This window comes from Ischnura elegans, chromosome 3 (assembly GCF_921293095.1).
Source record: "Ischnura elegans chromosome 3, ioIscEleg1.1, whole genome shotgun sequence".
Classification (NCBI taxonomy): domain Eukaryota; kingdom Metazoa; phylum Arthropoda; class Insecta; order Odonata; family Coenagrionidae; genus Ischnura; species Ischnura elegans.
This window is the reverse complement of record NC_060248.1, coordinates 55,377,843-55,499,300: the sequence shown is the minus strand read 5'-3', so window position 1 is coordinate 55,499,300 and position 121,458 is coordinate 55,377,843. Positions and strand designations below refer to the sequence as shown.

The 121,458-nt window shown below is 37.8% G+C and overlaps 3 protein-coding genes across 3 annotated transcripts; 1 reads left to right on the top strand and 2 right to left on the bottom strand.

Annotated features, from left to right (window-relative positions):
- Positions 1-3,535: 3,535 nt before the first annotated feature.
- Positions 3,536-25,265, bottom strand: LOC124155819 (cytochrome P450 6k1-like). The gene is made up of 5 exons (XM_046529945.1): positions 25,094-25,265; positions 14,589-15,500; positions 11,473-11,712; positions 8,827-9,111; positions 3,536-4,452 (listed from the first exon to the last, which is right to left on the bottom strand). The coding sequence occupies exons 2-5, from the start codon at positions 15,487-15,489 to the stop codon at positions 4,277-4,279; spliced, it is 1,602 nt and encodes a 533-aa protein (XP_046385901.1). The 5' UTR covers positions 15,490-15,500; positions 25,094-25,265; the 3' UTR covers positions 3,536-4,276.
- A 3,258-nt stretch (positions 25,266-28,523) lies between these two features.
- Positions 28,524-46,967, top strand: LOC124155818 (squamous cell carcinoma antigen recognized by T-cells 3). Its single transcript, XM_046529944.1, has 15 exons — positions 28,524-28,783; positions 28,872-28,998; positions 29,084-29,188; positions 29,529-29,692; positions 32,300-32,548; positions 34,474-34,804; positions 35,582-35,788; positions 35,892-36,060; positions 36,612-36,918; positions 42,969-43,140; positions 43,485-43,696; positions 43,800-43,947; positions 44,233-44,366; positions 45,420-45,577; positions 46,192-46,967. The coding sequence occupies exons 1-15, from the start codon at positions 28,616-28,618 to the stop codon at positions 46,382-46,384; spliced, it is 2,844 nt and encodes a 947-aa protein (XP_046385900.1). The 5' UTR covers positions 28,524-28,615; the 3' UTR covers positions 46,385-46,967.
- A 3,707-nt stretch (positions 46,968-50,674) lies between these two features.
- LOC124155817 lies at positions 50,675-120,887 on the bottom strand. Its single transcript, XM_046529943.1, has 4 exons — positions 120,467-120,887; positions 102,274-102,390; positions 92,157-92,280; positions 50,675-52,504 (listed from the first exon to the last, which is right to left on the bottom strand). The coding sequence occupies exons 2-4, from the start codon at positions 102,378-102,380 to the stop codon at positions 51,662-51,664; spliced, it is 1,074 nt and encodes a 357-aa protein (XP_046385899.1). The 5' UTR covers positions 102,381-102,390; positions 120,467-120,887; the 3' UTR covers positions 50,675-51,661.
- Between the last annotated feature and the right edge of the window lie 571 nt (positions 120,888-121,458).

The following is a 121,458-nucleotide window of genomic DNA, read 5'->3' as shown; positions in this document are numbered from 1 at the left end:
CACGAACTCATGCCGAGCGTGTTTCCGATCCTGTGTCACTCCTCGGCCGCCTGCACGAGCCGCGTGTGCTTCGTTTTTTACGCTTGTGAGCGATTTCTTCTGTGATTGGAAGGTTCTCCCCCAATGAGGAAATGAGCCAGATCGTTGTTGACGTCATCAACTCATAAAAATAAGGCAGTAACTTTCGCGTTTTCTTATTTAGAGGTACGAATGAATGGCTGATTATTAACGATTAATGTTCCATCGTAACTTATTTTTACTTTCCATCTGCTGAGTTTTTATTTAACTCCACCGCCCCGAAATCAGCAAATTTAAGGCCTTAATAGCGGGGACTTTAGCGAGCTATAACTTAAGACGATCACAAACACCCATGCTCAAGATAGGGGCATCTTTAGCAGACGGGACTCGAACCCGTGACCTCCGGTTTGTCAGGCAAGGACTACACCCCGCCGACACCGAGGCCAATATCTTTCCATGTGTATATTAATTGTGATTTTATGTCTATGTGTACTGCTCCATTGATATACTCATTGTATTTTATATACCAATGCTGGTTGGCTGATGAGCCCAAGACTTTCTTAGGTCGACTAATCTGATCTTTTACGGCCGACCTGTCTCATCTCTTACCACCGGGATAGGGCACAAATAAAGTCTTCATGTATTTCTCTCCATTGCTTTTCGAGTTAGCTGCGTCGAAGTTGAGTTCTGATGACGTTTTTTGGCCTATGCTGGTCACATCTTCGGATCAGGTCTGAGTGCCGATGCCTGTGGTCACTCACTGGCCGCGCTGAAGGAGGGTACGGTAAATACTGTACCGGTGAGTCAATCTCACCTCAACCAGTCAGACAAAATTACAAAAAAAATGACATGTGTATATGTACTGTTGTCATTTGTAGTGTTGTTTATGTGAAGGAGAAACTTAAAGACTAAATAGTAGTACAATAACAAAAATATTAAAGCACATTATTATTTTTTTCTTTTGAACAATTGTTAGGTGATTAACAATAGATTTTTAAAGCCTTATTATGATTTTAATATTTTTTTTGTGATTACAGTTTTTCCCCTTGACACTTTTTTATATGGCAAAATGACAATATAGATAAACAAATTATATGAGAGTAAAGAAGAAGGGAAAGACAGGAAAGACTCATAGATGAGTGATTTGGTGAGGCAGTGTGTATGTAGTTAGGACACTCGGGTCGTAGTCCCATAAGTCTGTAAGTAGAGTACTGCCTGTGCTCTTCAGCCTGGACTGAAAATTACTAATTAAATGGGAGACGAATTAATTTATGGAGGGAAGCATGGTCCGCTATATATGCCATCCTCATGGTAGCCTACCAGTGGCGATTTTTTCGCTTTTTGTTTTGAGGTCCTCGATGCTGATTGGTCGAGCCACCGGTAGACTACCCTGAGGATGGTATATATAGCAGGCCATTTCCATCCAGGGGCGCAGCTAGGAATTAAGGCTGGGGTGGTTTAGGTACAACTAATACCGGGGTGTGTGGGGGTATGGACTACCCACCAGGATAAGCGGTCAGCACGAGATTAATAAATTGCGGAATTTTAAGATAAAAGGTTCAAAATGGTGAGTTTTACGGCTTTCTGTGGGATATTTTATTAATCCTTACACTATTCTATTAGTAATATCAATCCAATTAAGTAAAATGGATTAAACTTAAAAATTTCTCTGAGCTCTGGGGGGGGGGGGGGGTTTAACCCCAAACCCCCCCCCCCTCGCTGCGCCACTGTTTCCATCTATTGGCACTCAAACCTGATCTGAAGATGTGACTAGCATAGGCCAAGTAACGTCATCAGAACTCAACTTCGACACAGCTAACCCAAAAAGCAATGGAGAGAAAGGCAATCCAGCACTGTGAAAGCCTAAAGCAGAAAAAGATGTCTTCATGTGTCCAATATCAGATTTCAGATCAAGTAACTTTCTTTCAAAGAACAATCTTTAGGCAATCTATCCTCTCCTAGAGTGCCAGTTGCACCATATCCACGGAAATTCTAATCGATATACATGGCTTGAATGTTGGTTTTTACCTTGATAAATGCCAAAATCTACTATGAACCCACTGGGAGTGTTCAAACACCAGACCTTATTACCAAAATGGAATGACTTTTACTGAATGAATTGCATGTAGGGATGGATGCTAAAATACACAATCATGCCCTCCTTAAAATAGAGTTTTTTCAGTGGGAAAAATTCCCCTGAAACTTTCTTTCAATTTAGTGTACAATGGGCGTAGCTCCCACAATTTGTCTTTCATGTCGGGCATCGCATTGTCAACTCTGCAAAGGAATTTACTTACCTCAAGGAACCTATTCCTTCGCATGGTTACGGTAACCATTGAGTTGTGAACATCCCCAGAATCTTCCCAGGAGAATCTCTCGGATAGAACCCTGTGATAACCTCATAACAGAAAATATGAATTCCTATGAAAATTTTCGTCTCCTCTTTTCTGATACTAGAAGATGAAAAACCAATAAAATTCCCTCAATTCAAGGAGATCTGTTTTGGGGAATAACATATTTCTTAAAAAAGACCTTCCCGTCACCAATTGGCTGCTTCTCTTTTCAATTTTTTCTGTTGGTGAAGTAATGTAAGCTTCATTTACTTCAAATCCTTTTCCTTACATATAACTGGTACCAAATTTTCAGTCTTTTCTTGAAATTCTTTAGTATTATCATCATCAAGCCGTAAAACAAGCTCCACTCTTTTCCCATTCAATTTTCCACTAGTCCACCAGCCTCGTCATCTAAAATTTCCTCATCAGTGGCAACTGCTGCTTTTGGTGGCTAAAAGTGTATTATGCAACAATTATGCAACAGAAGTATATTTATTCCACTTTGTCGAGGTCTTTGTTTTCTGGAAGCTTATTGGCTATACCCAGAGTAATATCTCGGAGCTATCAATATCACAAAGAATAAAATTTTTAAATCGAAAGTAATTACCAGAATAGAAGTTTATAAAAGCAAATTAATCAATTTATTGAATTATAATAAATCGTTGGGTGGGAATACGAAGGTAGAAACGTTGAAATTACTTTAAATTTTGGGAAGAGCTTCATTTATGCGACTGGGAAGATTTGCGTAGGGATCCACCCATTGTGACATTTATGTCATAGCAGCATTTAACACAGAATATCTCAGCATTCCAAAGCAATACCAAACATATTGATGTGTAACATATTATTAATTTTGTATCATTATGCATATATAAACCAAAAGTTGTCACAGTAACGCATATAGATAGTAAAAAAATTAAATACTTTTGCAATGCAAACTTCCATTTTCAGTGTTCAGGGAAGGCACCGCGGTACCAGGAGAGCTAAAAGGATATGTTTTCACTCTCACTAACAAGTCATACACAGAAATTAATCCCATAACGTTCACTTTCTAAATAAGTATAAAACACAACGATTACCTACCTTGCTCAAGTGATGCAAGAGCCATTAAAGTGGAGCGATGCCGCGTGTGACATTTTTGTTTCATTGGGTGGATCCAGGTTAATTTTTAAGGAAGTACATAATTCCATGCAATGCTATTTTACTTCCAAATTCTTAAAAATACATTTAAAAGATAAATACATTTATTTAGGTTAATAAATATTTAATAAAATCTCATTTGCCAATTACCGTAGTGAAAATTCATCGCAAATGTTGATGTGGAAAATAAAAATTTTCTTTGATAGCTATATATGCACCACATTTGAAAATGTAAGACTTGAACACTTTGCATTGATTGACATTATTACAGTTGTAATACATATTTAGTAACCCTCTTCAATATGAGTACGCAAGAGATATCTTTTTCAGTCTTCTTTTGGCAAGTTTTCTAGATGATGATATAAATGTAAGACAATCTTTTCACATTGTCGATCATTCCTCCAGAATACCATGATATTTCTTTTTATCATCAATTTTGACTCACAATTTTTTTAAATCCTCTCATCATTTTTAGATTTAAGATTATTTTCATAATACTGGATTACTTGAGAAGTCCTGATATCATCAAAAAGAGTACAATTTTGTTTATAATATTTCTTAGTTACATTTAGCTACACAGAATTATCATCATTGGTAATTCTGCAGAAAGCATTATACCAATTGGAAATATATGTAATGGCTTACCAAGATGAAATTTCATTACATAAGTACATATATCAATTCTAAGTCATTCCAGAAAAAAGCTTCATATCTTCAAATCAATTGGTAACACCTCACTCCTCTTCACTGACAAATACCATGCTTGAAATTTTCATTTTCATTGTTCAGTATTTCTTCTTTAGTGAAGACACCTTCACCCACAGTCCACCTTGAGCCATTGTTATGAGGTAAGAGGGATCCATTGTAATAGGTAAAGATGTTTTTTCACATGGCGAAAAATCATATTTGGCCAGCAGTGAAGCGATGGCAACTTTTGCAAGGAGAAGACTGAGCTGCATAGCTGTGGAAATGAATATTTCAGTGTGAGAGAGGGATAAAATACCTAACCTTTACATTTTTACTTGTTAAAAAGTTATTTTTTTGACTATTTTTTTATTTGACTAAGGGCCGGTTTTATAATGTCTAGTTAAGTTTTTCGGAGCATAAAAATCAGAGTTAATGGTGTCTTCCACTTGAAGTCACCTGTTAAACTAACCATTATCCTGAACTACTTTTCACTACTTTAACTTTAAAATACCTTCAAGTTAAGATTACGACAGTATAATGTTCCGGTTAATGCTAACTAGACATTATAAAACCAGCCCTAAATTTAACATAACTTTTCCTTCATTTTTTCCAAAACAATTTTTCAGGGAAGAGGTAGTTTGTAGAGTTCCATTCCATTCAAACAGAATTTTTAATTCCACCTGTGCAGCTCTAGGGAGCCACAAGAATGCGCAAGCATTTCAACCACAACGAGGTTGTAGCCCAAGGGAAAGGTCCTTCCTGTTCTAAATTCAGGTGCTAATGAAATACTCTTCCTGATGTCCTTATTGTTGTATTTGTTCTCCCCCTAAGTGCTGCCCAAATAGCATTGCAACTATTCCCAGCACATTAGAAGAAAATGGATAAAGCAGTAATGACATCAAGAAGAATACTGCATTACCAAAGGAGGCATTCATGTTCAGGAAGGCGAATGATTTTTCACACAATTTTTGCATAGCGGGAGACTCCATAAAGTTTTCACCATGGCTAGTCCCAGTATACTTAAATTACATTACTGGAAGGAGCTTATGGGAGGATGATTATAGAAGAGTTTAAAGGATACGCTATCTGGATTACAGCACTTTATGTTGGGGAAATATGGACACTTATGAAGGCAAAGACTGGGGGCATTCAAGATGTTGGTCTGGAGAAGAATGGAGAAAATGAAGTGGATAGAGAGGAGGAGGAACAAGAAAGTGGGGCAAAACCGACCGGTTAACCTTTTTTCATTTAAAACTTGATCATTCTGTTGCTAATATTCTTATAAATGTGGTTTATAGTAACATATATTCATATAGGGTGTAGAATATTAATATAAATGCATTTTATGATTGTGATTACGTATATTTATGATTTTTTTCAAACATTGACAAAATGACGATTTTGCCCCATAGGTGGGGCAAAACAGACACCCATTGAATTTGCATTTAAATTTGCATTTACAAAACCTTTATTGTACAATTTTGAAAGGTTTATTTTACAAACACTCTTTTAACACGTGTGTGTTATTCTTAACAGGAAATAGTAAATTAACAATATGTGAGGTTGGATATGATCTGAAGTACATTAATCACAAATGACAATGTCATCTTCTTCTTCACAATTTGAGCACGCCTCGTGAGCCCACCCTTTGCAGTTCAAAGATTGTATTCAACCCACTTTAGTCTTGGAACTAGAATACAACTCATTGTAAAATTTGCAAGCCTCCTCGTCTCCTTCGTCACAATTATCCCTATCTTTAAGAGTATCCAACCTCTGTTGGTCCTGCCCCACTCTCCGATGACGGTTTTGCCCCTCGACACACAACATCAGAAATATGACAATACAAGCGTATCCATAATCAACTACTCGGCTACACGGGCTTAAAACACAACTAAAAACACTAAATTATCATATTAAGTTACCGTTGGTAAATCAGATCGGCATTATAGCTGCCAGATCCAAAACAAACGTAATAAAAATTCTTAAGAAAACTGTATAAAATTTGAAAACTTCACAGAAACTAAACGGCGGCCACTACGCAAACTAAAACAAGCTCAATCTGCTGGTAATGGCGGCCACTTCAGCTAATTTATAATTTTGCTGCTTGAAAGCAACAACTACTGGGTGATTTTAAAGGGGTCGGTTTGACCCGCCCAGTCGGTTTTGCCCCACTCTCCCCTACTGGAGATGGTGGGTGAGGAGAGATAACTTTTGAAGGAGATACAGAGGAGAAAGAAGGTTTGGATGGAGTAAGTACCGAGTGGGGAGGGGATATCAGAAACAGTGTTAGAGGGAAGAATGTTGGCTAAATGAGGAAGGGGATGGAAGTGAATAGGATTTTTAGATAGAATGGAAGGGAGAAGGCCTTATTGTAAATTGGAGTAGGCAGTCCATGAATGGAGGAGAGAGACCTTCAGAATTCTTAGTAAATACCCCATTCAAACCTCCCTTAATCTGCAGAATACGTTAATAATAGTCATAATTATACCTACATAATAATAGATTTGACTATTGTAATGTATACCTTTATCATGGTTTCAAACTCATAAATGTAATTATAACCTAGTCAAATTTGAGGTTAACCTATAAACCCCTATTGTGGCTGTACAGTCATGGGAAAATGGCTCCACTCGTTGCCTGATGTGCCCATGTGGGCATAGTAATTTAAATGTGTTCCAATTAAATCCTGCAGTAAAGAACAACCATTGGGCATTTGGAAATGGATAGAGAGGAGGAGGAACAAGAAAGTACTGGAGATGTTGGGTGAGGAGAGATAACTTTTGAAGGAGATACAGAGGAGAAAGAAGGTTTGGATGGAGTAAGTACCGAGTGGGGAGGGGATATCAGAAACAGTGGTTAACAACTTAAGGTTAAAATAAATAAAGGACCAATAATGTGTGGCAAAGTCATTGGTAAGTCCTTGGTTATTTCCTTAAATATGTAATTTCTTTGGCGAACATGGTAGCATTCAAATTTTTGAATGAAGTCCTAAGACTATGGTGCCATGTGCACAAACATGCCACCTTTGGACATTCTGTGTGCCTGGGAGCATCAAATACCTTGTACTCTAAAGCCAACAAAAAAAATGTGGCAGGAGAAGATTCCTCAGTAGCTTAAGTGGTGTATGAACATGCATGAAGTAGGTAAATCTAGGTTGGAATCTCAGTCAAGGGAATGATTTTTCTGTCTGGGTGTTGTGACTCTAGTCGACATGACTAGGGTCTTTCTTACTTAGCAGGGAATACTATCCTTGTTTGTGTAATAAAACAGCAGTTTTTAATTGCGCCATGTTCTTTTACTACTACTGGGAGAGAAACAAGTGACAAATACATGTGCTTCCAAGGCAAGCCACTCAAGGCGCTGGCGTACGTGGCGGTAAACATAAAAATACATGCAAACATACAACACTGGGGACTTTTCACACAGTTTTATCTCAAGGTCATCAGGTATCTTTGATTTTAATTGAATTCTATCATAAAGTCACAAGGAAAATGGGAAAGGCTAGAAGTGCACATATGATTGAAGCAAGTTTTCACTCTGGGGAAATATTCTTCATAACGCCTTTGGTCTGAAGTTTTTTAAACTTATCACCCAGAGCCAAAAGTGGGGGAAGGAAAGAGGGGTAGATATATGTAGTTAGCTTTTGAATGGTAGGTATGATATATGTGGATTGAAGAGAGCTGTTATTTCCCCAGCACATCCAAATTCACTGTTCCTATTAAACTGGACCCACTTGTAAGAAGAGTGAAGCCATCAAGAACTTGATCACCTTTTTGGGCTTAAGAATGAATTTTATTGGTAACAATCTTTGTTGGGGCAGCTGGCCCACCCCCCTGCTTGGTTCTACCAATTAAGTGAGTGCATTAAAGTTCAGCCAAAATATTCATGCATGTGCAGTTTTGGCAATTGCACATAGCTTTTTTCTGAGGGAATATAGCAGATTAGATTTCCGGACACCTTTCACTTTAATAAGTTTTATAATCAGAGGATGCTTATTACTTGAGTAATACTTGTGTTTATAGAAATCATAGGTACAATGGAATCCGACCATCTTTCCAGAAAAAGTGCCCCGTGGACATATATGCACGTGTTTGTCACAATTTATGGGTGTATTACTATAGTAAGTCTGAAATTTTCTTTGCATATAGGCTTAAAATAAATATGTATATAGCAATTAGAAATGATGGCTCTGTTTGTACATAAGTTTGAATTGTTGTTAAGAAAATACATGCATGGGGGTCAAAGGAAATAAGATAAATCAAAGGTCACCTCATGGTCCTTCGAGTTATATGAAGTCAAAATGAATAACCTGTTGTGGAATTTAAATATGTTGCTAAACATGTGACCTTCTTTTGTCCACTTCCCATTATCCCCTTCACTACTTGGTTTTAATGTGTTTTTTGTTTTTACCACACTACTACTTCCGGTTACCATTTTTTATATGTGTCTATGTATTTTGTCGTGCTGCAATAAACTCTAGCAGTCCTATGGCATCCTGCATCCTATTACACTCCCAACATAACCTACTGCAAATTAGCATTACATATAAACATTGGCTCAAAGATTGTGATTTATTGATACAACTTTGCAGTATAATATGCATGCGTCAATAAAATTTTATATGAATTTCAAATGATTTTATACTTACAATTACAAGCCCGTGATCCTTTTCCAAATCCTAGGAAGGTATAACTATTTCTTTGGCTGGCTGTTTTCTCTGAGAAATTGTCTGGATTATAGGTTTCAGGATTTGGATAATATTTTGGATCTTGATGAATACCAAGGACAGGCACAACTACTGAACTTCCTTCTTCAAGCCAGATCCCTTCTTTGCTTTTTTCCTCCTCATTTTCATATTCGGCACTGGGCAGGTAATACTTCTTCGATGCCTTGCGTGCTAAGAAAGGTGATGGAGGGTATTTCCTGATGGTCTCTGTGAAATTAAATTCGTAACATAATTTATTTGTTTTGAATTGACACTTTCTACTTTCATTTTCTAAAATTAATTTTTTGACTAATTTTGATTGGATTCTAAAATTTTAAGCATGGGAATGCATGCCAACACATTTAATCCACATCATTTCCAAATATAAGCCCCCTGAAAAATTGCCATTCCATTAAACTTGTAATAAAAGTTACATTAAGGAATCATGTTTTCCAAGTAAAAAATAAAATTTTTTGACATGATCCAATAGGGTAGTTTCCTATTATTTTTTTATTGCCTAAATCGAAAGATTATTACTCCTGGAGTACGTATTTCACGCTTTTAGATTTTTAAATGACGATATCTATTTTTCCCGATTAAATGAAAAGTGAAAATTTTCAAGCGCGCGAAAACGCGACGCGTAAGTATGAATGCCGGGAAATCTCTCCGTGTGACGTATTTCTGGTTCCCGCTGCCGCCCTGTGAGGTGACCTTGAGGCGAGTTGAGCGCTGATACGACGCAGGCTGCTAGCAGGTAGCTGAGTACCCTGCTGGCTGGTAGCGCTTGGCTTAAATAAGGATTATTAATACCTTATCAAATGAAGAAAACTTTCCGACCTTAGCCAGTTTTAATAAATGATTATTAAGACATGTTTCCCTGAGCTCTGCGCCTTATGCATGCATTGGTAACCTCAGATGATGTATAACTCCTATCTTCTCGTATAGAAACTAGGTCCCTATGACGTCACGTGGAGTGGCATCGCATGGGTGCCAATCTGGCCCTTTTCAAATGAGGATAAAAATAGACCATTGCCATTCGTCTAAACCGGTATTTCTAAAACGAAATTATTTGTATATTATGGATACAGTAATGGTGGGTAACGAATCGCAATCAATGCCTTTCGTTTTCTTTGATGAAGGAAACTACCCTATTATACCTGAGAGGTGCCAGAATGCCGCTCCGGCCAAAATTATGCACTGCCACACAGTGCATCTTACTTAACCTGGCCACACTGCCATACTAACAAGAATATTTTCAGCAAAGTTTTAGCTTTTAAAATATTATTTTAGTTTCAGAAAACATAAAAATTATTTAAGATGGAGTCTTCCAGCAAAATGTATGTTGATATACTGTTAAGATATGCTGAGAATAATGGCCTTACATTCTATCCTGAAAACAGCCAAGTGGAGTTGAATGGCAATATAATAGGCTGCAGAAGCCATGAGCCCCATGCCCAAGCAGAGCTCAGGATTCATGCACTGAGGGGAATTGTCGCTCAAACAGTGCCACTTCTGGCATCATACAGAAAGTGTTAATTAGGATACTATTATCCTTCTATATCAGCAATCTGAATCACGAACAATCTTGGAAGATTGAGGGAAATTAAGAATAAATTTAGCACAGTAGTCAGTCTGAATTAGCTTAATGCATTATCCACAGTGGCGGATACAGATGGGGGGCGCAGGGGGCGCGCGCCCCCCCCTTGCGGGTCCACCCGTATTGCCGAACATTGCAAAACCACAATTGTAACTTTTTTATATCATAAGATGGCATTGTCTTTTACATGTTTATAATCACTTTAAATAAAATTTTCTTATACTTTGGCTGACTTGACTGTGATCTTTTATTATGATAAAAGTAAAGACAACTCAAGATATGTTGCGCCCCCCCCCTTGAGTTTTTTCTGTATCCGCCACTGATTATCCATGAGGGCATGAACACAGAATGCTTGGTACCGATTGCATCATATTTAGCATTATTATAAGTACATTTTCAAATAGAAAATATTATGGGGTGTACATATTTAAAATTATTTAACCAAAAATAACATTATTCTCATCCCCATCTACTATTATAAAGCCATCATCAAAAGTTATTGCTGAAAATAAGCAGAATACCTATGTGAGTTCAAGTGGCAATCATAAAGGGCCAAAAATGCCAAACAAAATTTGACAATTATACCTGAAGTGTTCTGACTGCGGCGAAGAGTAGCATTCAAGCTTAGTCATCTCATGCATGGCGTGTGGCCTATTTCTAAGGGCCCTATTTTTCATTTAATCCCACCTGCATACATAATAAACTCTTTAAAAATTGTGAGTTCAATGTTAGGGGTCCTGTGGGGCCTGAGAGTCGAAGACCAAGGATGGCCTTGGGAAGCCGTTGGCTTTTCCAGCAACCATCCATTTTCTTATAAAATTCTTGAAAAATAAGAGAAACCATTTCTTTTTTCTTTCAGCTGCCTTTATTTCCTACTTTATAATACTACCAGGCTGAGGTTATCATGATTCAGTGATGGTTTGTAGGGATAACTTCGAAATAAATGACAAATTTTTGAGTGCCATTGCTGTGCGCAAGCTAGGATTACGTACCTTTTAATATTAAGTCAAGATAATGCAACTGTGATAATGCATCCTGGGACATGCTGCCATGGTGTTCCAATGCTTTTGTAACTTCAGCTCGTGCTCTGCTTTGTATGTCACCATTGTACGCCAATTCAAACAGTGAGAAGCTTATTAAATTGGATGTGGCATAATATCCATTGATGAAGAAGGTAAGAGCTTGAGTTGCGATGGTGTTCAAAGCTTCATTGTCAAGCTCAGTTGTGTTTCCTGTAATTTTAATTCCTAATTAGTTCAAGACAAAACAAAATGGTTCATCAGCAATTTAGAGCAAGGAATGGAGATACACTCATCTAAATTTGAGAAATTTTTGTTTTATATTCTCCTGGTAGCAATAATATGGGTTCCATAGTACATCCATACCATTCGAGTTGATATTTAGGAGAAGAGTTTGGGAATTAGAAATGAATGATTATTTAATCATATTTTTTACCAAGAAAATTCATAATGATTGGCTCAGCATGGCTTATTGTCGGATGACTTAAAGTTTATTGATGAAATGAAATCAAAGTTATGCAAAAACACAGTGAAAAGCAATTTTGGTTGGACTAAAATGATTCCTAAAAGCCTCTTCTTTGAATTCACTCTATCTTATGTTATTTGATTACTTTAGCAACGTAAATTTCATTACTGTGACATATAATTTCGCCTCAATGAAACACTTTCTTAATTTTTTTTCTCACTTAAATATTACATAATTGGATGTACTCTCTTCATTTTTTCTCTTAAGTAGATTATATGCCTTATTCCCACCAATGTTTACCCATATTTTTTGCATCAACTTCTCCAATTCTACCATATGTACCTTATCTCTTGTCTAGGAGGTCAAAATAGAATGTCATCGAGGACAAAATAAATGATGGCCTGTGTGTATCATGGTGGTTAGCCATAGGCCGGAACACAAGGTGAGGTTGGTCAAGGTTTCACTTCTGACTCATTGTCAGTGAATCACAAGCTGGAGATCACAGAACAACTTTCCTTAATAATTATTATATTGGAACATTGTAAGACAATAAGGTGAAACTGTAGCCTTGATTATCAATTTTAGTGGAGAAGAAAGAACTAACAGACTATCAAAAGAGTAGGATAATCTATTCAAACTTCATAATTTTCCTGACAAATTTTTAATGTGTATCTATGTCATGCTTCCTCTGCATATTTTGCTTCCATTCCATTAAAAAACTGGTGGCTTTAAAATGAATTATGGAAGAAAAGGGAGAGTTAGGGAATGCTTGGTTAGTGGCTCGTTAATAACCCATTGAACTGTTGATCAAATTACAGATAATGAAGGCTCTACCGTAGCATTACATACACTAGTGTAGGAATTGCATTGGAGCAATATGGTGCCTAGCTACTGTAACAAGTTCATGACTGAGCGTTATTTAGAGAATAGGGTTGATTAGAGAGTAGAATTGTCTAAGAAAGGCTGAAGAACCCTGAAAAGGGAAGAAGGTAGAGGGTTTGTTTGTTTGCTCCATCGAGTTTGGAAGCCAGCCTAATATTAATTTTAAAATACAAATATTAAGTGATAGAAATATTAAGTACCTATGCAAGTATTGGTCATCCAGGAGACTTAAAAATATGCATTGTGAATTTCTTATGGCCAAATCATGTATAGAATAATACATATGTTCCCACAGAACCCATTCTCCCGCAAATTTACATCCTGATGAGAGGCGGATTCAGGTTATGGGTCATGACCCCTCCCCAAATTTTATCAAATATTTTTAATTTTTATTAGTTTAATATTTTTTGTATCCTAGTGAAGGAGTAAAGGGAATACATATGAAAATGTATGGCGACAAATCCCAAACATGAAATAAATTTGAATTGTATTTTTCGTAGAGCGTAACCGCAGAATGAGGACCTACTGATTCAGAATGGTCACTTTGCCGATTTCATGCGGCAATTTTCCTCTACGTATGCACCAAGTCTGCCATGTTGCTGGAGAGTAAGTGTGGATCTTGTAGAAGAAGAGTGCATGCAACTCAATTTTTGACATGATTTCTCAGCTGATTTGTTTCTCAGTGCTAGTGATAGGAGTTAGAGAAGGATTGTTTGACATTTTAGTGTATAATTCTGTGGGTCCCTATTGTGTGGCATAGCACTCCCAGCAAAACATTTTACTTGGGAGATAGTCCCACTCTTCCGAGGAGTATTCCATACTCCCTGGACTTGGTTCATTACCACCCTCCCAATTTGATGCTGAATCCACCCCTGATCCAGGTCCACCTCCAAACCTCCTCAATCCCTTAAATATAACAAAAAAGACAATCTCCAATGTATTGGAATTATTCATTTTCACCACACGAACTTGGTATGATGGCAATGAGTTTAAGAATCAAAATTAAGCTGTGAAATTTACCAGATTGATTGATTTTAAAAAAAAGTCCACAAAAGAAGTGCTTAGTAATTTTGTTTTTTTCTTAAATCATATTTTTCTCCTCTTTCATGTTCCTTAGTTTACCACATTACAAGTTTACTGAAGAAGATAAGTCTGTTCTAAAATAAGGAATGACACCTATGTTATTGATACATAGTGTAAATATTTTGCCAGCATTTAGCTTTCCGCTTGCACGACGTACTTTTACCCTGGACTTAGTACTTGGGATTCGGTTGCAATTCTTAGGGAGTAGAGCAGGCAATTTTGCCCCAGAGGTAAAACAGAATACCCAATTAAGAGTATCCAATTTAATTGGTATGATTTCCCAATTAGGGCCGCTCAGAGCCCATAGCTAAAGTTTTGCCGTAGAAATAAATTTGGGAGAATTCTGGTGAAAGCTATATACAGATGTGCGGGGGGGGGGGGGTTTCTTTTGAGGGAGAATGCATCATGAGCATTTGGGGATGGGCCCCTCTGATCCCAATTCCCCTATGCATTCGCCTTTCTCTAGGTCATAGCTCAACTTGAGTTATGGTTATTTTTGAGTGGTCGAACAAGCTGCGAGAAATGGTAGAATAATTCGGGATGTAATAACTTAGAAGCGTCTCTAACTTTCCTCAAAAAAATGTCCTCAGTGCTTCTATTTGAGGATATTGCGTCCGGGAAGAAGAGAAATTTAAAGTTATCTTTGTCATTTACTCACCCTCACTGTCAGTTTTGCTCGGGTCGCTCGTCTGTTCTTCTGAAACTTTCAACTTCCCTTGCTTTTGAAGTTCCAGCAGTACGTGCAAAAAGTCTGGTCTTTGAACCTTTTCCTCCTCGCGTATGTGGACGGCCTCCTTCACCACACTTCGGAAATAGTCGACTGCTTTCCGGGATGAACACAAACACGGGATTATTTTCAGCAGAAGAGGTATTTTCATGGCCAGTGAACGCGACGCTGACATTCCGGCTATCTTGCAACCCATCCTCCTGAACTTGCCGCAAGGATTCAGCAAGGAGTCCCCTCTGGTGCCGAAAACTATCGATGAAATCACGTCTGTCGTGTAGCACTCTCCCATCTCCTTAAGCTCCATCGCCATTTCGATTTTCGTCGAAACGCAGTCCTCCAATGTTTCGCAAACTTCTAGTATGAAAGGCATGGCATTCTTAATGTTTCCCGCGCTGTAGATTTCCGTCAAATTGGGCTTAAGAGCGTTCCAGGACCCATCCGTCAAGAAAGACAAATTCTGCCCATATTCTTCGCCTGTTGTGGCCGGAAGCTCGAAGTCGTTGTCGTGAAAGTTATTGGAGTTGGTCTCCAGGATGTCTTTTATTATATCGAGATCACGAATAAGTATAGATGGTTTTGATAGATTATGGAACCCTCCATATTTTTTCCCTTCCAGTTTAGCGTACATTGAGGCGAACACATCGCCAATATATTTCCTCCAAAAGAGCAGTGGCATACTCCCTGTCAGGGGTGCGGCTGGTATTGACGGGACACCGCGTTTCTTCCAGTAGCTTAGAGGCTTCACCACCAACCACCAGAATACACCAACTAGGATGAACAGCAGGGGTACAATCACCTCCGGACGGCGAAGGTTTTCGCCTTGGGACCCCATATCTCCTTCACCTGCGGATGAATAATTGCGGATTACATATCACATTGATAGTAATAACTCTTATTAATAAATCATTATTATTCATTTCTCTGTCAATATTCTTTGGCCGGAAATTTTTATTCCCTAATACTGAGTCATAGAAAATAATCTTGAATAGGTACTCAGCACGCGATTTATATTCGGGGAGATATAGCCGTGGGAAATGAAAAGGACACTCTTTCTACGGTGGAAGGAGTTTATCTGACTGATATTCGATGAGCCTAGAGTCGATTTTCGGAAAGCACAATAGTTAAATTTTATTTATAATAAGTTCGGTGTGTCCCTGAGGATTTATACGGGTTCATCTTCAATGACATATTCTCATGTGCTTACGTAGACATAGTTATGATGATGAAATGATTTTCTTAGCTTTACTTTCACGTTCAGATATCCATATACCCTAAAAGTATCGTGGTAAGCAACCATATCCACCATATAACACGAATCTAATCCCTCGCCTGCAAAAATCTTAAACGGGACAGTTTTTCTACGAGAGGTTCAACGCAGAAAATGCAATCCTATAATCATTAATTTTTGCTTGGTAAGTTTTTTATAGGATTCATCTATCTTATGATCACGTTGTATCCTTACACATCATAATAATTTAAATCGTATTAGTTTAAAAATTTGGTTGAGGAGTTAATCCAAGGATGAAATGAGAACTCTTTTACTTTTTTTAATTTTTTCAGGCAGTCCAATTCCATCCTAAAAGAGTATTGTGCGGCTAAAAAATAAGGAGTGTTCACCTGCACCAGGATGTATAGTCTCCGATTCGCTGTATCCTTGTCATGCGCATGTACTGTTACTTTTCAATTTTTGTTTATTTAAATTTTTCATTGATTTTAAATTTCTCAATTCTGGGAAGACAGTCACGGTGCAAGCATGGTAGTACCGTTTCCTCCTCTCTCTATATAAAAGATTTGATCAAAGAAAATGCACCATCGTCAATCATGCGAACACGACGCGTCGTTGTAGGGACGTCTACGTCCCTTCGGCGATTCTACATCGCCGTGTATACGTTTTGTGCATCTCATCCCTTGCTAGTATTCAGTACTAAGGAATGCGTGTGTAGGTAAGTATCATTTCTTGCATTTTTTCAGGACATGTCCCATAGGATTAAAAAAAATCAACTTGTTGCATGCGGATGTTGAATTTTTAATTGAATTGCTCCAGATAATTTATTTTCGACAGAAATGCGTGAATTTCATTTACTCAGAGATCAACGATAAAGGAACGCTACGTTGTACCCTAGACAATTTTTCTTTGTATCAAGATTTTGTTACATATTTTAGAAATACATTTGATACTTAGGTGCTTAATCGAGGATGAAAAATTGCTGCGAGGAAGGAGCAATTTTACTCATCTCGTATTGTGCACCTGTTACAAAAAATGAGCCTTGAACTATGTAGGGATGAATGTCAGCGATCAACACATAAACTTTTTAGCTTGAATATCGTAAAAACGTGAGTGCGTTAGTTATTCAAAATGGCTAACTGAGCAGTATGTAACCTTATTGGATACCTACGGCGCTCTTGGCGATAGTTCTCTGCCAGAGATTAATAGCCACGCCTAAAATTTTAATCGCAAATCTTTTCCGGCCAGTTTTGGCCATAGTTTACCATTTCAAGTGACCGAATCCAAACCCTGATGGTGGTAGAAACTGGATATTCCCGAGAGGAAATGCAACTATTATTGCAAATAACTGAAGTTATGGATTGTAGAAATAAAACTGGTAACTAATTTAATTGCTATTGCAAAGAATTATCGTAAAAAAGTGAGAGTGAACCTTGAAAACCTTCCTTTCCTGATATTTTTTCTCAATTTTTCTCCGGGGGTCAATGAACGCACCATTAAATCAGCTGCACCCCCAAGCCTCGTAGGTTTGTGATGATAGCTTTTCCTGAAGCCATGCTCTATCTGCGTCGTAATTTCAACAGAACCCCCACCGAATCAAAAAATCATTAATATTGCAAAAGAGGATCCTCAAGTCGGCCTCTGTGTTGCCACCCACCGCGCATTTAAATGGGTTTACAAAAGTCGCCACACGCGTCGCTGACGAACTAAGTGATCCGAGTTTTAGGGGAAAATAAGGAATAATTAAGGTTATCAACCAAAAATTACATTCATGGTGATGTGATATATTAAAGTCATCAGTGGCGTAGCTATGGGGGGATTTATTTATTTATTTATATCACATACCACCGAAAACAGCACTGTTCGGCCTTTACATCGGGGTTGATAACATTTAACAATCACAAACATCCATGCCCTGGATAAGGGTAACTTATCCAGGCGAGACTCGAACCCGCGACCTTCGGTTTGGCAGCCGAGGACTTTACCCCGTCGCCACCGAGGCCAAGGGATGAGGGGGATCCCCCCCAAGCCTCAGAGAAATAAAAAAAATGTTTAAAACTATTGTCTGTTTTACATTTAATAACTGCGTCTGCTTAAAGTAAATTTTTTATTGCGAAAATTATGTGAAATGTATTTCCAGGCATGTCATTTTTCAGAAATTTTCCCAAACAGGGGTGGGGGATCGCCACTCCAGGCTATCCCATCCCTCCCCCCCCAAAGCATAGTCCTAGTTACGCCACTGAAAGTCATAACTCTTCAACACAATTCCTTGCATTTTCATAGATCATACCTACTGCCAAATATTGGAAAAATTGGATCGCATTGCAGTCATCACAGCGCCGCGGACGTTTTTGAAAACCGATTAAAATGCAATCGAAGTGACAACAGAAATCAGCCTTTTATGGGATGAAAATGGGCCTCCTCTATGCAGTCCCCTTGCGAAAAATATCCAGGACATGAGCTCACTCGCGAATGAAATCTGTCGTCCCGTCTCGATGCAAACGCGTCCGATCCCCCCCTCAACACCCAAGGGGTTCGCGCGGCGTACATTTTTATATACCGACTCCGAATCGGAGTGGGAAGGGAAGTGTATATGGGGGGCACGGAAGGGGTGGTGAAACAGGAATATCTTCAAGAGGGTGAGGGGAAAGTGGAGGAATAGCTCTGTGTGTTTACGAGAAGGGTTTGCGTGGGGCGGGGCACGCAACGACCGACGCACAGTGAGCCGAAATCGAAAAAAAACTGGCCCGAAGTCAGAGTGATTTTTTTCTATCCAGGAAACGATTTAATGTTTAATTGAAGTTCTCCAGATGACTTATTTTATTCACAAATTCGAATATTTCATTAACTACGAGATTAAAGATGAAGAAAAGCCGCTTTACTCCCTATACAATATTTTTTTCGGCCAATATTTCGTGATATTTTTAAAACAATATTTATGACACTCGGGTAGTAAATCAAGGGTGAAAAATTGTTGGAAGAAATATACCTCAGCGTTCACTAGAGATCGCTGCTTACGCTGACGGAAGCTATTTTTCTCAATTCACAATCATTAAAAATGCGCGTCAAGTCAAATTTGCAAAATTTTCGTAAACAAATACCCTACACTCAATTTCCTCACGAATGCTCCAAAATCGAACCCTCGATGAACATTTCAAAGTGAAGAAGTTTAATAAAATATGATATTATTTAAAAAGTAAAAGTGATTTTTTTGAGTAAGGAAGCTGAAGCATTTTATCGGCATTCTCGATGGATAAGGTAATTCGTTGATTTTTCTCAATTCTCACATATTTACAATATGCTTTAAAACGAATTTACACAATATTCGCAAAACAAATGCCTTTACTCAATTTCCCCTCGTAATCTCCACATTCAAACCCTTGAAAAGCCATTTAAAGTGAAGAATTGAAAATAAAAAGTATTTCAAATAAAATTATTTCAAGAAATGGATCATTATCTCCGATTTGGCACATTTTTACTTGCTTTTTTTTAGTAAGTATATACCGTGCATATTTTTAAAAGTCTCAGGAATACCGTTCATTACCTTTTATTGCGGTATAATATGCTCTAATAGCTTGCAATACAAGCTGTAATAGTTTGTTAAATAGCTGCGAATTTGCCTCTGTGCAAGTCAAATTAGAACGTGGCGATCATTCGAGACACCGAGTTCTCATTTCTTTTTTCGTTCCGCGGTCGAGTCTGGACCAACCTTATCCTCACGTAAAGTCTTGAGGATCTCTATAGGTAGTCCGAAGTTTGTGGGGCTGGGAGAGGCGGAAGTGGAAGGGGCGTGGGGAGGCTGCAGAGGAGCATGTAGGAGGGGAGAAGGGGAGGAAGGAAGTGAGTTTTTGGACGGAAGGTTAAGGGTGAGGTGAGGCGAGAGTGGAGTTGAAGCAGATAATCTTTTCAAGATGCCACTACGGCTCTTTTTAAACTTCCCGACTGGATTTAAAGGGTAAAGGTCCATTCGTGCAGCTTCACCCCGACGTTGAAGAGGATGGTTTTTACTTCGCTTGCCCCTTTGTACTGTACTGAGGGTCGCAAAACCTGTTTTTACATCCCTGCTCTTCTTGACTTTGTTGTGATCCGTAGAGAGTTGAACGTATTCAACTGGTGTCTGGGGAAATAAAGCAGGTTTATTTGGTGATGACGAAATCCAGTATTTTTATTTTTTGTTTTGGAGCATTGTACAATATTGCCTCCTTGTGTAAGTTGCATACATAATTCTATCCACTGTGATATAATAAATTTTCAAAAATTATCAATCTTCAAAAAGCATTTTTCACTAGACGTGGGGTGGCTATTAATCCGTAGACTGCACCCTCTACTGCTTGGTTCAGGTGGTGTCAAATTTCCAAGTAAATATAAGGTGACCAGATGTTGTTTCGCGACTATTGATATCCGCTCCGCAAGATGTATATATGTGCGTAGGTACCAACAAAAATTCAGGAATCTGACGGGAAAGTTTATCTTTTAGGGACAGCCCCCGATGTTGTGGATTGTGTTTTTTGTTCATTCTTAGGCTGATTTACTTAAGATAATACGAAGAAACGATATTTAAGGAAAAATGGGTCTCGAGTTTAAGGTGTGTGCGAAGTAATTAATGCATCGTCTATTATAACTCGCTGGTAATTTAGATAAGCCGTATCGTTAACACCTTTTATCACTAACAGGCAAGGGCGTACCCAGGTTAATAACTGGGAGGGGGCAAGCCATGGTCTAGGGGGGAGGGGGGCAAACCAAGTTGTGACATAAGTTTATGAGATAATTTCTTTGAAAAAATAGTTTTATTTTAGTTACATATCTTACACTAATACATATTATGTTTCGTGGGTTTAAAGAAAATCTGTTGAATGCTTTCGTTTCTATTCAGTACTGATTTTGTTTAAAGACTTTTCCTATCTTTTCCTCTATGGGGGTGCACCTGCCCCCCCTTCCCCTCGCTGGGTACGCCCATGCTAGCTTTTCAATTCATATGCATCCTCTCTACTGGAGCTGTTCCGTGTTATGAGAGGAGTTGAGATCGTTCACCTAACCTTTTCTTCTAGAAAATTTGGACGTTTTCCTGAAAATAAATTGTCTTAGATCCGTCCACTCCGCTGGTAACGGTTTTCATTCAGTTTATTCTCGCTTGTGTGATCTAAGAGCGTGAGTAGGCGTGAGTCACGAATCGTCGCCCTTGATTTCCTCCGCTTTCTGAATATATGTGAACATCTGCGTCCCTCTTGACGATTCCATACATTTCCATTTTCGGGGGAGATGAGAAACTTTGGAATTGGAATTATCTGATGTCACTTATCTTTTGAGTTGCGAGACTATAAATTGAATTAATTCTTATTTATCCGAAAATGTGAAGTAAGAGTGGCTGATATATTCAATTTAAAAAATCGTCTTCGTGCCATATTCAGAATGGAGCTTGGGTGGAATTCCAAAGCTAGAGTGTTTTCATGTCTCCAATTGTTAATTTATTAAATAATTAACAATTATTAAGAAAAATAACTAACGTCGAGCAGCAGGTGTTCCTTTTGGATACCTTACAATGGAACCCTTAACGATATATTTTATGAGTTATCTGATGGAGATTTAATGAATTTCCTCTTATTATTCCTATATTTCCCATTATTTTATCTAACACGTTTTATGGGAAATGTTCGGCTACAGTTTTTTATTTTTATGCACATTTTATTTCATATATTTTTATATGTACATTATAATAATTTAAATTGTTTATTTAGTATATTTTCAGCAACGTTAGACCTTTCAATTTCCTGAATTCGAACTCGGTATGTTTTCCGTGCTTAAATGAAACAGTTCAGTACAGATAGTTACTGCAAATAACCAAGTTTAAATGGGAATGTTAGTTCACTTCAACTGCGATAAGTAGGTAAAGCATTACCCGCCGTGGCTGGAAACGACCATCCAATCCCCCTATTATGTCACCAAGGCTAAAATGAATGGTTTTTTCTTCGCTCCTCCCCTCCACCACTCTCTCTCCCGTTGCATTGAATGAATCCAATGATCCTAAAAATTTTCCCACAGGGCTTAAACCTATTGTTTGGTCGAGTCATAAATCTTGATTGAATTATTGATCGAATTTCCCATGGCTTACAAGCATTTTGGATCTTCTATTTTGACCACGGCGATGTTCATTGTGTTTATACTTAATGATCGTATCCTGCTTTTGTGATGATAGAAAGCAATCAACTCCGTTTTTGGATAAGACCTTGATCGACGGTTTTGGCTGGAGATGCTCCCATTAGATGTTGTACCAAAGCTTTTGTGGGTGTAATTCGTGCATACGAATTCTTCCTCAAGTAAAGAATGCATTAGGTCGCATGAAATTATCATAATGTAGTCGTTATAGATTGATCACAATGCCAGGGCTATCCTGAAATGAAGTCGCTTTATTTCATGAGCTTCTTTTGATTTACAGTATTATAATTTATGATTGATCAATCGTAAGCTAGCTCCGTGCGTGCTCCGTGAATCCATTATCTCCTATTTTGAGAAATTTTGAATTGGGGTTTCCAAAATAGCGTGAATAAAACAAATAAAAGAATATTCGATACCCACTTCGTATTCTCTTTATCATTCAACTGTCGGTTTGTTTCAACGAAAAGTTCATTCGTTCGTGGGTGGACTCGACGGCAGATTCCAATTGTCTTGGATACTATTTAGAATAAATATATTTATGTCCTCTATCCGCTCAATTTTATTTTCGATTTAATGACTGAAAATTCTCTGCCGGTTTTATTTCGATCAATTATTAGGACCACCTTTAAAGAATGCTCAAATTCATTTACGAGACATATATTCCTTAACATTGGCTCTTACTTGGGATATTAATTTTTTGTCATGCGTACAGTATCTTTAAAACGTTATTGCTAGCTATCATACGATGATCATTGATTCAATGCAAATATTGTCATAATAAGCTACGTGAAATACAAATTACTTATTAATTACTATATTCTATTCCATTAACATTAAATTACTGAGGAATTCTTTTCCCATGCTCTTAATAACCTGTGTATCTTGGATATGTGCTTTTTTGCAATGTTGTAATTACATGCGCTAGAGGTCGAGTCTATGTAGAAATGAAATCGGATGGCAAAAATATGAATAAATTAATGAGAAGTAATGCTCACCAATAATAAATTGTCATACCTTCCTGATGCTTTGTTCTGATATTAATCAACAAGGATGTACCTTAGACGGGTTAAAAAATAAATCCATGCAAAATTAGCTTCATAAAACTGAGTTACATCTTGTTTATTGAAGTACATATCCTAAATTTCATTTTCAATATTTTTTCTTCCTCTAATCTTGAAAAGTTTCAGTCACGTATATTTTTTTCATGATGAAGTGTGGTACTTATTTGATAATGTTAAAACATATTTTTTTAGAAAATCTTCCTCTTTCTTTCGAGTGTCCTGACGTTCCGCACTGTCCAATGCGAAATTTAACAGTAGGAAGTTTCAGGTGGAGAATTCACTCACCTCTGCAAATGTAACAATCAGTGAACTTAATGGGAGCACGTATGTATCGACTTAATTTGCTTAAAGCCTCATTGTATTACTATTTATTCGTGATTGTATTCCATAGGGCTAGTCTTCACGCCTCTCTGGCGATGACTAATCGCCTTCTCTTGTTCGTATGCCCATAGGGGAAACGCCTACCAGGGCATTAAAGCATTACAGCAACGCTCCAAATAGTTCTGCTTGCGTCACATATTCGATATCGGCTTCTCATGCCCAAAGAAGTGGGCTTTAAACCTTGGACGAAAATATTTCGGAATGCCATCTAGATATCATTTCAATTCTCGGCATCCCAGGCGCTGTCGTCCAACCCTTAGACAGATGTTACGTTCCCACGCCTGTTGCATGTGACATCGTCGGATTGACCCTGAAGGAAAGATGTGCCCCATGGATATTTTCTATGAACTTGAGATTTATGCCTCTTGAAAATCTGTCCACTATGCTTGCGTTTACACTATGAAGGTGTGACGTGATTTCAAAATCCAAAACTGCCAGTGACCTGAGCATGACCATCAGTCAGTGGTCCACTGATTGTTGTGAATTTGGAGCTTATTTTGCATTGCATTTAAAATATTGTATGATAAATATTCTGTTTAAATTTAGTTTTAAATGTGAAAATATAATAATCAGAAAAAAACGAAGAGACCTAGTTGCTCAGATTTAATTAGGGCCGTTCTTCACCGTGTTGATTCATTGGGAGACTCACTCATGAACTTACATTTTTCCCATTCAAACGGCATTTCAGAGGTAAATTAGGTTCGGTGTTATCTGAAAAATAATATTGCTCAGCTTTTTTTTTACTAGCAATGTTTTTATATCCATGAGGCAGCTTCCTCCGAACCATCCGAGTGTGTGTTGTCTTCCGCCGTGAAATTGAAATTCCATTCATAAATTGAGCGTCAACGCCCTCTCAAATGCTTTCCTTCCACAAACTGTCTTAGCAGAATGGTTTGCCTTCTCAATGGTACCTATCTCCGCAAGTCACAAGATATTATTATGCATATATGTAATCATTAAGCTAAGTCAAGTCTCCTTTACGCTAAACCCTGATTTTCTGTGAATGTATCACCTAAATGTTTTTCCACTGCCGCGGTTGGTTTGAAGTGTTTGGTGTGAAATTATCGTAAAACCCTAAAATGCTATAATAGGTGATAACTTGATACCTATAGACTATGCATGCTCTCCGCTTAGCCATTTAAATTAAATTTAAATGGTTAATCTTAATTAAATCTGCATAGTATGAGGTATTTTTATGACTGCTTTTACGTTGGTGCTGAGGCTCAGCGAGAGATTTATAATCATTACGTCGCGTTTCCAAATTCCAAAAAAAGTCATCGCATAGCAATAATTCCAAGCGGAGAAAAGTCTCTGCTTCCGTTTTCCTTCAGACGCGTTGAACTGCGCGGATAGTTAATGCATCATAGAGAGTAAAAGAAGTTCTTCGTGTAAAACGGCCTTAACACCAGTTATTTTTTAAATATTTTTTGGCCTTATGGATACCAATTTTCGGTACTGAGTATTTTATTTGGGAAATTGTAACTAAGTATGCGTGTGGCTATAATTAATTTTTTTGTTGTTGGCATATTCAAGTCACATTACCTTTAGGCAATTGTCCTTATCACTGTAATTTAAGCCTCGAGATTGCATATAAACCACACTTAAGGTAAACTTACCTTAGTTTTCTTTGTAGATAGCCTCAGCACTTCGCGACGAGGTGAATCCCTCTTCCGTTTCCAACGCACTGGAGTCCCTCGCTGGAAAGACGATTTCCAGGCTCTGTTACCAAGGGGGGGAAAAAGGCTCTGATGCTGGAATGGAGATCCTAGGAACTGCGACGGGGAAATGTGCCGCGCTGAACCAGGGGTGTGGGTTGAAAAGAGGGGAAATACGGAGAGGGGAGTGGCCATGGAGGCGCGGTGGAGCTGGAAGGGGGGCGCTGGAACAGCTGCTTTGCTGTGGGCAAACGGCTGGATAGGGGAAAGCGAGAGAAGTCCGTCACAGAAAGCGTCTTGTTTAGACTGCGCGTAAAATCGGAGCAGAGAGGTCCTAGGGATGGGGTATTCCTCACACTCGTGGAAGTATCATCATCGGCGCCTTTTGAGGGTGACATCATGAAAAAGCATCCTATGTGCAGCATATGAGAATGCAGGCGAGGGAAGTCGACGACCTGGACACTGTCCAGTGCCCCTATGCTCAATTCCCTCGGCCCATGAAGGATTCGTAATGGCTTTAACATACAAAGTAAGAGTCCACTATCTGGCGTCCAGTGGTGTAACTATGGGGGGGATGAGGGGGATATATCCCCCCCCAAAGCCTCAGATAAATAAAAAAATATTTTAAACTATTGTCTAGTTTTGAAAAATAATTACTGCACATAATCAAAGTGAAAGTTTAAGTGCCAAAATTATGTAAAATGTATTTCCAGGCATGTAATTTTTCAAAAATTTTCCCGGACCCCCTGTTGCTCGGAGGGGGGCCCTCACCCCCAGACCCTCCCTTCCCCCCCCCCCCCCCCCCAAAGCATATTCCTAGTTACGCCACTGCTGGCGTCCATTATGTGTAGCTTCAGCGTGCATAGTGAAAAGGCGGATTCAGAGGGGGGGAATCACAGGTGTCATGATCCCTATCAAAAATTTATAATTCATTTAAAAAAATTTATTCTTATTAGTTCAATAGTTTTTGTATCCTTGTGAAGGAATGCTGGGAGTGTATATGCAAATGTACTTATGGCTACAATTCACAAACGTGAGAGAATTATGAGTTTTATTTATCGTAGGCCATGGCTCTCCCTGCAAAAACATTTACACGGGAGATCGTCCCTCTCTCCGGGAGTATTCCATATTCCCTGTACCCAGGTCGTGACCCCCTCCCCCGCAAATTTGATGCGAATCCGCCCCCGATGAAAAGAGAGAATTTTTACCTTTAAATATAATAAACAGCTGAAGTTTCATTTCTTTCCCTCAAAGAGGTTTGATCAAGCAGTTTTTGTCCACTAAATATTTTTTCATCCAAATTTTTGCCATTCATTGAAAGTATATGTGGTTTTCAGTAAATGGTACATGATGGTGGTAACGGTGCAGCATCTACGCCGCTAAAGAACACATTTAATTTACCAGATGTACCAAATTCGCCGAATCCCTGAGAATGGTTCGAGTGAAAAATGATGTATTTTCCTGAACCGTAGTATTTTATTGAGTAATTATGAAAACTTACCTCACCAAACTTCTGAGAAGGATATAAAAGGGATAATAGGTAACTGGGAATGAATTGTCTTCGAAGTGCTTAAAAAATTCCGTCGAGTTTACATCAGAATTAGCGATACGTCTAAAGTTGGAAAAAAAAACAAAAATATCAATGACTCGTCACTTGATATCGCAATTCTTGAATACTGCTTTTCGTCCTATGTAAGAGTGACTGATTAGAGATTTACCTCATCAGGAAGACTATAATATGTGACATGAAGGTCCTCTAAAAAGATGTTTCTATTAATGCAGTTATTAACTGAAGTTTATTAAGAATTTTTTCCATGGTCAGATATATAGAACTCTTTATAATGGGTTTCAAGCTAAATACGAGCTTATGAAATTATTTTAGCTTCTTTGCTTTCAGAAATCCTATCTAATAGAGGTGAATCTTACATTAACCCTTGGGCTGCGGGAGTTCACAATTTTAGCTGCAGCCAGTGCATAATAACACCTGTGCAGGAGGCACCCCTTGCCACGAGGGCTGGTCTGGTAGAGTTACGCTCCTTAGCGATCCAAATGGTGAGGCCCAAGTGCAAGATATCAAGGTAGAAATGAAAAAATTGGGCAAATGCCGCAGTCAGTGCAAGACGTATAAAAGCGTCTCCTAAGGGTTAAGGATAAGGGGTAATCCCTTCGTTAGACGTCACCATCATCATCATTAGTCAGCAATCCTAAGATTGATTTGACGCAGCTCTCCATTCCTCTCTCTTATCCGTTAACCTTTTCATAGCTATGTATTTAATCTCTTTTACATTCTTTATAACCTGTCCTATGTAACGCATTCGGGACCGTTCCTTACCCTTCTTCCCTTCCACTTGTCCTTCAACTGTTGTCTTCATCAAGCTATCATGCCTCAAAATGTGGCCAACTAAGTTGTCCCGTCTTCTTAAGGTTTTTAGGAGGCTTCTAATCTCTCCCACTTATAGTAGCACTCCCGCATTTCTTACATGGTCAATACATTTTATTTCCAACATGCTTCGGCAGCACCACATTTCGAATGCTTCCACTCTTGACTTCTCTGCTGCTTCATCGTAACGGTTATTGCACCCGGAATCAACGAACGAGTTCGTGGCCTATAATAAGTGGGAAACTTTGAGATTAGAATAGATATATAAATATATTTAAAAATAAAACTAGGCGATAAATAGGTAGTTGCGATGAACTATTTTCAAATTCCGAATTACGTTGCTGGCGATGCGCGAACCATTCATTCACTATACTTCGCCTTCCCCTCCGACCCTTAAAAATCTGTATCGTTGTATTACTACCTTGGCAATGTGGCCCTACATACATTCATTCCGAATTCCAAGCATTTCTTATCTTTCCGGCGTGGATCCCATGGTGTCCAGAGTAGCTTTTCTTCCTCGTAAAAGAAATAAAAACAGCTCTTTATAACTGGGTATAACATTCAGCATTTCGATCAAAGGCAATGATAAGCGAAGAGGATGTTTTAATACAATATTGCCGGTAAATTAATGGCATCATAACATGCTTGAAAATCTTGGATACTAACTTTCGCCTTTAACTTCACAGCATTTAACTTATAAGTTCAAAAATTTGTGAGTATTATTCTACAATCTTTGTTTCTTTTATATTATCCATTTTCAAAGGATTAAAAATGTAAAGCATGGGCATGGACTTGCAATGACTACAGAATGGGGATTTGGAAGTGAGTTTATTTATTCAGTTCGAAAATAATCCCTTTTTAAATGTTAAGAACTGAATCAATTTTGCTAAATTCTTCGAAATATGACATATTCATTCAATATTTAAGCCACCTAATTTCCCCAATTATGAACGAGAAATCAAGTAATTGCTACAAGCCTTATTCCATTTCCATCCATGCACAGCACTAAATCTATTTCAAATTGCCCGCTGTTCTCACTACGCATCGCACGCATACCAACCGGAAATGCATTCGCTTCTCATTTCGGATTAGTATTTACGAAAATGGCGATGGCCGCGGATGACAACAACAGCGACGAAGAGCTGATGGAAGAAGATACTGTGAATGATGGTGCTAGTGATGAAGAAGGTGATCACATGGAAGCATCTTCGGAAGAAGATTCTGATAATGATGCCGATCTCGAGCAGCGTTATGCAGAACTGGAAGAAAGGGTTGGTTTATTTCCATACTGTTTACGTTTTAGTTCTCCGGTTTTCATGGTGCATCTACGAAAATACGACTGTTTAACTTGCTTTTCAGGTGAAAGAAAATGTTTATAATTATAATTTACATCTGGAATTAATTAAAGTATGTGAGAAGTTAACAGATTTTGACAAACTGAAGAAAGTTCGACAGCGAATGAGCGAAATATTTCCTCTTACGCCGGGTGAGTGCTATGAGGTTATTAAAATGTTGTAATTAATTTCGTATGACTATAAAACGAATTATGCTCATTATTACCCCGTTTACAGCCCTGTGGATGTCTTGGTTGCAAAATGAGAAAAGCGTTGCTGTTACCGATGAAGAGAAGAAAGCTGTCGTCGAGCTCTTTGAAAGAGCTGTAAAAGATTATCAATGTGAGTAAATGAGTTCTTTGCGATGTAACAAGGGTCAATGTGTATTTCCCATGTATTTATTCTATATACTTATGTTAAATCCCCTGATTACTTACCCTTAAACGTAATATATGCCGTAGTTGAAATCGGCACTTGATTAATAGCCTCCAGTCATTTTTAATCCATGAAGGAATATTTCATCAATCCTCGTGTTGAGGTGAATTATGAGAAGTACTTAAGATTTTGATTTATAGAGCTCCTTATTGATTCCAAAATCTTAACTGTGTATATTCTCATACAATAATATTGAGAACTTGTGCCAACAATCCGAGCATCTTCAAATTATAATGTTGTATTTCAGCTGTTGAACTTTGGATTGAGTATGCAGATTTTCTGAAGCAATTGTCATCTGAAGAACAACCTACGGAAGATATTCGTGCTGTTTATGAAAAGGCCCTTACTTCAGTGGGTCTCCATGTAGCCCGGGGGTCTGCAATATGGGATGCCTACATGAACTTTGAAAAGGTATCTTTAACATTAGCCACTTTCACTTATGCCAGTGTGGTAGCCGTTAAATGTTTTTGCCAAAAACAATGCTGCCATTTATATGCAATACTGGGTAGTTGAGTTGGTATTTCGTTCGTGATTTAGTATGTGTTACAAAGTGATTTTTTAATCTTTTCTATTTCGCTCGCTAATGTATCGTCCCCTATGAAAAAATTGTATAAACCTGTATACAATTTTTATACATTCTTATACATTGTCACGACAATTGTATAAGAATGTATACAAATTTAGTACAGGTTTATACTATTTTTTCATAGGGGATTATTCACCGTTTGTAATAAATTTATAAGTATTAACATCGTTCTCTGACACTTCATGATGGAAAAATTCCTCCAAGTTACTAATTATACTTTTGACTTTACATATTTTGAAATCCGTTTTTTCACTGCCATCCAGTTAATTCATATTAATTTATAACTTTAATTTCTGAAACACAAACAAGTTATAGTGGCATTCTCCTTCGCAGTGTCCATTGAGGCAATATTTATCAATAATTTTGTATCCTATGTATTTATTGTATATACTATTGTGATTCAAACTTATGAGTGAAGTGCAGAGTATTAGTTGGGGGGAGTGGCAATCCCTCTGCTGATTTAGGGATTGTGGAGCTTTATCCCTAATGTGGGGGTATTTCATAACACCTAAGTGTTCCTGGAAATTTTGTTTAAATATCCTCTGAAAATAGCATAGTAAGTAATATCTAAGACTAAAATTTATTTAAAATTTTGATGATTTTGTTTTCATATGACTTGAATGTATAGGTTTCATACTTTTTTGGGACAAATTGCCATTTCAGTTGAAGGGGCAGGGTCCTTCTGGTCCCCCCTTAACTCCACCCATGTTCAAACTTATGGAACCCTTGACTGACAAGGGGAGACCGCGTACCTTGCTCCACCTTTTTCAATACCGTAATTTTCATGGCATTCGGAATGGTGAACACATCTCTGAACTGAGAGTGGCTCCATTGAATGGGCCTTAGTTTGGCTGTAATTAATTAATTTCCCAGCGGTATTTTTAACAAGTGCTATGCAATCCCAAAATAGCGCCTTCTCTCCAACAACAACTGTTGGTCTAGTGGATAGCGCGTCTGGCTCCTGCCTGGGGGGCTTAGGTTCGATACTTCGTCATGGATATATATTTTGTAGTTTTCATTTTGATCATACGTTGACAAGCTTTTCACTAATGTTAATTGCAGCATGCATGGGCATGAGAAAAAATTTTCATCATCACAACGGCGTTCAGGTATTTAAAGCAGTGTCATTTCGAACGGGGAAATATAAAGATTACACTTCCTGCCATCCTCAATAACATGCGGAAAAATGAACTGTGGACATTAACAGTGGCTTTTTTCTCGAAGAAATTACATTTGTAGGTGATCCTCTCATTATTATGCTGGAGGGCTGTGGAAGATTATGGGAAGCAGCAAGCACAATACACATTTGGCGTAATTGTTGATTTTAAATAATCAACTTTTATTCCATCCTATTTGTGGTTTTTATATTTAATCAGGAAGTTGATCAATATAAGCAATACAAGAAATTAACATTTTAACGCACACCAAACCTTGCTAACATAGTCCTCATATCTCCGTGCTCGAAATGACACTGCTTAAATACCTAAACGCCATTATGATGATAAAATTTTTACCTCGTGCCAATGCTTGCTGCAGTTAACATTAGTGAAAAACTTGTCAACGTATGATCAAAATGAAAACTACAAAAATGTTCCCATGGAGAAGTATCAAACCTGAGCCCCCCAAGGTGAGAGCCGGACGCACTATCCACTAGACCAATTGCTGTTGTTGGAGAATTGGCGCTATTTTGGGATTATGTAGCGCTTGTTAAAAATACCGCCGGGAAATTAATTAATTACAGCCATACTAAGGCCCATTCAATGAAACCACTATCAGTTCAGAGAAGTCTTCACCATTCCGAATGCCATTAAAAATACAGCATTGAAAAAGGCAGAGCAAGGTATGTGGTCTCCCCTTATGAGTGTATCTCATACCCCATCAAGTCTCTCAGTGAGCAAAGCCATTGAGCCATACAGGCTTAGCAGCATTGCATTTGAACCTTTTTTCAAACTCAATAAGTTTTGCTTGTCTTTGAACAATTTATCCACTACTCTTTTTAGTGTTTTGTATTCTATTCCGTACGGATGATGTTTATTATTGCGGTTGGTTTGGGAAGCTTCGTATGGTGAGGAGTAATGGGGTAGCATTGTATCACCCCCCTTGGAACTATTCCTGCTGATGTATGGAAATTTTTTTACACTTTTAAAGAACAAAACTTTTTTATTATATCAAATTCATAACGGAAAATTGTTTGGGTCCTAGGCCTCTGAGGAAATCTGTGTCCTTTTATAATCTTGTTGGGAACTCTGTCTGGTTTCATTTTCTTGAACAATTTTTTGTACATGTTTGCCGATGAAAAATTCTTAATTTTTATGTCATTATTGCTTGATAAGGTGTTTTGCAGCAAACCAATGTATGAAAGTATTTTTGTCCATAAATGTTCTACTATCCTCTTGATTTTTATTTTGTACTTATTGATTTTAACTTTTTAGGATATCCTAGCTAGCTTCAAGGAAAAAGGTGATCAAAGTAGCCCTGAGTATTCTGCTCAGCTTAAACGTGTGCTCCAGATCTACAAAAGGCGCTTGTCGTGCCCATTGAATGGAATGGATAATATCCACCAGGAGATGCATGATGTCTTTGCCAAGGAGTACGAAGTAGAGCTTGACCCTGTAATAGAGCTTGGATTCAGAAAAGCCTTAGCGAAGCTGGAGAAAGTCATTCCATATGAAGAGCTTTTGGTCAGTAAATTGGAGTTTGATATAATTTCTGGGAATTATTATGAATATACCTGTATAGTTGACTTCAGTATTCCATCATAGCATTTCATGTTGCGAAGAGTGAAGTCTTCGTAGGAATTCCATCAGATTATTCGATCAGGCATTAGCGATGTTCAAAGACTAACACAGTATTATGATCGTACTTCTGAATGTGATCCCTTCAACAGGCAATAGCCTCTGGGGTCACCTAATGCTCCAGAATTTTTTCTATCTATGATGTTAAATTCTTTAAGGAGCATTAATTATATGTATTATATTGTTACATATAACTCCACCGTTACCCTCAGGACATTGACCCATTGAAACTGGCAGTATTGTCTGATTGAACTTGTGTGGTGGTATTCCCAAGAATGGAAATTCCACCGTTCTTGAAGACTTCACCCTAACTGTATGCCAGGAAAACATTAAGTTCTTACATTTTGTGTTCTAGTTTAGTAATTTCTATTTGTTTAAGTGTGTCATGTATGTCTCATTGTCATCTTCGGCCAATACCTAGGGAGGTGACGCTGAGGTCTTTGCCATTCCTGAAATATTTCTGCGTTATCCAGTAAACTTGGTGGTTTATCAAAGGCTTTACTATGTACAGATTAAATCCCAGCCCCAGAGAATATGTTTTTCTTTTATTAGTCAGATCTAACTTCAATATGTTATTTTGCATGTGAGTAAAATGCAATTTGACCTTTTTATGGTGAGTTATTCTGTGAATTCTATGGACTGTTAACTATTAAAAATATTTTTTGCTGCTTGCACTGTTTAAGAATTAAGAATCTTGAGCAAATGTTTGCATTAATGTGGAGACTGATGATAATGATGATAATAAACTTGATGATAATGGTTGACTTTGTGGTCCACTTCTTATAGGAATCCTCAATGAAATAAATTTTTAACATAATAATTGTGCAAAACTCAATTTAATCAGAAATAATTTATTAAATACTTATGGAATCCAGTTTAATAATTTTTATTTCTGACTGTTAAATGACCTATCAAAACATTGAATGCAAATATTTTGTCTGCTATCTATCGATCATCCTGTAATACAGCCAATGCAAAAAAAGTTTTAAATTTCTTGCAATAATGCATCCAACTCATTTAGTCTGGATGGGGCCAAAACTGGGTTTAAAAACCACTGCACACATGTATTACACTAAGGGAGGTGACTGGAGGTCACAGCCATGGATGCAACACAGCAAAAGCAGGGTTCCCGGGGTCATTATAATCAGTAAAGTGAGAGAAAACTCTGGAAATTTAAAAATGGTCCATCTAATCTGGGATAAGACAAGAACTTATGGAAATTTGATTTGGGTGTCAGTAAGTTTGAAAATACTTGTCCAAAACACCTTCTATTCTCAAATGTTGCAAAAAAATAAACTGGCTGTCAGCCATTTTGTGGAAGTGGCTATTTAGTTCAAGTTTCTGCCTTGCTATGCCCATGTCAAGAGCCAGTGGTACTTTCCAATGTCTTCCAATGAGTCTATTTATAGTGCAGTAATGCTTATGAATGGAGAGGTTATGATCTATTGCCTTTGCACCTTTATTTTGCTGAAAGCTATGTCATCCCATCCTAATCCAGTTTGGCAGCAAGCTAAATATGTACCTAACTTACAAAACAGAGGCAGCTATTGAAACGTGTATAGATGTGGTGGTAGCTCCTTAATGTGCCAGTGTATGTTGAAACTGTACTGGCTCTTTTTGAGTTTCCAGAAGTCAGTAAAAATGTAAATTCTGCATCGCAACCCTGAAGAGATTTTTTTATAATTATGTTGGGAAAATGCTCAAATTCCCTTCATCTTATTTTTATTATATCAACTATTAGTTTCATTGTTTAAATCATAATTGATTTCAGCTGAAGTTCTCCATTTTCATGTGAACTTTTATTCCCTCAGGTTGGCGCTGATGGATCTGAAGTTGACCTGGAACCAGCTGCTCAGCGGCTGTCTCGGTGGAGAGACTACCTGTCGTATGAAGCGTCTGAAGAGGCAGATCCTGGTAGGATCCAGTGCTTGTACGAAAGGGCACTGTCAGAAGGAGGCCTGTGCCTTGAGCCCACCCTATGGTTGGAGTATACCGAATGGGCCGACTGCACTCTTGGCATTGGAGCCGTGGCTCTGCCTGTGTGTGAACGTGCTGTGAGAAACTGTCCATGGAACTCCCTCCTGTGGATTCGCTACCTCAGAGCAAGTGAACGGTACTCTTGCACACACGAAGAAATTAAAGGTACCACGTACATATGTCATATTCTAAATGGATTGAATTTACTTCTTCATCTATTTCTTTTGTTGAGCTATTAGCATTTTATCAAGTTGACCATCACATGGGTGTAGTGATAGGTCACGGAGCCACCAAATCCCAGCAGATTGGTGATCCTACGTGTGACTGGTACCAATTTTTTAAGCATGGACGGTGACGGAATTGGTCATTATGATCGCAGTACTGTAATCAGAATAAATTTCATTTTAGATGCATTTGCAATGATATTTCAGCGTGCTTTGAACCAATAATGAGCAACTGATAAAAAACACTCTTGGCATCACAGGAAATATGTACTGAAGCACCATTTTTGGCAATAAGTTAAAGCCTTATACCTATGTATTAGTTTTATGAAAGTTGCTGAAACGTTTGATGTACATTTCAATGAAGTATGAGAGCTGAAGTGTATGCAACTTGGAGTGAGGAATACTTCCTCTAGAAAACTACTGTTTCTTTATTATGAAATAATTATTTTTGCTGCTGTGCGTGGTAGCCCAGTGGTTAGAGCATTTGGCATCTGACTGAAGGGTCCCAGGGTAAAATCCTAAGTAAGGCTTTAATGCAATCCTTTAAGTGTGGGGATTGTATATTGGAGCACTTATGGTGTGGCTCTGGGCTTTACCATCAGGTGTCCTAACCAATCTTATAGTTTTGTTACCAAATGAGTGTTTATTGCTACTGTAAAATGTTTTAAAGCTATGCTCTCCTGAAAGTTGACTCATTTTTGTGTTAACCAAATTTCAGGAATCCTTGAGCGAGCTCTAGCTTCAGGATTTTCTGTTGCTCAAGAGTATAGAGACTTATGGATGACTTACATTGACTACCTCAAAAGACGTCTACGCAAATGGGATGATGAACCAAGTCAAGGCGATACAATCTGCGCAGAACATAAAATTGCTAATGAAGAACTTCGCAACACATTTGATCGTGCTTGTTCGCATCTTGCTGAATGTAAGAAACTGCTTTATTTTATTTTGCTATTCATTTTTGTCGTAATTAAGTGATGGAAAATTTTTATTTTCTGGTAATCAATTAAATTCATTCAATTGTTTAGTCTTTGGATTGGAAGGAGATCCAGCATGTCAATTACTGCAGTATTGGGCAAGGATAGAGGCTAACCAGTTTGGGGATATGGAGAAGACTCGACTGCTTTGGAACGATATTCTTAGCATTGGTCATGACAAATCTGCTCAGATGTGGCTAGAATACATTCGTCTTGAAAGGTATGTGATTTCCTGTAACATTGAGTTATTTGTGCAAGAATGAATGGCGATATCAATATATTAAATAGACATTTTGAAAATGAGTAATCTTTTTTGCCTGTACAGTTTAAGAAAATGATACCGGCGCTGGGGAAACTGCAAACAAATGCAGCTTTTAGAATACCTAGAGTAATTTTCGCTTCATATGGTGACATAACTTAAATTTCCTTAGTGCTCTTTGTAAAACTGAATTCAAAGCATGAGTTTTTGCTCAAGAATTAGCTGAGATTTCGTCAAAAATTTTAATTCTTAAATGATCGTAAAGAGGGCGATAAAAATTGTTTCTCCATCTGGGTGTTCTTATTGTATTTTTAAAGGATCCCATTTCGATTGTCATTTTTGTCTATTTCTTTGGTTGTAAAATTTTGTTCCCCTTTCTTTTTCTCTTGTGCATTTAAAAAGTAGTAAGTTGTAAGTATCGGCCTTCTATTACTTAATTTTTCCTGATGATAACTTTGGAATCGTGTTGATTCTTTGGCCTTTCATAATCTCTATCTTTGCTCTCTAATTAGGACATATGGGGATAGTAAACATCTGCGCAGGCTATATTCTCGTGCCCTGGCTTCATCAACTGATTGGCCCGAAACAATTGGTGAATCTTGGTTGGCATTTGAGAGGGATGAAGGCACTCTTGAAACACTTGAATTGTGTGAAAATGCTGTGAGAATGCGAATTGAGAAAGTTGTGAAGGAGAGAGCAGCTGCAGCTGCGAAGGCAGCTGAAGCCGCAAGGGAAGCGGAAGGAGCTAAGAAAGCGAAGAGGAAAGGGTTTGGTGGTGAAAAGAACAAATCCCAGGAAAAATTTAATGCATTCAAAATGGTGAGTTAAAATCACTGGGAATAGAGGTGATTGAATTAGGTTTATATTCACATTAAGAATGGGTCGGTTCTTAAATTCTTCTGATTTCTGATACTGGTCCGGTTCTCCCCCAGCGGTTCCCGGTGCTCGATACTTGGTTTCAACAATGGACTCTTATTTTGTGAACAAATGGCAAATTTTACACCTTGCGTACGGATGACAAGAATTCTCATCATTTTTTTCCCGAACGTTCCGGATGGATGACGAAGATTCTTGTCATTTAGGTGCGTCAGCCTAAACAATTTTAAAGCGTACAATACGTATTCGTAAGAGCATTTTCAGTTGTTATTTGTTATTCATAATGAATTTATGCATCATAACGTTTGATTGGGTAAAGTTATATTCTAAACATTAGCTTACCCCAGTACGCAACGTGTTAAATGAACAACAATTATCCATTCTGGCCATGACCTTGAAGACGACAAAGTGAATTTGGTTTTTGGGCAAAAATTCAAATCCTCCCCACCGCTCTGTGCCAGTTCCTAAGTACCAACTGCATGTGATCAGTTCCTGATATCGGTTGTTAGGGCCGAGAACTGGGTACCTGAACTGACCCATCTCTATTTCATATTCAGTAAACCAAATATGATGAATGTATATTATTAATGCCTTCAAAATGGTGAGTTAAAACTGTGTCACTGAGAATAGAGGTAGTTAAATTAGGTTTATATGTATTGGCATTCGCTAAACCAAATGGGATGAATCTACATATATTGAATCACCACATTAAATACATATTTCAATCAACTAGAATTAGGGGTGGACGGGTCAAAATTTTAAGGTTCGGGTCGGGTATTTTTTTTTGACTCTCGGGTCGGGTCGTATCCATAAATTTGATCATAATTTTTTTCTTGAAGCAGAAATGTCAAAAAATATGTTTATGAAGGCCAATAAAAGGAAATAAAAATAAACAATCTATACCTAAATGGTAGATTAGTTTAAGTGTATTCACTCAAAACAGAAATGCAAATGCATATCTGAAACAGACTACTACAAAAATAACACAAATAAATACAATACTAAGTTGGATAATGAGGTCAAGGTAAAACAAACATCTTCCTGTATTTCCTGTAAATATATCCCTAAGTCAATTCTTCCAGTGCACTCAATTTCAGATAGGCTATTATTAAACTCAATGGCCCATATTACAAATGTTTAAAATCAATGACAAATATACACAAGAAATATTTTGTTTCCATAAATGTGTTACTCTTTAATTACAAAAGGTTAAAGAAACCAAAAACTCAGTCTTAAAAAAATAGAATGATAACTGATGAAAGCTAATAACAATTATCACTATCCATTAATATTTGCCTTATAATAATGACTTATGTCTAGTTATTTACTATTAATTACACAATCTATAAATTATTAGTTTTTTGCCAAAAGTGAAAAATATTAAACCTATTTTTTTTACACTAATAATACAAAGGATGAAAGTAACATGAACAAATGAAGTAGTCCTTCGTGTAAATATAATCTGGAAATAAAAATTTGAGTTTTAACACTTCAAAAACAACAGCATTCCTGTCTTCTAAAAGTTTATTATACATCCAAACTTTTTAAATTTTGGTGTAAGAACACTAATGTTTCTGCATTTTCTGGCAAAAGCCTGGTTCTTCTGTTGGTGATGACATTCCTTGCTGAAGAAAACACTCTTTCAGATGCAACTTCTGTGGCTGGGATGCCCAAGTATTTTTGAGCCAGTGGTGAAATAAGTTCATACTTGAACCTATTATCTTGCCACCACTGAAATGGGTCATCATTTATTGTTATGCGTGGCTCATTTGTGCAAGCCTCTAGCTGAAGTTTACCTGTAAAACATCATCCATGTATTTAGTCTATACATATTAATTTTTCTAGGGCAACTTTTAAGCTTTTGGAACATAAAATAGTGAAGTCAAATTGAATCTTAAAAATTACAGGTTCCTAAAAAATATTTAAATTTAATGTAAGGAAGCATGTATGCATACTTAAGAAAGTGTATTTAATCAGCATAAACATTTTGCTGTATTAAGCTATACCAAACACCCTGTAGGAGCCTTCTTAGGTTTTAAATAATGCTTTGGGTAGTATTTCACCATTTTATGCTTCAGTACTACTTACTTAGAACCTGATTACAATTTATTTAGACAGTGAACTTAATTTCAAAAAGGGGGGCATCCATAACTCAGGTGAGGTGATGAAGAGGTTGGTGAAAAATCACAAAACCTTAATTTAACAAATACTGAATGACGGAAAAATATTTATGCTCCCACCATTCCTTTTTCGAAAGCACAAGTGTTTTACTACACCCTGCATAGTAATTAGTAACCTGAAAAAATTTACAAAAGAATCCATCCTGGAGGGTAGGGGGAGATGCTGGAAATTCAAGCATTAATCAATATCACAAGACTAGGGAGGGGTCACAAAGTGCCTTAAAATGCATCACATGATTTTTGGATTCCCTCAAATAAATAAATGCAAAATTATTTCCATTTACAAAGTTAATTTTTCCATAGTAACATTATTTGACTTTAGTTCTTTTAATGAAGGGTTTGGTAGCTTACATTTTATTATAAAAATACATATATTGGTACCTACCTTGGAGCTCAAGCGTTCTTTTATTTTAACTAGTTCTTTTATTTGTTTGGATTCTTTGACATGATGAATTCTCAAAAATAGAGAACAGTTGTGATGTTGCGCTTCTAGTGATGTTTTTGATTGCACTTTCTTCCAACCTACCTACAGGCACTTCTTTTATGCTGGCAAATATTTCTGTTTCCAATTTTTGTAGAATGATTTTCTTCTGTGGCTCTTCTAAAATATGGAATTTAAATCGAGGATCTAAAAACATACAGATTAAATTTAGCTGGTCTTCCATGTACATCGGAAATCTACTCCTCAATGACTTCAACAAAGTCTTTGCCAATGTGGACCCCTGTTGCTTATTCTCGATGACTGTCTTGATCCTAATTTCTATGCCAAAAAGAATTGGAATGATCATGCTTCTTGTTGGCTTTTTGTCTGATGAAACCTGTAAAGTTGCCTCAGATATTGGTTTTAAAACCTTGACATAGGAGTCAACTAAACCCCATTCCATGGAAGTCAGGTTGTCTATACGGCAACCAGGCTGACTCAGTTCTATCACAAGCGCATCTTTCAATTCACAGAGTCTTTCCATCATGAGGTACTCAGAGTTCCAACGGGTTTCTACATTTTGTACCAATTCCAATTGTCTCATCCCAAGCTGCTTCAACCGCTTATGCAAATTTGCTCTAGCAATTGCACTGTGGCGAAAATGCTTTACAATGCTCTTGCATTTGTGGCGCATTTTATCAAATCCGCTATACTCCTTCTTTGTATCCTCAATCATCAGATTAAGAGTGTGTGCAAAGCAAAAGAGCTGAGTGATATCTGGCATTAAAGTTACAGCTGAACGCATATTTGCAGCATTATCCGAGACACAGTAAAGTACTTTAGTGCCCAACAAACCCCATTCTGTCAATATATTCCGCAATTCCCATCGGATTACTTCACCTGTATGGGACTCCATCACAGCTTTGCATCCCAAGCAATAAGACGTGAGTGCGAAATCTTTCGTTACATAATGCGCAGTAACTGCCAGGTAGGATGTAGTATTGGCCGATGTCCACATGTCAGTAGTGATCGATAGTGCCGGTAGTGTAGGTTTTTCACTTTCTAGTATGCATTTCATTTTAGCCACTGTCTTTTCGAATAATTCCGGAACTAGTGTTCTTGAGAAGGTTTTTGCGGAAGGCAGACTGATTCTACTGTCAGCAATTTCTAAGACCTTTAATAACCCTGGCTCTTCTACCAAAGTAAATGGATGGAGACTCTCTATCATCCATTTAGTGACTGCATTTTTCATTGCCACTACTTTAGGGTGGTTTTTACCATATTTTTCTGTCATACTCACAAATTGAGAAATTGCCAATTGCTTGGAACTGCTGGTTCCAGCAATTTGTGTTGGCCTAGTTCTACTTTTTTCAGCTTGTTATTTAAGTAATTTTAGCAGTGATCATGATTGGCTGATTGAAGTAATGGGTTAAATAATCTTCCAGTTAGTCGACGTGTCGACAGTAATTTGGTTTCGTTTTTTATGCTTTCCGTATGGAAAATTAAATACACCGAACCCTTCTGGAGTTTTGTAAACAAGGGCAGTGGAACGCGTTTGGGCAGGGGTAACATCAAGAGTTGTTATATGAACGGGTAGATGGAAGGAAAATACTCGTTCCGTATTCTAGACTTCGCAGATAGCTGCTTAAAATAGGCAAAAATGGAAAGCATGGCTATTTTTATAAACTTATCCTCACATATATAATTTTAATGAACTTAAAAATAAAGCTGTTAATATTGATTCCACTCCAGCCAAAAACAATCCTTTTAAATCAATGTTAAACATTTCTAAGATATCAGCTGCTGAGATAAAGTCGTAGTCGCATTGACAACAGCATTGGCATCTGCAACGGCCTTTTAAGAACAGGTCGGGAGTCTCCTTCATCTATGTCTCCGTAAACTAAAAGAATGATATAAATATCATCATTTACCTTCACAAACCTTAATGAGGTTAGGCTTTAAAAACTTTTCAGCCTAACCTGGTGCCTAGCCGAGAAGTTTTATTCATTACCGCAGGTGCTAAAATGGATAAGAAATGGAATATATGCCGTATCCCATTTGTCAAGTTATTATCGATCGGAAAGAAATAATATTTCAGCCCAATAACGCATATATAATGTTCAGCTGAAAATATGGAAGTCAATACCAATCACCCGTGAATATTTCTTTGTAGTCCCTACTATTTCATAGTTCAGTGACGGAGTCAGACTGAAACGTAATTGGGCTGGCAGTCGTCACGACTGCCTGTCGCCACTCCTCGCTACTGCGTATATATTAGAAACTACTTTCTGCCTTTAGCGCCCTTAATTGATGCTAGCCTTCTAATGTCAGCTAGTTCTGATTATTGCATTCTAATATAAAATAATGTCTAACTTTTACGTTACTTAGGTTTTCTTCAGATCGCCATTTACATAGGAAATATTCGCTGGCTTGTATTTTACGATTTTTTATGCCATAAAATGTATGAAATATGTTATATTTTGAGAGCACTGTCACAAATGATGGCCATAATCAATTTAAAATGTTGCTGGGGACAATAGAAGTTATAAAAAAGAAAAGTAAAATATTTTTCGCAATGGATAAAATTCTCGCGATTTTCGACCCGACCCGATTTTGACCCGAGATTTGAAACGGCCCGACCCGAAGGTCGGGTCAGGACGATGACCCGACCCGAAGGTCGGGTCAGGACGATGACCCGACCCGAAAATTTCGGGGCCCCGTCGACCCCTAACTAGAATGAATCTCTAGAAATATCGTCAGTGAATTTTATGGCTAATTAAAGTTGCCTGTTTGAAATCAACTTTAATTAAAGTTGTTAAAGAATCAAATCAGAACATAGACCAAAAATGTATCCTCCTCCCAGTTCTCCAAGAATGTACTTTGCATAACTCCAGTGTATTTGTGTTTACTTTAATCTCCAGAGGCAATAGGTAGCTGTCTGCCTTAGGTTGTCATGAATACATATATCCTTGGTGGCATTAATAGCTGATTCATATTTTTTTATGATTATGAAAAAAATCAAAGCATATTTTAAAGATAAATATTCTCACTCTTATGAGACCAGCCATTTAGCATTACTGGCTTGAGTAGATTTTTGGTGTGGAATGGGCTGTGTTTGCTCATTACCTTTCTTCAATCTACCTGCCTATTTTCCATTGAAGAAAGTAGTATGAAACCAGTTGACACATCCTGTATGAACAAGTTACTTGTTTGGATGCCTGATGTAGGTATTAAAAGATGCATTCTACAGATCTGATCTTTTGAAGTTGCAAGAACCCAATTCATTGGCAATTATTATTCTAGAACACATTTTTGAGCCAATTTCAAAGTCATATTCCTGTTGTGTCAAGTTTTTAGCATGTTTTTATGTTTACTTTATTTTTTGTTCCCAGCCTACCGGTGTCCCTCCAATGTCAGGTGTGAAAAGGCGAAGAGAAGAAGGTGAGATAGTAATGCCTAGTGGGACACTGTTGGTGGGGCCCAAGGGCACTTCTCAAGGATCTGAACCAATGTCACCAGATGGTAATCATGAGGATGATTCATCAGCTCCAAAGAAAGCCAAAGGTTAGAAGAATTTTTAGACACTAGTGAGAATTACATATGTCTTTAGAATAAATGAACCATGTAGTATCCAAATGATTGATATTTCTGACATTGAATACAGTAGAAATTCTCTGTAGGATAGTGAAAAAAATTCATTTTTTGTTTTGTATAAGTATATGTTGTATCGGCTGTGAGAAATTATATTTTAGGATTCGGTGTAATTTTATCATTACAAATGGTATTATCTGTTGCCTTAATTATCCATAATTTTGATATGCTTCAATGCTATTTTAGTATCCAGCTTTTGTAGCATATAGTTTGAATTTGTAAGTATTTCTTGACTCATACATGCATTTTGGATGCAGGGGATGGTGTGGAATCTAGTTCCATTGGACCTGTTATTCACAATTCTTCCAAGGATGACCGTACTGTTTTTGTGAGCAATTTGGACTATTCCATTCCTGAAGAATTGATAAAGGAAACTCTCTCAAAATGTGGAACTGTTACAGACATCAGGCTCGTTAAGGATTTCAAAGGTCGCTCTAAAGGTTACTGTTATGTTGAGTTTTCAAGCCTGGTGAGTATTTTTAGCCTTAATCGTCAAATAGTTTTATTTGATTATTGTTGCATTCTTGTAGATTACATGGCCTAATGTGGTTTATTATTCCATCCTTTTTTAGGAAGAAGCTGGTAAGGCTTTAGAAATGGACCGTGAAATTTTGAATGGTAGGCCTATGTTCATCTCAAAGTGTGATCCTGACAGACAGACACGGCAAGTGGCATTCCGTTACAGCACTGAATTAGAGAAAAATAAGCTCTTCGTGAAAGGTAAATATTTCAAATATGTATTTGGATAGAAGAGATTTGGAACTTCCTGGCACATTGCTTGTGAACTAGAGAGATACATAGTCTTCTGTATGTCCTTACAATCGAACTTATTTTAGTACTATAACATTATGTCTCTCCATTAAGAAATTTGTCTCGAATTTCATCTTTTGGAATTTTCCGAACATTTTTTTTACCTAACTGGATAAATAAGGGATTTATTCTTATTAGGGCCTGGTACAATTTTGTATTTGAGTTGGTAGTAAACTCTATGTTTTGTTCTTTTAGGGCTACCACTCTCCTCAACAAAGGAAGACTTGAAAAACTTATTTAGTCCCTATGGGACTCTAAAAGACGTGAGATTGGTTACGTATAGGAATGGGCATTCCAAAGGACTGGCATACGTAGACTTTGAAGATGAGGTGAGAAAATTGAGTCTGTTACCACATTCAATTGAAATGAAATAATGCAATCTTTCCACTGAATTTATTTGTGCATAGTGTATTTTGTTGTTACAACATCCTCAGGTACCTTCTTAAAGCTGTAGATATTTTGTTTTCACCTGATATTTATTTGTTGGCATTTTGGTATTATCTACATCTAAATCTACATAATACCCCGCAAGCCGCCTAAAAGGCGTGTGGCAGGGGGTGTTAGGACACCAGCCGTTTACAGCTATTTAAAAAAAAAAAAAGAAGTGCTCTAACGAGGTTGGGACAAGCGTTTATTAAAGTCCTTTATTGTTCGGGGGAAAAACGAATTCTTATATCTATCCGTTCGGCTAAAAATCTCTCTTAATTTATCGCTTCTGTTGGACCTGGAAATATTATGTACACCAAGCAGATGGCATTGCTGTGGTTGAGTCTGTAATAAAAAATGAACCGTCCAGTTTTTGATCATTTGTACAAGATGCTCCATAGTCAAAATTTTGAAGCACTTCATAAAATGCTGAATCCAGCTCATGGCCTTGTATGGTACTTAGCTCTTGTTTTAGAGGCCCTGAATCAAATATAACTGCATTTAGCAGTTCTAGAAAGTGTGTAATGATTCTTGAACTGTCCCCTTTTTCTTTTTATGTTTGTCACTTTTTTCTACTAATAATTTTGTTAATTAGATGTATGTGCATATATTGTATTCATATGTAGACATGTGTGCCCAAATTAAAAAAAATCAGAAAAGAAATAGATCTTTGGATTTTGGCAATGCAGAAATGTACTGGTACCTATTTTTACTTATCACTTTAGGATTGGCGGAAGATAAATATTTTAAAAATATATTTTCTAGGCATACTAAAACTACACTAATACTACAAAAAAACTATGTACAAAAAAATACTCATTAACTAATACTACAAAAAAAATACTTACCAAGGTAGAAAAAAATTCTCTAGCACAACCATTTTCATCCTCCTGAATGATGAGGTTATACCAGTTGCAATTCTTATGTATGTTTATACGTGTATTTCAAACTTTCAGGCTGCTGCAGCTCATGCCCTCATCAAAACTGATGGAATGGAAATCGATGGTCATACAATCTCTGTAGCAATTAGCAAACCTCCGGAACGTAAACAATCAATGTTCAACCCTAACCAGGGAATTTTATCACTGGGAGGTGGATCGAAGGAAGTTGGAGCGTAAGTATAGTGTAGAGTTGAAAAATTCATTCTCAAGATTGTCTGAGATGCATTATGGTGAAGCTGTGCAGCATTAAAAGGGAACAGTAAATGCAAAAATATTTATTTTTGCAGATGATGTATTGTATTGCATTAATCTAATATTATTTTTCCTTTCTGGTTTTCATAAGAATGGGATGGGTGGTGCCAATTGGTGGTTGGGGGTAGGTAAAATATAATTGGGGGCAGTGTGTCATACTTATATCTTTTCATTTAAGGAAAGTTGTCCTATGTTAAAACTTAATCATAAAATCATTTGTGGTCCAGGATATCTATATCAATCATTAGATATTTTTCAAACTCATATAATATTTTTTCTGAAAGGATAAGTGTTGCATTTTTACAGTGATATTTTGGGTGGTACTTAGAGACCAAATGGCAAATTATAATCATTCTTTTTTAACATAAATCATAATTAACGAGTTGATTTTTATTAATCCATCAATATTCTGCTTGTTTTTTTTTTACCAGTGGCACATGTAACCCACTTGATTGGTTTACGAATTTAATCCATGGATTCAACTGAATCTTTATATCCTTACCCAATCTCTAACTTTCCAATGCTTTTATTGCAGGCGGGGTCGTGGTAGAACTCAAGTATCAGTGTTTGTGCCACGCTCAGTCCAGCTTCACTCAGGCCCTAGCGAAAGTTCAGTGCAATCTGAAACCTCTACTTCAAGTTCCAGCCAAGATTCCAGCCAATCCTCGAACAAAACTGGCATGTCTAATGCAGATTTTCGTCAAATGCTAATGGCTGGAAAGAAATAACTCTGTAAGATATCTTTCTTGAGGAACCTTTCTTTTTGTTTTCTGTGTTGGAAATGAAACCCACTGAAAGTGCATTGCTGGGTTAATATATACATTTTATGTTGATTGACATGGGTTAGTAATCCATGATATTCCAAAATTTAGTGAACTAAGTGGAAGACATTTTTTGGTTGAATTTTTACGAACAGGAATGGGCACGGTGGCCTGTGTGTCCAATGTCTTTATTTATCACTAGCTGTTGTAGTGATTGACTGACTGGAAGGATTAATTATTTTATGAATATAATTGAGGCATACAGTTCAATTCTAGCATATTTTTTCTCATACATACACTTCAATTTTCCTGAACTGCTTCATTTTCAAATGAACCTGCCTTAAATTTGTTATTGATTTCCCAAAAAAATACATAATTGGTGGTTTATTGGTTGTGCATAATGCATCTTGTATTCATTCACATGTCAACTAATTTCTTATTTTTTATAATTGTGGATAGCTTGATGTAAAATGTCAAGGATTGAAAAATGTGTGTGGATGAAACTTGTAGCAGTTGTGTTTGTAATTGAGTAAAGATTGAGATAATTTAATGAAATAAATTATTTACCCTTAAATTTTATTGCATTGGGTGCAGATGGTGAACAGTTTAACAATTTGCATTTTGGTTCTTGAGGCCAAGCAATGGTGAATGTATATGTAGTTCATTTGAAAGTTGCTGGGCCATGAAAGCACACAAATTTATGGTGTGGGGAATTATTTTAGGAAATATTATTGCTAGAAATGGATGTGGCTGTTAATTATTTTTATCCTCCAGTGCATGGTACACTCAAATGCTTCAAATTCTCTATCAGTATAAGTAACACCCACAATTTAAGTCTCCAATAGGGTGGTTTCCTATTATTTTTTTATTGCCTAAATCGAAAGATTATTACTCCTGGAGTACGTATTTCGCGCTTTTAGATTTTTAAATGACGATATCTATTTTTCGCGATTAAATGAAAAGTGAAAAATTTCAAGCGCGCGAAAACGCGACGCGTAAGTAGGAAAGTCCGTGCGACGCATTTCTGGTTCCCCCTCTCTCCTTGTGAAGTGACTTTGATCGAGGCTCTGAGCGCTGATAGGACGCAGGATGCTAGCGGATAGCTGAGTACCTTGCTGAATGGTAGCGCTTGGCTTAAAAAAGGTTTATTAATACCTTATCAAACGAAGAAAACTTTCCGACCTTAGCCAGTTTTAATAGGTGATTATTAAGACATGTTTCCCTGAGCTCTGTGCCTCATGCCTGCATTGGTAACCTCAGAAGATGTATAACTCCTATCCTCTCGTGTAGAAACTAGGTCCCTGTGACGTCACGCGGAGTGGAATCGCATGGGCGCCAATCTGGCCTTTTTCAAATGAGGATAAAATTGACCATTGCCATTCGTCTAAACCGGTATTTCTAAAACCAAATAATTTGTGTATTATGAATACACTAATGGTGGGTAACGAATCGCAATCAATGCCTATCGTTTTCTTTGATGAAGGAAACTACCCTATTATTAAGAATTGCATTAGACAATCTCTTGAAATACATACTTTTTAATCGCAATAAATTACATCTTCCAGTGTGGGTCGGTCATTTATGGAGTATAGCAGACTCTTTAAAGTTAATGCCACCTCTCAATTCTATTTTATTACGGCCAAAGTCATTGCTGAAATGGAAAATTGTGCATTGCTTTTGTTATTAACGTTTCAAATTATGCGAATCCTCCCTTTTGGTAAGCCCTTTTACCCTGGCATGTTCTTACAGTCCATTCCAGAAGCATAGTTCACAGAAGAAAGCATAATTTTTTTTATATTCATGGACATTGTGAGATTGATGATTTATCTACTTAGATTAAATGTGGCTGAAAAAGAATGTTTATAATAAAAATGCACTGCAGAAACAAGTGACTTTGCGCATGGGTGCAAAATTAAATACACTGAAGGATGAAGTTTGCCATGAAAAATGAGAAATATTTTTTCGTGGCGAACGTATTTAACTCTTCTAATAAAAGTTAAATACCGTGTATGATATGTAGCATAATGTGGTGATTAGTTTAAAACAACCTATGCAGAGTGTGTTGCAGACAAATTTGACTTTGTATCACTGTCATTTATGCTTAGGGGCAGAGGACTTGTCTTTTTCAGCTTTCTTTTCCCGTCACGGAGCTTAACCTGAATCGGTGGATGATCATCAAATTCATCTCGTATTTGTTTGTCCCATATGCATGAGTCTGACCATATTAGACATTGAAGTATGGATAAGATTAGTTCAGGTATCAAGCCTATGAAGGATAAATCAAAAGATATGAGAGTTATGAAGCACATTTATGGTGGTAGAACTCAAGGATCAGTATTTGTGCCACGTCTAAATTTTTGTGATGGGATATGATATTTTTAACTTGAATTTTTTTAATCAAAGAGTAGTATTGAATGATTTTTTGTGAATGTAAGAGGAAAAATTATAACATATCATAATGCGGTATAATTTAAACTCCATCCATAAAATAATAAATTAAATTATAATTTTTTTGCTGCAATGTGTGAGGAAGGCACTCAAATTAGGATGGATAACAAGTTAGGGTTTGGTCTTCCCTGATTCAACTGCCCCGTGAAGGTATAGAAAACCACAATGCATTGTCTAATTGGGGAATAAACAGAGCATTTAGCAGAAAATTGATAGTGTTGAATTCAGGCATTTAGCTTTCACCGCATGTCCTTGCTCAATCAAATTATTTATGAAAGGCTTTTATAAAACTTGGTGATTGGTCTTGTTTATAGGAAAGAGTGATGTGTGTGCCTTAATCCCACATATAGTTATTAGTGGATTCATTTTCCTCCCTTATATTTAACTAATGAACTCAATTAAAATTCTGTGATTCCATATTTAAATGATATTTTTTATGTTCACTATGACAGTTTTCAATCAGCATCCTATTATTATGAGTTTTGATTTATGAATTCTTTTGTTTAACCAAGGTAAGAAGTTGTGCTTTCATCTTCAGTGATGAAATCCTCTCCCATTTGACCAGAGATGGAAATGGTTCCTATCTGGTGAGTAATAATTATTCCCATCGTATTTTTATATTTTTGGCTATTTATTCACTTTCTGTTTGTGTATATCTCCTTAAAATTTTGCTTAAACATTTATGTGCCTCAGAATTTGATCTTCAAAAATGATAAAGCCTGAGTCACATTATCATTTTTTTTGTCATTTTCGAGTGATCACTCCAGCGATCACTTGGAAATGATTGTCGCGCTCAATTGTTATTCGCAATCACTCCAATTGTGAGGATTCCCATTACTTTTTTTCCTCACTTGTCTGGTTGCTTTTTCTATCGCTGAAATCATCACTGATACCCCTTATCAGCCAATCAGAACGCATGCCCGTATGGAGCGATTGCAGTTCAACGTTTCACAATCGTGGGAAGGGCATAAGTAATGACATAGAGCTGTGCTAACAGAAATGATGTGAGAAAAAACGGTGGGAAGGACCATGTGATTCAGAAAAATGATCACTCGAGCGATCACTTTTCCGATCCCGAAAAGCGAGCGCTCGAGTGATCACTAAGAGAGGCAAAACAAATGATCGTGTGATTCAGGCTTAACGGTGAGCGACTTGAGGTGCTTTCAGCACTTAGCAAAACACTTCATGGCCCAAGTGCATTGTTTTTTTCTTCTTTGGGTTCAGCTCTCACATAGAGCAGAGGGTTTTCAACATCCCTCACTCATCCTGTTACAATAGACATATGACTGAGGTGGCTTGCCCAATGACCAGGGACGCCGACTTACAAAATATATTGGGGGGGGGGCCCAAACCGGGGATCTTTCCCCAGGAAATTTTATAAGTAGTGAGTTTTAAGTTTTTTAAGCATTTTAGAAGAGTCGTATGATCAACATTAGAACCCTTATAACTACAATCTCGATATCTGGACACTCAGGGGAAAATCAACAAGCCTGACACATTTTTTCCTCACACCCATAACTAATTTTTGAGGGGGCTCGGGCCCCCTCAAGCCCCATGGAGTCGGCGCCAATGCCAATGACAATGCCGTAATTGCATCATCATTAAAGTTAGATTTACTGTGTTAGTTCATACCATAATAGCTCAGCCATCTTTGTGTTATGTCTAAGTAGAATTGAGTCTCAATTCCATGGACCTGCTATGTATTAATTTTTGATTTGGAGCCCAAATGTTCTATGTAAGGCCCAGTCATGGGAGATAATTATGCATTGCATTGAGTAGGATTTATTTCAGGTGTGGAATGAAACCAAATTTTATGAAAATACGAAAATACTTTAATAATAAAAACAAACGACTTTGTACAAATATTTTTTTACAATCACCCAACACTTGTTTACAAGATTACATTCTTCCACTCCTCTAGAGACATGTTGATGGTCCCACTTTTCTTCTAGCAAAGAAGAGATTTGGAAAGAAAGTCAACCTTAAAACCTAAACGACAAAGAAATATAAATAAAACTTGCAGTCTTTTTATACTGAAATGGTATGTTTTTGTCACTGTCACAGTGTGTGAGTTTCTGCCATGGACCTTGAATGGGAGTAGACAGTATTGCATGTCATGAAAGTAATGAAAAGATGGGTCATGAGCTAGGAAGCAGATTTCAATCATACAACCTTAGCTAAGCCTGGACTCGTGGATAGTATCACAGAACTCGAGTTGCCAGGTTTCCTGACATCCACACACCCATATTAAAGCAAGCTAGGTGGATTCAAGGTTATGTGCGCTGCCACTTATTTTTGCCACCCAGCAGGACGTTCATGTTGGCTTCATCAACTGCCTATGTTTGACCAGTGGAAACAATATTCCTATTCAAGGCCTATGGATTCAGTGCTTGGGGGTGTTCCTGACACTGATGGGAATTATTCTGATCGATATACCAACAGATCAATTAATTTTTTTAGATGTTAATTTTGTATTCCAATGGGTCTCTGCAAAGGTTCATCTTCTCGTCAGAATCAAATATTGCAAAAACTTCAATTTATGAACACTTCATAAACTTCTCGGAATCAATTAGGCTCGAGACAAATTTTTCCTTTCGTTTTAGAGGGTTCACCACACTGGACAGTGTCTGCCAAGCAACGCAGAGGGGTGTGTTTGAACCCCTCGACCTCCTCCCTCCCTTGCCTACTATAGCCTTTAATATCAACCACTGGTGATTCAAACCAATACGAATAATTCCCATCAGAGCCAAGCATCCCTCCATTGGCAGTGTGGCTCTTCGAATCCACTTGTCTTCTTCAAACGTCCGGGTTGTTGTTGTCGAGGTCGTCCTGCATCATTGCCCTCTTCGTCCGCCTCGGAGGGACGGCCGGTGGCGCCTGCTGATGGTGAGGCTCGATGGGCACCGCTACCGCAATCCCCGTCCTCCTCCCTTCCTCCTTCTTCATCCACTTCTTGAGACCGTCCCTCGCGTGGTAGTAGTACAGATAAAGAAGAGCAAAGACTGCGACGGCAGAAATGAAAGCACAGCCCACGATGATGAGTATGATGGCCCACCAGAACAGACCACCCTCCAGCTCCTTCTCCAATTCTCCCGCCTTGGATTTCGCGCTCTCCTCCTCTTCTTCTTTCCCGTCCGGTATCTCGTTGTCCACGTTGGTATCCTCCTCGTCTCCGTCGCTGGGGTATGGCGTCTCGTCCACTTCTCCCGCGTCCGTGTGTATGGAGACGTCGGCGCAGGAGCGGAACTCCTCCTGGGGTCCGCACCCCACGGCTCCCGTTCCGTTGGCGCACGTGCCCCAGTTGTTTCCCGCCACGTAGCGCCATTGGAGTACGCACTGCGAGCAGGTCAGGCCGACGGGGAGACAGTATCGGACTTCGAAAATTCTATTTCCGCCGCCCCCCTCCGAGCCGGGGAAGACGCGCGTGCCGCCGACGGAATCGGCCCTCGTGAGTAGGTGTTTGTCGAGGCAGGCCTGGGTGGCTTCCCGTCGGTGATTGTTCTGGGGGCAAAGGCGGAATTCGAAGAATCCCTTGTGGTTGGCCGTCAGTTCCACCCTGATCGGGACCACGGATCCCACCTTGTACTTTCTGACGATGATTCCCAACGCGTACTTGCCGCCTGCTTCGTGTGCGCGGGGCTGAAAAGAAAATAATATTTTTTTAGATTTTTATTGTTACTACAGTTATTAGTGATGTTAAATGTGTTGTTAGGTACAGGCCTGGAACTAGGGCGAGGCAGAGGGGGCACGTGCCCCGGGCGGTAGATTTCAGGGGGCGGCAAAATTTGTAAAGCGTGTTAAAAAAGTAATTTAATTTTTATAATTGAATTATCTAACAATAATTTCTAATTTATAAATTATTTAACAATAATATTAATAAAAATTCGTGATAGCAAACATACTACGTATCATTTCAATTATCACATCTCAAAGAAAAATACATTACGGATAAATCGTACGAGAATATGTCTCGTCTTTTAGTAGTGGGGGATGTCGATCATGGAAGGTTGGGCGGCAAATTCATCCTTGCCCCCCCTGACATAACTTGTAGTTCTGACACAGGTTAGGTGCTCAGGTAAGGCGCGAATCCAAGGAAGGTAGCGGTAGGTTCGCCCTACCCGCCAAGGAGCGAGTATAAAGGCCGCTATATGCGGTGAATGATCAGGCGAATGAAATCATTCGCTGTGTGTACCGGAAAAATTCGCGACTGAACCGTCATGTGCATCATCATTCAGTAAAAATTGGGAAATGTTCTATTTTGCTCGCATGATCCTGTGAATGATCATGCGATCATTCGCATGACCATTCACCGTGTATAGCGGCCTTTAGAGGAGTTACAGGGCCCTCCTCCCCTTGAAAGTAGGAAAATTGTTGTCTTTCGTCCTTTCTTTGAGCTATCGTAGTTCTCCTTATCCATTAACTAGCATTATCTTCCTGAACTTTTTTTTTTCACAAGAACTTAAAATATTAATATCATGGGTTGTCCTTTTTTAAAATTTTCTAACTACCCTCACATTGAACTTGCGAGTTATTGAATATGATCTCTAGTGACGTCATCAACTCATGAAAAGTGGGCGGTAACTTTCGAATTGTTTATTATAAATTTATGAGAGAACGGCTGATTGAGGCATTTTCTTTCGTCGTAGCTTAAAATCTTTCTACCGAATTATTATAATGCGATATCGTGCCTGAGTGAGCGACATCACTGTGAGTATGAGAAGTAATCCACGGTCCCATTTTTGTTGAATTCAATTTTATATCTCATTTAATCCTCAATTCGGTGTCGTAATCGTCGTATGACATTTCACGGAACGGTAAAATAATTTATAGGACAGTAATAGAGCGGAACGCTTTGAGTTTAAATGTTTTAAAATGGTAGGATTCAAAAGAAAACTTGCATTGCCACGCCAGAGCAAACCACGATTTTATACTCATAATGTCGTCTCTTCAACTTTTTTTGTTGATCATGGCTAATGGCGCGTTTAAATGTCACCCATAAAAAAACTGACTGCGCATTGTGAATCAGATCGTGTTTAGAACAGATAATCGTTTCTACGATCTTTGTTCTATAAGAATGTGTACATCTAAGATCATAACATGGTGAATCCATTACTATTGATTTTTTGACGGTACGACGAAAAAGGAGAAATAAAGCCATAAATAAAAATTTCACAATACTCTTCTCAGAGTTTCTCTTAAAGTGCATATTTTATTCTTATGTTAGACTCGAACTTCATTTTTAATGCATATTGTTGACAAAGAAAGTGAAACCATAATTCCCCTTCAGAGTTACGTCGTTATTTTATGTTTGTCTAGTTTATTTGTATTTTCCATCAAATCGTATTATTAAACATGGCGATTAGTGAACACATTCGAATTTCCGGAATTTCTATTGAGTTCGGGATAAAATGAATGAATATGTGGTTCCGTTAATAGTGCGCTAGATCGATTAATTATCTCATAAAAGGTTTTTTTTTGTAATGAAAAGGATCTCCACGGTGGGTATTTCGTTCTGGGGGGTCCAAAACCAGGGGGTGAACATTTTCAAAAAACAAGGTACTTACTAAGAAGGTTTAAACCAATTTTAACACTTTTCATAACCGAGAAAAACTTCATTTTTGAAAGTAGTGTTTTTTAAATTCATGATTTTTCAATATTTTGTTATATTTTCTGAAGCAAAGTAATTATGTTGTTATTTTTCGAGGGATGTTGGGACCCCCCGGACCTCCCCCCTGACTGCGCCACCGCATCTCCAGCTTCTGAAAATACCTGTAAACTATGGAATTACGAATAGAGGTGCTAAAAACTTCTGTAAATGAAGTGTTTGCCTCGTTTTTGATGCTCAGCAACTGTATATATTGTCACTGCAGTGACATTATGATATCGAGGCATGCGTACGAGGTCGGCTTGAAAGCAGTTATAATGATACCGGTTCTAATGGTGCCGCTTTTTGTGAGCTATGAATTTGTTTGTATTTGGAAAGGTAATTTACGTGTGTACGTAGAATTTCTGTCGTTTGGCTTGAGTTAGTAATTTCAAAATGTCCTTCAAATGCTATTTAATCGCCTTTGGTTTATTATTTTGAGCGTTTCAATTCCAAAATTTTATATTTCCGTAGTTGTTTTTGCATCACAGGGATGTCATATTCGAAAAGAAACTTTCTCTCAATGATGTAGCCAGAAAAATTTCTGGGTGTATTCATTGCGAGAGTGAGTTTATTTCGGAGGGGTTCAGTGAAAGGGGGTACGCTCAACTCCGTGTCTTTCAAACGCTTCGGTCAGGGGCGGATTTAGCATCAAATTTGGGGAGGGGGTAATGACTCTTGTTCTAGGAATATAGAATACCCCGGGAGAGCTCATAGAGACAGCTTATTTTATTTTTGAGCTTGTTTTTTTACAGTAGGGAGTGCTACTCTCTACGATAAATACAACTCGAACTTCTCTTATGGTTGGGACTTGTGGCCATTCATTTGCATGTACACTCCCTTTACTCTTTAACAAGGATACAAAAACTGTTAAAATATTAAAAACAAAAATCTTTTATAAAATTGGGGGGACTCGTGACCCCCCCCCCCTCCACCCTATCATCCGGCAATGGCTTCGGTGTAGGTTTGAACCCATAAAACCCCTCCTCCCGCTTGCTGCTTCCGTGCTTAGTACATTGTTTCTTTAGAATAAATTTTCCATTTGTCTTGCGAAAGTTACGAATTGTAGTATACTCTTTATTCTTTATTGTAGTAGTTATACTCTTTGTTCTTTATTGTGAGTCAGGCTTCATGTACAATATATGTATTGAGTGGAAGGAATTTCTCCTGTCAAAAATTCTATTTTTAAGTACGCTCAGAACTGTTATAATTGTTCCACTCGCTGGATCGGGACTGGAGAGTGCATGCCGGCCTCTAAATCTAGGACAGACGGAAACATTCACCGTTCGTCCCCATTCGAATTATGCTCCGCACCAAAGCACAAAATCCGTGGCCAATGAACAACTGACAGTCGTATTCAGTAAAGTCGGGCAGTGGTAATACGAGAAAGCTAGCTAGTGTAGTTTTTAATGTAGTTTTTTTTTAAGTTTTAATTTAGCCCGTGTTCTGCGGTGAAGGGGCAGTTATCCCTCTTTAAGCATTCATAGCTAATCCCTAATAATGGCAATGATAAGGTGGAACGTATATTAAGTAGAGCGTGACGCTGAGCTGAAAAATGCTTACTCTGCTTATTCGCAGCCATTGGTCGATCTCATCGGTATCGCCTTAAGATTCTGGGCTTTTATAACCTTCTGATGAGTCAGTTCGTGGTCATCATGATATATCAATGAACTTCAAGGGTGCATTCAGACTGATTGCGATTATGAGTAATGATGACGTGATCCGAGAATTGTTCTGCATTCATAGGCGCGCGACTCCCTCTTCCAAAGAAATGTTTAAAACTTGTAAATCTAAAACTCAGCAAATGTTTGCCTCGCAATGTTGTTTTTACATAGAATGATTCCTACAGTTTTATACTCTTCAAACATATATTTAAGTTAAAAATATGGAACAATGAATTCAATCGCGAAATCCCCGCTAGTAAATCTTCTCGGGAAACTGTTGAGCTCTTTTTATCGGCTATTTATCTCTGCAAACCTGTGATAAAGCGTGGGTTGTCTGTAAAAATTGTCAAGGGAACATAAGGTTGTACAATATGTGTGAAAAAAGGAGTGTTTGATTCCTGGCGATATGATGCGAAACCCTTCACATTATTGCATATACAATGAAAGTACGAAGGCTTTCTTAAAAGCATGGTAAAATAATATTAAAAATAAACATCGCAGGGACAGATGCCGTAATCAGGAAATAATTTTACTTAACCAAAAACGTAGTTTATTAGTTATTCTTATCCTCGACCGGGGCCGTGAAATGCATTATTTGCGTGGGATGTTGGGCTTTCTTAGCTGGTCCTTCGTCCCACTGACGCCCGAAATCAACCTCCGAAGAGATCTCTTTTGTGTAAAGCACCACCGAGAGCTTACGCCTACGCTTCATACGACGCTGTCTTGAAGATAGATCTCTTCCCCACCCTACTCACCAGCAAAAAACAATGGAGGTCACAAAAGACACACTCAACACCATCCGACGCATCGGGCCTTGTGGACTTCAATTCTGAGTTCGTCTAGGCGTGACGCGAGTATCCGAAATGGAAAAAAATCGATAGCATCCAAACAATACAAAGGATGCGTATTAAAATTGTATTAGGAAAATCAGGTTATTTTAAGGGTATTCTGAAAGATTTCAATGGGGGTATTTTCTTAGAGGTCGATGAAAATCCTAAGCTCCGTGGTTCGTTTCCGGCTTAGGGGGACGTTTTCTCTATTTATTTTATTCATATTGTTTCAAATCGTAATTCATGGAATAATTCCAAGCCAGGGCCGAGATGCACCGCGGGTTTCGTGAAAGTTAATCCCTGCGGTGAGCTAAATCCAGCCTTGGCAGTATTGATTCAGCCAATGCCTTTTATCTGCCTTTCGTCTCACACCAAGGCGTGAGTTGTGCCTGATTTCTCGCATTCTGGGTGGGCTGTATGTTAGGTACAAGTTCTAGTGCGAGAGAATGATTCGCCCTCCATGTGAAGTCAACACAAGTGGTTTAGTATTTTTTCTTCGAATTAGACGATAATTTGATGTTGAAATCACCATCGGTGGGCGCCACTAAATTAAAATACAGTTTCCCTTGCTACAAGGGCGTACCCTGAATCAAAACTAGAAGGGGGGAAAGCCATAGTTGTTCAAGTTGTTATATTTAAGCTTGGAGAAAGTGAGTGAAACCAACATTTTAAGTCAACTATAACAGCGTTTTATTAGTTAAAAAAAATTATATGCTGGAAAAAATTGTTTTAGTCGCATATCTTATACTAATATCATTTTTCGTGGGTTTAAAGAAAATTTTTCCTAAACTCTCGTTTCAGTTCATTCCTTATTTTCCTCTCAGATTTTTGCGATTTTTGCTTCTAGAAGGGGGGGGGGCAGCCGCCCCCTCGCTGGGTACGCCCATGCCTTGCTACAGAATGCCGTCGCTGTGAGACAACGTGGTGATTCTCTAAGCAGTAATCATAGTGATCATCATAATAGCATTTTCGGTTTCAAATGTGGGCATTGACTGGTATAACATCTTGAGTCGTTGAAGACTATGGTTAAATAATAGAGGTAATGTAATGGCGAGGTATATTTTATCTTCCTCATTTCATCCCACTTCGTTTACAAAACAACTTTTTCCAAGCGTAAATAGTAAAGCTACTTCAGCCAAAGATGGCATATGAAACTATATATTTGATAAAATTTAATCAATGAGGTAGCTGTTGTTCAAGCGAATTTTCATAAAATTTTATCAGCCAGGTTATGTTTTTTATCATATTGTTGCATTCGTTTTCATTCGTGCATCAACTACTGCTTTTATAGTTAATTTTGGATAAACAATCTTTGGAATAAAGTTTTGGGAAATATTATTATTATAGGCAGCAAAATGAATGCTATTTGAAAGCGAATAAAGGGTGGATTTTTCTAGAGATTAAATTTTTATTGTTATTATTCCATATTAAAGTGTGCTCTTGCGGAATAACTCAGAGGTGTGTAAAGTAGAGCTGGATTCTGTTCTCAACTCCAGACCACCCAGGCTGTTGCTATCTTCGTGCTTAACAAACAGAAAAATCACCTTGAATTGCATATTTTGCATGCATAAACAGGAGAAAATAATTTGTATGCTCTCAGATATTATTTTATACGCTGAATGCAGCATTTGACAAATAATTCTTTTATGAGTCAATGTGGCTCTATATGAAGAGCCAGCTGGATGCTCACACATTTATGTTCAAGCAGAACATGTCCGGCAAAATCCGGACGTCTGGTCACCTTATCTACTCATTGATTCAAACCGTTTGATTGTTTTTATATTTGTGAGGGTACTGCTAACCACGGACTTAGCCACAGCCTTGTAAATTTTCTACATTCAGGGAATGGGGATTGATTCCTTTCCATGGACTAACTCGCACTTAGACGATTAACCAGCGATTTCCGACAGTTTCATCTGAGATTTATTCCCAGAATACTCCGATCAGAAGCCTAATACCAATCACTTACATGGGGAGTGTCACAAAACTTGATCTCAGATTTCAATCAAACTTTATAGTGCTGTAGTCCATCGGGACTTTTCCTCGAATCACCCTCCATATGGTGCTATATAACCAACAGGTTAAGCAAAAAACGCTGTTAAACATTTACAGGCTTAATGTATTCCCTTAAGGCCTGGTTACACGATACATTAACACGTATGGGTTAATGTATAAATGTATGAACGCGTGAATGTACACGAAAATGCACCGTGTAACCACCCAACTTGTGCGAATGCATGAACAGAAAATAGAACCTGTTCTAATTTGGTTCATGCATTCGAACATGTTCCGTTCCTGTCCACCAAAATCATTCACGCAAACGTACATTAACTTGTACATGTTGATGTACCGTGTAACCAGGCCTTTAGAGCCGGGCTACATTTCATTCTTCGTTGAAAATTGTTTCTTAGGGAATATATTAGGCATTTAAATGTTTAACAGCGTTTTTTGTTTAAACAATTGGTTATATAACCCCATATGGGCGTGATTCGTGGACAGCTCCCCATGGGCTACAACACTACGAAGTTTGATTGAAATCTGAGACCCAGTATTGTGACACTCCCCTTGTTAGCCAGGGGATGCTATAGGGGCATCAGAAAAACCGGAAAATGTTCAGCTTTCCCAAAAACATTGTGTGCGACCGAGTAAACATAACGTTTGTTGGTATATGGCTATTTGTTTAAAAACGTTTTTGTTTATAAATCCATATTTCTTCGATTTTGCGTAAATCCCTCAATAATTTGGCCAATACCCTAATGGGTTTGTTTACCTACGGCATATAAAAAGGATGATTGACTTGCATCAGACTTAGCCCCCTCACCTACGTAATAAATATCTGACTACATGCCCTCCTATGACCCTTCGTACTCATATATCACGTTCCCACTTTATCAATCAGAAAGTTTTTGTGTTAATTTTTTGTTGCGCTTAAAAGAATGTGGTGATTATTTTTTATCTAACCTTTGCCGCCCGCGTCACTATGACTTTGTCACACTTCGCGTAATCGAATATTCGGCATTAATATGCCTATATGAGTCTCGCCCAACGGAATAAAAAAATCGTGAGGTGGCATTTTTTCTTGAAATCAAAGCGAAAGTTAATCTCACTTCCCGCGCCCATTCACGAGAAGGGAAAACTGGTGAATTTGGTAGTAGCACACGAGTGATAGGAGAATGTAAAATGGCTCCAAAGTTAATCAACGAAAGATCCTGCCAATTTTTCAGATGATTGAGCCCGAGTCAACAAACTCGAGAACAGGTTTAATTTCCGTTCGTGAATCAAGTTGTCACATTCACGAAATAAAGGTCCCATTTGCGGCGGATGTCCCGAAGTTGAAAGTAGGCATTTTAAGTTGATTGCGAACAAAAAAATATGAACTGGCATTCAATGCCGGAAACGTAATATTTTCACCTTCATCTCTGGCCAACAATCCTAAGATTGGTTTGGCGTGGCTCTCCACTCAATTTTCCTATCAGCTAATCTATTCACACCTACGTAATTCTTCTCTTTCGCATTCTTCTTTGCGTGTTCCATGTATTTTGCTCGAGGTTTTCCTTTTTCATTCTTGTCATTCTACTTGTGCCTCGATTTTTGTCTTCATTTAGCCATATTGTCTTAAGGTATGTCCAATAAGGTTGCTCCGTATTTTTATCGATATTTTCATGAAGCTTCTTCTTAGGACTTCCTCATGACTAACTCGGTAGATCCATTTGATCCTCGTAATTCTTCTGTAGTACCACATTTCGAATGCCTCTTCTCTTGATTTCTCGGTTGCTGTCATTGTTCGTGCCTCGCTTCCGCAGAGAAACATACTCCAAATGTAAGTTATGATAAATTGTGTTCTTATTTCTGTGTTTAAATTTCCCGCTATTAGTTGATCTTTCTTTTGGTTGAATGCTCTCTTCGCCTTCGCTATTCTACTTTGAATTTCTTTCTTGCTTCTCCCATCGCTTGTTATCCTGCTCCCCAATTAACAGAATTCAACCATCTCTACCAGTTTTTGTTTCCCTATATTAATGTTAGTCTTGACTTCTCTCGTGCTGCAAACTAATATCTTGTCTTACTTTGTGCTTATTTTCAACTGTCGTCTACTCATTGCCCTGCCCATAGTAACCTGAAATTTTTTAAAAATCCTTCTCTTTCTCTGCTATAGTAGCTATAATTGCCGATGGCTGAGTGTTTTACTGAAAGATAACTGACACACTAAAATAATTATAAAAACCACGCCTTAGAGTCCTGAAGTAATTTGTCATACAATTGACTTCAAGATTTTTTTCTTAGAGTTGTCGGAAGGCTTTATCCGGGATTAGAAACTGGGTTCAGTAGCGCAGCGCCCTATCCATTGGTTGACCGCGCCCGACACATCCCGGAACTTAGGTCGCCCTAAACATTGACTAATACCACGCATATATTTCTCACACTCGAGGTTTAATAGCTCTAAACCGGAAGCTTTCAAGAGGATAGCTATTATGATAGGATTATCGGTACGCTCTATCTCGGAGATAACTTAAAGGTGATATCAATTCAATCTCGCGATGAATCCTGATTTGCTTTCACTTGTCATTTTCGACTAATTTCTATTTCCTAGACGAGAGTTTTTGACGCCAATTTGACAGAAGCGTATTATGTTTGTTCTTGGCTAACTGTACTACAACTTTGAGTTCTATCAAATTTACAGAATCGTAACGCAAGGCTAGTTAAATTTGGCAAAACCAAATTTTGACGTTTCTATTTTATCCGTGGGCTGAAGATATGTAGGGCGAAAGTAAATTTAATATCGACATATTATAATTTAGACAAATTTCTTGTTGTTAAGCTATTAAGACTCTTTGATTTTTTTTCTTCTTCTGTTTGTGTTTAAAATACTGTTGCGTCACCAATGAGATTATTTTTAAAACTTTTATCTGCGAATGACATCTTTATTTTTTCCAGCACCCTCCAATTCCGCATCTAACATCACAACAGTATATGTATCGCACCCCATAAATTCTCTACTGTTTCCATTATACCACTATGCATGCTTTGTCTTCCATTTTTCACTATGACTCCCTATTTTGATCATTCTTCTTGCTTCTACATAACGAAATTGTGGTGTGAAAATATTAATCAGGGCTACTTTCGAATGTTATTCGCTAAATACGCCTGTATATTTTTTAATGAAAGTACAAAATTCGGGAGAAGGGCAATTAAAGAAAGGAAGGAAAGAAAGTTATTTCCAAAAACTTTCCATTGCGTGTCGGTATCCTGTTCTCACCTGAAGAAGACTCGAGTCCTTGTGCCTCAAAGCAACAATCGTAGAAATGGTCCCGCTGCGGAAATTTCCGGTCGCCGCTGGCGACCGATTTATCTTTTTATCAATCTCTCTCTCTCTTGGTTGGATAAAGCGATTAGACGCACTTTTTTGAAAATTAGGCACATAATGATTTATTTCCGTCGTGGACACGAAAGCGAGATCGAAAGTGCAGCACGTGGGTATGGGTGTGGAGTTTGTCCATTGTATGACTTTAGAAGACTCATCACACCCTCTCTAACGGTCTTATTTTCTCTTTTTTACGTTACGTGTAACTCGTTTAAAACTTAACCTATCGTCTGGAAATTAAAAACAAAATGAAGTGGACCGGAGATTGGTAAAGTACCAAAAACAAAGTAACTGGGCTCAGTTAGTTAATTTAAAAAAATTGTAATCAATTGAAAGTACCTATTACAATTTCGAAAACTGCCTAAAGGCCGTTTTTCACGGTACACGGAATTGCGCAATCTGACGTACGTGCGAAGGCGCAATCAAAATTGCGTCGTGTAAAGCGGTGAATTGCTAGAACACATGCGAGAATGCGTGGATGCGAGACGGCAAAATAGCCCCTGTTCTAATTTCGTTCATGCATTCGCGCAATTCCACGCCATTATAGAAATTAATGCTGCTCCAACCTGCGCAATTCCGTGCCCCGTGTAAAACGGCCTTAAGAGATTCATGCTGGAGGATCTATTGTACGTTTCATTGAAATGCAAGTTTACCATATTGTATTGCTTTTGGTTTGTACTTTGGCAGCAGTGGCGTCACTGTGGGGGGAGGGGACAGTTCCCCCCCCCCCAAAGCCTCAAGATAAATATAAATAATATTTAAAACCATTGTCTATTTTTGACTGCATTTTCTTAAAGTTAAATTTTTATTTTCAAAATGATGTAAAATATATTTCCAGGCATGTCATTTTTCAAAAACTTTCCCGGACCCCCGTTTCCTGGGGGGAGAGGTATCCACTCCAGGCCATCCCATCCCCCCTTAGAGCATATTCCTAGTTAAGCCACTGTTTTACAGAGTTACGTGGGTAGGAATATGTCAGTTCACATTAAGGTCTTGGTTTATGGCAGTCGGTAGTCCTAATAGGAAAGTAACGATTAGTCTGGATTAGATCTTAGACAACATTTCTAAAACATGAATATTTCGCATCTGAGAGTATACGGAGTCAAACGTTTCAAATATTAGGCAAAGGTAGATGTTGAAAAGAGTCTACTAGGTACCCTGGAAGTGTCCAAGTTTCAAGCATAAGTTTGAAACTAGTTATAAGTCACGAAAAAAGACAGGACAAGCGGGAGTGGTGCATCGTATTAAATTACCGAGGAAATAAAAGCACTTTGGAAATATAATTTAAGATCTGGATTCTATTACGGCTTTGTACAAACTCATTCTGGTCAGTGGAAATACTCATGCTAATATGGTGGTTGTCTATGAAATGATGACGATATTGGCTCCATAATTTGTTTAGTAAAAATATCTTTGCATGATTTTTTCTTCCCCTTTCACTAAAAGTTGGTAAGTACCTACTCTCTTCCATTTGGGATCTTCGAAAGGGCTTATATTACATTTTTCAGCATATACATGTGACGTTACTTGGTCATGACTTTATTTACAACACATTTACTGCCTAACACCCGGTGGATTTAGTATCTTTTGGTAGCAGGTATTAGTCTCTTTAAGGTTTTGCGGTGGAAGTTTGAAATTATTCATCAAACGTATCTCATTGTATATAGTGGCTCCCATGTTGATGAACTCGAGGTTTACAGAAACAGCCTAGAGGCTTGTTTTTTTGTTAAATGAAAACTTCAAGTTTCACTTTTCATTATTTTTCGTTCTGCCCCCGAAGTCACGCCTGACGTCCCTGCATTATGTATTTTTTCGAATATAACTTTTTTTCCCTTCACCATTCACTTTATCCCTTATTGCCGTCAGGGACTTATTGCACCATCGCACGGGTCAGCTAACTTATGTGCTCTTACATACGTCTAAAAGTTTTTTTCCATTCGCAACCTGGAGGCCCCATTCAGGAAAGCTTAAGTTTTTTGGAAAGCTAAAGTCAAGGACGCGTGTTATGCATATCTGATACATGTGAGAGTTTTATAGCCGTGAAAGTAATCTAATATGAGATTATTATCTCAGTATATTCAATTTTATAACTTTGCTGATAAGCCGTCAGGCACTAGGGCCCGCATGAATTATACCCATGGCTTTCCTTAATCTGCCTCATGTGATGATGTGTAATTTATGTATTTGTAGTAACACCTCTAAAATTTATTTTACGTATTCTTGTTGCATATGTGTCGACCGAATTCATAATCGATGACTCTTTCAGCGAACGAAGTTGATTGAAACAAACGAATGAACTCTGAATCACTGCGTTTTGTATGAAGTGAGTTTAAATGTAACCTTGTTTGATATATTCATTGTCCTCATTGTAATCATCTGATGCTATTGCGTACAGGAAAGTGGAGTAATCGGTATACTCATCCATTGTCAAATGTCTTTCGTCTGTGGACTTGGAAAAAATCTCACGTTCAACAATATATGACGTCCAGTTCGAAATATTTCTGGTACACATACATCAAAAGTAATTTGCTGAATTATATGATAAAATATTCGAACAAAGCTGGCATCGATCAAAAGTTGTAATTCACGCATTGCCACGTATTTATAGTTGCCTCTCTTTTTGTTTGAATGCATGGAAAACTAATTCGCTCCAAAAAATTGCTTAATTTGATACTTCATTTGTTGGCATGAATAGGTGAAATTAGAGTGAGAAAACTATGACGGAATTTTGGAAGTGCCTCCTTTGAAAGTGAAACATAAACAGATGTGTTGGTTGAGAAACTCTCAGGCTGACAAAAGCAAAACAAGGAAGATTGTGGATTGTGGAATGATTGAAATATAGAGCGAATAATGAGGATGATCGAATTGACATAGAGAATAGCCAATGAGGAAATACTATGAAGAACTCAGGAAACATCATTCTCAATTAAAACAAAGCGCAGCGGGAGAGAAACTTTTGTTTCGTTTTTTTACGATGTGAACACCGAGACAGAGTAGTCACCGTAGTGAATCATCTTAAAGCTCAAGTTTTTTTTTTGCTTATAACTGTCCCTCTGGTCTTCAAATGCCATCCGCAAAGTGTTTTATGGGTTTAGCCGTCCAAGCTCAAAAAATTCATAAGTTGGTCATGCGAACCCAATCTCCAAGGGCAAACTCATTGAATACGCTTTGAGAAAAAAATCCGAATGTGACGAGGTGAAGTAATAATAATAAAAATAATATTAATCGCTAAGGCTTGTGTTGCCGGAACAGGTTATGAGAGGTTCAAGCAGCAAGGAAACAAAGTTAGCAAATCAACTATATGTAACTATGTTTGGTTAAATGGGTAATTGAGTTTTACATGCATTAAGGCCTGTTTACACGGTACATTAACACGTACGGGTTAATGTCTAAATGTATGAACGCGAGAATAAACGCCAAAATGCACCGTGTAACAACCCAACTTGTGCGAATGCATGCACAGAAAATAGAACCTGTTCTAATTTGGCTGATGCATTCGTACATGTTCCGTTCCGGTCCCCAGAAATCAATTCATGCATACAGACATTAACTCGTATGTGTTAATGTATCGTGTAAACAGGGCTTAAGAGTAGTAGAAAAGAGAAGTCTACTAAAAAATCTGAGAAGGTGTGGAAACCTAATGAATCGCAACATGAGGAATGATGATTTGATGAATACAATTATGGAAGGACCAGTTAACGGGAAGGAAGGCCTAGTATGAGATCTATATCAAGTGAACAAGGATCTAAAGATAAAAAAATACGTTAGCATGAAAAGATTAGCTTGTCGGAGAAATGTGAGGAGAGCTGCGTCGAAAAATCCGAGGATGGCAATTTAGCAGGGTTCATGGAGCTTGGTGTTAAGCCCTCGTGGTCCATCTAAGATGATTTCACGCGTATATGATGGAAAATATATCTTTTTTAACGCCATGTACGGCTTAAGCGCAGGTTTGAGGTTCACAAGTATATCAGGCAGTGGCGTAGCCAGGAGTTTCGTTCGGGGGGTGGAGTTGGAAAACCACAGGGGAATTTTTTTTTAAATAGGGCACTAAGAAGAGGGTTTTAAACTAATTTTAAAGCTTTTCTTAATCGAAGAAACTTCTTTTGTCAAAGAAATCTTTTTTAAATTCATTATTTTTCAATATTTTTTCTGTGAAAGTAACTGTGTTTTTATATTTCGGGGGGGTCCGTACCCCCTGGACTCCCCCTTCTCGCTACGCCACTGATTTCAGCCCTCTTGCAACTCCATTCTCCCCTACGTTTCCATCTTGGAAGAATCGCGAGGGCCTATCCCCGAGCACCTCGGTAAAATTTCCATGGAAATCAACCGGAGACCGGAGTAGAGTAGTGGTCTACGCAGTGGCCCGTAAAGCCGAAGGTCGGTGGTTTGATTTTTTAAAATTTATCTATGAAGCAATTTTTGTGAATTGCACCGCCGCTCATGTGGCAGTTAAGAAAAATTTTTGCTGAATATGGCAAGAATAAATAATAGTAATAATAAAAATGTTTCGTACACCAAACTTAATGCTCGATGTTCAACAATAGGGTGGTTTCCTATTATTTTTTTATTGCCTAAATCGAAATATTATTACTCCTGGAGTACGTATTTCACACTTTTAGATTTTTAAATGACGATATCTATTTTTCGCGATTAAATGAAAAGTGAAAAATTTCAAGCGCGCGAAAACGCGACGGGTAAGTATGAATGCCGGGAAAACTCCCGTGTGACGTCGTTCTGGTTCCCGCTGCCGCAAGTGAGGTGACCTTGGGGCGAGGCTCTGAGCGCTGATACGACGCAGGATGCTAGCAGGTAGCAGAGTACCATGCTAGCTGGTATCGACTGGCTTAAATAAGGATTATTAATACCTTATCAAATGAGGAAAACTTTCCGACCTTAGCCATTTTTAATAGGTGATTATTAAGACATGTTTCCCTGAGCTCTGTGCCTCATGCATGCATTGGTAACCTCAGACGATGTATAACTCCTCTCTACTCGTATGGAAACTAGGTCCCTGTGATATCACGTGGAGTGGCATCGCATGGGCGCCAATCTGGCCTTTTTCAAATGAGGATAAAATTGACCCTTGCCATTCGTCTAAACCGGTATTTCTAAAACCAAATAATTTGTATATTATGGATACACTAATGGTGGGTAACGAATCGCAATCAATGCCTTTCGTTTCTTTGATGAAGGAAACTACCCTGTTAGTATCCATCGCCCTCATCTAGCCAACGAAAGGTATCGTTCTAGGTTGGAATTCATCGAGGAGTGAGGGAAAGGTATCCTGAGAACCAATCTTGGATATTACGACTCTAGGATGGTAACCAGTGATGATGATCTCAAGAGCATTAATTAAAGGCTGTGAAGATTTATCGGGTCTCACACCGGGTACGGTTTTCCATATCTCCTACCGACGTTTCTACGTACAACTCGCTCATCGTCCTCAGGAAGTCAATGGTCCAATGATTCTTGGATTCCTGAATCCCTCAGTATGATGGGCGAGTTGCACAACCAGTGGCAGATACATATGGTGGGCGCGCCCCCCCCCCCCTTGTGGAGCCGTCCGCATTGTCTAACATAGCAGATCCGCCATCGTAAATTATTCAAATCGTATGATGGCGTTGTCTTTTATATGAATATCATCAGTTTAAGTAAAAATTTCTTTAATGTTTCATGGGACTTAATAATTTTTCATTACGATAAAAGTAAAGGTAGCTAAAGATATCTTTTGCGCCCCCCCCCCCCCTTGGGTTTTGTATCCGCTACTGTGCACATCGAAGCGTCGGAAGGAGACATGGAGGACCTTAACCGGTGTGAGACCGAGAAATCATCACTGCCGTTGTTTGCCGGAAAAAACAGACATCACATCATTAATTTAATGATTTATAACTAATTTCTATGTTTTTCACGTTTACCGCTTTGCTTTGCAATGAATATGATTGGAAAAAACTTCGAATCGATAATTCCGAGAAGCTGTTCCAGCTACGTCACCTCTGATGACTCTTTCTCCCGCGGCCGTATCGAAGGTCGCCGGCCGTGCAGCGCAGCGATCCGGAAGAATTTCCGCATGCCTCGTTCTTCGCGGAGAAAACCTGGGCAACCTCATGGACGAATAAATTGATTGAGCGCCACCTCTCATTCCTTTCTCGCCTCTCTCCGTAAAGAGTTCAGCCCGAAGCCTCTCAAGGATCATGTGCCTCTCCCTAGCTCTCTTTCCATGTAGCTCTTTCGCAGTGGCCCTGGGCCTCGCGAAACGGCAGCGTTAGTTCTACTTCCTCATGTTTAGCATGCGCATTAGCGAGCTCGGTAGACACGGGAGTGCAAGTATGGCACATGATGCACTTCAATGAGTGTTTGGTACGCGGAACTTCATACCCGAAGTTTAGTAATTGGTATTCATCGCCCTGCATCTAACTAGCGAAAGTTATTGGTTGGAATTCGTTGAGGAGGGAAAGGCTTTGAGAAGATGCATTACTCCCTTTCAATTGATTGCATATATTCATTATTTCACGACGCATTTCTTGTTTAAAGTTAAGTTAAGTTTTTATCTAAAAAATTTCGCAATATACCGTGTCAATTCTCTTCAACATTTGCCTGCACCTCAAATATAAAAAAATATACATCGGATAAAATACTGAAGTCAAATTTTTACATTTAAAATTAAGCAAAATTGTGAAGAAGCGTGCATTCTATGTGCACTGAAAATTTCTAGATGATATATTTTTGAGCAATTAATGCGTTGAGGAAAAAACGTTAGAACGAGAATGATGCTTCCTCTTAAGCGCAAAATATACATCTGGCAAACTCTTTGTATTTAATTCACATGGATAGCCATCGACTGATGTTATACGGTGGTGACGAAGACTTCTCTCGCGGGATCTTGAATACAATCATACAGAAACTTTAATCGCGATCATTTTATGTCTCCTTGTTATTTGCCTTCCTGAGTGCTAATTGTATTTAATATTTGTAATCTGCTTTAAATTTGATTTTTGGTTGTTTGTGTGGACCGAAAGCCTCTAATCTGTTGGCTAAAATGATCCGGTATTGACTGTCTATTAATATTTTATCCTTAAAGCGAAATATTTAACTGGATGTGAATTTTATGGAAAATTTCTCTGAAAATTGGAATTCTCGCGTTTGGAATTTCATATGGACTCTGGGCATTCATATTTTGCGGAACTGTATGCAATTAATACAATATCAACACAAGAGTCACACAATATCAAGCAAGGACTGCTGTGAGCTAATGTTCATTGCAGATTTAAGAAATGACAACTGCACGTCGTGTTCTTATCCCATAATGGTTGGAGTAATGTGTCGGGGTTTGGATTTATTTTTCATTTAAGTATACTAATAATAGCTCGTTAATTTTATATTATAAATGCCTTTCAATATGTAAATTGTAGGTATAAAATTATTTCGATCGACTTTTTGTTTGATTAAGAAATGGTGATGACTTAAAATGCTTTTAAATTTAAGGAAAACTTATTATAAATTAGTATTTATTTCTTCTTGGAACGTATTTCTGAAGTCGTCTTTGAACAAACATAATCCCTGAGAAGATCGTAAAATTGGGAAAAGAGGAAAACTGGGAAAAGAGGTGAAGTGTAAGTTGAAAGTTCGATGCAGAGAAAGTTATATTAGTTTTATCTATCGGTAGCATCTAAATGAAAGATTTCAGTTTTTCCTAAGAAAAGTCGTTCCTGGTCAGTTGATTCTTATGGTTTTTGTGGCCAAGGGATATTGGAGTTTAATTAAACTGATTCTTAAAATCGAATCGGTGAAATTCCATTCTCCAATATTAGCTGGAGCGTGGTGATGACGGCCCTTTACTTAAGCCTTCAGTAAGTCTTGCAGTCGGCGGATGAGTCCTTCAGTGGCACTTCTACAACATTCCCGATCTTAAGCACATTTAATTGATTCCTCGTATATCTTTCCAATCAAATATTGTCAATTAAAAGTTTTCTTCCTTTCCTTCTTGTCCCTACCACTTATTCAATGTATTCCTTCTTGGAGAAAGAGCAGCCTCCTAAGGAATTGGTTAATTTATTCGTTTCTGCACTTCATTGTCTCTGCAATCTCCGTTCCTTTACTATATTTTGAGATTTTATGGTAGTGATACCGCCTGAATCTTTTATTTCCAACTTTAACTAGGTCTTTTATTATTGTGCCAAATTTTATCATTTTTTCATTCAAAAATATTTCATCGTTAATTCACGAGTCAAAGCAATAAAGAGCAATTATGAATCTCGATAGCAAAGTGCTTCTTTTAACGAAGTTTCACCTAAAATATGAAAAAAGATAATGATCAGATTATAATGGTGTATATTATCAAATCAAGATTGCTGTTTTTACATTAGCGTAGTATGGTACATAGGGCGTTGTGCAGAGGGAAATACTCATGTATAAAGATGTATAAATCAAAGGATAAAATTCGCTCCGAATAAATTATTTGACTTGAACGTTACACGAAACCTAAATATCCTGACGTCTTTTTAGGCTGTGATTTACACGCCTTAGGCATATTCCTTTAATACAACCGGCTTTCTTCAATCCTAGTCAGTTCATATGATATTTTCTGGCGAATTTTTTCTTTGATATATAGAGATACTGCTTCCGATAAATTATGAGAGTCAGTTGCAGGATGATTCTTTGTGAACGCTCGCGTTTGGACTAGCGTTACAGAGTATATACGATATCTCTTCTCCTTTTCCCTCGCTAATTTTTCATTTAATTCCACCATTTCTTGTTCATTAATTATAATTCAACTTTTGAAGAGTTAAAAAATATATCAAGTTAAGATGGATGGCAATTTATTTATTTTGGCCATCCTAACAAGAGAAATTAGCGATGAAAATAGTCTCTCATTTGTTAGTACGTAGTTAAGGAGTCTATTCTGGGCAGCTTATAGACTCACGGTGGCTACGCTCAAACCCATTCTATTTGGCTGGGAAGCTCAGCGTGAATAGTATCAATGTTCTGTTGCCGTAAAGGCATCAGAAACAGCGTCCGTTGTGAATGTTGTAGTATTCCTGATTAGTCTTATTGATGCAGAGAACTCGGAAAGCCGTCGAAAATAACATTCGCTTCTTTTTATCGAGGTTCATTTTCAAACTAGCGGTTCCTGTAATTTTATCAGGAAAATAAGTATTTCTGGGCGGGTTGGTGCGTCCAGTCTCCAAAGAAAAGGATGTGGCGTGGGAAATTCTCTCGTATGAATGGAAAAATTAAAACGTCCGTTTGGACGTGGGAATATCCGCCCTAATCGCGACACCAACAATTCAGTCGCAAACAATTGAATGCAGCGATACGTTAGAGAACGGGATCCAACGATCGAAACATTTCCCATGCGGTGGAAAATGGGCAATCCTTATGTTTTTCCAATACTCGCAGGCTTCTTGACTTCGTCCTTTCTGGGTTCCTATTCATTTTATCGAAAAATAATCTGAACTAAACGGAAGATTTAAAAAAATCATATTTTAGAAAAATATTTGTTAAGATACCCTGTCGTAAGTTAAGTAACGGACGTCAAAAATATATGGATGTGAGACTTTTTGGGAAATTAGGATCTTTAAGGCTAATTTTGACTTTCCATCTCCAATAATGAATGCCATGTGTTCATTCTACTTGGTTTTAGCTTGGTAATATCGTGATATTTGCCTTTGTGTTTTATATTATAGTTCAGCCTTACCAATTGAGTTTATTAGAAATTAAGTGCCGCAAAGGCTTCATAAATAATATTTAATATTTATTTGTCGCACTGAAAATATGCCTGCAGTGTACATAAAGGTGTAGTTCTCTTGCCAAAAATTTATGGATTTAAAATTTACGAGTGCCTCAGAATAAAAATCAAAACGCAGAATTCTTTTTAATACTTATCGAAAATTATTATTTTTGAAGATTTCATGTATTTGCGAAACACAGATTATAAATTGTACCCTGTTTTGTATTAGTTTTGAGTGACGTCAAAGATTCACATGAAATAGGATTTTGAGATTATATAATGTATCCATGGGGGTTTTAATTTATATTGAGTGATTTAATTCACTTTTATCGAGTTTTCCTGAAAGTGCTTGTTTATGGGTAGTCTTAACACCTCTTTGATGTCTATGGTTCAAGGTAATTGTGTGTGTGATACAGCGAATACCTCTTTGATTTTGTTTATGACATGGTGCTGAAGCTGTGTAATTTATTATTGCCCTGAGAGATTGTGCCCAAACATCAATCTTATTTGTCCCGTTAGAGTGGCTTCATGCTGCGAATTTTTAATATTTTTACTATGATTAATGATACTTGAGGGCGTACTAAGTATTAATATGATTTAAAAGAATTTATATTGTTATCCATACGTTCTTGATGTGAAATTACTTGCATTTTAGTTAAAAAATATGAAATTGCGGAGATTTTGGCTCAATATCATAAGTTTTGTAAGGAACAATACAGTTATTTGAATATAGTCTCGGTAAAAAGAATATAAATATCTTATATTTTCAGAATGTATATAAAGTTTTCTGGTTTCACTTGGTGGAACCACTTATTTATAGTGCGAAATAAATTACTAACAATTGGTAATGTTCCACAAAAATATGTATGTTCCCACCTTGGATTTCAACTACAAAATTTAGTCATCATTTACTAGATAAAATATTTTGTGGAAAATTACTAACAAGTGATTTATTTCCCACTATATTCATTATCAGGTTAAATTGTCGTTGTTCATATGGTAATAAGGGCAAATTTTCTCACTTCCTCATTGGAGGAGAGCCACTATTTTTTTTTTAGTTGCTAATTGCGTAACTTTCATCTAACTAAATCCGACTATGGGTCTGACCGTGGGTCACTTGACGGAAAATTTACGTGGTTGTTGAGAAATAAGTTTTTGGCCAGCCGAAAAAAAAACTCGTCCTCGCCCATCTCACACTTGGGAAAGCTGCGGATGTTAAATAGATGCTTTGGAGTCACACTGACGGAAGGATGGATGGAGTGATTTCCATATGCATGGAGATTCCCAAGATCGACCCAAAAAGATAGGAATGGCGCCTCTAATCCGATCCCACCTTGGACGTACGCTACTTTCCAATCTTCTGGGATGCAAATTACTCGCGTTCACACCACACACGAGATCCTCGCTCGTTTTTTCCCTACGTGCACTTCACTTCAATGATACGCTTTGCAAACCCATACGTGGACGAGGCTAAATGAGAAAAAGCAATGTCGGTTCATCGAACGCTGTCGGCATTGATGGAGAAAACTGTGGGGAATATTCAGTAGTATCCGCGCCTTAAAGCCGTCTTCCCGAGCTGTGCTCAGGAAGTGCATCGGCTGTAATACCAATTAGCGAAGTCAACGTCGTCCATTTCAAGGACGGGGAACAATGTATCCCAAGGGTGTGCGAATCGCTCCGTGGTTAGCCCGTGCTCAGTGATTTCTCTGTCAGCTTTTAGCTATTCATCACGAGAGGGGAATCCTTTTTTCGCCTTTGTTACTCGAAAGAATGAACCTTGTTAACCCTTTGTATTCGGGGGAGATTATATCAATTTTGTTCATTACAGTGGCGATCATTGCTAACTTTGGACGACCTTGAACCAAAATCACAGTTTTCAAATTTTCACTCTTCGATAAATGGCATAAGCTTACTATAAAGCTAAATTTAACTAATCCCAGTTTGCTAGTGTCGTTTTCAACTAGTATTAACCTTGATGATGCAATTCAATACCTCCGGATAGGTGAATTAACAAAATATGATATGGAATATGAATTTACAAAAAAAAATATATCAGCTCCAAAAGCTACTCGTGAATCGAATAGTTCTGAAAACTGGTACTTATTATGGTCTACAGGAGAGAAACCTGAATTAGAGTACATTCAACTCACCGCAAGTGAAACAGACATTTTGTTCCTTCATCCAACTGTTCGCCTAAATGAACGAAATAGGTACTTGGGCGTTAGGAAGACGCATAGCTCTCGCTCAATAGGTCGTTTTTGTGGCTTATTACTTGTGTAAAACTTGAACAAATATCTCGAAACTTTCAGGGTATAAAGAATAGACCCTTGTTTACGCTCGCATGTATCTCTTACTTGAATATTTTACCTCGGTTCTTTCTTAATTTTTAAATTTTCCTTTTGGAGATGCAGACAAATTTTGGATAAGGCTTACACGAGGTATCTGGAAAGTTTCAAAATAATATATTTTTAAACAAGTTTTAAGCAAGTAATACATAGCGAAAAAAAGAAAATACGACTGGTTGGGCGGGAGAGATGCGACAGAGGAGTAGAAGTATGGTTAGAGGCGTGTATAGAGGAAGTCGTTGGAAAAGATTAGGTGAAAGTAGCACCGGTGAACGGAACTTCTGATTAGAGGTGAGAGGAAGTTGAGGACCTTCATCGAAGGTTAAATTCAGGGAAAGGAGATCGGAGGGAATATAATGATAGGCTTATTATCGGCATAACACGAGCCTGTTCAACTTTAAGGAGAACTGAATGAAGGAGATACATGCACGTGTGCATGCTGACCGACAGTTGAAAGATGTCGAAATTTTGAGGATGGAGAAAAATTTAGGTTAGAAGTTGGATTGTTAAATTTCAATGAAAATCAAAACTAATCGGCACGGCTTTTTTGATATTACTAATGTACCGATGGGTGTAATTATACGCTAATATCAACTGTAATAGGTAAATAATCCTCTAAAAAGAATCATGATATAACTAGCGTGATCGATCATTAGTTAGATTTAAATATTTAAGATTGAATAACTTTCAAATGAGCATCGCTTTTGAAATACAGTTTCATTTATCTTTTTTGGATTTGCCCCACTTTTCTTCATCCCAGTCAGAGGAATCCTCTATCCGCAGCGAGTACTCTCTTTTTATCATCATCTACTTGCTAGCCCGCGATTCGGTATTACGCAAATGCTAGTGGGTGTCGGAACACTTTAGATGGCCACGCGGAAGTTAAGGCATTGATTTCAAATTACAAAAATTAAGGGCAGCGATAAACCAATCCTAAGATTGTAACGTCCATGATGAGGGCGGAAAGCATTCGAAGTAGGTTTGCCACTATATGCTTCCATAGCACCGATATCAATTCCCGCCTGATTCCCGTGAATAATACGTTTGACTCCTAGAATTAAGATCTATATCCTCCTCCCACTCAACGAAACTTATCCGCCACACTAACTCGATCCTCCGAAGACATCGTTTTCATTCTCTTTCATGTGTTTATTTATTCAATAATGTCTTGATTGATCCAGCGAAATTATGATTATAAGTCATCTCACGTATTTAACTTTTTATACATGCATATCCAACTACGTCCGGGGTGGTGAAAAAGTCTCCAAGGTGGGATTCAAACCCGCGACCTGAGGTCATAAAACTAGTTTTTTACCCCTCCTCCGCATGATTTTGTCTACCTATAGTTAGCGTACTTCCGTCAGAGGTCAAATTTTAATATTTTTCGGACTGCTTGCTGTACAAGACATGCCTTCATTGTACATCGGCTAAACATGCTAATATTACGATCGGTACGAAACATCCAAATACACTTTCACGAGATGGCCAATATTATTCGTGCTATCCTAACTCACTTCAGCATGTTAAATGCCCTGTGCTCATCTTGAGCTGTCACGATAAACTTTCTCATAGAAATCGAATAAACTTCTTTCCAATCCTACAAAAAAATGATTACCCGACTAAAATGGTAAAACGTTTTCGAGGTTGATAGTCGACTTTTCCATCAACCTATCATCTGAATCGCTCGTATAAAACAACACGCGTCGAAATGTCGTCGATTTTTTTTACGCGCGATCTCTAAACTAATCATCCCTTTGAATCTCGGTACGATGAGTTTACACTCCACTTCTCTCGGATTTGTCTCTAGCATTCCACTCTGACGAATCAGATTCGTTCCCCGAAGAGAGGGGTGGAGACTTCTAATTTTTTTTTCTAAGTGGATCGCATTGTCCGCTCGCGACTCCGCCAAGTAGTACGTGCCCAGAAGCGTGACCGCCCGAATCCATTGTGCGGCGATGTTAGTTAGTCACACTACAACGCATCATCGAGTATCCATTATGTCGCTACGATGAGCAATCAGAGCACTACTTGGCTCGCGCCCGCGGTGGCGTCTTCAACTCGGAACCGTCGCGGACTCGACCGTCCGCATATCGGCCGGGCGTGCTATATCCTTTCCGTCGGTATCCGAATTCGCAATTAATCAGTGCATGCTTGGCATGGTTCTTTTTCCTCAAAGTCAGGATGTGACGTCACTTTTCGGCCTAACGTTACAGATTGGGGAGTGCCATTCTGTCGTCTGACTAAGACCCAGATTCATTTTTCAATATCGGTCATAGAGACCGTTACTTTCTATTCGGTAGTATATTCTGTGATGTTAAGTATAAATAGGCATTCAGTTTTCCCCAATTTGAATTATGAACTATATATCGATGGCTAAGTTCTAAGAGCACGTATCTCAAATTCGGCCGGTTTGAGACAGGTATCTTAAAATGAGTGTAATAACATTGAAAATATAAAATACGAGCAAAAAACAATTCTTTGCTTGCAAAAGAATGCTTCTTTTTCAGTTTTATCAACTTTTGGTTTTCAATTTGAATATACAAGTTAAAAAAATAATCGTTTATTTTGCTCTCCTGAAAAGTCGCAATGTGTTGTCAGAACTTAGCCATCGATAAGTCGAATAATTTCGCTATGCTGTAATTTCGTTGGAATCGGTAACTGTGCGCCTAGACCTGAGCGCCGACTATATATAATTCCACGGCAGTCCGCGTGCAATTTTTGCGGTAGCGAGCGAACTTCCACGCTGATGGTCTCTAGTGTGCGTATTGGTCACTGACGACTAAAACTTAAGTTCCAACCAGGGCCGCAGCCAGCCTGGGAAAATCTTTGCCTGACCTGCCCACCTGGGAAAATATTCCTTTTGTTCGAAACTTCATGCAAAATCACGAATACTTTGAAAAGAGCGAGACATAAGAGGCAGACATGCCTGGTGACTCTCCGCCGTGACGCAGGCAAAAAATTCACTCGTCCATATCGGCAGTTTATTCTCGCCCATAGTTTGCAATCAGGAAGTGGGCTCTCAAAAGGGAGGACGAGGCCTCAGGTGTGTCAATGGTTTTAAAGCGAGAAGGGAGAGAGAGAGATTACGAGTTCTCACCGTGAAATACCTCGAGAGACTTTCGTTATCATCCGCCGCTTATAGATTATGCGGGAGGGTGCCCCGTCACCACTGTCTACTCGATTTCTCCCCCGTCCCTTATTTGTCTTAAGAGTCAGCGACTGAATACTGATAAAGATGAGTGGACTCCGACTAACCCTCATTCAGGCGAATTATTCGAACCGCTGATTTTAGGCGCTAAGTATCTGCTAGGCACGCATCAAGAAAACATAATTTACTCCCTAACCTTGCTCATGTATACGATTTTCAAGTAATAAAAATCAATGAAATATAATCATCGTTTGCTGACTATAAGCCCACCAACGATAAACTATAGGTTCCTGGAATCGACTTTTTGAAGCTTACTTGAAGTAATGCTACATGTGCCCAGAAACAGAATAGCATGCTGTTTAAACCATAGACGTTGAATAGGGATAGAAATTTATGATATACACGCGCACTTTTAGGAGTACAACATTGACGTTTTAATTTATTTTACAATTTTTACAATTTAATTTGCAAACATCAATGGCAAAAAGTGTAAATTTCGGCCTAAAAGCTATCAAACAACAATTTCATTAATGCATAATGAAAATACAAACAAAACGTTGACGAGTTCCGGCTCAAAGAGTATCTCAGAACCATAGATATAAGACATACTACTTAAAATGAAATAGGCTACATATACTCCGACTAATTTGAATTAAATAAAAGGAGTAGGTACAGAGGTTAGCAACCGTGACTACCATATTTCAGTCAGTCTTTTCGTATTGCAGATTCCATTAAAGTTGTTTATCCATTGAATGTAAGTTAGTCAACCTATGCCAGTCACTTCTTCGCCTTAAAATAGGTATTGCTAAACTCGCGAGTGATGATTTATAATATTTTTCCAGTCGGTTATTGCTTTGATTTTTACGAAAGCTGCTTCAATGGACTCTGTCATTCTAAAAGGCTTGGTGAAATGTGGTCATCACGTTTGCAAACCTCTGCACTCCTGGTATTTTATTCAAATTAGCCAATGTATTCCTCCTTAAGCATCAGAGAGTCTCTGTATGCCCCTTCCCTTTTCAATTTAATTGTTGCTCTTCGCTGTGTTTCAAAATTTTCATTGGCAGTTGATCAATATTTTGATCGCGATCTTTCATGAAATTATGCTCCATTGTTCTTAAAAGAAGAATACTTTTTAACATCAGTCAGCAAAGTTTTTTAACGAGCTTTAAACACATCTGATCACTCACAATCACTGCCCGCAATTTGCATTTGTTATCAATGAATAATTGGAACCTTTGTTTTTTCTGCAACTGCCAGCATTTTTTTGTTCCTATCACGCTCTCCGATAAAGCGATATAATCGCACAAAAACGACTAAAACAATCATTCATCGGCGATAAAAATCTTCCTTTTTTTACTTGTTCGCCGGAAGGACTCGACAGTTATGATTTTGATCTTTCATGTAAAATCGGCATCAAGAGGTGGCAGCTTTAATTCGTTTCTCTTTTTTTCCATGCGAGTAATCTTGAATATCTTTCCTCTCGGTGCAAGATAATGCTCAACAAAGATCTCAGTGTGGTATGCTAATAGTGTCTCTTTGAGCATGTCGTTCAATCACGCCTTAGCGATGAAAGATCTAGAGGGCTTCTTCCGGTTGAAAATCAGGGTTATAAAACTGTGAGGGAAACCGCCAACCAAACTCTTATCTGAATTTTCTGCGGATATTGTCTTTTAATTATATATTATTCGCTGTTTAATCATATATCTTAGTTTTCTGCCGCAAAGAAAAATTGCGATTAAAGTAATTTTGAAATTTTCTCTAAAAATTGTTCACTAGGTCATCAGATGTACTTGGGGTGTATTTTTCGACTCCTAAGCTGAGAAAATCGAGAACTGAATATAAAATATATGTTATAAGCGTGGTAACATCTCTATCAGCTAATTTCCAAGGTGTCCATATTTATCACCTGAGACTGACTCTGGATCTTGAGCCAAAAAGTTAGTTGTCTGGTAAACCGTGAAACGCAAAGGAAGTTCATTGAACTTCTCCACATTTTCAACCACAAAAGAGGTGAAAAATTGGATTTAATATTAAATATGAAACCCTTACAGTCTACCCGTGGAAGGGCCAAAGATATTCTTAAATTAACTTCCTAAAACGCTCTAGAGGAGAATAAAATCAACAGATTTAGGCGTTACTTGGTGGAACGATGAGATATTCATGGTGAAATAAAAACACAGTACTATTCCACAACCTTATATTTTTGCAGTCTACTAGTTTCAACGTTTACACTGTCATGATCAAGACTAACTGAGAAAAGCATACAACATCCAGCCTTATTTATCCAACAATAGTGTGAGGGAAGGAGGAGGGGGGGGGGAACTAAATGAGGAGGAGCATTGAGCATTGTTGGTTGGGCATTGTTGGTTGGATAGAAGGTTCAAAACAAAAAGTATAAAAGCTTGGGGAGGTGGGGTGGGGGCAGGCAGATAAAAGTCAGGAGGTTTCAATAAAATAGAGGAGGTTTCAATAAAATAAATCGAAAGGTTTTCTATCTCAGAACTTCAAATGGAGAATATTTATGCAGACTGAAGTATTCAAAGAGATAAAGCAAAGAGAAAATGGGGTTATAGAATCTGTTTAAAATTATAATTTATAATAAATAGGAGGTTGCCTCTACTTTCCAGTGCCTAATACTTCGCACATATCTTGGGTATTGGGGTGTTATAACTCGCAAATGCTTTGAGCAAATCCGTTGTGAAGATAATGGCTGGCTAAATCTACATGGTACTATTGAATTTTATGCGGGTATATCATCATTTTCAATTTTTCCAAGTAATCATCTGTATCCTCCACTTTTGTTTTCCTGTTGTCTCAATGATTATTTGGAATACTCGATATAGGACTGCAGGCATTTCACGTCCTTATATTCCTTATTCCGCTATCTAGTATCCCTTTTTTAATGATCTCTGCAACGCCCAAATATTAGCCGTGAACTTTTTCAGTATATTAATGGTACACTATGAGGTAAGAAGCAGTTAAATAATTGTTTATGAACTTTTCAAATATTTAAAGCAATTATTTGAAATAGATTCAAATTGAAGATTGCTGTAATAAATATAGAATTCATGACAATTGATCGGTTTATTTCAGTGATTCTGTTTGTATAGCGTCGTATAATCCTAATGTTTACTAGTATTGACCTTCTTTCGCCTATTTGTTTTTTTAAACTTACGTATCTCGTTTTATATCTCATTCGACCTAGATTTGTCTTGAATCTGTTAGCAATCAAGTTTAGTTTTGAAAACTGTATTGCACGACTAACATTTTGGCTTTGTATTAAGACAAATGAGCAGAGAACAAAAAATTAGGAGCAATGATGAACTTAAGGAAGTAAAATGCTTGCTCTTTAGGATAATACTTACCATGACGATAAATGAAAGGAAATTAAGATAAAGCAATACCTCTTGATGCCTGCTGCCCGACAATTATTTATGTATTAGAACTCGAAGTAGCACAAGTGCGTTCCCGTATATTTTTTGGGTGCAATGCTGAACCGTAATAATTAAGGGTTACATTCCCGTATATTGTCCTCTTGAAGGTTTTTTTTATCTCCCGTTATGCAAAAAAATTAATGAAATGATGGCTGCCCACGGAACCGTTAAATTGAAAAGAGGTAACTTAGGGTGGATAATAACAATAAATGATAGAGTTCTGGTTGAGCATGCATTAGCGCCGGCAGCTTCGTCGCCGGTGTGGTAATTGACTGCCTAATCCTTTAGCGGGGAGCGGGGAATGGACGTGTCTAAATGATCGAACAGTTCCGGTCTGAAAGCGCACTACCGGTAATGACCCGATGCTTGGGGTAACATGGCAGTTGAATGAGCTTCCTCCTTTCCGTACTCAACCTACTTCGAGCTTCCTTTTTTTATCGAACCCGTATTTTCTCCTCATCTTGTAGTACACCAACATCGCCCATTCTTTTGCTTCCGTGGCTTCCTCCTGGTCCGTCACTGCTGAGTGAGGTGTACCATCCGCCCTTACGTCACGCTTTCCTCGATTTTTTTTCGCGGTGCGTGTTTGGCCTATCTCTCCTGCGACACGGAGTGAGTCTACCACGTTGATCTTCACGGTAGAGGGTTGTCGGAAGATCGTGAGATCTCTTCATTGCTTCCAAGCGACTTTATTTCTCCTCTTAATGTCTCTAGCAAGCGGAAATTTCACATACCCTCTTTCTTCCGCGCTTTGTTTATGCGGGACAATTTCTTTCTCTAAAATTATCTTATTTCCAGAGATTTGATGAAAAAATTTAAGCGATTATATACATTTAATTTTTCTTTCGAAAATTCTGCCACCGTAAAATAATCGATTCTATTAAAACCATAATTATCCATTCATTTACATTCGTCAAACTAAAAATTCTTGGATTTATTCCTCTTATCTCTCGTATAACATGGAATTGTGAGATTAATTGCTGTAAATATTCTCTACCCAAAATATTTATACCTATATGATGAGATTGGTTCATATACGGTGCGTCAAAATAATATAGTATCGTTTACGTGGCTTAAAAACCGTTCCTATGATTTTTTACTGCGTGATATATGGTTGGATGTTAATGATAAATCATTCCATTGTCCTTAAAAAAACAATGCAAGGTGCCGGAAGCCAATTAGTCATTCAAGTTAAGGTGCTTTTTTCTTCCTCCTATGCAAGGCTCTGAAATACAAATAGGTAGGAGTTCCCTTCACAACCACAAAGCAGACGTGCTGGCCCTTGGGCAATCGGTGAGGTAGAGACTGCCAGCTGACTTTTCGTCACGTAAGGGACTACGGACGACCACGACATTAATGAGGTCTGTGTGTAGACGTGGTCACTCCACTGGTCTTGATCACCTCTTCAAGAGACGCAATGGATGTTATCGAGATAGCTCCCGTCACTAGTTGCAATCATGAATGAGCGACTCTATCGTGCAAAAATGAAATTATCCTTGTACCGCATTTTGAAGTGCTTGTGAATTGATTACCAAGCTTAGCATTCAGCTGATGCGGACGATGAATTTGAATCGCCTCATTTAGTTAATGGCAGAAACGAAAACCAATCAAATAGATACATGTCGCGTTTCTATTAATTTACGTTATGGCTTCTGGTACATGTACGCCCTCATAAGGAATAATATTCCGATTTAAAAAGAGAGTATAGAGCCAAATTTTTATGTAAATAAATTTTATAAATTTAGCGTAGATTTGAATGGGATATTCAAACTAGAATGCAACTAATTAATGAATTATTGGGTAACTGAAAGGTATGTATATCATTTCGTGAAATATTATTCTTTCGAATTTCGAAATGTCATTTTTAGGGTACTTACTTTTTTTCTAATTTCCCCTCAGAGAGCAAGATTTTGGTCTATTTCAAATTTATTTTCAGTGGGAAATAATTACAAGTGTATCAAATTTAAAATATTGTGTGCATTTGCTTATCGGATTAATATTTTCTCGAATTAGCACCATGGAATTTACTCTTCCTTGTATTGGAGATTGAGGTCGTGATTTGACAAGGTTTTCCTCCATTCCTCCAGAATTTCAACTTAAGGCGATCGTTTAGTTGTAATAGTGACAATCTTGTATTTCGTTTGAATCATAACCTAATTATCAGTCCTGGTTAGAGCTGACGAACTGATGCAATTTATGCCATGAGAGGTGTATTTTTTCGAGCATTTTTCAACTACGATTAGATTGTTGAAAAACAGTTTCGCAAGCATCTCAAGTCCCCTTTTCAGGTTAAAGACTTTTTAGATCATTCGATTTGAATAAGCTAGCTTCATCTCCATCGCCTTCGCCTTCAGCAGTGGTCAGCATTTGATTCAGCGTGGTAGAGTTCCGAAAAATATCCTCATCTCTATACAACACTATGGAAGCTTTCTATCTAAAAACAACTTGGAAATGTCCATTGATAGATTTAATTGCATCCTATTCTTCGCAAGAAGCTCTAAGATACGCTCTGAGGAATGTTGCTGTTGACTATAATGTACTAACCGTCTTCATTAGAGGTTCACAGCCACCAATATTTTGTGAGAGATCCAGGATTGAGGGCTAGGTAAGCGGCACTTACAGCATTGAATTTGTAGTCCCCATGCGTCATCCATTATTTATTATTATTTATCCATTATTTCCATCATTTCCGCCCGTGCGATTGTTCACTGAACTCCTTTAGCCATCATCGAATGCATTTAGTTCAATCTTTTGAAAATTGAATTCGCCTCTTGTTTACCGTGTGATCGAAAATTACTGTTTCAATACCTCATTGCTATCCACTATTTATTTGCGTGGAGTTTAAAAGAAAAACTAAATTTCAGTATATTTTTTTACATTTTGCGTCCTCGCGTTTTTTAGATTGGTTAAAATTCATTTCTATAAGTATCATGCCTGGATGCACTAATCTTATTCAATTATTTCGCCATGTGTGGCTATTTATCGCTCGTAATCATTAATAACCTTCATATTTTCCTGCACCACTCCTATGCCCTTGCACTGATATTTTTGCTTTCATTTTCGGTCGTGCACGGTTTATTTCACTCTTCCAAAAAACCTTAATAAAAGTTTTTTTTTAAATACTACCTTTTTAATAACTAACATAGATTTGTTAATTGACAAGTTGGCTGTGTCTGTTTGCAATGGATAAGTTTTCCATCCACCCTCGCCACAATCACAGCCCACTTGCCCACTTTCCAGCTTGCTCTTTAGGTTACGACACGCGCACGCCGCTGTTCTTTCCAAACTGTTGCGAATTCGAAATCAATCTCGTGCTTATTCAAGCGTCAAAAATCCGCTTAGGTAGATGAAAGTTGAGTGGTGTTTTGTAGTGAACATGGATTGATCCTTTATACGGTTAAATACATATCAATTATTTTATTTTTCACCCTTTTTTTTCCTCGAGCATCTTTCAAGCTATCCCGCTCATATGCAGCTTTTTTATGTAAAATATAATTGCTCAAAATATTTGAAAGGCTTTCGAATGATCTCGCCCCGTTTCAGGTTTTGTATTCTCAGAGTTAGTACACTGAACAACAATCTTTCTTCGGTTTTTTTCTCTCAGACTCAAGTCGTTACAAATTTTCCTTCCAATTTTTTGTTTACAAATACATACCTCATAATGTCATAAGGGGCCTTTTTAAATTATCATCTTTATATCTAGTATAAATGGTATCCGTAAATATTATATTTGATAATTTTTAGATATTCTCTTCAGTCAGGTCATTACACCACTACCATGAACCGGCATAATTTGGAATATTATGTTTCATTATGATAATATATACCCCGTTTATTCTCAGTTGATTACATAAATGTAATGAGATTGACTTAAAGTAAATGTCTTCATTGTGTTCGTGTCCTATGTATGCATTTAAATAAAGCATTTATTTTGTAAGGTAAAGTAGATAAATTGATCATTATCGATGAAATCTGAGTCCATTGTGAATAATTCAATCCGATGTTGTGAGAGGAAAACTTTGAAATTGCTATTTTTAACTTGTAGGAAAAAGTTTTTATTCGTGCAAGTTGCTGTAATTAGTCCAATAACGGGTTTGATGACGACTCTCGGAATTATTTTTTTGTTTCCTTTCGAAGCGTATGGGCTGGTCAAAGCGCTATCTAGTGGCCGAATACAGGAAATCCAAGTTTTTGCGCTCGAGAACATGAGTGCTTCGGAGTGAGGAATATGCCCCCGTTAACAGCCAACACTGGTCACTTACGCAGTTTCTTATTCCGAGGTAACGAGGTCAAAATAACTCGAGCGGCTCGAAGCTGCTATGAGGTTAGAGAAAAAGGTTGTCGACTCTATTGCGTCAAATGGATGCAGAATTCGTGTGCGCTTCGGTTCGTTACACTATGATATTTCTAGAAAAAAAAGAAATCCTAGGCACCGCAAAAATTAGTAGGTAGCGGAAGCTAGCCTATGATCCCTATCACGCTTAACCACCTGTCTGCGTGGGCTGAAGATTTATACTAAAGATTTCTTAATGGCTTGGGGTCTGAATGGAAAGGGCTTGACGTTGGTTGTCTTGTTGATCTCGATGACCTTCTCTGCCGTGACTTCTTCTCGCTCAATATTCTGTTATCTTCCGCCTTTTTTCGGCTGCATGTTTTTACCCTCGCTCCTTGAATAAAGGATCTTACAATGCGGGAGTAACGAGAAAATTCTCTGCTACTCTCTAACTCCGTAGCCATTACTTGATCAGCTCTCAAGTCAGTAGCGAGCGCTGGTAGACCAGGGGATCCAAAGCCCCCCTCCGAAATGGTCGGAAGATAAGTCCTTAAACGTATCTCCGCCCACGGAACCTTATCCGAACAGTATCCTCTCTACATATGAAACCCCCTTTAGAATTTTTTTCTGGCTAAGAGATTTTCTATTTCTTCTCATCAATATCAAATAATTTACTCAAAATGTTGAGAAATTGATATATTTAGTACATCTTACTATAGTTCAACTTTTTCATTGGTAGTATTTTCGTTGGTAGGTTTTAATCTAGTTTTTAATCGAGTATATATTGATAGCATTAAGTTTAATTATTCATTAATCCGTAAACTGTGTTTTAATGTATTATTATGTAATAACAGTTATTATCTATGAGCGTGAAACTCAACTCCTAGCTATATTTTACAATATAGAAACCATTGTTTTCTCAAATTGTAATCTCAATGGTAGCTGCAAGTCATCGCGAAACTGAAGAGAGAATTTTGTTTAATAAAGAAATCTCAGTAAGTACTGAAACTTCTCCACGGAGGCAAATAATTTTCAACGCGGTAGTTTTCTGAGCCATACATAATTCATTTTCTAGCACACGTTTCATTTTATTAGTATAATGTGGTACTTGGCTATCCACCTATTTATTAAGGCGGGAGAATTTTGGATATTTGGCTGATGATATCACCGTGTTTGTTCTCTATTCCTCTTTATATGAAATTTCAAATTCCGTTATAACAGTTGGTTCGTCCGATATTATCTAAGTTTTCATCAATCGTATCCGATCAAAACTTGAATATATTGCATCGGATCAACCTATCAAAACTCATACAGCGTTCATTGAAGAAAAAACGCTAATATAGCATCGATCCAAACTTTTTAACAATATTACATCGACCTAAGACTCAACGGTTAACCATCACTATCAGCCAAAAAAAACACGCTGGTCCATGTTCTTTAATCCAAAAAGCATTGATTTATATCAGTGTTTTTCTTTTATCAACGTGACAGATTTCCATAAAGAAACACCGGAATCTACAACTTTTATGCTTTTCGGCACATTTCTGAAGTCGGTTATCCCATATTCGCTCCCTAAACTACACGTGCAACTAGTTATTTGTGATACACTACGCTCCCTTTATGACGTCGCACGTAATTAGAGCTAAATGATGATTAATTCTTTTTCTTACGTATCCGTATTTTGGCGCGCACTTACCTTATTAAGGGTAAGCCTTCCTTCGGGAGGTTTCTCAGAATCGTGACGCCACGACTCAAAAACCTACTTCCCCGCCACACATGAGATTAACTTGGTTTGAAGATAACTCTGCGGCTTCCCTTAAAAAAAAATGTGTGACGTCTCAACCGCGTCTAGTGGGGTCAACAGTCTTTCAATTGCCACTTAGATCTGAGGTTTTCTTCCTTCACAACATCCGAACGAATATTATCTCGGTGAATAAAAAAAGTTGGGAGGAAATAGACCATCTCGGGATTGCGTCTCTGTTCCATATACTAGGAATATGCCACTTGTTATTCTCTCATATATCTCTTCAATCGTCCGGAGAAAATTGCTTCGCAGGAGAGAAAACGTAGTTCGAAGGCAACTTATATTCTTCCCTTTTTCATAAACTTCTTTAGCCGTAGCTTTAGTGTGTTATGGTGGCCTACTAAATAGTAGTGAGTACAGCACTGGGGTACAAAACGAAGCTTTCCCAGGATTTTATCCGTGTAATACTTCTTGGAACTCTTTTTGCGTTTTCACAATGAATGGTCTTCCACGCAATCGTTAGAAAATTCACGAGTGAGTGAATTTTAATTCTGCATTAATTTTGTGGATTACTCACGCATGAATGATGTGCAATGGTGTACAACAATCGGTGGTTCAGTTCCAACGCTGAAAAGTAGATATTTTTAACCAACATAATCGTTAACGGTTAGAAAAAAAATCACCTTTCTCCGTCATTCACGATGCCACGCCACATGAGGACACGGCAGTAATGATATATAACTCTAATTTTACTGAAATAATTATGCACGTGATTCTAAATACTATAATTTTACGTTTTACTAATTGAAGTATCATGTACTGCAATATCATTCCGCCCATCATGCGCAAGTTCATTGATCGCCCAAAACGACATTTACTTAAAATCCTGGCTAATTATTTCCCGTTTTCTGGAACGTCAGGAAACTGTTCATGACAAAAAACTTTTGGAACAATTTACCTTTCCCCCGTGTAATTGAGTCCATTCTACGCACTTGAGGCTAAACATTATTTATCAATACGACCTTGGATAAAATGATTCTCAAGACGTCGCTGAGATCTTTCTCTCTGTGATTATATTGGGAATACATCTATGACATTCAAGGTTTTATGGTATTTTTGAATATCAAAGCCATTTCACAAGAGATGATTTCGTGTGGTGGGCGTAGTGCAATATAGCTGGCTTCCTGCCTCCCGAGGCTAAAGTCTAAGGTGGTGAAGGAATCTAAAAACAAGTTAGTTATTGATGTATCAGAAAGGAGAGACAATGGCAGGTTCCACAATTTATTAAATACTGCGACCGGTTTCAATGCATTCAATCGTGTCAGGTGACACCTGATGGAACTCCTTCATGATGTATCAGAAGTTAGTTACTTTTTGAAACTTTAAAACGTTCCCAAAGGTGCCCTAACAGCAGTAGTGACACATTTTGAAAAATATGGATTTCTCTATATTAATACTTCTTTTAACTTGAACGTTAATACTAGTCTCCGCAAAAAGACACCGAAGAATGTTGATTTTATGGAGAATTATTGTTTATATCTCAATCCTTACTTCGGCTTTATAAAACTCTCGGGCCTTACTCCTCAACTGCTGGTTAATTATAGAACTGTGAAGCTCTTGGCAGCTATTTTTCCATAGGCTATAAGGTTTCATCTATTCTGACTCAAACGAAAATAGATCTACCAATGTAGCTGCCTCAACCATTTGATGGAGTGATACTAACTTATAGTGTTGAAACTAACTTTGCAGTAGCTCCTTATATTCATCACTTAAGGAGGAAGGCGAAAGGAAAGATATTTTTTTTACTTTCTCTAAGTTACGTTCTGCTTAGGGAAATGCGTTCTGCAAGTCCCTAGTAGGTTACACAGCAGCACTCTGATAGTGGCATCAAGTACCTTTTATATACTCGATTGCTGAATACATAAGTACCCAAAAACCCCCTCTACTTTCCTCCTTTCGGTACAAACATGACCAAGCGTTGCCTTATCTTAGTTAACTTCCATTCAGTCGAAGATCGTCATGCTTCGAGAGTAAAAATCAAGATCAGCCGGTTGCCTTGAAAATAACAGTAAACACACTTTGTTTACGTCGTAGGATTGTAACTTGGTAAAAATTAAATCGATTCAGCAAAATTCACGCACGTTAGTATACATTTTGTTTATCTAAATTTTTCTTTTAATTTATTTTACCTTAAAGATTCATTATATCCATTGTACAAAATCATGGAAGAATTTGTATAAGCAATGCCGCAAACTATTGACCACGAAAATGAATAAATAAAATATGAATTTGGATGTATCCCAGTAATTAATGATTACTTAAAGCACCGAGAAAATTATATCACAAAGTCACTAAAGTGTATTGTCCATGCTTCCAGAATGAAATAGTTCCGCCGCACCAAAACAACCGATCAGTCTTACGCGTCAGCTCTACTCCCTAGCTATGAATCAATATTGCACGCGTTCACCTTGGAGGATTTTCATAATCCATCTTTCCCCTTATCATTTTTCGGGCGATGCAGCCTGTGGTGGGAGCAGTCAATGATGGGCGTGATAAGAGAAAGAAATTTCTCGACCGAAAAAGAAAGTGAATATTGGCAAGTGAGGAAGAAAACTTGCCATTTTGGCTCCGCGGCTGAGCGTTTCTATGAGATCTTGACTCTCGCCAGCGGGCGCGAGTAACTTCTCACATTCCTCTGTCGGCGAAAGTGGAGGACGGGGTAAGAATGAGATCGGTCTCACTTTTTTGTTGTTCGCATCCAACGGGATGCCTGCACGTTTTCCACCCTCCCATCAAATGGATTTTGAATTGCGGGCACCGCCGTGGGTCATTCCGTAATTTGATGGAGAAGAGAAATGAAATTTCACCACACAATGGTCACATACATGAGTATTAAATTATCAAAAAAACATATTTATAAAGGTGAAATCGAAGTTGGCTTGCAATTTATAAGTTATTTTATTAATCTCATCGAAACCTACTTCAAAAGCCTGTATAACCGATTATAAAATGTTAAAACGTCAATATATCCATTTCGTATTAACGTAAGTGTAATTTCTGTGAGTAGACAGAACCTGTTTTGGAACATTTTACGCGTCGCCAAATTTAATCTAAAGTACCCAAGAAATATTTTTCCAGCCACTTCCTAGAAACCCAGTACCGTCTAATTTTGGCAATGTTTAGTTTTTTTTAACAATACTCAATATATTGTGATGAATAAATAATGGTTCGACTAAAGTAATACGGTTGGGTACTAGTAGGGAATTCCTTCCTATCAAGGAATTGTAAACCGGTCGTAAAAAAACTGAGTTATCTCGTTTCAAAATTAATATTTACACTTATATGAGAGTACAGTAGCAAAAATATGGAAAGTGGAATTATTTTCGTCAAAAAATGCCTTTTACTTCTGGAGGACACTCGATATTTGTCCAGATAAAAAGTATTGGAAAGCAATGATTTACATGCAATGTATTTCTGGCAAAAAAATCGATTCGAGAATCACCACCCAATTATAACACTCAGTAATTCGTGAGAAATATAATAGAGGAAAAATTCCCCCGAGGAAGACCGAAAGAGCAGCAACTAATAATATACTTATATGTAATGATAAACATATAGGTAATAAATTACGCCTAATGATTACGATTATCCGTCGAAACCCGGGTCGCTTTATTGTAACCCAATATTGCTTCTAAGTAACATCAAAAATGTATACATTTTCAGCTCTATCCAGGAAAGATTTACGCTGCGTGTTCTTTTTTGTTGTATAGTTTAATGTTGAAATATGTAGCTGCCACAATAATTATAAATTAGAAAATGTTTACTCTTTTTTAAATGAAAAGTCTTGGAATTTAATTTCATTCGGAAGCATCTCTGGGTTAGGAAGAGTTGAAAAAATGAAGTATGAGTAATCGATATTCATCCAAGAAATCTTAATTTTAGAATTGACTTGGGAAAGGGGTAAAGAGAAGGTTGTTGCATACCTAAGGCTAGTCGTAAACTGGAAGCGTTTTCAGGTGGCTTCGCGCTCACCCGTACTCGAGAGGCAAGAAGCGGCAACAAGATGAACACCTACAAGCGTAAGGCTCGTCCATTACAAGCGAACTTGCGCTGGCAGTGGACTAGTGTATTCGTTACAAACATACGTGAGTTTAGCCATGTTTGAAAAACAGCGTAATCAGTAGATACGGATTTCGAGGAATTATACCTGCTCGACAGTACTTAACTCGTCAGACGTCGAATACTAGCCGGTAAGAAAAGATCTTGTTGGGTGAACCGAATTTATCAGAAGAGGAGGACGATGGGCGAATATGGATTTGGAAAATGAACCGCCAAATGTTTTTGACGTCAATCGGATGACGCAAGGCCTTTCCGTTATATTTTGAATAGTAAAGAGAAAATTAGGGTGAAGAAGGTCTCATTTCAAGAGTCTACGAGCGACAGATCCAACCCAAACAGGATGTTTAGCGCGAGCATGAGAACGCCTGAAGCTCCGCGCAGGTTGGCGCCTGCAGAGGGCGCGGTTATTCGACTCTGGATTATGCGATTTTCCGCGCGAATCCGCTTGTTTACGCTTGTGTAGCATGAGCGCGAAGCCGCCTCAACACGCTTCTAGTGTTCGACCAGCCTAAGACTGCATTAACCCCTTCCACTTCGTTTAATTTCCTGAATATCGTGCTCCTATTCTCTACTTATTTTTTCTGTGGTTCTTTTTCAAATGGTAGGTAATGAAATGATATTTTTTAATTTGTAATCAACGTAAGACCGTGAAATGAAAGGTGATTATTAAACATGGAGAACAACATTACTCGAATAAAATCATTTTAATCCTTCCAATTCATTATGTTTCATGAATATATGAATTATTTATGTATACTATGAATATTTTATCATTTTTAAGCTTTCAAAATAATTATATTGTTCCTCTCTATAGTGCTAAAATTATGAAAATCCGATGACGAGATACACTCGTCATTGCGCGGTTTGGCGTCGAAAGTTCATGACAAGTTAGACTCGTCATTGCAGCGCTAGGGGTTAATATGAATGAATGAATCACCGCTATCATTTGCCTCGAAACAACGGGATGAGTTTTCCACCACAATCGTATGAATCTGTGCTCTCACCTGGGGGGCATCCCACGGGTCTCCACACACGCCGCACTTTCCTCCGTTCCTCTGCCATTGCCGTGAGAACCCGCCACAGAAGAGTTCGTGATCCTGGAAATCTGGCGGCGTGCTGAATCCATACCTGCGGGGAAGAAGGAAGCGAGTTATAATCTTGTCTTATTTGGAACTGAATGGAAGGTGACGGGAAAATTTGAGGCATAATTTGGACTGCGAATGTCTCGGAGGATAATGAGAGGCATTTTGTCGCGTTTTCCCGGCACTCTCGATTCCATTCAATTCAATCGAAAATGCTTTCGTTTTCTTTCCTAGAGTGAGGTGGGGGAAGAACTTTGGAGCCAGTTTCTGCACAGTTTCTGGGTAGTAAGAGGCTTCTTGTGAATGCATTTTTTAAATCTGGTCTTTCGTTTAGGCTCAAATTTTTACGTATCTTACGTCATTTTCTCTAGCGTGTTATAAACCATGAGCCGCATTCAAAAGATAAAACTAATACCGTTGTTTAATGCTAAGGAAATTTAATAGGAAAACATTTTCATAAAAATTTCCTAGCTGTTTGTGGAAGATTTGAGTAAAAAATTGATTAATGTCTTTCACGCGTTACCATATTCTATTGAACCCCTGAAGAAAAATACCGCCAGCTATCCAAAGGCATCACTGCATAGATGAAAAAGGATATTCCCATTATGAACCTTAATGGTTATTGAACTCTGTCGACATAATTATATTTAGATTTTTCGATTCCAGAAGGTATTTTTATTAACTTTAAATCTGCGATTCTTGCCATTTAATTATGTACGTATAGCGCTGTCAAATTAAATTATGAAGGTGATTGGAGGCGCATTCAGCCACAGGCCACAAATAAAAATTTACTGGTAATCACATTGTTTTATGCAGCAGTTCGATTAAATTGGGTACATATCAGTGCATACAATTATCAATTACCTTTTGTTTGACTTTCTCTTAGAGCGCACGAGCAAGAACGCCTCCTATTAAAAAGACACACTAATTGAAAACAATCGGTAGAAACACTTCTAATTATTCATTTATGTGGATAATTTATTATACTGGGTTCATAAATTACAATTATTTTATTTTTCACTATCTCTCCTGTAAAAAGATGGACGAAATTGGCTTTTTATTTGCCAAATTAAATAATTCTCCGAGGTGAAAACCTAACTTCCCTCATAATTATGAAAATGAGAGTTATGAAAACAGCAACTCATGGAACACGACTCTCCTTTCGATGCGGACGAAATGATTCAAAAATTTACTTCGTGCAAAAACGTAAACGATTTTCCACCAAGAAAATAGGAAAGCGGGTTGCCCTTGCCTTACTTCGATAATGAGTTGAGGAAAAAAAAGATCCGGGATGTTCTGGAGCGATCAGTGTCATTTTCAGAAATCCGCTGGTATCACTCGGTGTGTGAAAACTAGCGGTTAGGGACTGAGGCAATTTCATGATGAAATTGAGTTTGAAATTGTCCACGCGTTTCGCAGAGAAAGCATGATTTTCTTCGGTTCATTTGGGAAGTAAAGTATGTAATATACTGCTATGTGGAATATCGAAAGAGCGGTAATTTTTTTCTTTATGTCAGTGCGATCCAGACTTGGTTGAGATGACAATTGGCTTATATTCTTCCCCAAGTTGTATTTTCGCTGCAAAGCAGATGACTTTATAGGGTTGGTGGTTTGTGGAATTTGCTGAACGTTTTGGATAAATAAAATTTAATTTCGTTTTGCCACAGAATTTTCAAGAAAGCACCATAAGATGAGGTAAACCGTTGTTAATCGTCGTTAACCATGATCGTTTTTAATTAAAATTCTATGTAAAAATAAAGTTAAATTTTATTCATCCAAAATGACTCAATAGGCTTAAGTGCCTCATGTATCGCATAGCATCATCCGTTCGTTATCTTCTCATTTATACATTAACTCTGTCGAAATTCGTTTGTCATTTTTCTTTGAGCGGAAGTTTTCGGCCATACTCTGTCAATTTGCATAAAATATTTATTTTATTCTGGTGTAAACTTTTTTACCAAAATATAATTACTATCATCGTGGTACCATTCCAAATTATATGGCGTTTAATGCAGCCCCGCGTCACCTCTGGTATTCTCTTTTCCATACATTTGTTGTCATTCCATTCTCCGTTTACCATTCATCTCTTTATTAAACATCTTACGTGACTTTTTTAACTTTACGGTGGTATCCTCTTCTAATTCCTCAGCTACATTAACTTTCTATGTGGGACCGTTATACCTCCAATTTTTATACTTGAACGTGCAATTTTAGCGTATTTGATTTATATTTAGGTGTTAATTTTTTCCAATACTTCCAGTGCTCTTACGTTTTCATTCCTAATTTTTTTCATCCCTTGAAACTCAGCAACTTCCAGGAAATTTCTATCGTATAGATTCTATTTTACCTCTTTCGGTCAAATCTATCGTTTCTGCGCAATTAACGGTATTCTCTATGTTATTTTATGAAGTATTTTACCTATCGTCTCTCTTATAATACCCCACGGCCATAAAATTAATTCATGTTTACTTTTGTATTATGCATTTTATAGATAATTTTCTCACATGTATCTTCCTTTCCTATGGCCAATCTGAAAGACATAAATCCGTGCAGACTCACGCCAAGCCAAGAAGCTATTCCAGTAAAATTCATTGCTTCTTTAAATATTTTATTTTAGTAATACATACATTTTAATGCTCAAATTTACATCAATGGCGTATGTAATTGTCTTTTGCGAATAAATCATCTATTACATTATGTGTTTTATCATTAATCAGTGAAAGATCTCAGAGGTGCTAAAGCATTTAAACTTCTCTTAAGGTCAATTTCATCGAAATCATCATCTCTACTCCGTATTATATCGCAATTATTACCATAGATTACTTTTTAATGTCACGTATAATTTTATCTTGCGTATTTAGAGGGGCATTTTCGTCTTTCTTTTGCTAAGTAGCAAAATCATAAAAATAACAATGTTGACAGGATTACGTGCATGCTTAGTAAAAGCGTCGAACACAAAAGGAGCCAATCGATCAAAAAAGTTGCACCGAAATGATAATTTCGATTAATTAATCTTTTCCCTGAACTTATGGGCATTGGGTGACCGATTTTTAAAACAACTTCTTTGTTCTTATACATTTTTTCCAAGCCTTCGGTATCATATCGGTATCGATATTCAAAAGAAATTGCCTCGTAGCCGATTACCACAGTTTTTCTTTGAGGAAGCAATGATGATAACAAAACTTAAAAAGAACTGTTCAAATGTCTTTTCGTTCTCTTGCGTCCTCGATACAGAAAGAATCACATTAGTCGCAATTGTCACCCGCTTGTCTTCCTTCCTAATTTTCGCACCCAAAATAATTCTCGATAAAGAGTGAAAACTCTCTCGAAAAATTTCTTTTCACGGGGAAAATAGTTTTCTTGCCACCGAAATATCATACTCCGTCGATAAAGGGCAGTGGCCGGCCGCGAAAGTTGGGTGTTCAACGAAATGTTTCTCCTATTCAGGCCAACTCCGAAACGCTCTTTTTACCGAAACATGCGAACTTTTCCTACGTCACGAGCGCTCCCACGGAATAACAATCGCGATGCATGGTCCTCCCTCGAGTGAATTGAGCCGGTAGCGTTCTGTCGGATAGAGAGTGAAATTTTTGGAAAGGGAATCTCCCAGTAACAATGCCGAAGGTTGGACCGCGGTGGAAAAACTGAACCTCTAAAGCCCCAAGGTGTCAAAAGACTTTTATGAAATGTCAACGACCACATGGCTTGACTGTATGACTTTTGTGTGAGTCTTTTCTTAGCTGAGTTTTCTAGATTTTTCTCCACATGAAAAGGTTTTGAGGAGGTTTCATGTGCTGGTAACCTTAAAAATCGTACAGCTTGGTATGAGAATTATGGGTGGCCCTTCGAACCAGGGGCGCAGCTAGGAATTAATCCTGCAACCGTACACCTCCATTTCTGTTACACTAACCGTACACTGGGGTACTGAGTGCCCCTAAGAGTTAAAAAACATAAAATGCAAAAACTTATTTTTATTCTAAAAAACATTGAAAACGCGTTATTTGGGCCTTTAATTATTGCAAAAACATAAATTTAATTACTTGTTTTAATATTTTATTAAATATGATAAGAGAATTAAGAAACCTTACATTTTCTATCAAAGTCTTTTAAAGGTGCAGTTTTTTAGTTCGTTCAACTCTTTCAGCAGGCTTTGTTGCCCAACGGTACTTATTTTTATCCCTGAGGACACTTTTTTTAACTGAATAACATTCTCGGGGACCGTTTTTTCAACTGCATTTTGTTTCTGATTCTTCATATTCATCTTCCAGGTGTTTTGGTTCAGTTTGCAAGTCTCGTGCGTCTTCATTTCGTCTAGGTCGTTTTCTTGCATGTGTTGTTTGTCCTTCTACCCTTCAAAATCACTTTCACCAAGAGCAAACTCATCTTCAGATGCGTCGGGTGAATATAAGTCTGACATAACATCATCTTCCAAAATGTCGTATTCATTTTCACTTTCTGACTTATCTTCAAAATTCTCAGGCTCAGAGGAACGAGCTAACTCACTTAAAATGTCCTCCTCAGTTCGTAGCCTATCCATGACTAATACAGTGTAAAAATACTTCGGTAAAATTCCAAAAAATATACGAAAACGAAATATACACACTTGAATAAAAACTCACACTAACCGTACACTGGGGTACTCAGTGCCCCAAAAACGTTCCAGAAAAGAAATGCGATGTGCCATGGTCCCAGCAAACAAAGTAACTGACAGGTCGTAAGGGTCAAGTAAAAGTCACGGGAGCCGGCTGCAGCCAGTGTTGCCAAATAAAATTTACGGCAAAGTTAAAATTCCGAGGGCTGAGTGCCCTGGTGTACGGTTCCAGGGTTAAGGCTGGGGGGTGTTTAGGCGCAACTAATACTGGGAGGTCTGGAAGGTATGGGATACCCGCTAGGATAAGCGGAAGGTGCGGGGGCCCTCCCGAGAAAAAATTATGATAAATGGTTTAAAATGGTGAGTTTTACGGCTTACGGTTGGATATTTTATTAATCTTTACACTATTCTGTAAGTAGTATTAATCCAATTAAGTAAAATGGATTAAGCTTAAACATTTCTTTGAGCTCTGGGGGTAGGTTTATCCACCGCCCCTCGCTGCGCCACTGCTTTGAACTATTACACTTCTCAATATTGAGATGAAATATTTTTCAATCACCATGCCCTTCCAGAATAAACTCAGTAACTACAGTAAATCCTACAGAATTTGTTGGTTGGGCTTGGAAATAAGATGTTCGTCAAGATTAAGACTTTCTCCTCCAAAAAAGGAAAAAACGGTCAGTTAAACTGCTTGATATGCATATTATAATCGAAACTTGTTATCGGTGAAAGATTTAATCCTGCATTTTGGTTCGGTGCGCCGCAATTGTCCGTCCACAACCATTCCTTGATATGGGCAACGAATTTTAACCGCGCAATAGAAAATGCATAGCCATTGTGCTGCCTTGAATGTGAAAGGCATCACGCAATGTAATCATTATTTTGGTGTCTAGCAAGGCTCGCTGACTCCGACTCGGCTGAAACGTTCAAGGACATGGCCTCGAATCTCATTTCTGAGCTCACATTTTTTTTTTAAATAACGTGCCAACTTTCCCTCGATACAGATCAGTTCTCCCATTTTGAAACATGAAAACGATCAAAGAAGAACATGATAACCGCCAGTACTCCGTTTTACACTTTTTATCAGCACACTGAATGAAACAATAAATATTTTGCATTCACAAAATTTGTAAGCTATCTTTTCACCCAGACAAGTATCACTACTTTTCTGGTTGATAGTTTACGAAATAATTTGTGAGTTATTGATTTAGATGGCTTTTATCATGAATGAGCATTTTTCCGAAATTGCATCTCTTTTGGCGCATTTTATGTTTGGCTTATTTGCTTTTCGCTCTGGAGAGATTTCATATAAAATCGTATCCGGCTCGATTTTGTGGAAGTTCTTTATATCCATGATAAAAAGAAGAACACAATGGTAATTTCCACACTTTTAATGTCACAACTCAGCAACCGACCATGGTTTCAACACATAAGTGTCATTTTCAAGGTAGAGAGATTTCGTTCGGCATTTCCTTCTTCTTATCTATGTGTAACTTTGAAGAACCGTAGAGTTTGAAACTCTTCTTTGAAGTGGCTGGTATATTTGTACTCAGCTGCAGCATTCTCGAGGCCTATGTCTTACGTAGGGCGTATGCAGGTTAAATTGCTAAGGGCACCAAAACCGGTTTGGAAACTTCCATTCGTTCTCGCTGACAAACCTGGAAGCGCGATTCGTTATTGATGTTTGGGTTCCTTTGAATGCTATTCAGATTTATGCCTTTAATAAAAATTATTATAAATTTATCACCCCAAACTTCTTAAATGTAAAACTTTAGTAACAAAAATGATGGAGCTTTGAGTAGTTTCGGTGATTGAAACAACATTGTGGAAGCAGTAAATATATTTACACAAACATAAAAAATGAACATTTATATTATAATGGAATAGCAATCGATCTTTAGCCTTTAAAAAAATATTTATACCCTTCATCTGCTTAATCTAAAAAAGTAAATTATAAAAACTTTAGGCCCTAAATAAATAATCTTTTAAATAAAGAGAGGTTAATATTAGGAATTAATAAAGTACAGTTCATATATAACTTATAGCCATGCTCGTTTCTAGAAATAGGGTAGTTTCCTTCATCAAAGAAAACAAAAGGCATTGATGGCGATTCGTTACCCACTATTAGTGTATTCGTAATACACAAATTATTTGGTTTTTGAAATACCGGTTTAGACGAATGGCAAGGGTCAAATTTTATCCTCATTTGAAAAAGGCCAGATTGGCGCCCATGCGATTCCACTCCACGTGACGTCACAGGGACCTAGTTTCTACACGAGAGGATAGGAGTTATGCATCGTCAGAGGCTACCAATGCATGCATGAGTCACAGAGCTCAGGGAAACATGTCTTAATAATCACCTATTAAAACTGGCTAAGGTCGGAAAGTTTTCTTCGCTTGATAAGGTATTAATAAACCTTTTTTAAGCCATGCGCTACCAGACAGGAAGGTACTCAGCTACCCGTTAGCATCCTGCGTCCTATCAGCGCTCAGAGCCTCGATCAAGGTCACCTACCAGGCGGGAGGGGGAACCAGAAATGCGTCGTACGGACTTTTTCCCTTCATTCCTACTTACGCGTCGCGTTTTCGCGCGCTTGAAATTTTTCACTTTTCATTTGATCGCGAAAAATAGATATCGTCATTTAAAAATCTAAAAGCGTGAAATACGTACTCCAGGAGTAATAATCTTTCGATTTAGGCAATAAAAAAATAATAGGAAACCACCCTATTGTTGGAGAACTACCACTTCCAAGAAGATTAACTTTATATTTTTATGAACAAAAATGTTTTTTGATGGCAATAACTTAAGACAACCAGACAGCACTCTCAAAGCGATTTTTATTGGCAATTATTCTGATAAACTTTTTTTAGTACTGCTGCAGGGTTGCTGTTAATGCTGTCTTGTGGGTCCCACCCGAGCATATCAAACCGTAGTTTAATTTAGTGCCAAACAAAGTGTTGTACAAAATTACTTGAAACTAGTAAGGCCACTTATGTCCAATAAAATATAGCTTCGATACATAATATTGTAAGACTCTTACAAAACCACTTATGTGATGATACTATTTCAAGTATCCATAAATGTTACTCCTAAATATTTTATGCTGCTGAACTTCTCAATTATTACACAACTACAAATCTTTAAGAGATGATGCCAATTAGTATGAGTCCCACCTGAAGGGTAGAAGACGACGTCTACATGTTTCGTATCTACAGAAAAAAAGATTCTAAATTATAGTGAGGAATTAACAATGAGATTTCTTTTTAGTCAGGAGTGGAAGCGGGAAAAATATTTCCCATGCTCAAAAATCCTGTATTCGCAGAATTTATAACGCCACTTGGAAGGCGTGCGTCATAATTGGTACGGAAATGAAAATTGGTGGATGGCGCACTCTTTCTGACAGTGGTTCTGCCTGCTATGATATCGGCAGCGGCTCTTTCCTTCTATTATTTCTATTAGTCTCGACTATTAGGCCTCCGTATCGGATTTATTACCCATTCCTTTAATGGAAAAAAACTTAGTCATTGCCTTAATTCCCTTATTTTTAAGAAAACCTCTTTCGATCATCAATATATAATTCCAAGAAGAACGTTGCCTACCATAATTCTCGTTCTTAATAATAAGAGGTTTAATTGTATTATTTCCGTAAAAAGTACAAGTTTAATTTGCGTTTTCTCGTTTGTACCCGTAAGATTCCTTATTTGTTTAAATTCATAGTCATACTTCACTAATATTGAGCCAGTATTTTAAAGTGAGTAAAAAATACATATTCGTGAAAGCAAGGATTTGTGGAATGGCAGGTCATCCAATTAAATTCAATATTTATCCAATCTGAACGGAACGTTAACACTGTCCTCTTCTTTTTATCTGCATCAATTTACAGCGTGTTTTCTCTGGCAGCACGACTAATAAGCACAATTTACTAATTTCCTCAGTAATGGCATAATTTTGCATGTTTTTTTTAACTGTGCACGTTCTTAATAAGATTTTATGCTTTTCCGACGAATTTTGTGTGTGAACTTTAAAGATAAATCCGGTGGGAATTCCTAAAAAAGTTTACCCGGATACATGATATACTTATACGACCTACCAATATAAATTGTAACGGCATTTAAAATAGGTTTCCGTTAGTTGTTGGCAGATGAAAATTTAGCATACCTTGCACCTTCTACTATGAATTAAGATTCCCACGCATGCACGAACTGAATTAACATTCCCACACATACATGAATATTTTACTAAAAACCTTTCTTTCGCCTTCAAACTATGCATGTTGGCTGAGTTCGAGGGCACCCATTTCTTGTAACGACTTAATTCACAATTTCGTTGTCTTTTCATTACACTTCACATCGTATTGTTCCACGATCTCCATGAGAACCAGACGCGGTAACAATTTTCCCTTAGTTGCCACATATCTGGCAAAACCGGCAATGCTTGCTTTATTTTCCCTAGTGCTACTTCATTATCTTAAACAGGATAAAAGAGGTGCACGTACGTCCCATTTGCTGTGGAAAAAAATATGGGATGGAGGAGAAGAAAAAAAACTGAGATTCAGTAGGTATAATAAAAGGTTCCCTTATCTTGTGTTGCTTATTTGTGCGTCAAATTTAAAACCAAGAGTATATCACTCCCTGAGTACTTGATTGACCTAGGCTTCGACTCCTTGAGCCAACATTAGTACTTTTGTTTAATAAAATATTCTACATTCAGTAGAAAACATTTTTATCTCCGGAATGATCTCAGTAAATTCTAAGCGATTTGTTTGCTAGACTAGGAAATATTTTAGTAAAACGAACATTACATAGAATTGAAAGAATGATCTCATCCTAAAAAGCTAGATTTTTATTTTTGTCATCAGAGTTTTACTTTATAATTCACTCCGACAAAAGGGATCTTGTATCAGTAGGTGCCAAAGTCTTGGTTGATCAGGGTACTAATCGGCGAGGAAATTTACAGTAACTATACACTCGATTTTCAAATTAGATGTGATATAGATAGATAGATTAGATATGGTTTCACTGCAAGGGCGTACTCAGGATCATAACTAGGTAGGGGCAAGCCTTGGCCTGTAGGGGAGGGGGGCAAACCATGGGATTTATGAGATTATTTCCTTGAAAAATTATTTTTATTTTAGCTACATATCTAATACTAATATATATCATTTTTCGTAGGTTTAAAGAAATTTTTTTGAATACTTTCGTTTCAATTCAGTACTGATTTTGCTTTAAGACTTGCGATTTTTGCTTCCAGGGGGGAGGGGGGAGGGCAGCAGCCTCCCCTATCCCGCGCTGGCTACGCCCATGTTTCACAGGATATTGGATATTCAAAGTTCAACCTCCACTCATAAATTTTGATATGGAATTGATAGACAAAAAAGTGATGTGTTTAATCCCGTAACAAGCGTTTCACTACGCATGGGTGCTTGAGGACAAAGGCCTTGGACTTACCTCCACATAGTGCCTCTAGATGGAGGTTCGATGAGTCGTCCATGTCCATTCACTCTTTCCAGGAACAGGCATGTTAAAAAGAGCAGAACTATTCGCAGCCATCCCATCTCTCCTGGCCTGGAATGAAATACCATAAGAATGTGTCAAATCCGGTGTTGGTGCCGCGGAAGCATATACGCAAACTGATGAAAATGATGAATTGCATGCATGATTGAATGGAATTAAGTGGTTTTATGGATTCCCTCTCCAGAATTCAGACGATTCAGACAATTAATCAAGCATTTCTCCTATTAATTGCATCCAGTACAAGCATGTATCATTCACATCAGTTACAAAATAGAAGTTTCGTTCTTATATCTCGCGTGCTAATGTTTGTATCACCAAAGAAATCATTTCAAAATTTATATCAAAGTCACAAAGGATACTATTGAACGCGTTTGCGCTCAATCAAATCATTTTCAGTGTCGATTGCTTTCCCAGAGTCCAGGAAGTTATTATTTTTCCCTTTTATTTAAATTCCTATGCTTCAATCACTATTTCTATTTGCTCACAACAGTCATATTTTATATGAACGAAAGTAAAGTGGCTAAATTTTTATCTAACAGAGATCGATTAACTACATGACTACATTTATATCGATGGGCAGCCAAGGATTTCGCTTTATGTTGCCGCGCAATTTTAGAGCACGCCATTCCTCCTTCATTATTCACTTCGCCTTTCATTAGATGTTAAGGTCAGACAACTTGTTTTACACTGTCAGTATTTTACGCTTCTCGTTATTTGAACTTGGTGGTATTTTTCCTATCGTTAATTTTGGTCACGACCTCAAGAAAATTTATTTAGAAGATACGGAACACCTGGGGAGTACAGGACTCATCCCAGATTTATGGAGCTAATAATGAGCATTTTTAGAGCCTGAGAAATATATCAGGGCTTATTCTGACTAAGAAGACTTATTAATCGGCCGTAATACTTCTTTACATTTCCGTCGGCGAAAAAGTATTGATATGTCACAATAAATATCTTATTGCCCTGATTATGATCTCCCCTATTTCCTTACTGCGCTTTCAGTTTATCCGTTGGACCGTATATTTTGTATTTTGACCCTAGAGGATATTCGGTGTAGGGTGCCGCTCTTTGAGTATAATTCACAGAGTGAATACAAGTAGAAATTACAAATTTCAATACCCATTTTAGCGAAATATATTTCCTTTTGAAAAATATCATTTTCGCTGGTAATAAATACAAATTCGATGTTAAATATATCATTAGCTACGTGAGTGATTTCCGAATCCTTACTCATTTTTACCGTTGAGATCTTCCACCCGGCACGTGACTCATCATTCCTTCACCTTCGTGATGTAATGTCCTGTCTACTTCTATTCAAGGTCTATGCTGTGGGAAATCATTCTAGATGGCGTATAATATCCACCTTAAGTATTATTATTAGGTATTTATTCCGCTTGTAACGCTATCAGTTTTCTGAATTCCTGTTCTTAAAACATGAAGTCATTCTTAAAGAAACACGTATGTTTCGGTTGTCCTAGCAGTTAATAATTAGGGTTAAAGGCTATATTTCAGCGCGCATATACAGTATGTTCGAACGTGACTCTTGCAATGGGTGTTATTTGTTACTACGTTATCTGCATACTACATTCTTTTTCCCTGTTAACGCTGACAACAACTACTGCACCCAACGTGTATAATAATGTTACATGATATCGACGCATCCCTTCACTTGCTCGTACCTCTTTCACTGTCTCGTAGCAATATCAAATGTTACATGTGAACTAGGTGTCTGAACTCAATTTATCACAAAAATTGCGATCAAATTTAGACAAAACCTGAACTATGAAGTATTGGACTGAACGTTATTTATTTTATGATCACTTTTTATGAGACCTTAGTATTATCATAATTATATTTATAATAGCTTTTTTATATATTTTTATTGAGGTAGTCGTATTTTGCTTAATGAGATAAGCTCATATTCTCATTGAAAAACGTCAAATTTTAGGCACAAGACATTTTTCTTGGAAAGCTTTAAGAAATATATTTATGGCTGTTGAAATTATATTCAGTGCCTGCAATTTTATCGTAGAGTAATTAAAAAACTTTTTAGTAAAGCAGTAGTTAGGCCCCGCAAACTAACTATTTTTAGTACTAACAATGATTTTTTATACCACTAGTGGTATAAAAAATCTACCTAGTAGTATAAAAAATCTGCCAATACTAAAAATTTATTTGTCTCAAAAACTTATGCAAACTTTCAAGTTTTATTTAAAATTTGTCATAATGTAATTTTTATAATTGGACCAGGTATTGCATTTCACCGATTTAAATACAATTTTTTTAGTGCAGTTCTCTTCATTGAATGGCCGATGGCATAAACTAGTTTTATTACGATTTAAATAAAAATATTTAAGCTTCTGTAGTAGTAAGGGTAGTTACTAGGGATGATTGGATTCCAAATGTCGATTTTCGATTCCACCGATTCTCGGGCACGGAATCGGAATCGAGAATCGATCGCCTAAAGTCGATTCCGATTCCATCGATTCCAGAAAGATAAATGTTTTGAGCATAGACGATAAGCTTGGGACATAAAGGCTGCCACACACCTAAGCGGCCGCGGTGTCAGCCTTGCCCGCGCGGAGGATACGCCCGGCACGCGGGTGCTGCGACGAACATGTCTAAGAGGCCTCGGAAACATGAAAATGTCGGCAAGAGCGACAAACCCTGAAATGACGCATGTTCATGAGCAACTTTCAGAGAAAAAAAAAATTGGAAACCACGGGATCGGGAAGCAATGCATGCGTTTTCCGTTCTTTTATTAACCGCTGATCACGGCAAATCAAATTATTGCGATTATGAATCACATTCGGAGAATTCATCTGGACCTCCAATTTTAAAGTATAATAGATCGAAATATATTCTTTTATTTTCGAATGATATTTAAAGTCTGATGATAATAAAAACGTGCAGAGAGCGAGTTTTCCTGTGAAAAAAAGTTTCTTATAAATACGTACTGAGAACGGTTTTTTTTATATATGTAACTTTTTTAGACTAACACGCGTCTGCGTCAATAATAAAAAATTTAGACACATTCGCGTTTGTATATCCCAGTTTCATCAATGCAACCCTTGAGAAAGTTGATACTTGCTTGGCATAAGCCGCCGCGGCCTCCGGGCGGACTCGACAGTTTGCGTTCGGCCGCCACCGCGCACCCGCCAGGCTGCTCTGGTATGTATGGACGCAATGAACGCTACATTATTGTTTAGCCACGGCGGCCAAACGAGAATGTAGCCACCGCGGCTATTGCTATTTTTAGGGATGGTCGGATCGGATACCTCGGATACAAATATCCGTGGATATTGCCCTTCATCGGATACATCGGATCCAAAGTCGCGGAAGACATCGGATCTGGACCGAAATTTTAAATAATAGCTTCAGTGAATGCAACGCCCCATCAGGATGGAAAGAGTTCCTTCGAATGCGCCGCGGCGACGGCGTATCGCATGCGACGGCGCGCCGTCGCATGCGATACGCCGTCGCTTTTGTCGTTTACTGCGATGGGACAGTAAAATTCGGGGGAAACGTGCGTGCGGAAAATTTGAATTCAGTCGATGGTAGGGCGATAGCCAGGAATTTTGTTAAGGGGGGGGGAGTCCAAAACCAGGGGAGGGGGAAATTTTTAAACAACAGGGTACAAAGGAGAGGGTTTCAAACTAATTTTAACACCCTTATAATTGAAAAAACTTCATTTTTTTCATTTTTGTAAATTCATGATTTTTAAATAGTATTTTGTTTCCTTTTAAGAAGGAAAGTAATTGTGCTTTTATATTTTGGGGGGTCCTCTCGCTACGCCACTGGTCAGTGGTTCATCCTAAAATTTTTCCTATTTTCATTTCCAAACCCAAGCGTAATAGTTTAGGCCCTGAGTATGTATAGATGTTTTTAAAAAACAACTTGAAAGCCCATAAAATAATTTTTAATTTATAAAAATATTAAAATGTGTATGAAAATCTAAAAAGCATTCCATTGATTGTATGTACCCAGAATAAACTTGAATAATGACTTTGTTTAATGGCAGGAATTTGAAAATGCATTTGGATTCGAAAATATCCGATTCGAAAGATCTGGCTCCAAAAATCCTGGATCCGTCCATCCCTAGTTATTTTATTCCATTCAATTCTTAAATTTTAATGACAGCAATGCTACAGCTAAATCAAAATACCACCTGTTAGAAGGAATAAGAATCGATGGAATCGGAATCGAGAATCGGGAATCGATTTGAAGGAATCGGAATTGGAATCGGAATCGAAAAAAAGTGGAATCGACTCATCCCTAGTAGTTACCCGAAATTCTCATTACGAACGTTGATTATTTCTTCTTTTCGTGATTAGAAGCTTGTATTTTCTTCAATGACTCTGACCATTCCTCTTACCGACCGGTGGATTAAGGCAGAAGGCCAACCCATGATTACTGTGAATAAGTATTTCCAAAATAATTCGAATTTTGTTATTGCTATTATTTTTCTAGATCTATCTTTATCTTTTGCCTACACGGTTCTAAGGATTATTTATTTGAATTGCATTTTGGGGCAGTAAGTAGTTATAAAAGATTAAATGACATATTGGTGACTATAAAAATTTCATTCCGTGATATTAAAATATTCAATGGAGGAAATAATTCAGGTGTACGTCGTTTTCAATGACCTTCAGCTTAGCGTGCGCCTACCATTACTTCCTCATACTTCATAGCTGGTGGCCTCACATCGGTCACATTCCGCCCTGTTTAAGGATTTCTTTCCCGTAATCACCTCACGATCCATCATCAGCCTTCTGATTCTAAAATGGTCAACTGCAGCTGATTTATAGTTGACGGCAGCTGTGAGTCCTGAGCTAATCCATTCACAGCAGTTCCGCTGTCATAGATCATTCCTATCGTGTTCAAAGTATTATCCTACCCGTCATTCTTCAGGGAGTATTTTTGTCATAAATAACTGAATCGTTGTAAATTCTTGACCATTATCATCCCAATTTATTGATTTCGGTTTGAATAATGATCATGATGGTAAAAAGATATCGAGCAACCCTAATCCTAATAATGGGTACTGTGAGCGGATTCCTACGAGTACAATTTACTCCGAATGTCACGGATCGCCGGAGTAGTCATGAGAAAATTCGTTGTTGCGTTAAAGCTGCATAAGGTGTCTACCAAAATTAGTCTCTAAGCAGTTTCATTGTGATAAGGCACTCAATAGTTTGTTTTCAAATGACTTGTTAAGCTATTCAAACAAATTTTCTAACTAATCACGGTATAAAGTACTTGCCTGCCAAACGAGAGGTCGCAGGTTTGAGCCCCGCTTGGGTAGTTTATCGGTATCCTATGAATACTATGGATGTTCATGTGTACGTTTAATTGTAACTTGTTGGAAAAAAATACAATATAAAAGGCCAATTTAGTGTTTTTGTGGTATGATAAAAAATTGATAAGCTGTATTGGTGATACGAAATTAGGGATAAAGAATTTGGGAGATACGAAATTAGATTCCTTTAGAATTCCTAATTTGTACATCTTTAGTGATCACTCAGGAAAGCAGGGCTCCACTGTGTTTTTGTTCCCAAGCTCTGCCTCAATCCCTCGTGCACCTCGGTCACCCGCGAACTAGTATCTCACTCCCGTAAAAAAAATTTCAAGCGAAGAGCGAAGCGTGCGATCGGGTCTTACATAGCATTCGGGTCACGCAACGAGCACCGTATCGCACGGCGCTGATTGCGAACGTTTGGCAAGCGAAGCAACAGCCCAGTCGTTTTCCAATCTCTTCGACTCGGGTAGACAAGACAGTTCCCCACCCACACCCTCCGCTTCCCTGTGAACGAAGCGACGAAGTGGGTCGCTCTCATGGCTAATGTCGATTTCTCAGCACGTTACTCCGGTCTGGTCAAGCGCTCGTAACAATCTGGCGGGATTGAAAGAATACCGCGCGCAAAGTAATCTCCCAAGAGGCGATGGGAAAAACGTCCGTTAGGCGCGATTGAAAGCAATGAGGGCGTTTTTGGACTGAATTTTAGGCCCCATAAAATGGCGATCGCCCCACATCGATAAATTTTGAAACCATTTTCTGCTTCCACCAATGTTAACCCCATATTTTATCGATGCAATAAAATATTTCAAAGAGAAAGAGATGGTCGTGGCTGTAAACCCGGAAGAACCTATTCTTCAACTCTCAACATCCGTTATTTTATGCACTTTAACTGGCCGTATCTATCATCAAGGCCATCGAATAAAGACGCTTAGATTTTCTCACGCGTCAGCCAGCTGTCTGGAAACCCTGGTTTCCTCGCTATCATAGAAATTAGAAATGAATGTCTGACGAATTCTTATCTTTAAGAAAGTGGTGACGTAGAATTACTGAAAACAAATGAGGAATATATAATCTGATAATCACGAACAAGACAACAATTATTTTCGGAAAACCATCGAGCAGCACGCGTAAAACTCTCAAAAATAAAACTAATTACCTGCATTAGCCGCAAATTTTTCTGTAATACCTACACCCATTCAAATAAGATTGAATTATGCACATTTTAAAATAATAAACAGTGTTTAGCTGTCATTCTCACTTCGATAAGTAGTAATCTGTTTTGATTGGCATTACGTAAAGTGTGTCTCGAGTCAGACATTAGTTGATTGGAGTCGTCAGTGAATCGAAATCGTTCGACGAGGATAAATTTGAAAGATTTGAATCTATCGGAGTCACTTCTTACTTAGTCACAAAAGTACTGCGACGCTATTTTACGAATATGCCGCATTACTCTTTTACGTATACACCGCAGCTGTGAAAATCTCGCTCAAGAAAATTTTCAAATCCCTTATTGTTTTACCCTGGAGTATTTTTACTCTATATCTTACTATATTTTAAATTATGTTTTTAAATTAATAAATTTAACTCATACTATTTGGAAACCAACCTTTCAATGTCGTCCATTTTTACTAATTCGCCACAAAAATTTACCGAGATACTTTTAGTTTTAATTCTAAATTTGTCATGGACATTCGATTGTGATCTAAATGAAAATTACGGACTCGTTTAACACTAAGAGGTAAGCCTGATATACTTTCTCACGATAATGTACAGATTTTCTTGAAACTTCAAAAATGTGTTTATACTGTGTTATCCCTGGATGAGGGCTAAAAAAATTAATTAATCTCCGAGTTATTTTATAAAATACGATGTCTTATGGAGCATGGCATAAATTACCATATGGACCAATTCTACAAGTAAAAATCCTCTTTTTTGATCTTAATAAAATACGCAAAATATGATTACGAAAGATCCTAAGAAAATTAAAGAACTAAAAATATCCAAGAAAAAAATTGGCTTCTACTGTTTCGACATCAATGTATTGCAAATTCAGCTTATCTGTCCATCCATGACACGCGGTCCTTGTATTGAACACATTTACATGCTCTCTAAGATATTATCGACTATAGTATTAGTTACTTATGACCTAAACCGGTAAAAGTTTACATTTTAGGAAAGCAATTACGATGAAATTAGCTTCTCAACACTTACGAAGTCTCTTGTGTGACGCGGACCATTCATATTAGGCATGCAACGAGACCACAAGTATTAACATTGAGGGTTGTATTATTCGCAAGACGATTGATGGAAGGTATTGCAATTATGGGAAACGACCGTGTGTTTCAGTTCGGAGGACATGGGTCTAAGATACCAAATACGAGGTGTGTTGAGAAAATAATGGGAATTTTTTTTATTTCGCGTGTTGTGAGAGTCCGATTGTCATTTTTTTTATTGTACTGGTAAAAATTCCCCTTTAGTATGCTAATATATTCAGCTGTATTCACTGTTTACTTAGTCTGTGGCAGCTGCTTAGGTTGAACGTGATATTATGAGCTCGGCGATTTTCGTTTGTTAAAAGAAATGGATCGAAGGATTACTGCAAAGCAAATAATGATTGGAAAGCAAAGGATGACCAGCAAATAAAGTGAAGCAATATGTTTGGAATGTTAACAAAGGCCTGGAAAGACTTGTAAAAAGGGAAAGAAATTGTTATGGGCATCCGATCTAATTAATATATCAAATGGGAACCATTTAGAAGATGACAACATTAATGTAGACGAATAAGTCAATATTTTTTTCGAAAAACTAAAATTACCATTATTTTCTGAACGCACACAAAGCTGAAAACACTCAATAAATATACCAAAGAGTTCAGAGTGATTCCGGCGGCCTTGCCGCAATGAGTACCTGTTGCAAATAGCGTTCCGTCTGTCAAAAAAATTCACTAAATCTACAATAGGCAGCTCCTCCGCCGTAGTGCCGATAAGAAAAAACACGGGCTTCAAAAACTTGCAATGAAAAAGTGGCCACAATTCATTTGAGATTTAAAGGTTAAAAACTCATCGTTCTAGAAGATATTTCGGCAGCGGATAGAAAGTTCCAGTTGTCAATTTTAGGTCATGCTTCTTTATGCATTCGGCCTCATCTAGGCTACGGTTTTCGGGGAACTATAGAAATTCCTGGAAGCTCGCATTAGAATGCTCTGACCCATACTCTGCGTGGACGAATCTATAGACGTTAGGGACCAGTTATTGCCTGGAGATGACTCGAGTGATCGGGCTTTTGGGAAAATAGTATATTATCTAAATTTCTAGGACCGTAAAAATTAGAGGTATATTATGAATGAAAGAAAATTTGTAACCGCAAGCGATTGATTTTTTTCTGGTCCACTCGAGCCACTTTATCAAATGAAAGGATAAAAATTCCTTTGCAGTTTTATTTTTATCTATTTCACCGAAGGCAAAGCAAAATTACTTGTCGTTTACTCATGATGGCATTGAATTCCTTGAGAAGGAAACCAAAAACTATAATGAGAAGATTGAGAGGACTTTTTCCAGAATTTATAATTTTTTACCGATTGATATGGGTTATACCAGTGGCGTAGCCAGGAATTTCGTTCTGGGGGGGTGGGGGGGGGGGTCCAACACTAGGGCGGAAATTTTTTGAAAAACAGGGCACTAAATAGAGGGTTATAAACTAATTTTTAACACTTTTCATAATCGGAAAAACTTCATTTGTTGAAGAAATATTTTGTAAATTCATGGTTTTTCAATATTTTATTTACTTTTATGAAGGAAAATTATTATGTTTTTATGTTTCGGGGGGGTCCGGACCCCCCGGGTCCCCCTTGGCTACGCCACTGGATTACACCGCATATGTGTCATTCTGTAGGTTAGTACTTCATTGAAGAAATGGCGTTCGGAAGTATATCAGCTATTATCAAGTCCAAGAAATATAAAAAACATTTTTATTTTCAAAATTTCAGAAACTCATATTCTATTGACGTGTAACTAGCGATGAGTATTCTAGCTGTTTGGCCTAGAAAAGGCCGGAAAATTTTTAAAACATAAAAAATTGGATCTATATCGTGGGAATGGTCCCTTAGGGATGAAAGTCACAGGAGAACACATCCATGCAGGAAGAACCCGACCGTGACTGGGTCACATCCGAAAGCGGCAATCGTTTTCTCACTATCTAGTCCGATACCTATTTCCCAATCGTGAATAAGAGGACTCGACTGCAATCGTCTGCTGTCCCTTGCCACGCGGAGTCCGAGAATCTTTCATCGTGAACGCTCCTCCCCTTGTTCTATACATTCCCCGAGATTGAGCTATCTCGATGCCACACTTTGGCCGTTTGTCCCTGATTCATTGAAGTGAGGCGAGTAATTTTCGAAGAGAGATTGACATAACAATCGAGAAATCCTTTTTGCCTCACTAGAAAGGGCACTTGACGTCCAGTATCAAATGGTTGAATAGAAAGATTGATTTTTGAAATGGGTTGGGAAAGGAAGCTGACAGCGCGTGTTCGCGTGAATTTTTCTCTATGTTTCCATCAATAAGTAAGCGAAGCGATGTGGTCTAACTCATCGTTATGGTGGTTTAGAAACTTTAGCTCTTCTTGCTATGTCATCGGAAATTTTGGCTTTTCATATTCATATGAGTATTATGAGCATAATCGAAAGTGTTTTTCACAAAATCAATCTCAAAGAACGAGTCTTTTATATATTTCCTTGTTTGCCACTGCTAGTGTACCGCTGTCATGCAGTTGCGTAACTTTAACTTAAAGTTCTGCCATTAAATTTTTAGGAACGCATATAGCTTCCTGGATATTTTCAGCTTCATTTCTTCCAAATGCTTGGGGTTGATAATTTATTTGCCCCTTCGGCTTCAACTATAAGTTTTGAGGAAAGACATTTTAAATTTTCTGACTTCACTTCATTGCAATTTAGCTAATTTTTATACCCTTCCTAATTTTTATATTTGGAAATATACTTCATGAATTATTTTTGTTTTCTGTAATGATGATCTGTTTCTCTACTTTCAGCTATGCTCCTTTTCTTTTTGTGTAACTTACCGTTTTTTTTCCTCCTGGGATAAATACTGCAAATGCATAGCATAAATCGTTCTTTGCCTCTATAACTCATTTAATCCTGCACAGGGGCCGTATTCTGTATTTCGTCGGTACCGCACCGGTCAGTTTCCCTTCCCAGCCCACCGACAGCACATCATTCCGTACCGACGACGGCACTTTCAGCGATTCTGTAAGGCCGTCGGTTTCAATCCAGTCGGTACGGTTCCCTCTCCTTCCCAAACAGGGAAAATCCGAATATATCCGAAGTTAATCGTGTCTCCACCAATGAAAGAATGGTAAAAACAAGTGAAGACTCATTGGCACAGTTTGTTGTTGTCATTCTCAATCTTTTTATTTGCGGAAATTACGACTTATTGCTAGATTAAGATAATCGATATTGGATAAGTTGTTAAGAATGCTTATATAATGTGTGGTAGTAATGCTGTACCTACAGAATCGAAGGAAACAATATTACAACATCACAATAAAGTTTGTATGTGATGGAGATTGTTGATGCTGGAATGAATTATTGAAACTATCCTTAAGATCGTAGTTTCATTTTTTAAATATTGGTTCCGTATTATGCTATTTATTCATGATTTGGTAATATAGTTGTCATTAAGTAAGTTCCGTCTAAATGTTATCAACGGAAGGTTATGCCATTGGCACCGTAGCAGACGAAAATAACATACCATGGAACGTGAACGTACGTAGGATTCAAATGCAAATGTCATATTACAGGAACAAGTTAGGAAATTGTTATAGAAATATGGAGCTGGGTGTAATTAAAAGAAGTGTAATGACGAGGAAGTAAATAAATTGTGATTGGGTGAAATACATATGTATAAGTTGCGCATTCCAAGTGAGAGAAAATGATAAATTTGCGGTAAACCTCATACTTATTAACAAATATCTTCTTTTATCGTCAAGGGAATCGATGGCTGACGATGAAATGAAATATAGTTGCCTGTTACAAATGAAAGAAACTGATACCGTTGTGGCAAACTTCATACTTAAATAAAAAGATCTTATTTCTATGCCGAGAGAAACGCCAAATTGATGATTGAGTGAAATAACAGTCGCCTATTCAGAGTGATATAAAGTGATAGCATTGCGGCAAAACTCATATTTAATCAAAAATATCTGTTTTATGTCAAAGGAGCAAATAAATGATGATAGAGAGAAATAAAGCCTATTACAAGCGGGTGAAATTTCACTTAAGTGGTAACATAAATGAGAGAGAGTCATTATATGTTAGCAAACCTCATGTTTATTAACCATTATCTTATATTTCTGTCAGGGTAATTAATATAGATGATGACACAGTGAATTATAGAGGCGTATTTGAAGGGGCAGAAAAATATAACATTGCAGAAAACCTCATTATTTACTCGGTGATGAGGTAAAAACAAAATAAAACGTACAATGCGCACCGGGGAGTTCATGAAACCCACAAGTCGGTGGCCGTATCGACACATTTTTGCTGTCGGTACGGTTACCGACGATCTCCCGTCCTCTCGTCGGTGCCGCACCGATCGGGTTCGTACAGAATCGCACGACTTCTTACCGGGAGTCGGTGTGACGTCGCACCCGACGAATCGGTGCCGCACCGATCGGTTTGGAGTTACAGAATACGGCCCCAGATTGTCTTCCCTGGTATTTTCTGCTCTTTCTTGCAGAATAGCGAGCATTAAAACAGGGGAAAGGCCAAAGTTGCAAATAATGGAAGGAAGAGAAAAATCATACGTGAGTATATACGTTTCCGCCGGTTTCTACTTGGTTTTTCTCATGAAAGTGCCGCTGTTCGGACTATTGTGGCTGTACAAATGATCCTAAATATTCCATCTCAAGGTCAGTCCCCCCGCACGATTTCTTCCATCACGGAAACGCTATAAATGATTTCGTTTCCGTACATGTTCAGTTAGTACTGGTGAAACTGTGTTATTGTCATGTGTTTCATCCTCTCGCGGACTTCCTGGGGAAAATTCTTCTAGAAAACACACATGAATACTCATACGGCGAAAACTCTCACGAAGTTCACCCAGCTTCCTGCGTTAGCCGGAAGGAAGGCTGGGTCGTCGAACCACTTCTGTCCGCGGTTAATCTTCAGTTCCACTTCTTCTCCTCTTCGAGATTATTCATTTTCTCTTTCTCTCTTTGGGAAGTGTCGGCGTCAAGGCTATCTGAGAGCGTTGAAGGTAGCCGGAGGGGAGAAATTTCACCTCCCAAAAAAATATCAAGGAGACTGCGTAGAGGAGGCTCAATTCCATCCCATCGAAATCTGATTTCTGTAGCCACTTCGGTCGCATTTTAATCGGTTTTCCATTGTCCGCGGCGGTGTGATGAATGCAATGGAATTCACTTTTTTCCAATATTTTGCAGTATAATGTTGGTCATTGCGAGGAATGACATTGAAAAGTAATAAATTTGATAGATCACATGTAGATATACAGATAGATGTGTATAAATTTCGGTTAATACCCCTAATTATACCTTATTTCCCCGTGAAACTCGGATCAATTTGTCCGTTGGTGAAACGAGTGGCGACTTTTGAAAACCTATTTAAATTCGCGGTGGGTATCAACTCATTAAGAGGCCGACTTGAGGATCCTCTTTTGTAATATTCGTGAAATATATCGCCCGTCAGTTTCTGAAGGCGAATAAACTCGTTCCGAAGGTATAAATTTGGCGCCCTGACTACGGCGAAAGTTTTTACTCGACGAAAATCCATCGGAAGGAAGTCATTCCTCCCCTCTTCTCTCACGTTTCTCAACGCGCACAATGTCCCACATTTTCAAATTCTTTCCCGTTTACAATTTCATTATACATTAGTCCGGATATATGCGGGATCTTCCTACCTCCTTTCAATCACCGACTTTAATGGGAAAGTTCTCGATCCGCTTTGTTTTTATTCCGCGCTTTTTGACCTCCGTGTGATTCAACTGCGTCCCACACAACCTCTGGAAAAGGGAGCCGTCCGCAGTTCAGCGACCGGAACACCTCCGCTGAACCGAGTATCATAATACGGTCTCCGTGATCTCCGGCGACGCCTACTCTGAGCGCTCGCACAAGGACGCTTTGGCCTTGACTTCAGCTGGAAGCGCGATGTTTGAAATCTCAGGTGGTACTATTTGTCATGTTTATCGAGTGGAGAAACTGATGGTGGCGAGTTTTCTTGGAGCTCAAGGAATCGTAGGAGTCTTTGATTTTAGGTCATATATTTGGAAATTTTTAAGAAAATTCAATATGCATTTTCCTCTCGGGAGAGAAGTGAGGTTCCTGAGAGGAAAAGTCGTTGGAACTGAACAGATGTTGTTCTTCAAACTAATTACAGACTTGGAGAATCGATGACTTTCGTGAAAGGCCCAGAGTGAATGATTAATGGCTGGACTAGCTGTTTTGAGGGAGTGACTCCATTGACTGGCTTGTTGGTCTCAGATATATAATAATTACGATATAGTTTTTTGCTACTAAAATTAGGTCATTCAATGGATACAGTTGATCTATCATTATGATGCAAATATAATTTTCATAAGACTTAACCTCTATTTGATATCGGTTAAAGCGATCTTTGATGTTTCTAATAAATTGAAAGATGCTACATTTTATCAGTTGCCTATTAATTTATTGTAGGTATGCCTTAATTGCAGTATTTTTGGATTAGAGGCGGCACAAAAAGAATCTTTTATTCGGTAATTCACTTTGATGGGAGATGGCTTGGTGACGTAATTGGTAACATATCTGACTGGCAATCGCGAGATCGGGATTCGGATCCCGGAAATATTTTTGTAATGTGAATTTCTTCCTTGGTGTAAGGAACTTTGCACCACAGCTTGTGATTGCCTACAAAGTTCTTTGTTACATGCAGTTCTTTGGGAAACCGATATGTTTATGAAAAAAATAATGCGCTACATTAATGTACCTACTAGAATACGGCCAACTCTCTAACCATGTGGTTAATTTCAAAATTTATTTAACCATTTATTTCATTAACGAGTTTATTTAAATCATTTTCGATGGTTTATTGATAATTATAATTCACATTCATCCAAAGAAAGTAATTCTAACGGATTTTTAGGGCGTGATGGAAAGATTTCAAAGTTTTTTCTGCTTTCCCAATCTCCTGATTATTCCTATCATTTACGCAATACCTTAATTCCTTAACATTATGATCACTACGTATTTATATTTTGTATCTCAGATGGCTCGTCCAATAACTCTTCGCACTTGTGGAACGACCTCGCGGTCCACCGGAAGCGATTAGATCGAAATCTTCGTGTAGGTGCATGAAGATTTCCTCTGACTTACGTCTTCATTGGTACAAGCATAAAAATAAATTTTCCATGTATATCTTGTGATAATAATGGAAAATCTTTGGGCGAATAAAATATAAAGAAAGGCGTAACAGTGTGAAACAGAAAAAATGACCTTATCGTGGAATGGGAATTATTATTTTTTAAAGGCCACTGATTTGTATTCTTTCGACGAGTTCGGCCCAAACCACTGCCTCTCATCTTGATAAAGCACCCACTGACCGATATCCTCCAAGTATAACAATCCCAGTTCTTTAAGGCCGCTGAAAATCATTGTATTCTAACGTACCCGGGGAATAAAATTACTATAGAGCTAGAATAGTGGTTGTTAAAAATTAATGCTCCTATACTTTTTGAATATGCATGACAAATGACTTGTTAAATGTGACTTTTTACATATTTATGATGTATAACTAGGAGTCTTTAGTCATTACTCATTCCTTTCCAAGTTGCCTCTCAAATGAGTAGCCTGATAAAATATTTGATTGAGATTGTATTTACGACTAACTATTGGAAGAAAATTTCATCAATGTTAACGTTCTCTTCCATATCAACAACGCCCATCTATGATCAAATACTTTCATCGGCAGGGTCGAAAATATTTTTCTAAGCGAAATACTATTTATTAAAATAAGTCTTTGGAAAAATATTGCAAAACCAACGAATATACGAGTAACCCAAAAATTTATGTTCAATTTACAGTTATTAAAGTCATAAGTCGGCATTTTTCGTGTTGACCAGTCTCAATTATCGTCAGCTTCTGCTGAATTTTGAATTTCTGTTCAAAATTATATAATTTATGAATGGACACATTTTAATTGGATATGTCTTCCTATTACAATTAAATTAAATTTTTATGTATTATTTTTAATTGACGAGCAAATGTGAATTATTTTTTTAATGTATAATTTTTTACTGTAGTTGACGTTGCTACCGTGATTTCAGTGGCACGGAAGAAAGCTCGAAAAAAACGCATTCCCCTGACTCAAGATTAAGAGCAGGCATTTTTTTTCTCTTAAAAAATCAAATTTTAGATCTAAAATTTATATTTAGTTTCTTTATTTATCGTTACGACGCACCCACATTCAAACAAAATAACAATCATCACGTTGGTCGAGAGATGACAATGCCAAATCGCGTGAATAAGCCCTCTCGGTAAAAATAGCCTGGCATTGAATCAGTAGCCAAACAACTCTCCTGTTGACTATTCATTGCATGTTCTATATAAAATGACTAAAAATATATCTTCACAATATATTCTGATAATTCTGTCATCGCACTGTATATTTTCTATTCTACATTCTTAAACTCCAGTAATAACTCCTTTATCAACCTTTGACTATATCTTTCTTTCTCCACCTTCGAGCTTCAACACAACTTTCCGTTCGTAATCACCAAATTTCGTGCGTATACATTTTTTCGCTCTTACATGCATTTCTTCAAAATATTCAGCTTCAACCTGATTCTCTTGCAATGACTATCTAATTTATGAACCACATTCTGCGGGAATCGGAGTAAACATCTTGATTGAATTTCTGTATTTTTTCTCAGTCGCGATCATAAAATGCCATAACTTTTTCGGTCACTCTAATTCTTCATTTCTCGTTATCAACCCATGTATTCTCGAAATATTGTATGGATGCTCTACTTGTATTTGATATTTATGCGATTATTCCCATTTATTCTGAATTTCTTTTTTTTTCCAGAGAATTTCATTTTCTGCCAACTTGCTAATAAATACCTCCAAAAAACTCAATATTTTGGATTTTAATCATTGACAAATTTATTGGTAAAATAAACTTGCTGGTATGATTTTAAAGCTTGATAACATTGTCATTTATCATCTTCCTTTGCTAGTTGGCTGTATAGCATGATTTCAATGCTGCGGAAGCTAGAAAGATAACGTATTCCTGAATATAAATAATATTTTGCTACGTGAGTATTAGACGATTATTTCATAACAATAAGCGATTGGAACTGTGAAACGTGTAGTATGACCATGGTTAAAGATTTATTACTAAGTCCATTGAATTAGAGACTTCGGAGTTGAATTTTACTCAAAATTCACTTTAAAGGGCGGGATTAAATTAATAAGGAAATGAGCAAGCTTAACTATTTGTCATAAAAACAGTAATGTCAATTAATATTGCATGAATACATTATATTCACCCTTAAAATTTGATAAAATATGCCTAGGTACATGCAAAAAAAATGGCTTTACTCCACTAATGTTTAGGAAAAAAATTGTCTTCTTCCTTATGCCTAACTTGTGGGAGATACAACGAACGTTTGCTCGAAATCAAACCGCCTCAGTATTGATTTGAGGAATCGCTATCGCGTCGCTTCGTCTCCCGCGAATGGCAACCGTAAACGTGAACTGTAAATAATACCAGATGTAAGGAAAACACCCATAAAATTCAAAACAGTTGGCGCGCTCCATTCTGTATATCATCATCTCCTTCGAGCGGAGGAAATTCACGCCTCCTCGGAACCAAATGAGGAATCCATAAAAACGAATAAAATGAATGCACACAATCTCCTTTGCCTCAAAAGTAAATTAATCGATTGATTAATTGAAGTGTTGACATGGGAAAGATAGTAAGTCACTAGATGTGAATTTTACAGGAGACGAAAGAAGCTAACATTGCTAACATTGTGAAGCTAATATTAGTGTACAAACTTCGTCAATTGTAGCAACTGATATATTGTACCAATTGACTTTCTACCTTGTCAATGCCCTGCCATGAAGAAACGAAATTTATATTTTTTTCTCACTTAGCCTTTCCGATGTCAACGCTTCAGTTAATAAATCAAGTGAAATACGTAGTAAACAATTTCACAGTGTCATGGCACTTTCGTAGCCAATTTAAATCAAGAGCCTGAGAATCAAGAATATTTTCTCCATATTGGATAAATGGAAATAAACAAGGGGTAGATCGTTCGTTCTAATTTGAAGAGACCTCAGCCTTTATGTTGTCAATCAATTTTTTAAAGATTGAGAGGTTTCAATTGACAATATTTCGAGGATATGAAATGAAGAATTAGAACGATCAAAACATTTAAAGCATTTTATGATTGCGACTAAGAAAAAATAAAAACAGAAAGTCAATCAAGATTTTTACTTCGATCACAATGGGATCCAAAAATTAGACAGTTATTGGAATAGAATCAGACTGAAGCTGAATATTTTAAAGAAATGCAAGTAAGAGCGATATGCGGTGATTGCGAAAAGAAAGTTATGTTTAAGTTCTAAGGTGGAAAAAAATTAATGGAATGTTAGGTTGATAAAGGTATTATTACAGGAGTCAAAGAATGTAGGATAGAAAAAATACAGCGCGATGAAAGAATAATAAAATGACATTGTCAGGTGATTTTTAAATCATTTCACTCGTCTTCTCTTAATATGAAATTGACCTCTTGAATAAAAAAAGTCACTCACCAAAGTCACCTTTCGCAGCAACAACACCGTGGGTCGGCTTGATCGATGTAAAAACTGGTATCACGATCTCACGAAAAGGTGGGAGGATTGATCGACAGGTAGAGGAGGAACGACGAATTCACTGTGAGATTATACGTAATAAAGAGGGCGCGCGGCAGTTTCGTTGGTAGTCCCAACCTGGAACCTCTTTCGCTGTGAAGAAGGGAGTTAACGGTATCTCAAGCCCCCATTCCTTATGGTCCGAGCGCGGAGCGGCGTGCTGCCTGAAGTTCCTCCCGGGCGAAGCCGACGTCGGAATGAATGCCGGTTTATATCGAGGGCATGCGCTGGAAAGTCTCGCGTGGTCTCGCGGTCTGTGCGGCACTCGCTTGCCTACCCTTCACGGTCGATCGTCTCTCGCGGACTGACTTCGCGTGGTGGATGGGCCGACGGGATGGAGGCCTTCACTCCTTTCTTTCGGCTCCCCCTACCGGAAGAGGGCGTGACTTACAAACAGCTGGGATTGGGGAGGCGGAGGAGGGGGATGGGGCAACCGCTAAGGCGGTATGAGGAATTGGAAAGGGGGAGAGACATTACAAGTTCCCAAAAACATGAGTTTACCTTTCACGCATTTTCGACATCAAAAATTTCCGCCTGCTAAGCTCTTTATTTTCTTTCAATTTAACCTAGTTTCTGTTATATACGTCGGCAGGAGTGATTTCATTGCGTGAGTATACCTCAACATTTTGACGTAGTGCCGTGGTGGCTCTTCCGTGTTTATCATTTCAGGAAGATGAAATTCTCCATCATCCAATTTTTTTTCGTGAGGTATTCCCCGGGGAGGATTACTAGATTTTCAGCGTAGATTCCGTAGCACAAAAATCGAGTGACATCATAATGGTTGAGTTCTCTTCAAATTCGAACGAAGGCCCTTTGGTTATTTCCATTTGCCTAATGTGGAGAGAATATTCATGATCATCAGACTCTTGGTTTCAATTGGCCTCAATATTAAA

What these genes read in the sequence shown, in the direction of transcription:
- LOC124155819 (XM_046529945.1), bottom strand. Translation starts at nt 15,489, where the DNA reads ATGGGGTCCCAAGGCGAAAACCTTCGCCGTCCGGAGGTGATTGTACCC. An exon ending in GAGCAAAACTGACAGTGAGG is followed by an intron (nt 11,713 to 14,588) that starts GTGAGTAAATGA and finishes TTAAAATTACAG; the next exon opens with GAAACACAACTGAGCTTGAC. An exon ending in AGGATCACGGGCTTGTAATT is followed by an intron (nt 4,453 to 8,826) that starts GTAAGTATAAAA and finishes TCATTTCCACAG; the next exon opens with CTATGCAGCTCAGTCTTCTC.
- LOC124155817 (XM_046529943.1), bottom strand. Translation starts at nt 102,380, where the DNA reads ATGGGATGGCTGCGAATAGTTCTGCTCTTTTTAACATGCCTGTTCCTG. An exon ending in TCTAGAGGCACTATGTGGAG is followed by an intron (nt 92,281 to 102,273) that starts GTAAGTCCAAGG and finishes TCTTCCCCGCAG; the next exon opens with GTATGGATTCAGCACGCCGC. An exon ending in ACCCGTGGGATGCCCCCCAG is followed by an intron (nt 52,505 to 92,156) that starts GTGAGAGCACAG and finishes TTTTCTTTTCAG; the next exon opens with CCCCGCGCACACGAAGCAGG.
- LOC124155818 (XM_046529944.1), top strand. Translation starts at nt 28,616, where the DNA reads ATGGCGATGGCCGCGGATGACAACAACAGCGACGAAGAGCTGATGGAA. An exon ending in ATGCAGAACTGGAAGAAAGG is followed by an intron (nt 28,784 to 28,871) that starts GTTGGTTTATTT and finishes CTTGCTTTTCAG; the next exon opens with GTGAAAGAAAATGTTTATAA. An exon ending in AAATAAGCTCTTCGTGAAAG is followed by an intron (nt 43,948 to 44,232) that starts GTAAATATTTCA and finishes TTGTTCTTTTAG; the next exon opens with GGCTACCACTCTCCTCAACA.